This window comes from Aythya ferina (assembly GCF_964211825.1).
Source record: "Aythya ferina genome assembly, chromosome: 6".
Lineage (NCBI taxonomy): Eukaryota > Metazoa > Chordata > Aves > Anseriformes > Anatidae > Aythya > Aythya ferina.
In genome coordinates this window covers 19,429,106-19,551,001 of record NC_140303.1, presented here as the reverse complement: position 1 = coordinate 19,551,001, position 121,896 = coordinate 19,429,106, and the positions used below count along the sequence as shown (strand labels likewise).

Here is a 121,896-nt window from a genome sequence, read left to right as displayed (position 1 = left end):
TCAAAAGCAATTTAAGGATCTACTTTGGTTTGGATGATAATGTAAAATTTTTAGATGAGGAAATCCTCAAAAAAAAAAAAAAAAAAAAAAAAAAAAAAAAAATCCAAAACAGAGAGAGGTTTTACAAACAAACCTGAGATTTTCTTGTTTTTGTCTCTTTTATCAACCTCCCTTTTCTATGAGATATAAAAACCTCAGAGACAGTTTTCAGTTTATACTTGGAAGACAGCAGAAACTGAGATTCCTCCTCTGAGAAGAGTATTTTATGTGAGGCTATCGCACTGTGAAAATGCATCCATTATGGACAGATGTGAGCCCCTGTACCTTCCTGCCCCACATTACAGCAACTCAACAGTAACAAAGAAAACTGTGGTAGTGCCACTACAGAAAAGCCACTATGCTGACAGAAAGAGATGTCCCACTGTAGATTACACAGATTAGCTGCTTGAAGCCCACTGGGTATTCAGAGGGAATCTACTCTGAATTATTTTGCAGATTAATTGACTTTTCTTGACAAAAGATTTTTTAAATATTTTTTTTTGTATTTTTTTTTTAATTTTATTTTTATTTATTTATTTATTTATTTATTTATGGGAAATGTTACTAGTAGGAATGGGAAAAAATAAAAGTCCAGCACACTGTGCACAGATAATCTAATTAGGAATGGGAAATGTAGAGCAGTTTATTCTTTGCAACTGAGGTGAATTCTGCATAGGCCCGGCCATTTTGGTGGGTGGTGCCAAGCACCAGTCTGTGCAGCTGTGTCACAAAATGGCAGACAGGAAGGTGCAGCCATACCAGCAATCCTACAGGCAGTGACTACAGCATTAAAAGCAGGGAAACTGCTCTCCCAGAAACCAAATAGGACACACTGAATTATTTTAAACGGTTCCATGCTATTTCACAAACATATATTTACAAACCTAGTTGGGGGGTGACGGTTACAATTCACTTTTAAAATGAAGGAATAGAGGAAAATGTCCTCCTGAGCATTACAGTCTCTCATGACAAAATGTACTAAAGTCTTTGGTGGATCCATGGGTGGGGTATGTTTGTGTCCACACAGGAGTGATGGCTGAAATGTGGTGCCCCCTGAATGGTCAAGAGTTTTGCCACTGCTTTCAGCTTTTCATCTTCCCTGAAGAATAGTGAACATGTAAAATAGATTACCTGTGTGTTTCAATTTGTGAAAATGGGCAGAGAAAGAAAACACTGTCAGGTCTTTACTAGAAGCTGCTGAACACAGGGGATGTTATCTACAATAATACTTTATACAGCTGGAGGAAAGTTCCTTTTATGTAAAAGTTCTTTATAAGTTTAGCTTCTCTTGCAGCTGATGAGATAGGGCTTTCACCAAATCACAATGAAGTTGTCATGTTTTCAGTCATATTTTTCCCCACAGAAGAAAAAATGGCTTTCTCTATCAGCACAGCGACTTTAACTCCAGGTTAGAGATAAAGCATAGGAACAGAAATAAAGCCTCTAAGAGAGCATAGTATCTCTCTCTGGCCTGTAACAGGCTGCAGCTGACTGACCTGCAGGCAGCCAGCTCCTAAAATAGTACATGTGGGTTATACCGTAAACTAAATTGGAAGTTATGTAACCACGCACCCTGCTGCTTTCACCTCTGTCACATGTGAGAGCGTATTACTGCCTTTCAAGGCAAAAGATTTTGAATTTCTTTGATATGATTGAAAATACCAGATTGACATAGCATACTTTGCTGAAGCATTTATCTGTTTCATTCATTCGTCCTCATCAATATTTTGGTATTACTGTTGTAAATTTAATAACAGCCTTATTAAAAGGTATTAAAATCCTATCGCTGATGTCTGGTATCAGATTGGGGAAAACAGTTCACCCATTTCTTACATGAAGCTTATAGCAAAATCAGATGGCCAGAAGAGGCCTGTATTTTGCAAGTTCACATGGATGTGAGCTCAGCCAGTTTTGATTAATGAATCCATGTCATGAACTGCCATCCCCTTTATATTCCCACTGCCACTGTAATTATTACAATTCATATGCTTCTCCCATGTTTGTGAATATATGTATGCTGTGTTTGCTCATCTAGCTAGGCACAGCATGTCATATGCTAGCTATTTCTCTTGGGAGGAAAATTGTCAACTGCAGAAAAAGTTCACACTGTAATTAAGAACTGAATTATTTTTTTTTCATCTCATAATGTATATATATATTTTATATCATGCCTCCTTCTTATCTGAAAGATATTGCTGTACTGATGGAGGTAGATAGAAATTCTGATCATGTTTCAATTAGTGAGTGCAAATATCACATATTGATTTATTTTTATTTGCAGAAAGGTTGTATGTCACCCCCCATCCCTCCAATATCTACGTTGATATATGGATTAATGGGGAAAAGAAACAAAGGAAATAGTAAAGAGACATGGCTAATACACCGCTACTGCACCAGTTGTTAGAAGGGTGGAGAACTGCATCCTGGAAAGTGGGGGCTACAAAGATTTGGAAGATATGACTGCAGACCAGCAGAAAGGATCCAGAAAGGATCTCTCAGATCTCCAAAAACAGACCTAATGTAATTCTTCAGGGTGTAGATGGAAATACAGAGAAAAATGTGGAAGTTCACTATAATAGTGAACATATACATGGCATGAAGTCTGTTTCTGAGATAGGGCATTCCGCATGGGATATACCTGTGCTTTGGAAATGCGTTGACATATCAAAAAACCGCTGAGGAAAAAAAAAAAAAAAAAAAAAAAAAGAAGTGGGAAACTCATTTCCATAGCAATTTGGAATAAGTTCAATCTATTTATTTTAACTGCAGTTAGATAAGAGATAGTTTGGTCATGATCCATAGTTACCTACAGTTGGAGAGATTTGCTACTTATAAAACAGTTAAGCTGGTGAAATATCCATAGCAAGATATAATGATTGGAAAAAAGACAGGGAGACACATTTAGAGCAAGAACAAAGTGCAAAGGGTACTTATCTACTACAGCTATTTCCACATGGTAGATGCATCTTTATCTGAAGATTTTATATCATGCCTAATATTTGTCTAAAGAAACAAAATAGCTTTCCAAAAACTTAGAAACTTGATGCATAGATTGTGAGGTGAATTTCTACTATCCGTTTCATCCAATACAGGTAATACCAGATCAATGGAAGGTTGCTGTAGGATTAATAGAAGCTTGTGATCATTGTTAAGGGTGAGCTCCTAGAGAATGAGCTAGGGACTATCTATCCATATCACGATTAACAAAAGATTTTGAGGATGTTTATTTTTTGTTCTTAATGAAGCATCGGGTCAGTTATAGCCAGTAAAACTTCTTTTTAAATCAGAAAACAAGGTACACACTGACAAATTCTTCGCATCAACATGAAAGTCTATTGGCAGGAGACAATGTCCATAAAGTGCACCATTTTGCCTAGTCCATTTAAAAACAATGACAACAGCCCGAAACTAATTGCTTACATACCTTAAAAATGTCACCTCCTAGCTGGTTGTTATTTGGACAGTTTTCATCTGTGAAAGCTGCTTTGATACGCTGACCTCCTAATAAATGGAGAATAAATGAGCAACATTCATTATGGAAGCAAAATATGTGGTATCAATGCATTTTTATTTTGATTAGAGCTCAGGGCTTTGTTCCTTGAAAAGTCATTGGAGATCAGGGTTGTCAGTGAAACTTAGGTTGAGAAAAGTTTCTTTATATACATACACACATACAGATATATGAAAACAGCCATGTATAACAATATTTTAGAATTATGTGATTAATTTAACTGGTTTTATGTTGACCCTTTGACAGCTTGGTCAATCTGCAACTGGTCCGTCAGAATAAAAGTAGGATCCTCTTGGATCACACCAAAGTTTCACCACAAATTCTACTGCTCTGGCTGTTTACAGGAGATATTTGTGATCTGTCACACGGCAGGCCCATCTAGATGTATGACCTGGCAAATGCATCTAGGTCATCATATTTCCTAGACTCCAGTGGATTTCTCTTTTGCAAATTGTCTAACCCCTTTTTGAGTCTGTTTAATCTTTTGGACTGTGCAACATGCCATGGTAAGGAATTCACAATTCAACTTGTTTTTATTGCCTATTTCAAATGGGCCATCTCCCTGTTTCAATATAGGCTGCCTAGTCTTCCTGTTATGAGCAATATGAACAAACCATACTTCCTTTGTAATATATTTTTAGAATATATATGAATATATTTATAAAAATATATGAATACTTGTAGACTTTCTTCAGCCATCTTTTAAGGTACCTTTAAAAAAAAACACAAAACACTTTTATAAAGAATTAAAAAGTGTAGAAGTCCCCATCTAGTCAGTTATTTGCATGAAACTGCCCTGTGTCTGATCATCCCACTGTACTTCCATTACCTTGTAATTCTGGTGTAATTTTCTGTTGTACCAGAACAATAAGCTGCATTCAAATTATGGGCACATCTAATCAGTTTGCTGTTTTGTTTGAAATTTCTTTTGGAATTATTCTTGACAGCATTTACTTTATGGAAGCTGAGAAATACCAAGTTCACGTTTTAATAAAGCTACCCAGTGAGTTCTCTTTCTTGAGTGGCAGTAGCTTGCTTAGAGCTGATTTCTCCATAAACTTTTTTACCGTGTTATTTTGCACCTAGCAATGCGAATTTCAGCTACAATTTTATTGCCCAGACAGTTATTATGAAAGTCATAGGCAATTTCTACTTATGGCTTTAGTTTTGACTACCCTGCAAAATTTTATATCATCTTCAAAATTTGTCATTTGACAATATACATCCTTTTCCAACTCCACATTTTGTTGAAAAGAGATGGAGAGAGAAAAAAAGAGAAATCCTTTTTTTTGTCTTTTTTTTTTTTTTTCCTTAATGATACAATAGAAATGTATCCATTTTAAAATCATTTAATCTGCTACTTTTCTTCTTGTAATTTCTCACAGATTTTTGCTGTTGTGTGTTGTAAAAAGTTCAGTCTGTGGGGAAAATTAGTGATATTAAAAATACTACTTTAATCAAATTCTGAGCGCTGGTAATAGTATTTTCTAAGGTATATGCTATCTAACAAATCTTACATTTTATTGGCTGTCTCATTTTGTTCTCTTTCATATTTCACATTTATGATATGCTCAGACATACCCCTGTTTTGTTGAGCAGGACTCTGTGTGGTCTTTGATGTAAGACATAATTTATTTGACAAGGAAATATGAGATGGTGCCCTGAATCTGCATTTAATTGATGGATTGAGAATTTTTAGCATTGCAACAAGACAGATTCTCATCCAATGTGTCATGGAAAGAGCATTCTTTTAATCTGTCCTCCTGTGAATTAAAATACATGTATATATATTTTGAGGAGTAATTTAAAAAATTCTTTATTGAAGGTAGTTAGCAGGGTTTTCATACATGTCTGACATCCAAATACTAAAAGTGATTGATGCTATTATCTGTTCTTAAGGATATTTTTATATCTATGAGAAGTGAGTGCTCGATTCTGACAAGTCTTCAGTGAATATCACTAGCATTACAAATGAATACTAGCTCTTGGTAATGCATTAAGGCAGCATATAAACACAACCCTTTTTCATCAGTGCAAACTTGCTGTGAGTTTGTGCTTGTAATTAAATCTTATGCCATTTAAACATCAGGCAATCATCTCCATTTAAAAAACTTAAGTGATAATTACATTATTCTTCCACATCATTTTGCATAGGACAATGCAGCACACCAAAAGCTTTCAGAGGCTTCAGTCCAGTGCATAGTGCCTCAACATGCCATCTCAGACCATCTGTTGCTTGTTAGTATTTTTGTTTATCATCTTCATGCACCTTCCATCTACCACTCAAAGTTACAGGATGCCCTCAATCTGAGACAATTGTCTTAAATTAATAAATTAAAATAAATCACTTACTGTTGAAGTCCAATGTAATGCCTTTCTGCTGGTGGTTCTTGTGACATTTTCATATGGAAAACAAGGACATTTTTGATCATCTGCAGGATTTCTGCTTCTACAGTTACATATTAAAAAGTTATTGTAGAGCTATGTGAATGCTGGCAAGTGACCAGGTCACTGAATATACCTCTCTGCTTTTTCTCTTAGCAAAAGGAAGCTTTAGGTATGGCTATTAAATGAATGCTAACATCACACTCCTACTGGAGTCATGGAAGCTTTGGGGAGAGGTAGAAACAACATCTAGGTAGCCTTTTTTTTTCCTTCTTCTTTTTTTTTTTTTTGTTTTTTTTTTTTTTTTTTTTTTTTCTTTTTCTGATGAGAAACATGGATTCATTTTCTGATTTCCAGCTTTACTGGCACTATCTCCTCCAACACACAACAGGAGTTAGTGCCTCCAGCTACAATCAGAAGATACATGAGTACTCACACTGGGGATTAGTCACTCTGCCCATGTTGAGGGGTGTGCAGGAAGCTGTGGTGGAACAGTCCACATCTTCAATAGTCAACATCAAAAGATGTTTACTGACTAGCTAGGTCCTGAAGTCAAAGGAAGAGGGAGATGACATTTATTTGTTAGTGAGACAAGTGCTAGCAAACTCTTCCAGTAACCCCTAACAAAGGTAATCTTTGTTACAAACAGTATCAATACTATGCTTTTAAAATTTTCTGAAAAGCAAATTTATTCTGTTTTTGTGACGTCTTACAGAGCCTTCAGAGACCAGACTAGTGACCTGGAAAGCCTGCCAGTTTTTGCCTTAACAAAGGCTGCAAAATCAGGTTCATATTAGAAAATTAAAATAAAAATAAAGGAGACATAATATACAGCAATGGCCTCCTTCAGTTGTAACAACCTCTCTCATTTTTACCTTGCCTGCAAATTTGTGTGATAAAATAATCGTCATTTTTCATCATTATGTCTTTATATCTTTCATAAGAGAACCACTCTCCTTGTTATCTTTATTCACTGCTGTAAAGAAAAAAAAAAAAAAATAATGTCCCTTACTTCATAAAACAATGCTGTTTTAAAGCTTTCATTTTAGAGCTAGCGTTAGGCCATGATGAATTGCTGAATGGTTGATTTCCTGACACTCTTTCTTACTAACCTTTCCTGACAGCTTCTGGATTGCTCTACCTGGTAATTTGCACTATAATAATGGCTACAGTGAGATGTCTCTTAACTATTTCCTTTATTTTTAACAAGATTCTTAACACCCTCTGTAGGTGACAAAATGCAATTACAGACGTGGAGTGTCCCCCCGAGGCCGGTTGCTCGCAGATGCCACCAGTACTTTAGTAGCACAACTGTTAAATGAAACGAAAACAAAGAATCAGATTCTCTAAACATCCAGTTCAAATAAAAATTTAATTAAAAGTTATGAAGGCGTTTTATTGATTAACAATCTTAGTAATTAAATAGTGTAGTTGACATTTTTTTTTTTTGGGGGGGGGGGTTGGATTTGTTCTTCCTTGGAGATCTCTAATTGTTGTATGGCTTTACATTTATTGATAACTCTGTTTGATGAATACAGATGCCACCTTTTATGGTAGTCGTTGACAGAGTAATCATATTGTGAGAAACACCAGGCTTATGTAGTAACAGCTGTTGCAGTTATACATGCTGATATCCATTGGGAAAATGTGTTTGCTGCTATCATGGGTACACAATAAATGGAAGGTGCAATAAAGTACAAGCTAACATTTTGAAAATCCTTACAACTCTAGGAACTTTATTGCAGATTACAAGCACTTTGATCTCTGTCCAGTACTTAAGTCTTAATTATCAGACTAATTGCACAGACTATGTTCATTTTCAGTGGTAATCCTTTCGTGATTAGCTTCTGTGTTCAATAACTGACTTATCCTTTAATTAAAAGGACTATTAACCTTAAGGCTGCTGCTGTGGCTTGGGATTAAACCTATACAGAGTTAATATTTAATATCATTGTAAAAGCCTTTGGTGAAAGGTATAGAATGAAAATATAGTGATTCCCTCCTTTACTGTAACTTGCTTTAGGAGAAAGCTTCATTATATATCAGCATAACATATTTTCCTTTGACATACTACTAGCTTAAATCCATTAAGTAAATGTAAGAATATGTATGCACTTTGAGCCCTTTTCTCATTTACAGGCAGGGCATACTCGCACTGGATATTTCCCAAGTCATTCTAAACAGTCATGATCAGTGGCTGATCTGCAACATGCACACAGAGACAGGACAGAAGCAAGCTATAAAAAGGTCCTCCTTTTTACAACATTGAATTATTTTTTTGTATTAACGGACTAGGCAGTGTTATTTTTTGCATATGTGGCAGTGAGGAGTTTATTTAGGAAAAGGAAAATGCTATGTGAAACATGCTATGGAGGAAAGGGTTCTACGGTTTTGCCAAGGGCCACCGCTGTCCAACAGTTTGGAAGACTAAGAAGCAAATCCGTAGTCATTGATGCCCAAGTGCATAGGCTGCCAAAAAGCCAGATGCTGCTTTGGGAATCACTGCGTATCTTCTAGTTTGGCATCTGGGTCCTGATATGAGCAGCCATGCCTAATGCCCGCCTGTGACTTAAGGTTCTACTGCTACATTGATGTCTTTCCTTTTGTTTTTATTAATTTATTTTAATAACACCTCCCCTCTTTAATCTAGTCAAGTACTTCAGGCAGATTGGTTGACAAGCAAGCTAGGTGCAATGTCAAATACCTGCTCTCCTCAATAGCCTCAATGCGTGGAATCTGTTGCTAACTCTACCTGGTCAAACTAGACTTGTTAAAGACTGTCTTCATCACTGAACTTGTTTGCTTACTTTGCATATGGTTTATTTGGGGTTAAGACTTAATTATTAACTAGTTGCCATTAATGAAAGCTAGTATCTATTAACCAGCTGCTCAATCCCCTTACAAATTGAGTAGGAAAATTTATCATCTCCCACCCACATTTAAGGTAGTGCCAATATGTCTATCATTTCAATGGAACTATTATTTCATTTTCAAAGGGAAAAACATTCTTATTTTTATGCACACTGCTCAAAGAATATAAAGCAATGTTCCCTATGTACAAGAGTTTTCTCCAACATGTTACTTTCCCTGTATAACTCAAATGATATACATAGTGAGGGTGACCCAACCACACTCTTTCCTGAATGGAGTGAAGATAAAAGCACTGTATTTGAAATCAATAGAGGTGACTTCTGGCCCATGATGGGAGTGCCTGGCTTCAGAGTTATTATATGGTGTTAAGTGCTGACAGTGCAATAGGATTTTCACAAGACATAAATACAATGAGGGATCTCCAAGCCTAGTGCTAGCCTGAGAAACGAGCCTGTTCAGGCTGTCTAGATAGAGCATGTTGGAGAAACACAGCCACAAACAAATATCTCTTGTTAGATATAGAATGAAAGGCTGAAGTACTTAGCATTAAAATATTTCCACACATGCTATTTTAAGTACTTTAACTGAGAGCAACTCTGACTGATTTCAGGAAGACAGGTATGGAGACTGGACTCATATTCTGGAAGTTATTAGCTTTCAGAAATTTGGGGATTACACCTTGCATTTAGCTATAGTACTCTGATGATTCATAGCAATTCCCTGTTTGGTCTTACCAGTCTTGTTAGCAATAAGACTAACAAGATGTTTACCATCTTCTGTATTAAAAAAAATAATTCATTGTCTCTTGCATAGTCACAGTTAGCAAATTTTTATCTGAAGGGTAAGAAAAAAATAATGGACAACTCAGGGAGAATTGAGACTCCTGAAATATTCACTTAACAGCTTGAGAAATAGGAACTAAACATGGAAGATAACTCTCCATTTTCACTGACTAGGGAAAAGATGAATCTGTCTACATTAAAGCTGGTCTCTCCAAAAACCCCTTGCTTTCTTCCTTCTTGCATATGTCATTGACATATAATACATTCATTTGAGCAGCTGTACAAAGGCATCTCTCAAGGAGATACCAACCCAGGCAGGGTGACTGTAGATACTGATAGATACTTCTGGTATCTTCAGAATCCCAGAAGCAGTAGGAGAAACATGGCATGGCACACTGGTATGAAGGCCATCACTAAGTCCGTATATTTCTGAGTGACGTTTAAGGTTACTATGTTCCATCCACTCCATTAGGATCAAAAAAGTGGATAGAAATGGGCATGTCAACTTGACAGAAAGGTAGTCACAGATACCATCACAGGTATATATTTTGTAGAAATAGTTATATGAGTAGCAACTTTATCTTTTTCATTCTCACCACAGAGCATGATTACACAGTTACTCATTTCTGTGAGCTTTCATATCTCTAACCTGACATCCATTTAACTATTTTAGTCACTGTACAGCTCTCTGCTAGTAAAGCAGGATAGTTATGAATCCAAACCCCCAATTCAGTATGGTACTAAGAATATGCTTAACTTTAAAAAGGAGTGTGTGTATATACTAAAACTCTGCTACAGGCCTAATAAAATTACTATAGCAAGTCAACATTAAAGTCTCAGGAATACCAATGTATTTCAATTAAAAGTGAAAAACTACTATAATCTTATTAGAATTTTAAAACCATTATGAAATACAGTTAGAGCATGTCAGAACCTACTATAAATATAAAAATTAAATAAAGGAATTAAAATGAGTGGAAAGGTTCCACACAGAAGTCAGGACTGAAGTTCAATCTAGAAAACATGAATAAACTTCACATTTAAAACAGGAGGTATTTGTCACAAACAGGCTGTTTATCTACTGAATTTGGTAAATATTGGCTATTTAATAGCTTTAACTCCATGTTTTAATGATGATAATCAGACATTTTCACCTAGATGCTTCCACAGCGAAGGTGGCTGGCTCTTGGGCAAACAGCCTTTTGTCACTGAATTCTGATCGCCAATTTTCAATGGCTGGGACGCAGTCTCCTCGTGTGTACTAGAGCAGACAGTTGCCTATCATGTTGTTCCAGTTGCTGCCAGCTCTTTGCTAATTTGTACAATAATAAGTGCCTATTTCCATCACTACTGGTAATCTTGTCATTTTTGTGATGTCATCAGCGCAAGTCAGAACAGAAAAGGTCAGTGGCACAATGATGTACTGTATATAAAATGAGCCATTAAGAGAAAAAAAAATGGTTAGACATTTAAATGACCAAGCCTGCCAAGGCACAGGAAAATATATACTGAGATGGTCAGGATAGCTATATTTTGCAATTCCCATAATAAGTGAATAACTTCACCCCCACTGTGTTGGCCTAGAGCAGTACGGTGTGTACTGCACGAGACAGCCTCGAGCTATGCCTAGACAGACCAGAGGGAGTCTGGATAAATATATATTTAATGACTGACATTAAGCATATTTACTAAATTTTGTGAGTGTCCTGTATTCTGTCCCTTAATTTATCTAGTGTCTACACTATAGAAATATATACAATTTGAATATAGTGTGTAGATGTTTACCATCTTCTGTATTAAAAAAAAAAAAAAAAAAAAAAGTGACCAAAACTAGCGTAACAAAACCTTTTCATACCACAAATGAAGCAGGAGATAAAGTCAAAATTCAGACAAAGCATGACACTACCAAAACATCTGAAATGAAGTTCCTATGCCTATACAAAACACAGAGGGAGAAAGGGAGAGAAGAGGGAAAAAAGGGACCCTGAGCTTCAATGAGGGGCTCCTGCTGATCATCCTGCTGATCCTGCTTCAATGAGGGGCTCCTGCTGATCGACCAGGTAGTCCCACATAGAACAAGAGAACCACCTCTTTGTCAGGTCTTACACATTGCTTAGGAACAGAGCAATCAAGTAATTCCTAACATTACCAGCTACTTTTCCTTATTTTTTCCCTCCACCCTCCCTCTTCAAAATTGTGACTCAAGTCCTTCCAACCATCTTCAGAGTGCATCACCTTGCTCCACTCAGCCTACAGCTCTCTCCAAACAGAATCAGCAGCGTTTGGTATGCTTAACATATACAGGCATATCACCAGCAAGCATTTTAAGTTTGTGATGGTTACAGTTCTTTCTGGATTTCCATCAGAACTGCTTACAAAAGTAGCAATAAGATAAGGAGAATGCTGGATTTGAGTGGCCTCTGATAAATATTTCTCTCTGATTCATTGCTGCATTTTTACAATATGCTTTTGCTGAAGTTAGGAAGTGGAAAAATGAAAAAGCACAGTTGTTCTACATCAAAACTGAAAAACAACAAGGAGTGTGCTGTGTGTAGGAGCAAGCGGATGTTTGTTCTCACAGCTAATGGTGGCACAGCAAGGCAGCATATAGTACTGCCTGAAGACTATTGTGTCACCTACCATACTTCCCAGTATGTTGAGCACAGGCAAACACTGAGGCGATAAAATGACTAAATTATGCAGCTTATTAAAGACCAGAGAAGGCTGTGAGGTTGACAGGAACCTAACTGAATAGGAGATACACAACAGCAGATTAAAATCAGTGCTCACCAGTGGGAAGCAACAGATGCAGAACAGTTCTTTGAGCATTGTGCTATTTAACACCAGTCACTTAGTGAACAACAAGCTGAGTCTGTGTGATAAAAGCTAGGGGACTTCCTCCACATGTGCCTCTTAACCACACACTCTGAAACTCTAGGCTTTGGCATCTCCTGTAAGTGGGGTACCAGAAAACTGGTTCCTTTCAACAATCCAATCTCTCCCCCACCGTTCTTCAAGTTAAACATAACTGCTTTCATATCACCATTTGCATTTTCTATTTAAGATGCGGGGAAGTCATATGATTTTTATGAAGACTACAACACCAGTCTATTCGTATTGTATTTTTAGAGACATTGTATTGATTGAAAGAGAATTGGCTAACCTGAGATGTAAACAATGACTGGCATTGGCCTTAACCCATGTGGTTAATATCACTGATTTGTCATGCTGAGTGATGTGAGAAGAGAAACGATTGGTTGTTGATTATTGAACAGCTCAACACAGGGCACATTTGGCATGTCAGACGAGAGGCTATTCTAATGAGCTAGAGCTGCTGCCAATTACTTAAGAACCAGCGCCTCGTCTACAAGCTATTTTGTACATCTTCAAAATGTTTAACTAAATTCCAGCTCAGTAACAGATTGCAAATAAGATGGTTAGACTCAAGAACCTGTGCATACATATTCCTTTAGCAGGCAGGTGCACATGAGATGATGCTAATGGAGCCTTTCATTCTCTGGTGATAAGTAATTAACATATAGCACAGCAGTCAGTTTAAGAAATGTTCAGTTCTTTGTGGAATCTGACAGACCTCTGTAATTGAAACATTCCCTCGTACTTTTTATTTATTGGATTCAGGAAAAAAATTATCAGTATTGAAAACTATTAGAAGAACAAACTCTAGGAAGACAAACTCTAGTAAGAGACCTCTGATTTTGCATGGCCTGCTGTAATGACACTCCTAAATACCTAAAGCTTTGGCCAGAAAGAAAGAAAAATATGACAACCAGTCATAGAAGGCATAAACATTTCAGATACATCAGGACAGAGCCCACTAATCATAAATATCAGCTAAAACTTCTATTTTTATTTTTTTCCCCTCCATGGATGTGTGATCAAATTCCTCTTTTTTTTTTTTTTTTTTTTTTTTTTCCCCAGTAACATAGACATTATCTTTGTTCAGATTTTCATAGTCCTATCATAAAAAACAAACAATACTCTGGCCATGCCCATTCAACTACTGAACTGCCTCTGCTTAGAGCATACACAAGGACACCTGATTTAGAGTAAAGCATTGACTACTTAAGTGTTCTTCATTTTAGTGCTTTTACATTACAGAATTAAAATACTTGTCCCAGAAACTCTAGAAGCTCCTTTCTACATAGTTTTAGTATGCTATCCAGAAAGCCAGACATAACAGAAAATAAAGATGTCTTCCTTCAATTTGAGATACTTTTTAGTTTAAATTCTTCCTACAACAACTACATTGTTTTCCACTTAAAAGTGTATATAGAATCTAACTGTAAATTGAATGTTGAAAAAGTGAGAGCTTTTATGAGCCAGATGGATCTCAATAGGCTCTGTGACCATGAAATTAAAGGTACGTCAGTATTGTTTCTGGTTTAGGCACATGTGCAAAACAGCATGCATGCTATGTGCTAACATGTACAAGAAAATGCATATTGAATACCTCTCTCCTTTGATGAGATCAAATGTGTTTTACAACTGGAAGCCTATTTTAGTTAACTCCCACTGCAAGCAAGTATTTTAGGTAGCAATTTTAGGTACTCTAACACCATAATTATTGTTATTAAAATTAATCATCCCCCCACAGATACTTGGCATATGAAAAACTCTTAAAAACCATGTTTGTAATAATTTGTTTTGGATTCTGTAGTTGAAGCACCTTTATATTTTTCCTCATGAAATATTTGCTGCCTCCAATCACCTGGGGAACATTACCTTGATGAAGCCACTGAAATATGCTCCATCAGTCTCAAAGGGTTTTCCTAGCCTACTTTTCACCCCTTCTTGCCAATTAAGCTGCCACATTATGTATGATAGTGAGGGTCACTTGTTTTTTCAAGTGATATTCTAAATTGGTGAAGATGACAGAAGCATACTGGCCTAGTGAATAATTAGAGTGGATCTTAGAGCCACAAACCCCCATCTTGCACTGCCACATGCTAACTATTTTTAACCTCAGCTCATCTCCTCTAGCAGGATACATGTGTTTTTGCCAGGAAAAACTATTGCTGTATTCTGTACTGGGTGTCTGTATTTTATATTAAGCAGTTAACAGATAAAATAACTAAAGAAATGTTGAAAAAATAAAAAAATTGAAGAAAAAAATATATATGCGCAATACAAGGCTTACTTCCATGAATGAGACACAACATTGTTCTCGGACCACATAACATTCATGACACTGTATTTTGCAAATATCTAAGCAATTCTTCATTAATTCACTTTGAATTCACGTATACATCAGTTTATAGACAAGGTTAAAAAAAAAATAAAAATTCTTTATGTTATAAGACCAAGAAGTGCTACTCCATAGTTCTAAAGCAATAGTCTCCATTGTAGTCAATGAACATTTTATACCTGATGATATATTTCAATCAGAATTTACAGTTTTGCTACTGCACAATCTCCAAATAACCACAGGAGGCACAGAACATAACACAATTTAGTAGTTTAATGCAGAGACAAATATTTGTGATTCTAAGTCAGCCTTTCCAAAAGGAAGACACTTATCTTAAATGTTCAGGATTAATCCACTGCCTAAGACATTTAACAAACAGGCTTAAAGGGAAAGTTACTGACATTGGATGAAGGTTTTAGTGAAAGAGCAGAGATGCCTTGGCTTGGCTAGCTTCTCTCATATAGCTGTTAACAAATTTTACTGCAGTAGTGATCACCAGAAACAAAGGAGCTAACAGGACAGTAACGAAGGGCTGAGTAGTGACCTTTCTGCCTCCTTCCTCTCATTGTTCAGGTTGGAACAATGATGCATATTGTGACCAAATTCCTCAGCTGAGCTCTAATTGTGGACAGGGTGCAAGAACTAGAAGATTTGCTATTTGGAACTTGTAAAAACAAAATTAAAAAAAAGATTCATTCTTCAGGGAGTACTCAAGAGGTCATCTCCTTTTAAAATGTAACCATACAATTGTATAAGTTCTCCAACCTCGCACTTTCTGTTGCTCTGTCTTCCTTAACCTCAAAAAAACTCTTCCAGCTACAAGAAAATGCTGCCTTCTCACCTCCACTGGAAACAGTGCTATTCACTACTTGCACAAATGGCTGAGAAGTAGATGCCCCAGATCGCAAACAGAGATTCTGGGCAGTTTACAGCAGAATTATGATTTACACCATAGTCTGTGCCTGTTCCAAGCTATTGAGAGCTACACCAACTCACCCAGCTCCAAATACGCAGACAACAAGATCCTCTCAGCCTTAACAGCATAGTACACCTTATATTTCAGTGAGTTTTTCCTTTCCCCTGCAGCATGAAAGTTTTTTGGCTCAACATCCTTCTAATCAGGACATTTCAGAAGCGTTTTCTATGCAGCACTTCACCTTCTCTACCTAGGATTGCAGTCAGCAATTTTGTTTCCCTCTGTCTTACTTCATACAATTTGCTGAAAAAAGAGTAGCAGCAATACAAAAATCGAGTGCAGACCAAAAATAAAGGAAAAAACACAAGAAACCCACATCAGTGTACATATGCTGGTCCTTTAAGATATTCTGAAACAGCATAGGAAGGGCAGTAGCAAGCAGGTAACTTGGATATAATGTTTATTTTAGAGTTAGTGATAAATCACTGTGAGATAATAATGGGAGCATATGTCTCCAACAGCTTTTCAGAAAAGGTGTTCTATTCTAAATGTAAACTAGTGGACCAAAGAGATAGTGAAGATTTATTTCCTCTTTCCTGGCAGAAATAGATTTCTTTCCTTAGCATATTAATGATGATGCATTAAAAATGTTTACAAAATACCATCACTTGAAATTATGAAATGAATGTAATTAAATCACCTACAAGCCCTTAGGGCTGTGAACACCAGCTTAAGCATTAGTGAGACAGATTGCAAGCTAGGATTCTGGTTGTTTCTCTCATGCTGGGGAGAAATGGAAATAGAATTGCGACTGATAGCCCTACCACTGCACAGAATGTAACACTGGAGCACAGCAGAGAGGAAAATTCCCAGTGATAGCTAGCACCAACTGGAAGTCCTGCCAACAAGAACAGCACTGCCAATTTGTATCTCTGACCAAGGTTATCCAGGAGAACATTTGCCATCATCTATTTTTCAAGCAGCTTACTTTGGAGTTGCTATGGTTGGGCTGAAAATGGCCTTGGGTGAAAAAGAAACAAAACCAAACCAGAGTGGCAGACCTAAAAGGGATCTTTGCCTGAAAAATAAATTTTCCTAAGGAATGGTATCACCTTAGCGTACAGTTATCTTGAGGATGGGACCAAGCTCTTCCAGTAAGCCTGTGAGACCAGACTGATGGGTACCTGCATTTGCAGTCACCCCTCTCTAAGGCTCCTGTGAGTTATATTGGTAGCTGGACATTTATTAACAACTAGGCTCCATCACCTAAAAACAAACAAACAAACAAACAAAAAACAAAACACACACAAAACAAACAAACAAAAAACAAAGCAAACAAACAAAAAAAACAAACAACAACCAAAAAAAAAAAAAAAACCACCACACCACCACCAAAAAAAAAAAAAAAACCCTACAATTCAGCCACCCCCTTTATTCTACAGCTTTGAGGTGCGTTGTCCTCATCCATTTTAAAAGCTTGAAGTTAACCCTGGCAGAGCAGCTCACCTGGTAAAAGATAGGGCACAGACATCCATAGTCCCTTTATTTTAAGCTTCCACTGTCTCCAGATCTGCTGCAGCCCATGCAGCATATTCTACAAAACACAAGTAGCTTTTGCTGAGTGGGAAGGGGTAAAGCATCTAATTGTCATTCTAGACTTTCAACTGTTCCATTCCTCCTTGGATCTAGAAGCCTGACCAAGAGCGCATGCCTCATGTTCAGTCTGGTCAATATTTTAGCTCAGAAGCTAAAAAAAACACATGGAAATCGGGAAAGAGATTTGTACATGATAAATCTATTTCTCTACTATGTGCAGAAATAGTCTCACTTATAGCACCTTTTTTTTTTTTTTTTTTTTTTTTTTAAATCTTATAGTATATGTTTTGATCAGAGAAACATCTGGCTCAAGCAGTCCCTTTGCTGCTTAATTTAAGAGAGAAAAAAAATGTGAAATATTGTTTGAGTCCATCTTTTTTTTTTTAAAAAAAATTAAGTTATATATACATGAATTCTTACAGGCATGACCTAGGACATCACAGTCTACAACTTCCTTGTAAAGGGGTGTCGAGAGGCAGGAGACCTTTTCTCCATTAACACCAGTGACATGACCCGCGGGAACAGGGTTAAGCTAAGGCAGGGGAAATTTAGGCTTGACATCAGGCTTGACATCAGGAGGGGGTTCTTCACAGAGAGGGTGGTTGCACACTGGAACAGGCTCCCCAGGGAAGTGGTCACTGCATCGAGCCTGTCTGAATTTAAGAAGAGGTTGGACTGTGCACTTAGTCACATGGTCTGAACTTTTGGGTAGACCTGTGCGGTGTCAAGAGTTGGACTTGATGATCCTTAAGGGTCCCTTCCAACTCAGGATATTCTATGATTCTATGATCTCTGCTGAACTGTGCAGTAGACAACATTTAGAGAATATCTGATTCCCTACAAAACCTGGATTAAGTTTTCTACAAAATTATTGAAGAGCATGGTCTCACAGTTAATACAGTTGCATGTGACATACTCCATTCTCAGTTTGATGGTAATCTCAGCAACAATGCAAATGACTCATTGAAAAAAAATTTCCATAAGTAAACAGAAATTTTTGTTCATCACTTTTCAATTTTTCCAGGTCAGAAACCATGCAGATTCCAAAGGTGTTAGATATATGTACAGTTTGAGCCAAAAGATTTGCAAGAAGAGCAGGAAGTGCCAGGAATAGGAAGTCTTGAGGTTAAATTGGAGCTTTTGCTATGTGCTTATTGTATTCTCCTCAATAAGTCTCTTTGTTTTTTCATTGTACTCTCACGCATAAACTGAGAAAAATAATCCTCATGAACACATACTTCAGAAGTATCTTGCAGCTTAAATAATTGATGCTCCAGCAGTACTTTAAAGAGTTTAAGTCTTTCCAAACGTTTGCTTAGACAGAAGTACTCCACATTTTCTGAGAATGACATTTCTGAAGTGTTCAAAAATTAATTCAGATTTGATCTCCCTTTTATTAGCCTATCCACATATATAGTGTAAAGGCAATTTTGAAGCTGAACACATTAACAACAGCCATCAGTAACTCTATAAAACTCCTAAGGCAATCTTTCCTTTATAAGCACTTGCCCCAGTTCTTTAGGAAACATCCACCCAGTAGGATTGGGGTTCTGCTTAGAAGTTGTGTGAAATAACGTAGTGAAAGATTCTATTATATAGGACACATCCAAAAAGGATCAGATTTACAGTATGAATATATTAGCAGTAATAAGTTGTAATGCTCTAAAATCCTGATGACAATGATTCCTTATTCAGTTCAGGTGAACATCATGCAGACTGACAATTGCTCACACAACAAATGGCAAGGATAAAAGTGACACCGAACCTTCATCATAGTTCCTTGGAACCATCCATCCAGTGATATTAGGGAGTCACACAAGGTGTATGTAAGAAAGCATCATGAAATGTTACAATATAAGGTTCTACTACATGGCACAGGCTGAGAAAGAGTGAAGTTTACCATATGTACATCACCAGCTTCCAGCTGTATACACTAACTTCAGGAGTATGTGAACAGCTAAGTGCTATAGGCAAACACTAAATACATAGAGTATAGATATCTACATAGGAGTTTCATCGTGTGTAATACACCTTTCCATAGCCAGTGTTCATCAAACTGGTAACATCTTCCTATTCTTGAAGAAGAGGTTTCAAGTACCCTTTCCACCTTCCCACAAGCCTTAGGGGCTGTGTCCATGCACTGACAAACCTTGGACTGATATTACCCATGGTTACCAATAAAATGGGCATTTCAGTGTTTTACACCATACTTTTTCCAAACTTAGTTTTTAAGCTACAACTCCCTGTACACTTTACTGCTTTCCAACATGGACTGTCAGGGTCTTCACCAGGCACTACATGATGCCAGTGTGCACATACCAAACTGCAGAGGCAACCAAAGAAACACAACCAAAGGGTACATATGTGACAAACTGAAAGCCATATCCTCTTATTTGAGGAAAGAATGGGCATATTCTAATTAGGAACCACACCTTCTAGGCTCAGAGCTTTCTATCCTTGTAATCAGTGCCAGGTTTTATTAAGTTTGTGAAAACTGCTGAGACACAGGAGATGCATCACAGATTCTACAGTTGCTGGTACAACGTAGTTCCCATCTGAAGTTATTACTGTAAGGCAGAACATCCAAGAAGTATTGAACTTCATAGAAGCAACTGTATCCTAAGCCAGTATTACAACTTGTGCATTAGATATGCTACTATGAAGACAAAAGATGAACACTTCAAAAGACCCAGCATCTTACCTTACACTGCTCTTCTTGAATGCACAAGAAGGCCTTTCAACGTGTATGGGCATATCTAGCTCAGTGATGAAGCCCAGGATGTAGTTGCTTTTGGCCACTTATCACCACCTTCCTGAAATGTTTTTACACTTAATTAAAGGCAATGTCAAACCCTGGAGCTCTCCTTTTTACCGGGGGCAACCAGTTGGTGTTGTACTGAGAGCGAGTCCCAAAGGGCACTTTTCAATTAATAGGGGCACTTGCCACAGCACTGCTAAAGGGATAGCTTTTGCTTAATAATGAATGCATCAGCCTACAGCTAGTGAAAAGAGAGTGAGATTAACACTAGTATTTAAGAGGTTTCTCACATAAGCAGCCAAATTAAAGAGGAAAAAAATCACTTGGTTGCTTTATCAGTTCAGTGCTCTCCTTTAATCATTGTTTGAAGTCCATTTTTTTTAATCTTTTTTTTTTTTTTTTTTTTTTTTTTTAACCTTTGTGGGTTGCAGGAGTACTACATGATGTTAATAATAGCCCTATGTTGATTTCCTGTGTTACAGCAGTAGCATCTTTTCCTTTAGTATTCCTTTAAAATATAATGTTAGGGTAAGTTTCTCTTAATTATACAGCTAGCTTCAGCGAAAAGAATATAGGATAACTTGTGGAATTAAACAACAAAAAACACCCTTACCAATCTTAGTCCTCAATAAATAAAATGCTTTCAGACTCTTCCAGGCATGTTAGAAACATTTAAAAGCACTTCCCAAAACTCCTGAAAAGTACACATCTTCTGTCAACTCAACACTGCACATACCAAGCAGGAAAAACTCCCTGTTACTCCTTCACTTATCTCAAGGTGTAAATGGAAAAGTGCTGTGTCTGAAGTCAGGTGGCAGCACTTACCCTCTAAGACAGCTCCTCCCAAGACCAGGTTTTACCTCCATCTCCGTGGAACCAGTACAAAACTTCAGTGCATCAGGTTCCAGGGAGTGACCTCAAATACTCATGTCTGTCACCTATTCAAAGGCACGTGACAAAATTAAGAGCTAAGTTCTCTTTATAATCAAACTGAAAATGGAAGTAGTTGCTCAAGGCCTAGTCTTTCTGTCCTGTAGTAGTAAGGTGATCCAGCTGATTACACCAGAAGAAAGCCACAACTATATGGTCTCTGAGCCAAGTCTTGAACAGACTATGGAAAAAATTAGCTTAGCTGCTCCAAAATGGAAAGAGATCCCCTTGCAGCAAGGCAAATGGAGTTGATTTCAGATCAAACAGCTCAACATTTACGGGTCAGACCCCTCTGAAGGAAGTTAGGACACCCACTCAGGGTGCAAGCACTGAACTGTGCACTTCCCTGAGGTGGCTAGTTTCCTGCAATCTGTGTTTCCCAGTCTGTAGTGATACAGCTTTGGCAGCTCTAGAATTGCAGGACTCAGCCCTAAAACCTATGGTAGCTCAGTCCAACATAGGCTAGCTGTTGCTGGAAATCATTCCCTTTCCATCTCTGTATGGCAGGAAACATTTGGACATCTCATCCCCTCCACGTAAAGCCAGTGGGCAGGTCTGGTCCAGGAGGCCTGGTGGGCCAAGTACCTCTGTGCAGCTTTCCTGCTCTGAGCATTTTTTGTTCTGCTTTGAAGGTCATGTGCATTTGTTCCTTGGAGTGTGTTCCAGAAATTAGACATTACTTCTACAAAAGCAATGTCGAACCACCAAACAATAGTTATCTCCATTAGAGAATATAAATAGTCCATTTGGAATAGAATAGCAGCAGCAGAAAACAGTTCATCTCAGAACAACCTTACAGTGATGGTTAGGTGCTTTCCTGGAAAACATTCTTGAGTGCCAATAAGGGAATGTAACAATCTCGTGAGAATTTTAGCTACTGGTCTATAGGATTTAAAAATAAATAAATAAATAAATAAAAGTGTTCCTCCTCCATTTTGTGACTTCAAAATGAAAAACATGGCCAGTCAGAAGTATAAGAATATTTAAAAACAATCCACAAAGTGTTTCAGGTCAACTGGAAAAGCTATTTTAAAAATAAAATAATTTACAAGGCCATAAAAATGTACCCTATCCTGTGTGAGTGACATGAAATAAATCTATGGCTTGTATATATCAAGCTTTGGAGATGTTATACAGGGGGTGTTTTTAAGTAGGTATGTGTATCTTCTGAACATTTGGATATATATTTTTGATCACAGTTGTACCTTTTTCGTTTTGTGTTCCAACACTCCTTTGAGGCTACTCATGTACCATACTGGCTTGAAGTGGTACATCTGTTCCTTCATTATGCTCTGCTCAGGTCTTTAAATACCTGGAGCAAACCCCAGACTCCAGATTTACCTGCTATTTTAATATAGCTGAACTATCTCTTCTCTACTTGGCAGTCAGTGTTATTGCACAGACTGTATAGTTGAAGATCATAAATTTTTCTTTGTGCCCAATAAATGCACTCTTTCAATAGGTTAATGCTTCTATCCTGCAATTATTTCAAACAGGTGGGCACTCTGACACTTGCCATTAGCCAGTCCGCAACACACAAATGTATTGATCAAGTCAAAGATGCACTTCTGACTTGTGATAATCAATGTATCAGTTCTCCAAGGGTTTTTACAGTGTAATGAGCAGGAAATATAAACAGTACTGCTAAGTTTCTCTCTCTTCAGGGAGCAACTGAGTGCACATATAGAAGAGCTGATGTACTGATTCACAGCAAAATAAAATGACATCTCCAGATAAAATTTTAATCTTAAGTATGTAGGTAAAGTTTTGAGGAAGATTGATAGGTAAAGTTGCATAGTTTGCAGAATTAGAGCACTTAATAAATAGCTATGGAGCTATTGTGCAATTGTACCTTTTGTTGTGAGTTTTCCAGAGTTAACTAGAGCTTGACCTGCCTTTAGGTGCCCCAAGGAAGCCACATGATGTGACAGGGAGTGTTTTTGATGAGGAATTAGTAGTTTCTGTCCCACTAAGCTAGGGCCAAACACATTCCTTAGGGTGTTCTTGGAATTTTTGCTTTTGGAGATATTCTGAAATTTTTGCTTTTTGGATATTCTGAAAGTCCCTATCAGTGGATGGTCTTTAATTTACTATGTTTCAACCTTCAGTCTTGGAGTTGCAGCTCTATGTTGACAGTGCCAAGCAACAGCCATGCATTTTCTGTTAGTCCAACACTGTTTACAAAAATGAACAAATGCATTCTGTGCACACAGTCACTGAGGTAAAGCTTGCTGAATGCTGGCATCATAAACATATTGCATTCAAATTTAGTTAAGGTTGAGGATCTCTTTTTCACATGAAATTTGTTGAACCTTTCTCTACTGGATCTTTCATTAAATAATCAGAGAATAATACATCTTCTCTGCAGTCAGTGATATCATTTGCCACCCTCAGTAAAGTTTTGTGTTGTCTCTGATAAGGCAACAGATAAGGTGTCAGATAAAGGGCATTAACAAGCTGCAGTTAGGATTCTGGGTCAGTACAAATCAGCGTTAACCCCAAGGTCACGAACAGTATCTGAGGTTACCTGAGGTTTAGGTAGCACAACAAAAATGATGCAGAGAAAAAAAGTCTAAAATCTTTTGCTTGCAGTAAACTAGTTTACTTGAAATAGATGAGGAAAGAAATAGTATACTCTGATCAATCCTTCCAGTTTTTACTGTATTCCCATAGCTACCTTCAGCCCCTAATGACAGGATGGGAGTCTATAACTCTTTTTCTTCTGGATCTCAAAGTACATACACCAAATCCAAATACTAGGCTCTTTTATGTCTTTAAACCAAAGATACCTGAATCAGTCATTTATATAATGTCTCTTGAAACAAGAACTCTTACTGAAGCTTCATGCAAATATATAGCTAAATGCTATCACCAGCTGACCCATTTCCCATTGTCTACTATATATCAGGGACAAAACTCCTTCTGAGAGGCACAAATGCAACCTAGGAATTCTTAATCCCAAAATTCAATGTGTAATCCACTGGCACAGCGTGTGTCATATATTTTAATGGCCAGTGTACATGGATACAAGTGTACAACTGCAAGCAGTTAATGGGTTTACTCTTTTAATGGAGGAAGTCTTGGCTGCTAATCTGAAGACCCTGGGTTCAAGCCCTACTGATGACCCAACTTAAATTATTGTTTTATGAAGTAAAGACTTAAATATGACTGATATAATTTAAGCTATTTAATCTTCTATTATAGAATGATTAAGATTCATCCATCTGTTCTATAATCAAAGATTAATAAAGTTATGAAGCTAATAGTATAACAAGTGTTTTTGCTAATCCCAAATTGTTGGGATAGTTCTCATCTGGGAGCAGTAAGGGACACAGCAGGAGGAACAGTCCATCTCTATTAGGAGTGATTAGTATAACTTTAAGCTATAATTACTTGGATACATTCACATAGGAGACTGCTACCCAGCCATTAAGTATCCTTAAGAGGATGATCTTCTCTACCAAAAGGTCCGGCAGTTTTTCTGATAGTTGAGAAGTTTATCTCCACTAAGTGTCTGAAGGGTGACTCAGTGATTCATATAAATGACAGGTGGTTTTTGTTTGTTTGTTTTTTAAAGTGGCTGACAATATAAAAATAAAAAATAAAAAAATAAAAGTTTCTATGTCATCCTTCTATGCTCATTCTTCTAAGGGGATATCCATTAGTTAAATGGCAGGAGGGTTTTACCAAGCTGAAGGCACCTTGGGTAGCCTAGTATCTCCATACTAGTCCTGCAGAATCAATACTTTCTTTGGCTATTTGGTGTTGTCACTTCTTCAAACATCTAGAAATAAACCAGTGAAAAAAATATGAAATCCCATGGGAATGTTTTCTACCCTAGAGCCATGGTATACAGTAAGAGACATTCTCAGGTGCCTGCCAAGAACAGCTCTGGGCAGTACAGGTCTGGCAGCTCATGAGTATCTATGAATAAAAACAGCGACACAGATAGTTTGCCTAAGCATTCTCAAAAAGTACACTGAAATCTAGAAGTCAAGAAAGCCCTATTCTCCCTGCCTTAAAGGTAGGCAAGTAGAGGATCCCTAAGGTAGAACTAGTAACTCAAGAATTGCATTTATGAGACAAGGCAGACTGAGAGTCTTCAGAAAATTAATACCAGTCAGTGCACAGATGGAAGATTTTTTGCAATCCTTTTTGGATACTTTTTAGTGGTCAGTTTTTATTTCTGATAGGAGCTGAAGACAGCACCTATGCAAAAGATTCTTCTGCTATTTAACCAAACTGCTAAATTAAGAGAAATTTCACTGAGAGTGCTTTGAAGCCAGTTCTATAATATCAGAAATAATCATGTCATTGTAACTGATCCATCTGAAAATTGTGCATGTTTCCCATACTCTTTCTTCCTCCCTTTGCAGAATGTTGTTTAAAAACTCAGATTTCTAGTGAATTGCATGGACCTTCTAACTTCCTATTTGAATTTAACTAGGCCCAAAGTAATCTCTTTCTATTAGCATCTCTTTTTCCTCTTTCTATTTCTTTTCTGTATGCAAAGCCACTATCATATATCCTCATCAGCTTTATTATTACTAGGCTAGCCAAGCCTTGTACACCTGGAGCATGCCTATATTCTGAAATACAATAAGGTGCAGAAATCTAGAGAGGGCATGAAACGTTTACATTCTTACCAGATCTAGTGCACTAGTGGCTGGGGCTGTATACACTAGCTGATTACAGGATGACTTTCACATGATCTTTTGTTATCCCAAATAGTACCCAGAATACTTTTTAATGTTACATTAACTTTAATTTAAAGCTTGCTCCCCCAACCCACACCAATTCTGCCTATATAATATTCCAGTCTTGTTCCAAAACAACAATACCTTCCAAATTTGTATCAGCAGCTGCATTAAGCCATCTGTTTTGTGGCAAGGTCATCATGAAAACATTCTTTCAGTTCTAGATTTTGTCAGTCTTTGAACTAGTACCGTTCTTCCAATAACTTTCCCATTCAGCTCAGCTAATTATCTCCTATTTAGCCAGTTTCTTGCTCATCTGATCATTCTTTTGCCAATGCAATATTAATTAACGTTTACTTAAGACACCTTACCAAAACCTTAACTGAGCTGCCAGTTCCATACATGTTGTTCACAGTCCCACACTTGATTTTTCCGGCTTTTTACCTTCCGCTTTCTCACCTTCCCTTAAGGCTATGATGTACTTCTTGAGTATCACTTACTGGAACTTCTGCTTGCAGTTCCTTAGTATTGTCTCTAGTTTTATTTTTTTCTTACAAGCCTTCGCAAAAAGCAGCCAGCAAAACTCTAACGAGCTCCACTTCATTTTCAGTACTGACACCAGCTTGTGTTTGCATAGCAGGAGCTATTGCATTGCCCACGAGCTAAGCTCTGTGCTTTCACAAGGAGAAAGCTCGCAGTTGTCTCTGCAGACACAAAAGAACCCACAATCTCTAATCCTTAAAGGCGATTCATAGAAGAACAAGTTGTAAAATCTTTATCTCATAATCATAAGAGAAATAGAACCTCCACCCAAATTGTGTAACAGCATTTCCAGCTCAGAAAATGTCCTTGTCTATCTGTGTAATCTAGTGGGTATTTTTCTAATGCTTTAGGTGCAGATTGCACAAAAATCTTGGTTTAAATTTCAATTTCAATAGAAGTACATTTTTAATTAATATGGCAGAGAACAGTGAGAGGACAACAAATGCAGACATATATGACAACAAAAAAAAAAAAAAAAAAGTGAAAGGAAGGACATTTTTATTGTTTCTTCAAAATTCTGAAATTAGGCTTTTAGAGCCTAACTCAAATACAAATGCTCAAGGTAGAACTGTGGGAATAGGGATAAGAATTAAGATAAAAAGTGAGGAAACATAAAATATAAATATTAAATATAGGGTCACCTAGAAACTTCTTGAGTGTTTTTCCAAGCTTGCTGCCCTCTGATAGCTTAAACAAACTGCTCACGTCCTCATAGTCTTTTCTCAGTTTCAACTTTTTATTAAATTTTCTTCAAAAAGAACTGAACAGAAACCAACACAGAACTACGGTGAGTTTTGACATCTTATTTACTCAGTAGGGAGATAACTTTCAAAGATAAAATATCACTTTCCTTCTGAATAGTAAGCTTTGTTGTTTTTTTTTTTTTCCCTACTTACCTCCTTTCCTGGTTGCAAGTTGCATCTGTTACTGCTACTATGAATGTTTATCTCATGAGCAAAGAATCAATGTTATGTCTATTCCTACAAGGGGAAATAAAGAGGAAATACTTTCTATCCTTTTACATCAACTGTGGAGTCAGCAAATGGACCATCATTTTAACACAAATTCAAAATACATTTAGAATTCTTTATTTCTATTACTTTGTTTTTAAACTGACTTACTCTGGTAACAGTTTGTTTTTGTTTTTGTTTTTGTTTTGTTTGTTTGTTTTTCATATCTGAACAGTATCTCTAAATCACAAAGTTCCTGATATAACTGTTAAAATGAAGCCTCTCTATTTGTAAGCAACTAAAACCAGATCATTGTAATTTCAGCAAAATGTCAGCCATTTTCTCCTGCCCCACAATAAACAGCCAGTGTCTGTCCAGCAGTATCATGCAACTGCATGTACAGTCTGGATCACAGCCTTAATCCAGAAGAAGAGAAGCAGTCCCATCGCAACTCTGTTTAAACAGAGTAAGATTGAGGACTTTTGTTACAGCCATCCCATAAATAAATAAATAGAGTGATTTATTCTGCAAAAGTTCAGAATCCCCAGAGCTTTCTGCATGGTCCCCAGGGATGAGTGCCACACACTTCCCTGCCCTGAGCACCCTAAAGTCATTGTGTCCTTCAGCCAGTAAGACCTGGGCTGAGCTGGAGCAGTGAAGGCTCATGGTACAGTTCAGTGGTTGTGAGTCAGCCAAGGTGACAATTTAATACACCCTATAAAAAAAACAATTGGTCAGCTATAATGCCTATACATTGCCAAACCATTGAGTACTGTGGCTTCTGAAAGAATAAATCATGCTTCTAACAGTGATCAGGATCATTTGGTTAACTGTAAACTTTAGTTTCATGAATAGGTAGTGGTAGATACTGGAGTTTTAAATCTATTTTAATTTCTGCATTTCCTCTTTCAGCAGAAAGACTTCCCAATATAGGATATAAAAATAGTTTCTTTATCATCATAACTGCATAAATATATAGTCAGAGACACTCTGAGCAGAAAAATTGTTAATCAGCTCACATTATAAAAACTAAATATTGGATTGAAACACCAAATACTTTGCAGAGTTTTCACTTTATTTCACAAAAGAGATTAACTGGATTCAAGGTGGGCTCACAGACAGTCTATTCTAAATTGGACCAGAAATCATCAGCCACCTACAGTCTGAATTTGACCCCATTATATTAAACAAAGAGCCCTGAGAAATAATTGAGCTGGGAGCTACACAACAGCCTAAACCCCTGCTGGCTGACAGTGTCCAACAGAGAACAAATGAACCCACTACTAATGGTAGTCAACAGCTTCTTCAGAGGATTGAACTTATCAACCTCAAAAGAAAAAAACAATATTCTGCCTGGTCCTTAAACAACTAACCTCATGTAGAAAACAGGACAAATTCTCAGCTACTGCAGCTCTCCTAAAATCAGAAGATCAATGAGAATTTAGATCAAGATCTCGCCAGCTTCTCCTTGCAAAACCAAGCACGTGAAAAGCATACCAAACATTGCTCAGCGCGTAGGATCCTGCTAACTTGTGTAGGCCTCAGAGTTTGCATGCTCTCTCAGTGGCCTGGGAGCAAAGAGTCCCCAGGAGCAGTGATGCACGATCCTTGCACCTCACCATGCACACGGACTGGCTGAGAGGTGTGCTGGAGGTGTGCTAATGTGCTGGAGATGTGCTGCTCCCCTGCAAGCTCAGGAAGCTTCTTGTGCCAGCAGCTCAGCAGAACGCACAGCCACAGGCTCTGAATTTGTCCTTCCCCAGTGACAGTCGCTGCCGGAACTGCGGAGGTAGGGTCAGTTTTTTCCACTTTGCCTTTTTAACACAGCGAAGCATTAAGTGAATCCCGCTCCAGAATAAATTGTGTGGATCCACTGCTATGTGGGCTGCAGGCATAATAAGGAGTGCTGTGAATCTGCAAACACAGAAGTGTTGATGACTTCCTGGCAGTGGCCACTGCTATCAGCTACGGCTGGTGACATTCATACTGCAAGTTAATGGAATAAAAACCAGCTTCCTACCTAAATTAGTTAGGATAGTGAGCCCAGCTGCTACACAGTGAAGAGAGAATTAAATAAACGCTGCCCCACTTAGACTCTCCAGCACATGGCGATTTCTCTCAGAAAATGGCGTCTTTCAAAAACCCTTTCCTTCTTTCACAGTAGCCATGCATGCAGGTGCTTAAGCCAGGACCCCTAGGTGCTGCTCCACCAGGGCTGATCCTGCTGTACCCACAGTGCTCAGGCAGCTTTGCCTGGGGCAGGGAGCCCCGTGGCACTGCTCTGTGCTGAGCTGCAGGCTCAGGAAGGAGCAAACCTCTCCTATGGCCAAATGCCACGAAGGGCAGAAGGCCCTCCTTCCTGACCTGGAGCAGTTTCCAACTTTGCACACTCCTCCACCTGGCCCTGAGCTACAGGGCTTGTCCTTGAGAGGTGTTGGGGAAGTGGGTGGCCCGCACAGAGACCTCAGCTAATCTGAAGAAAAACAAAATAAACCAAACAAAAACAGCTTGTACACACTGGAAAAGCTTTGCATCTTAAGAGAAACTCTTTTCATATTTAAAGTGTAATTTTTTTTTTTTTTTTTCCTTGACAAATTGATCAGTTAAGCCCTCCTTGTGTTCCTTCAGATGCCCTTCTGAGCACAGGAACTTGCAGTTCAGCCCCAGGCTCCTGCACAGCCTGGCACAGAGACAGTCTGTCATCAACAGCGCGCATGTACGGTACACCAATAATTCTGGTACCACATAGCAGGTCACTCTGATTAGGGCTCTTTTGCCATACACTGTGTTTTGTCTTTTTTCTGCAGCTGATCAGGGGATCTCAGAATTAATTAAATCTCTTGATGTACTTAGACAGCTTGTGGAGTAAGTGGTAAGGTGTTAGAGACACTGAACTTGTTCATTTGATTTCATCTCTGTAACCTGAGCTCCAATTTAATGTCGTATCTCCTACCCTCTTGAAGATTAATTACTGCACCAGTTAGCAAGTCATCTCACCTGCTTTCATTTGTGAAGAGTGTAAGTCAGGAGAAATGTAACTTCGGTACTACTCAGGCTTTGTATATGACTGGTGAAAAATCAGTTGAACAGTTAACAGTTACGTATATTTAGCACTACAACACTTTTTTCTCACAACCACCTCTAGGTAGTAAAACCTGGTCAGATTACAGGTGAAGCAGTATGACTGACATTGAAATTCTGCTTTCAGTTGTCCCACTGACACCCTCAACCCCATTCTCAGTACCAGAGGACTTTCCTGGATTTACATGTGTGCTTGGGAACAGGTGTCAATTCCTTGGATTATTATTACTTTTAAACATGTTATGGCATGACAGAAACAACAGCCTGAGTATTTGACAGAGGCATGTCAGAATGGGTTTTGTCTTTATAGCACACACCCCATGGGCTCTGCAGCACCCTGATGACACAGACAAGGGTGCGTGAGCAGCCCCGAGACCCTGCACAAGGACACCAAGGTATCCTGTTGGCAAACGGTATCCTGTTGGCAAACACCTCTGCTCCAGACCCTGTAGGTGTTTAAATAGGACAAGTACCGAGAGAATTTAAAGGGACTCTATGTTATGGTGGCTGTGCAATGAGGAATAACACATAACAAGGTGGAGACTTCAGGGAGGAAAGCAGTTATAGACACACTCTTCCACTGGAAAGATACGTCCAAGAAGCTTTAGTTTGTTCACTGGAGAGTAACTTTGACAGGTTAGTGACTGGAGGAATACCAATTTTAATTTATCAGACACTGAGCCAAGCATATTTACCTGTGGGAATCTTAATCTATTAATTCCCATCCCTTTTCTGAAGTCCACAACAGGTACAAGTCTACCTTTAAATACACCTCAGGTTTAAGACAATCTTCGTTCATGTCCAGCAAATCCAAGCACTAGCCACAAACAGGGAGGTTCGGGTGATGCTATCTGCTAGCCCAGGCAAACCTAGATCTGCATCACAGCTTCCGCAGCAGTTATCTCCTTGCTCCCAAGGGCACAGCCAGCTTTGTAGACAAACACTTGCAATCTCAGCACTTGATACATATACAACACAACCGTGCATCCTTATATGCTGAAACCTGCCAAGCCCTGGCGGGCACTTGTTTTGCACATGAAATGTGGCAGGAAGCACGGCTGAAGTCATGACATACACCAATATGGTCAGATCATGCTCTACATTTATTACCCAAATAACCTGACTTTTATAGCAAATTTATCAGGGGCGGATAGTGTCTCACACAAGATTATTGGTCGAAAGCACTCAGACAAACAACTGCAAGAAAACAACCCCACCTGCAAGAAAACAACCCCCTTGTGATTAGCAGTCACATAGATCTTGTCCTTGAATCCAGCTGCTGGCAACAATATTTTTAATTCCTCAATCGGGCAATATGGGAACATCGTCATGGGAACTCCTCAGAGTCATCCTGGTAGCTTGGTTTGCTCAGCTGAAGCAAGTCATGGCCTCCTTGCTGTTTCAAAAATCCCTCAACAATGAAGAATTTATCTACGATTACCATACTTAGCATTCCTGTTAATTTTGTCATTGTTTCTTGCAGTGCCCTCTGACCATATTCTCCTGCACAGTGGCATCAACATTCCTACCTTTGCTACCTGAAGTATAGTCCTTACACAGTCTTTTCACTGCAAAGACACCACTGATTCATTCCTAGACTCCGTCATCCCAGGAAGGCCATAAGTGGCTTCTTAGGGTTAATGGGATTTTCCAATAACTGTTCCAGGATTCGCTCTCTACATTGTTTCAACCTATAGCTTCAGCACCTGCTTACAGCACCATCAAGAACCCACAGCAGTTGTTCCCAGGAACATTGTGAAGATTAGTATTTGTTTTCTGAAGTTTCTTTTAAGGTCTTTCAGTTATACATCCTAGAAACGCATCCAAGCACAAGCATTACTGTCTGCTTTAGCAGGGCACCACTGCTACAGACCACATGCAACAAGTCTTGCATTAATTCAGACATCCATCCCTTATCTTGACATCTGAAAATGGCACCTTCTGGCAGCTTCCCCTTCAGTATTGTCTTTCTTTTAAGGATGATGTATAGAGGCAATTTTGCTTTATCTGCTAAGACCACCAGCAAAGTGGCAATCCTGTTTTTTCATTGGCAGTGTTTTTGATAAGTGATTTGGGCCTTTTTTATTGCACGGTAATATTATGTCTGAAAAACCCAATGCATGTCTGAAGAAAAACACAGATCTTTGATTTGTGTTGCCTGTGTGCATTAGTAAACATTTGTGGATTTCATGTATTGATTCATATTGTTGAAATTCTACTATTTTTTCATATAGTTAAAACAGACTTTACCCTAGTGCTGTTCTACCTTAAGTTTATAAGCATGAGTATTACCTCATTTATATGTGCCAACAGACATTGGTTTTGACTTCCAGAAGAAATTTTTAATTGTGATGGGAACCCTGGAAGGAACCCCTTCTAAAACTAAAAAATTATTTTTGTTAGGAATTTCCTAATCTAAATAACCCTTTCTGAATTCCACTATTAATAGATTATTTTCTTCCTTTCTATAAAAGCTATGCAAAGATGTATCATGTATCTACTAAGAAGCTTTCATACGTCTCATACCATGATGCATAAGGTTTCCAAAGCATCTTCAAAAGGCAGGAATCTACTACTTTCAGTATTCATTAGCAATGGTAATTGAGATGTTTTAGAAAATAAGGAGGAAATTATACATATATATAACATGATAAAAATTATATTATTTATAAATCAAGGGTAAGCAGTAGAAAGAGTTCATTCAGTCCCTGTCTTTGAAGGAACCAGTGCTCAGAGCAGCTGCTTTGCCTGCTTTTAGCTGATGTCTTGAAGGGGAGGAGCAGGAGAGCGGCAGCTCTCAGAGCTTCCCCTCCCTGGGGTGAGTGGTGGAGTCTAATTAGGCAGTGTCTCTAGTGCAAGGCTATATAGAGTAGTTAAGGAAGATACTTGTCATTGCTTACTATCTTAATAATGCATCTTCATATTGCATCTTTTCTAATATCTCTCCATTACTGTAAATCTGTGTTTTAAAATGAAAAAACAAAGCAAAACAAAAAAAAACAACCAACAAATTCCATAACATAAAACCTCTTCTAATGATAAAATTAATATATATATATTTTTTTTTCTCCAGTGAAGACATACTTACAACTGGGGTACGAGGCTTCTCCCTTAATATCCATCATCCTGGCATATTCTTTCTTAGCGCTAAGAGAGACAGAGACAAATAGGTCTTTCCCCTTATCCAGCCCAGCTTAGGAGCTGGAAACACAGAGATCTGTGTGGAAGATGTGTCTTCTGGTGAACAGCACAGCTTGTGAAAGCTTTCTGGTGTGACCAAATTAGTGGGGAAAAATGCAGGAGTCTGTAGCTTGTTTGGATTACAAGAGTTTTTAGCTCTTAATTTTGCACCACATGAGGGTCAGTCAACTGCCTTGTTTTCAAGAAAATCATACTTTGTGCATTTACCCAAAAAGTACCACTAAACATACAGTAGAAGAAAGGAGTCATACTAAGCTCTGTGAAGCTTTGTGGACATAGCAATCCTTCTCACAATAAACAGCTTGTGGGTACACCTGAAGAGGGTTAGGAGAAGAGGGTGCATGGTGGCAGACAAGGTAACTGAAAATAGCTGTGTGCCTATGAGTTTCCTGGGGGGATGCACACCAGTATCTGGTAATACATGGTGTGAGAGATACTCCTCTATGCAGACCCACAGATGTGTCCTTGCAGTGCTAAAGCACCTCCCAGCTGCATTGGGGTCAGGACACCACAGACTTTCTCTGGTGACAGCCCACCAAGTTCTCCTGCCTTCTTCACTGTACTCTTTCTCCATTGTAAATGCAAGGTAGCTCCAAGTAACTTGCCCATTAGTCAAAGAAGATCAGTAAATGACCTTCCTTAATTGGGTAGTGCCAATGAAAACATAGGCAGCTGACTGCCTTACCAATCCCATGCCACTTTGTTTCTAATGCAAACAAAACAAAAGCAACTGTAACACAGAATATGCTGAAAAAGTCACCATGAATTTGTTATAAAAGGGTTTTTTTCTTGTAGGTAGCTCAAAGAGGCCCTTCGGATATTAAATCCCTAAAGGATGGAAAATTATCTTTCTGAATGTATATGTAATGGTAAATGCTGATCTATGGATGCTGAGATGTTTAAGTTTTTGATGAAATAAACTTTTAGCTCCCATCATTGCATATTGTTATGGCAAATCATCTCCTTCTGGTCTGCAGTGCCCCTCTTGAGATGAGACAGAGAAGGTGATTTTAATTCTTGCTTTTCCTAAGGGATGAAACACAGGCACCCACAACCATCCCCTGCACTCCTCACTTTTCCGCAGCTTACCTTCTCCTTTGCTTCTTGGTTTGGTGCAAGGTTAGCTAATAATATTTTCCTCCTCAGCCTTGGGAAGAAATAGGTTGATAGTTTCAACCAAGGGTCTTGTCTGGTCTTTGTTATATTGACACAAAGAGCATTAACAGAGGGAAAAGGTAGTTACAGGGACAAAAGTAGAAATCCATGCGTAGCCACCACATTAAGTGGTGATACCTCTTTGTTCATGGCCTCTTCCTTCAGGGCTGTTACACCCATCTCAGAGATTGTTCTACCAGATCTCTTACAATGTCTTCCACTTGAATTTGTGACCCAAAAGGGACTACTTAGTTCTGAATTGTTTCTTCAGACCATCCTAGAAGCATGCTTTAGGCAGTCAACTCAGCTTCCGGACACAGGTTCTGCCTGTGGCTCCAGGAAGCCCTACAGCTGATCCTTACCTCTCTCATAAGCTTTGGGACACCAGGTAGAAGAGGTTTGGGCAGAGGAGCTGCCATCTAGATAAACTGACTCATGCTTCACATTTGTATTTTTTCCACTGTGTAACTATGAAAGAAGACCAGCACAAATTTTATGTGTGTGTCATTTTCACCCCCACACAAATCTTTGATAGATGACTGTGAAAATATGTCATTTTGAATGGACTGTTTTAGTGCATGTCCCTCAAACTTTTTAAACTTATCAAAGTAATTATTCATCATATATTACATCATAGGAAAAATATTTGAAAAATATATGTCAGTGTAATAAGCAGCTGAAAGGAAATAAGTAGGAGCAACTCTGCCAGAAAAATAGTTTATATATATATATATATATATTATTTTTTTTTTCTTTCCCCTGTCTTTCTGTCTTTTCATTTCAGTAAAGAGGAAATGTCTGACTTCCACAAAATGGAAATTCTGGCTCCCCGCTGACACTTCAATTGAGCACTGAGCCTCACCCTCCTATTAGGAAAGTGGCTCCTGATTTTTCTGTTTAAAGGTATAATTTCATGTCACTTACAAGCTGATAATAAATAGGAGGTATCTGCATTAGGCATGAGCACACCTGCCTTTTTAGGAAATCAGTTTTGATATGGATCCAAACTTTGCCTGTGGTTAGCAGATGTGAGCAGGCTTTGGCAAATAAAGCTGTATTGTGATGAGGAGCATTGAATTAGATTATCCTGGAAATTGTAGCAGTGATGACTTCAGCTCATTAGGAGAAGGGAGGCACTCAGGTACAGACACCAGCCAAGGCTGATGTCAGTCATCCTTCCCTACCAGGTCCGATCCAAGGCAGCATGCCTGCTGAGGGCTCAGCCCTGGACCTGAGCTCATTGGGAAGGCAGGTTTTACCAATGGCATTATGTGTGGCCAAGCCATCTAATATGATGAAAGCAGAGGCTAGTGGAGAAACACAGAGGGGATGCTGCACAAGCTGAGACCAGCAGATGACGTGTGCTGGGTGGGGAATCCCGCCCCAGCCCCAGCAGATGCATAGCCCTTCCCTGAAAATCCGGCACCGTGCTCCAGGTTACACCCTGCAAATCGCTGCTCTGTCCAGACCTCCAGGCAGGAAGCCCATTTCTCCAAGCCCATTTCCTCAAATATTCAAAGCCTAAATCCATCCACATGTGGGAAGCTGTCACCAGCTGCAGTGGAAGCCGTGCTGTCAGGATGGCGTTGAGGTCTGCGCTGCACCTCGCAGCAGCAACATGAATACCACACGTGCACCCAACGTGTCTAGGGCGTGATGGCTGAAAGAGTGACTACACATTGGCACGATGGGAGTGTTGCCTGCTGTTGGAGTGACTAAAGGCCCTCAGAGTGTATCACACACCTTGCCCTGCTGACAAAGCTTAGAGGAATTAGGCCGCTCACCCTGGTTAACAGGTACGTTCAGGAAAACTCCTGGGTGCCTTTTTTTCCCTGCAAACAAGTATGACCCCCTTCTACTTAGGCAATGCAGCGCATGGTTGTTTTTATTATGGCTTTGTCACTTCACACAGTCCAGTTTTATTTCAATAATAAAAATATAGAAATATAATTAGCATCTTTGTTTTAAGGCACCGAGTTTTTATATTACCATGTGTGACAACTGCTATGGCAGTGAAATCGTTAAAATCATGTAAATGCTTAAACCATGTAGGCCTGGGAGATTATAGTTTCATTAGAGAAAAGGCTATAAAGTTAGACCTAGGTAATTACCTTTCCCATTAATGCTAGAAAATTCTTTGCTCCACTGAGAAGTGATTGTGGTGCATCATGCCTTCTGTGCTTTTACATTCAAACTGCAGGAGCCTTTATTTCATCAGCACAAACTGCAAGGAAACAGCGGCAGCCTTCCAGGTGTACTTTGCAAATTGGGGTTTAAATGTGGAACACATCAAATTAAAATTCAATATTAATTATTTTGTCTTGCTAGGAGCCTGAGTAGTTTAAAGCAGCAAGGGTAATTGTCTAACTCATTGTATGTGTCTACAGCGAACTTAATCATTGTGTCAGCTTCCTAATAAAAGGTTATTATAGAAACAAAGATCCCAATTTTACATATGGTAGGCAAGGGAGAATTCGAAGAGCTAGTCTCCAAGGTAGACTTGAGGTTCTTGACAAATGATGCCCATGCTGTGATCAGATACTTAACAAGAAATCTCGTTATTAACTAGGCCTGTACAGATAATTAGCACTTGAGCTTCAAATTTTAAATCTGGCTTGAGATGTATAATTTATCAAAAGCCCTAGCTCGCTGTCAAAGTCCTATAATAAGGCAGTGTTATTGATGAATTGAGATTAAGAGCAGATTGAAGAGAAAATTAGGCCACTGGTTACTCTGAAAGGTCTGATTTCAATATTTGCAGTACTAATTTGGTATTATTTTGGTAAATGGATGTGGTCCCCAAGTGCTACACAGTATAAAAGAATAAACTGTACGTCATTATTCTAACAAAAAAAGTATTGTTTACTGTATGTCGAATTTTGCAGCACTAGCAGTCTGGTTAATAAGCTGCTTTATGGGATAAGTGTACCTGGTTTTATTGCATTAATTTATTATAACACACGGAGAATGCTGGGCTTTTAGGCCGAGTTACAAAATGTAGCTTCTTTACATTAAAAATTATGTTACATTAGACTAATTATGACAGAGTATGCCAAGCCCTAATTTAGCTGTTTCATTTATATCTTTGAATTGTCTTTCAAGCATTCTTTACACTGGAATGCAGATAAGTACCATTTTATATATTCAAGCTACATAAAAAGAGCAATCTTTTTTTAATGATCGCCGGTAGCACTTCATTGCAAGTGGTTCCAAGAAAAAATGAAAGAGTTACTGTATGCAATCTATCTACAGTAAACTGCAGCTGCAAAGGTGTTAGATACACATTCATGACCCTTAGCAAGCTAAATCTTTTTGATACACATAATAAAATGTCATTTAGGGCAATATCTGATTTCCAGAATTATATTAGGCAAAATGAAAGGTTGGGACAAATTCTATTTTTTTTTCTTTTTTTCAGGTTTTAATTCTTAGCCCAAGCACACAAACCATATCACAACTACTCTGTGCTTTACCATATATCATGTCAAATATATAACAAATGCAACCACATATCATTGTATATATCTGATATATCACATCAATATCCTCCAGCAAAATAATAATGTCACTCGCTGCCTGTTTCCAGGAAACTTTGCGCTGAAAATCCCTTGTAACACGTTATTGGCAGCAGCTCCTTTCCTCTCAGTTTCCAGCTGTCCAATGGGGTATGCCAAGTCACAGCAGGACCTGAGGAGTGTTTGTATTCAACTGTGGCACTGCGCTTTATGGAGATTTTCCTTGTACATTGTGCACTTGCAGACAAGCGGGATTTCCAGGACCCAGCAGGGGCTCCCCGGTGTTTATGCTGAGGTGGTTAGCTAGTTGGCAAATTGCTTTGGGCCAGAAATGTGTGACAGAGGAAAATGTATTGCATTAGCTTTTCTATCAATAATATCTTAACGCTGCCTTATAAAGCAATTGCTTTCATGCTGATCCTGTCTCCTAATTTTAATGTTAGGATTGATTGGATTTTGCAATCAGGCATCTTTGGCAATGTTGGGAAGAAAAGCCCTTTCCTCCTTTCTTTTAAATAAGGTGCTATTAAAAATATAAGCAACAAAATATAAACCACTCCAGCTGCTCTAGTAAGCCATTGACTGATATATATTTGTACTGATTTGGAAAACATACAATCTTTTTGATATATATGTTGTAATCATTTTAAGATGACTTAAAAAAAATTATTATCTTAGATTTTACTCTGCCATGCACAGTGGAGCAGCATTTTGCTGGACCATTTGAGTCCTGCAGGATATTTAGTAGATTTGTAAGAGATCCAGAAAGGAGGGCACTGCAATGCCCAGCAGACGGAAAAGCTAATTTATACTTCTGTGGTGGTTATCATTCAGCAACTTCCAAGTGTTATTCACATATTGTGGACTTACGCTGACCTTGTTTACACTGACTGTACTTCTACTGTGCAGGAGACAGCTCTGCTTGCATTAAGACTTACATCAGCGTAAGAGGTAAAGCTGGGGAGCTTTAGGGTCATTTAAGATAAAAGTAATCAATAAGCTAGAGTTGAACTTTATTTAGAAAATAATTTAGGGAGTATTAAAAAAAAAAAAAAAAACTTTAAATGATATTGTCAAGGGTACTCAGATCTAAAAAAAAAAGGTTTAGATATTTCCAAATTCTGACGAAAAATGAATACATATATGCTAAGCAGGAGCATTGTGCACATAACAAGGCTCTGTCAATTTAGGACGCGCTGGAGCTCATCAGATAACACTGCTTTCTGATAAGCTTAGCGTCCAAATCGCCTGACTTGGAAGTCCTTTCACATGAAACATTCCCCCAGCTTGTAAGGGGAGCTGCATGTACAAAAGATCATCAGCAGAACGTGTGCTTCTATATTTGTTTATATTTGTATAGCAAATAGAGTAATGATAAAATACTTTTCATGACCTGAGGTGAGAAATAATACCAGCAATCACCATGCAAAAGAAAAGAGTGGGAATGCATATTATATAACACTGGGCATCTCACACTGTGTTATTAAAAACAAATGGTTTTGGTACTCAGCTGGATCATGCAGTCAGCTCTACATTCCTTGTTTTGAGCAATTTGGTAGTGTGGGCATTAAGTGACCACACGTGGGCTGCGTGAATTATACCACAGGAGAGAAGCAGCGTGAGGATTCCCATCGATATAATTACAAACAGCAACTACTTAGTGCAGCTCAGGGTGACAAACTGGGATTTTACCAAAACAAATTTCTTCAGCCAGACCAGAGGCATTTCAATGCTATAGATATTATCGTCTGTGCGCGTCCAACAAGCCGAGCACGGAGGTCTTCCTGTGGTCAAGCATCCCCAGAAGAACCACAAAGTTGTTCCTGCGCTCGGCACCTTCCCTTGCCGGCTGCAAAAACACCAAGTTTGCGCTGGGGGACGGCTCGGAGGCCCGCTTGCGGCGAGGCGCCGACAGGGGTCTCCAGCGCACCGCGGAACCACCGCGCACCAGGGCCGGGGCCGGGACCGAAGCGTTGGGTCCCAGCCCCGTGCGGCTGCTCGGGGGGTCCCACGGAGGACAGAGCGGGCAGTACCGGTTTTTGTCCTATTTATTTATTTATTTATTATGGGTAGGCACCTGGGAGGGAGGGCCGTCTTTGGTCTGAGCCTCGGTACCCGAAGTTCAGCAAAATAAAAGATGCCTGGTACAGTGAGGCAAAACGATGCATGGCTTTCTGCTAGCGTGTCAAAGCCTTCCAGTTTCAGCTCAGATCAGCCAGGTATTTCCAGGAGACGTGGTACTCACCTAGTATTCAAGCGACAGAAGGCAGAAAAACTCATTTTGCTAGAGGTGATAGTAAATAATAGCGCCGTTCTGTTACCTGTGTGAAACATTTGCAGTTAGTTAATTTTTAAAGTGCATGTGGAGTTTAGGTGCTCTCTCTCTCTCTGTTTTTTAATTAAATGATTCAGGAAGACAACTGTCCAGAAAGCTTAAGGCATTTACAAGTGGAATACAGCTCTATAGTCTGTGACAATGTACAGTGGTTGATGAGTTAGTTCTAGAGGCTTCTGAATTTTAATGATGTTGGAGATGATATTGTGTGTCCTTCAGCTTGTTAGAGTGACACTAGCACTCCATAAATCATAATACCTGTGTATTGTAAAATCAATACAAAAGTGCTATCTCAGCGCTAAACCTTAATAAGTTTTTCAGTGCTCTAACAGCTTAAACTTTGCTGTAATGCCATTGGACCTGCAGGTTAGGATCAGAGCATGCTTAATTTGTTTTGTAATAGAGACTTTTCTTTAATGAAGGACCGATTAGTAAAGCTTTGGTTGCCACTCTGGTGATCAGTTGGCAGAACAGCCTCTGCAATTAAACTCGTGTATCTCTGTCCTGAAGCAAAAAAAGCAGGCTTAAACAGTCAATAAATGTTAATCCAGTCAGAACCTGTCTGTGCCTTTGAAGGCTGTCCATGAGGGGCTTTTCAAATCACATTTTTTTCATCTTGTTTTAAATATGGAGGTCCCCATAGAGCTGGTACGTAGTGTACAAGGCCTCCTACTGCTCTGTAATAAGATCTGGCATACTAACAATGTTCTGTACAGATCTGTCATCTTTAGGTTTGTTTGTCCCTCCCCATCCCTGCATACCTATCTGTATGGTTACTGGTTTCAAGAAAAGTAATGTTTTAAATTTCATATATATGAAAATAAAAAGGTTGCTTTTAAAATCTTTATACAAAACATGTTACTACAGATGCATAAGATTTTTATCATTTACAAATATCTCCCCCAAAGTTTTCCCCATTATTGTTTCTTTGTGGGGTGATTCTCAAGGGAGGAAGTTTACATTTACATATAAACTGCAAAGCACACATGGGAAACATGGAACTGCCAAGCAACTGTCCTTAAAACAAGCAAAAAAGAAAAGTTGAACCTTATTGAGATTGTTGTTGCTCTCTCTAGGATATGCTTCTCATGAAACATTGCCAGATATTTATCTAATTCTGTTTTTCATTCTTGTCTGCTTGCTTTCTTTTCCTATGAATGGGATAAAAAAAAGCAAGTTGATAACTAAAAGCAGAGGAAGGGTTAGCAGAAAGTTGGCTGATAGAGTTGGGAGGGAGACATGGGTGAAAGAAAGAGGCAATTCCCAGTCTTTAAATGCTTTCCATTTGGTGAAACACAGCTTTTGCTATGAACTTCATTTCCTTCCATTTTCCCGACTATTTTCAATCTGTCCCTTTACCTGCATGCATAGCTGTACATAAAGCATTAAAATACATGGGAGAGTGCATTAAATTTAGCCTAATCATAACTGGCATCCTCTTTCTGTTGCTTTGTATAATTTAGCTTTTGCTCATCATCAGGAGACTGAGAGCTTCAGATAAAAAAAGATGAAGAGAGTTGTATGAGTTGCTGCATTTGAGATGGAAATTTCTTGTTAGAGAGAAAGCGAGGGAAAGGAAGGATGCCTACCTCTTTTTACAGGGGGCCAAACCCACAGCTAGCACAGTGCTCCAACTTCCCCGGAGTCCCTGTTTTCCACCAGGGTGACCTGGAAGCGTTCACAGGCGACAAGCTGACGCAGGGAGTGGGCAGTGGCAGCTGGGCGATGGGGCTGGTGCAGCACAAGCATGCAAAATTTCAGCACAGGCAGGCAAGGGCACTAATACCACTACGTGGTATTTTCTGCTGCTTCCTGCTGGCTGTCAGAAGAGTACAAATCACTAAGTTGTCTTTAGTTTAAAATATGCCGAGGAAGTAATGGGCATTATTATTAACTACATTCACATTGCTTGTAGATATGGATATACGCATACGTCTGCATAGTTGGTAGCTTGAATGATTCAGTTCTGATGAAGAATATTATGAGATTTTTAAATACTAATATATACATTTTAAAAACTCCCCGCTCTCCTTTCCAGCTTTCTCAAGCCCCGCTGTTGTGAGGCCAGTCACAGGCAGTGCTGAGGCTGTGGTGTCCCTTTCCAGCCTGTGTCAGGCTGGGTCATGTTCAGCATGAGGCACACATTTAATAACAATTTGAAGCTGAAGAATATCTAAGGAATATATTTTGTCCTATTCTTTGCTATGTTTCCCTTTTCAGACTCCATCTTCAGTTCTGATCACTGAATTCAGACCAGTTACATTCAGACACAGGTACATGCCCTGACTTACCTCTTGTGCCACTTCTGATTCCAGCCTGATGCTTGCACTTTCGCGAGCAGCCAGCACTGTGCAGCCAGGATGTAGTTTGATTTTTGTCTTCCATTACTCCTGTGATCTCAGCAAAGCCACTGACAGCAGACTTTGGGTTCCTGTTCAGTCAGGTTGTGTGCAACCTTGCAGAAATCATAGAGGAGACTCTTGCTGAAGTACTGAAATCAGAACTGCTGTCTGCAGATTTGATTCATTAAAACATGAGCTGGGCAAGGGAAGGGAAAAAGAAAGTCAGACAGCATCTTTCAGATAAAATAGATCAAATGGATTCCAAACAGACAAAGGATATCTTGAAATACTTGGAAGTGCTTATTCAGTGCACAAAGCTATGGAGGCCACATAGTCCTGGGAAGTGACAGCATAATAGCAAGGATACTGATGTCCTGAAAGCCCTACTAATCCACAAAAGACTTTCATAAATTATAATTTATAATAATAAATTATAATCCTGAATTATAATAACATTTGCTACATTTTAATTTTTTTTTTTTTTTGAGCAGGATGTGGTGATAAAGCTTTCACATTCCTTTCCTTTCATTTTCTGACTTTCTGCCACAAAGAGTTGGGCCCCATGTCCCTGCCTGCATGTAGTTAGTCCTGTAGTTTAGTCAGCACATCCCAAAATTTAAGAAAGCAGGGCCAGAGCCCACAGGCTGTTGAGTATTGCTGAAAGTACTGTGGGAGCAAAGCACAATGGGATCAAATACCTCTCCAAGCAAAATGGTACGTGAGATATTTGCTATCACAGAAGGCCTGCTAAAGCATAAAGAAATGCATGCAGCATTCAAAGCAGGAAAAAACACCTGTCTTCTTGCTCACCGGTCTCTAATAAGAAAGGGGGAAACAAGCATGAGGACGGACAGAGGCTAATCATGGCCAGGGCTGTCAACCAATCCATAATGCCTCCAGGTCTTTTCTCATGCATCTACCTGCCTGGTCCTGCCTCACAGTTAGGCGTGAACTAAACTTGCAAGGAGCTGAAGCTGGGACGAGCAGTGCCAATGTTGTGTCTTAAACGTGGATTGAAGAAGTCAGCTTTGGACCGTGTGGTCCCAAAGTTGCCTGTATAGGGTCAGCAGGAAAGCAGTGGGTTAGGGAGCAGTGCATACCCTCTCTATTCAGTGCATTCAGTTTGTTTATTTTAGAAGGTGTCTGGTCATGGGGCCAATGTTTACTCCTGAAGGACTGGAGCTGTTTGCATAAGAGCGAGCTGTCTGTGTGTGCTGGGACTGGGCTGGGGAGACATGTTTGGAAGGGGAGAAAAGGGGGACACAGAGCACTAGATTTTGTTTGCTTTCCAATCAGTGCCAGCACTTGATGAGCAACTGCATGATCACAGCCAGAGTGTGATAATTACTGCATGTGGAGAAAACCCCGAAAATTTAAACAGGTCCTCAAGGTCATAAATGTAATTCAGTTTGTGCCTAAATCAGCATGTTGTGTCTCCTGTGCCCCTTCACTTTTTTTTTCTTGCTGGCACACTGTTAGGATGCCCATGACCGTAGGTTGAAGTCACAGCAGCTATTCAGAGCACGGGCTCCCTCAGAGCCGGAACGGGTAAAAAGAAATTTGGGTATAATCCTCATGTCAGCTACAGTGGTCTGGGCAGCCTCAATAATTGCGAGACACTTAGAGGCTCTCACAGAAACCTGGGAGCCTTTGACTGTTGTTTCAGTAGACTTCCATGGTCAACCTTGGGTGGCTGCAGGAGGTGAAATTTTAAGTAGACTCTAGCCTTATAAAACATCAGCAGACACATACTTGAAAGCCTAATGATCAGTTTACCTTGGCTTAATTAGGTTTATGTGTTCAAGGATATCCTGGCAGGGAAAGAGGCTTGCTACTCTTGGAGAAAATTAAAGCTGGAACAAAATTCTGCTGACCTGATGGAGAGCCTGAGCATGAGAGATCTCTGTGTGAGAGCCAGTTTTGCGGCTGGCTTTTTGCACTCAGAGAGGTGAGCTGAGCCCAGATATCCCACTTGTTCACCAGCCATCAGCTCTCTTTTTGGGGTGGTGGCAAAGCTCTGTGCTCGTGAAGCTGGTGAGCTGGGTCAGGGCTGCTTAATCGCTCTCTTTCCCTCCCTTTCAAATCTCATCCACCCCTTGCAAAAATGAGTCTATGATTAATAGATTTTTGAATTGGCTTATAATTGGTTATTCTACTCTATAATATTAATTTTCATCTTCAACTGTTCATTGATTGAGGAATACTGGATGTGGATTGTTAGTTTTCTTCATGATACTACATTGAAGAATGATTTGAAGAATATGTTAGTGCATATTGATGACATTTTCCACCTCCTATGTGTTTTTACAGTATTTTTCTTATTTGCTGTCCTGGAAGAAGTGAAGCTGGCTGCTATGTATAGTATTTTTTGCATTTATTTTTTTTTTTAATAAGCAACTGTTATAAAAACACTAAAAAAATCAAAACATGCAAACAAATTTAAACCACGTGAAAATGAGGAAGATACACCTGAAAAAAAAAATAAGCCAGCTATGGCCATCTTACCAGCCTTTCTGATCTCCTTTCCACTTCCACTTCTCTCTCCATGCCACAGTATTTCCAGCTGCATGGTAGCAGGTATCCTGACTCTGGGGCATTTCTACAGACCACAGTAAGGCTGAAATAGATGAATTTTTGATGAGATTATTGATGCTACCCAATTCACTTCAAAGTTTGTGGGCATGGTTGGGGTATGCCACACTTTTAACCAATGGACTGTGTTGGTCCATAACACAGATATTTAATGAATGTTGGCTGATGACCCGCAACTATAAGAGATCCCTCAGGTCCTCCTGTGGCATAAGCCTCGGAGAGGCTGACTTTGTCACCACCACGTGCACTGTGGAGGAAACTGTCAATGGCTTCCCCACCTGAACACTTCATGGCTTTGACACCCCTGCAGCTCGGGGGTACGCTAGTCCTCCCTGTGGCACAGTTGTTCCAGGGACGCCCTGAATACCTGCACCCTCATTTGAGCTGCTCTTGTTGGGTCCTTTCCATCAAAGCTGCTGGATGGTGTCTCTCTTGAAGTCAGGATCACGCCCTGTGAAATAAGATCAATGTGCAAGTGCAGAAACCTGCTTTCAAACTTTCCTTGAGATGGTTTAATTTAAAACAAAAAAGTGTCACAAAGCTGTTTGCTTCTCACCTCAAACATTTATACTTTTAACAATTAACTCGCCACGAGAGACTGCCAAAGAATGTAACTGCACTCATTTAAACATTGGTTCCTTTTATTACTGTCTTCCAAGAAGTAGCAAAACTAATTTCAATGAAAATTTGCATTTAGGAAACAATCAACAAACCACACACATAACCACATGTACGGCTCGGCGTGCTGCTGGGGTGAACCAAGGCATGCCAAGCTGCAGCCTGAAGCTAATTTTTTACAGCCAAGTTATAAAGCCCTGAAAAGGGGGTTTTATTGTGGAAATGCTGACAGAACCATACTGGTGCTACTGGCTGCCTTTCTAATTAGTCCAAAGAATGGAAAGTTATATTTTGCAATATGTGGTAAGCGCTATTGTCCTGATGTTGGTGGTTTATGCCAGTACTACGGGCTTAATTTGGTGTTACATACTCTATTACAAGTTTGAAAAGGCGACTTGGACTCTTTTACTGTCTTGAAATGTGAGTGCTTTCAGGCAGCAATCTTGATTTGTACTTTCAATTATATAAATATTAAAAGGTGCAGTTTGGATTTGTTTTTGGTGACAGTAGTAGATTCCTGCTGTGTTCAGTCTACTTTGAAGAAGATGTGGAGTCCACATGGCAGTTCTTGCATGTTTTCCAGAGACTACTTTTAAATTCCTTCCATAAAAGTTACTTTTATTCCTGTTTAAGTGTTTTGTGGTAATGTTTACAGAGAAACATCCTGCCAGCAGACTAAAGTAAATAAAAGACAGGACACCAGTAACATAAAACACATCATTTTACTACTGTTCCCCACCACCTGCACTCCCCCTCTTTGCCAGAGCTCCCTGCTTGTAATTGTGCCTACCTGGCTTGGCTGCCACTGGTTTCACTGAAGGTGGCAGAGGCTGTTTATCCTGCTACCCCATCACTTTTCACTGCAAGGTTGCCACAGTATCACTGTGATAAGGCAACTTATGCACTTTGCCATCCCTTCAGCATCAATTAACTTGTTTTAATCTAAGACTGTTACTATGCATCCTATTGTAGTGCTTACAAGCTCTTGTCTTGCACCTACCTATGCTGGCCACCCTACAACAGGTAACAAAAGAATAGAATCCTTTCCCTGAAGGTAGGACAAATCCAAGGGAAATGGATAGAAACAATTATCAGATTACATACACGTGACATACCAACCATACCTTAAAAACATGCACAATTATAGGAAAATGAGTCAACCCACTGATTTAAATGAGACAACTACCTGATTAAGTGCTGTGCTCTGCTTTCATTTTGCTAATTTGTTTGTTTTTCTACTAGTACAGTACCTATGATATCTTGAAAAATGTTACTCACTATTGCTATATAAATGCCGTTGCTGCTAGTGTTAGTGAACTGGGGCTGGGCACAGTCTTGTGCATCAGGGGAGGGTGATATTAAGGTTCTAAATGCCTCTGTATATTTGTTTTAAATATACTATTGTTCTTTAAAGTGCCTACAAATCACTATTAGTTATTATACAGTCACAATAAATTCTTGTATTTACATGTGAAATCAAGCCATGGCGAATTCCTCTCTCGTTTCAGGATAAAACTGATTTAACAACAGTGCCTCCCTCCTGTTGTAACAACATCCTGCTACTTAGCATTACTGGACTTAATTGAGCGACAAGAAGAAATTAATGCATCCTCTTCCTTCCAATCCCCACTTTTTACCCCTATCATTTTTTTTTGCCAGGATTGCCTTTGTGTGGTACTTGATAGTAATGCAAAAGCTTCAATAGTGAATATAGTATGTCTGCTGAGATTACACTAAAAGCAACTGTGGATTATTTTCTAAATGGTAATCCTTAACAAGAAGTTTTGTGCTTGTTCAGCAAAGCAAGGGCTCCATTTCCGTCCTTCTTTGTATTTCATTTGCTGCAGGGAGGCAGCCTCTCAGGAACAACCTGATGGGATGAAACATCAAGGTTTGACTCAACCAGATCTGACCCAACAAGCAGTGCTTAGAATTAGATCACAGTCTCTGCATGCATTAAGACCTACAGCCTACAGTAACTCTGTTAGACTGCAGAGCAGCTAGGCTGGCTCTGACTGAAATTACCATTTTGATGCTCTGACCTTCAGATCTCTTAACAAAGCAGAAAACGACCTGTCCGCTTGTCCTTCTGGCTCTGGTGAGGCAGAGTGGCATGAGCTCCAAGCCAATGCAATATTTAACTTAATCCATGCTCCCAAATACAACATCAAGACAACAACAAACTTCAAAGAACACAATTCTTACTTACAAAAGGGACTGCTGCCACTGCCACAGGTGGGTCTTCTGCAGGTCGATGAGGGTCCTGCCAACATGTGGCCAAGCAGGCAGTAACTCACCTCCCAGGTCAGTTCCAAATCCTGGATGCATTTTAAAATCCACCAAGAATCACACACTGCAATGTTTGCTGCAGGTGCTTTGCCCTGATATAAGCACATATGGATGTCTGGCCACTGATGAATTATGAGTTCCTCCTTGGAGCTTGGAGGAATTGGGAATGCAGTTTGAAAGAATTCTGTCAAAGGATGAGAGAATTCTAGCAAAGGGGAATATATATATATTATCTTTTTGGTGTTAATTTGAACTTCACATATGAAGTAGCTAGAATCAACAATACCTGCTTCTAGAGCTGTTACACCCTGTGTCATCTCCTATGGAAGAAAAAACCCTAATCTTTGACAAATAAATCATTCCTTAAGCACTGTGTTGCCATTTGATGTTAAGTAGCAGGTGAAAGCTACTAGTCTAGTATGAAAGCATCCAGCAAAATAAACTAGATTCTTTTACATCTTTTTATATCACGTTGAAATTTGGCTTTGTTTTTCCAGAGTAAATACAGGAAAATACCCACTGTAACAGCTTTTCAGGACAGTAGATCACAAGGTTTTCTTTCAACCAAGAAATAATAATAAATAAATAATGTCATACTACATGCAAATAGACTGAACTGTACAACACCCATTTCCTTGCCAGACATCCTCAAAAAAATAAATAGCCTTTCCACATATCCTGAAATCCAAAGTAAGAAAAGTAAAACAATTTTCCAAGGTCTACTGTCAAAACAACAACAAAAACTGGAGAACTATTAACGGTGAATTGAGAAGGCTGGTAAAAATAAAGATAGAACATAGAGACATGAGAAAACATTTTGTGTTGTGCTATCCATGAAGCTGATAACTGGATCTTATTTATTAAACATTTGCATTATTACAACTCAAAGATATTGTTGGTTTTCATGAGAATTGGCAAATGCTTTTATTGCTTTGTAAAATAGTATTGAATTGTACTCTATAAATCTAATCTGTATATAGACTTGTAAGGTGTTCACTCACATATTTATAAGCATGTATAATTAATTTTGAGCTGTACCAAAGTTCTTCTAGTGAAGAAAAAATCTTGGAAAATTCAGCCATCCTAGTTTTGCTAATATAAAAATCTGTAAGTTGCAATTTAATGTGTCTAAATATCTTTGGTCTGTAAGTCCCAAAAGAGCCAAAGAATCTCTCTCACGTGAGATTTCCAGTAATTCCTGGTTTCAGCCATGTGGAAATATGCTATAAGCAGCTTTCCCATGCTATTCACTCTTCCAAACCAAACTAGTAAGAATGATAATAATTAGCATTTTTACTATGATATATTGTCGAAGTGGATGAAAAATGTGGATAAATAAACACTGAAGAACTGTCTGAAATATCTTAATATAATAACAAACAGATGATCAAACTCTTTTGAACATTAAAATAGGCTCTGGTCTTGCTTGATTCACTTTCAGCCAAGGTTCACTTTGGCTTGTGGCTAATCTCAGATGAATGTGGGTTGGCCCATGATGAAGACCACTGGGTTAGATGCATGTTTAGGCTTTTCATACTCACAAAAACATTAGACAGCACCATTTCCCAGGTAAAATTTCCATTTGTACATACCTTGTAGCCATCATTCTTGCTGCCAACAACTACCTGGGCAGGAACAGGAGCCATGACAGCGCTGGTGGCTTCCTGCTTGCTTTGCACAAGCAGGAACACTAGCAGCACTGTAAGGAGAGACGAGCTTCTCTCTCGTGTCTTTGCCAGGTCCTGACCAAGGGACTCTCCATTGTGCCCATGACCTGCAAGGGACCAGCAGTCTGAGGCCAGCAGGGAAATAAACTGCTTTTTAAAATACCCTCATGCTTTGTTCTTGGAAATGTATTTTCTGCTTTCATTGATATCATTCACACATAGAAAGATACCATTCTGGGCCCAAAATTAAAGCAAAGCATGTCTGTTGTATGCTTTTTTTTTTTTTTTTTTTTTTTTCCTCCTTGAAAATTTGTTTTATATCTGAGACTTCTCAGGAAGAGAGTGAGCCATAAAAATTTTATGTGTATATTAGAATGTTAAAAGCGCTGTAGTAACAAGCCCTGAGTTTTAAATAAAATATAAGTACTGAATCCTGTATTAGGAACTGTGTAGCGGAGTCTCAGAGGCTCACTCTAAAAATTAAGGATCACTGGCTCTAAACCCAAATAAAACACAGGGAGCTGGGAACACCAGAGGGACTACCAGCGGTAGCTTTGCATACACAATGAGTTCAGGTGATCATGAATGATAGACTCACCCAACACAAACTGGATTTGGAAGTTGCAAGTAACCATCCATGGGGCCAGCAGTGTAGTGTGGACACCAAGAGCCCAGAGAAATGAGAACAGGCCTGAATCAAGAGATGCTGCATAGAGGTACCTCAGAATGACCTGTCTATCCTGGTAATGGAGCCTGCAGCAGAGCTTCCCCAGCAGACCATAGCCAGAACATCCAAATGATAGACTGCAAGCCTGTCTGAGAGTCTAAGCTTAGGACTTAAAGTAGCACTAAAATATTTATACAATGTTGTGCGAACATGGGTAGAAAGGAGACAGATTAGGCGTCCCTGCCCTACATGCTTCAAACTGGAGCTCTAGGTGCAGTGTGGGGTCAAGTGGTTTAAGTGGTTTGGTCCCCTAGCACTCAAAGTTTATCAATGTTCAGAGCAAAAGCTGCTCATCAGTCACTTAGGCAACTCTCACCACCAATGTTTATTAGACCTGTAGCTGCACAGCACCTGGGAATTTAGCTCACTTTTATAACCAGACTGTAAGCTGTCTGATGTAGGCAGTGGTCTCTACAATGTGATTCTCCCAGCTCACCCTTCCTTATCACTTACCTCTCTGCAAAGGCACTGCTGAGAGGATCTAGGTGCACTGTTCTGATCTGATGGACTTTTACCTCCATTTTACTTTTGCTCTCCATCTCTGTAACAAACACAAAGCAGAAAGATTTTAGAGAGTCAGGAATACCTGTAATATTTATTGAGTACTACAAGACACTGCTTTTACTGACTGATATGATAACTGTTCGAGCCCTCTGCTAGTCAACAGACAAAGAACGACATAATATGCTACAATAAGCAGAAAATTCATTATCCAAAAATGAGCAGAAAGAAGCAAATATTCACTACTGTGATTTCCTTCTGTTCCTTCTCTTAAAATTTTAATGACACATTCCAAATGTTTAAAACATTTACAAAAAACATGGGAGGCTATCATCTGCATACTTTTCTTTTAGGGCTCTTTAACACATCTTCTAAGAAGTCCCAGAGATGTTAGCTAAGCCATTATACGTAATGAATCTTGGCATAAAAGAACAGCACAGCAGCAGCTACACATGAAGCGGCGTATACAATAAATTACCTCAAATGCAAACCAAATTCCCCTTGTTTATCATGTATATAAAGCACCAGCGCTCGAGATTCCCTCCAGAAGTGCCGGACTGTGTGTAATATTACTCATAGCATAACAAGGTCTAGTTCTGTCATTGCAATTGCATCTTTCCTCAGATGATGAAGTGCAGACACCTAGAGATAGGAAGGCTGTCCAAAGAAATAAAAATATCAACAGGTTTAACAGAAAGTCTGGGGCAATGGAGTGAAGAGGTAAGTGCTCTTGAAATATTTAAGTCACCAAGCCTGGCTGAATCTCTTTGCTGGTGCAGCACAGCATAGCTCTACTGACATTAGTACTGAGAATATGTGCTGATTATGAATAACTCGACGTGAGAATATAGCAGAGAGCATGCAAAACCCACCATTCTGCTTGGAAATCTATGTACATCACAGGAAGTGCTGCTTTGTACCAGTATTCATCTGCCTGTACTACCTTTGAGAGGGGCTCCATATCTGCATGTCTGGAACCCTGCTACACCTGACTGAAAACAGTTCCTTGCAGCACAGCCCCATCTGCTTCAGCTAGGCAGAACTCGTCCCACTGCAAGTCTGAGGGAGGATCAAAATCTCTAGGATGGATGTCATAGGCATGCAGAAGCAGAGAGGCTGCTGGACTTCTGCCTTCAGTCCCACAGGTATGCATTTTTAGGCAGGCAATGCTGCCAGGTTTCTCCACCAGAAGTTTAGCTATGGTTTGTAAATATACTCATGTACAAATACAACAGAAACCTCATCCTCAATGCATTGCATTTGCACATCAAGTATTATCAATTCATGAATAGCTTTTTTGTAGTTTTGATTTCATTTCAGCAATCCAGATCTTTTTTTTTTTTTTTTTTTTTTTTTTAAACAGTATGACTGAAAATCATAGGTTAGGTGATCTTCCCTGTACTTAAGTAAAAGGTTATGCAGGCACAGTCAAAATCCTGTCTTCTTCCCAATGTAATGTTGAGATAGAACTTGTCCAACTCAAGGAAGAGAGCTCCAGGAATGAGGTGAAACCAATGTAATTTGAGAAATGTATGGCTCTGCAACCATAAATTTTGATGTTCTTAGGTGCTTGGGGTTTTACATTTTGGGCGCACATTACACTTGTGATAACTGAAGAGTCATCCAGAGACACTGGATGTGGAACCTGCCACAACAGCAGGTGTCTTCTCTGGAAGTCAGATGGATAGCACAAGGGAAGTCAAAGCATTTCTCTATCAGCTTGCTTAAGAGACAAAATGGTAATTAATTGAAAGGTTTTGGAAGTTTGAAATGTTGGAAGCAATTCCTAGAGAGTAAGACATTAGTACATAGAAAAAAGTTGCTGAAAAGTACAGGGTATCTATTGCAGCTTTCTGAAACATATCACATCCACAAACAGAGCCATAAGCAGTACATTTGCTTATAGGAAAAACAGTGAGTCATTAATGACCGTATGTCCAGCTTCTAGTATCTGACATCTGTTTACACACACATGTAGATGACAACCGTTTATAATTTAATTAATCAAATTTGAGCATCTATGACATCCTTTCAGTTACTATATTTATATTTTTTTGAAAATAATTCTTTAGTACAGTCATTGCCAAGCATTAAAGCTAATCCCGTAGAATAAAAATGTGTGAACCAAAAGCAGCAAAAACACAGAAATCTTAAACAAAAAATTTGAAATGTTTCCATGAGACCCACGTCACTTGGGTATTGTTCCCCTTACTACTGAAAAATCCTGTGAGAATTTGTGTATCAGCCGTGTTAGTTTTCTGCAGTAAGACTTGTACATAACAGCAAGTTTCTGGATCTTGTTAGCTCAGGGCAAAAAGTCATGCTTTGGAGCAGTTGCCCCAGCAGGAGGATAAAAGATGATGGTTGGTAATTACATCAGTTTTGCACTGTTGAGCAGATGTTCTTGCAGATAGATTTTGGCTGGCATTTACAGAACATCACTAGTGAATCTCATGATAGCATTGGAGGAATACTTCTACAAGTGGATGGAGCTGCATGCTTTTAATATATAGTTTATAAATGGAAGAAATAAACAAAAAGAAGAAACGAGGAAAGTGCACCAGGAGCTAGAATATTTCAAAAGCTTTTTTTGTTGTTGTTGTTTTGTTTTGAATTATAAAAAAAAAAAGAAGAAGAAGAAGAAGAAGAAGAAGAAGAAGAAGAAGAAGAAGAAGAAGAAGAAAAAGAAGAAGAAGAAGAAGAAGAAGAAGAAGAAGAAGAAGAAGAAAAAGAAAAAGAAAAAGAAAAAGGAAAAGGAAAAGGAAAAGGAAAAGGAAAAGGAAAAGGAAAAGGAAAAGGAAAAGGAAAAGGAAAAGGAAAAGGAAAAGGAAAAGGAAAAGGAAAAGGAAAAGGAAAAGGAAAAGGAAAAGGAAAAGGAAAAGGAAAAGGAAAAGGAAAAGGAAAAGGAAAAGGAAAAGGAAAAGGAAAAGGAAAAGGAAAAGGAAAAGGAAAAGAAAAAAGAAAAAGATTTAATCTTGATTAACCTGAACATGGGCCCAGGAGATTTATTTAAACCTTAGCTTAATAAAGAGATTAAGCAATATGTGGTACCCATTTTCAATATCCGGAGAGGACACAGTAGCTTGTATAGGGCCATAATTAGAAAAATGGAAGGAGATTCAGGGCTGGAAAGGCAGTAAAGTAATACAAACTAAGAAAGTTCCTTACCTGCATATGACTGGCAGCAGTTTGAAATACATAGAGCAGTAATCAGAATACAAGTTAAAATTTGCTAGTAACATAACCCAGATCAAAAAAGCATAATTGTGGCTCAAGGTCTCAGTCTCAATCCTTTGCTCAACCTCCAGATCGGTTTCTGGATAGGATCTTTTTTAGGTGTTAAGCTCAACATAAAAGGCAGAAAATATGCCGTAGTCTGGGAAATTCTGTGTATTTCTACCAAAAAGAGCTATTCAAGACTGAACGTGTTTTTAAATCAGCCATTTCAATCTATTACTTTCTACAAATTTTTGTATGTTGAAAGATGAAAATATATCACAACTGCAGCCAGACTCCTGATCTGACCATACTTTGGGCTGTCAGCATGTCTGTTAATGGAAGGATTTATTGACAAGAAGTGTTTTAAAAACAGAGCATTTACAATTAGATTAGAATCCATTCCCCTTCATTTTACCTATCTGTAGGAATGCTGACTTTCAAAATCCTCTCGTTCTTCTGCTGGCTGGCTGATGCTAAAAAAAGCTACAAACCTGTCCCTGTTGGCAGGTGCCAGTTTGCAGAGTCAGACCCATGCTCCCTGCTCACCCCTTCCCCAAACAAGGAATCATGCTCTGCACAAAGCGTCAGGCAAAGATGCTTGCAAAGTGCCAAGGATGTCTGAAATAATAAAATAGACTAGGTTACTACCATATGCTTTGCTTTTAGATCACGGTTCCAAGAGGGAAATTCAGTCAAATAGCCAAATTATAATAAATTGTACAGATTTCTTAAGACATTTAGGGCTAGCATATGCTTTGATTCCACCTAAGGGTGGTGTTATATTCACACCAGGACTCAATATTTCAAAATGAAGCTGCTGGTGTTATTATCATGACAAAGAGCTAGATAAGATGAAGTGTGGAGCAAGGTTGTACTGATGGACAGTATCATGAATGGGCATGGACAAATCTGCACTCGTTTTCATATAAGAACGCCCCAGGGCCCACAAAGAGACCATGCTGTTGCAGAGGGCTCCAGAGGAAGAAAGCAAGCAGCCCATTAGCAGCCCTGAGCTGATACCACCAAATCAGACGGCCATTGCCACCAACTATGCATGGCACTCCCTTCCCTCTGACTCTCTGAGGGATGCAGGTATCTCCTGTGGCACTCAGCTGTCTACAGTTTTAGTGTTCATCTCATGGCAGCAGGAAGGGCAGGGTGTGCAGTCTTGCACTTCTCATGGATTTCTGAACACAGCCTTGGAGAAAAGCAATTTTTAGTATCACTGCCCACAATGAATACTTGACCAAGCAGCTGGAAGAACCCAGAAAACATTTGCTCTCAAGTTTATACTCTCGTAGTAAACATTTTTTTCTATCATGTTGGACTCCTCCACCTAGGACATAGTTTCATCATTAACAGCAGAGTACAGTTATCCTTAGCACATGTGAGACACAAAGGAATGTAGCACTGTGATTTTTTTCATGGTCTCTCCTATTCCCAGGCAATATAAATTCATTTTATCTCGCTCCTTTTCAACACTCTGCAATCACTTCGAGAGAAAAGCTAGAATTGATATTGGTTTGGTTTTCCTATAAACCTACAGCCCAGAAAGGGGACAACAGTTTGGGGGTGATACTTTGGATACTGTACTGAAAGGTACCCCCAAAGCAAACTAGAGGGTAGAGAACCAAAAAGAGGAGGACAAAGAGAAGGCTGAAGGTAGCTTGCTTTGATAAAATGATATCACCTTGGTTACAATGTGATCCACAGAAATATCATGTGTGTTCATGACCTTTTTTGAAGAAGCAGTTCTTGATATACCATACCGTTGCCTATATTTGTAATAAATCAAATGACAGAAAAACAAATGTCACTTATTAGAACATTGAGGTTTACTGTTCAAGTGATTAACTGAGAATCATTTGTATGATTAAATGCTGGAAAATAATTTGCTTTCACTGTGAACCTATAGCATAGATCTCATTACACAGAAGTGCTGCATATTAGTTGAAGCAAATTAACATTCAAAGACTTTCTGGAGTGGCTGCTAATCACAGGCTGTTAATTACTGTCATTACATTCAGCTGCTGAGGAGACTAACCACGGAATCATTCTCATGATCTTGGTATTTGAAAGTGATCTTCACCAATAAAAACACGTCAGACATACCGAAATTGCAAATTGCTGAATTTGCTGACGCAGTTGAAAATTCCGCTGACTATAAGTACCCGTCTAGTGATAGATGCATTCTTGACACAATTTCAGTGTTTGGACTTAGGAAATAATGAGTATCAATGTCCTAGCAAGGGAATATGCAAAGATGAAGGAGCCCTTTGTATCCTTAATTAAGGAAAGTAGTAGCAGAGCTCGTTCACAGATAAGTGACTGTACATAATAATAATGTATTTATGTGAGGGACTGTTATGCTATATTACTATAGTGGCAATTAGATTTTCACAAAGCAGTTTTAATAAAAGGCATACTTACATAATAAATAAACAACTAATTTTCATGGCAGATTAATTATACACTTATAGCTTAAAATAGTCACCACTCTAAGTGAAAACTAGAGGCAGATTTTTACAAATGCAAATGTACAACTGCATATGTACAAGGGAACACATTCTTTACTGGTAAATCAGGGACAGACGTGCATGAATTTCAGGAAAGATGCCTCTGTAAAAAGCAGGCTTATTTATGAGTTGCATGAAAGAAAGATCCAGCCTTGCTTTGCTTGAGGGACCTTGCAGACCGACCTAGAAACAGTTTCACCAAGAGAGAGAAGAGGGCTCCGTTGAAAGTGTCAGGCCCCTGCTCAGAGACCTGTAACCTGAAGATGTGAGACCTTTCCCATGGGGTCTTCTGTAGCATCTTTTCTTAGCTTGGTCTTCATAGACCAAGCTAAGAGCCTTACAATATAGAGAAGGGAGGGGTTAGTCCTATTTCTATTGTTTTGTGTGTGATGTTAACTTGTTTTCCATGATACATAAGTTGCCTACAGAATTTAGAACCAATATATTGTTTATATATATTTTTTTCACATAATCAAATTTTGCTCAAAACATTGCTATTCCATAGCAAAGCCATAACACTTAATATTTCTTAACAAAACTATGGTTTAACTCTTTTTCAGTTTATGAGTTATCTGTAAACAAACAACCATCTTCTCGAGTGAGCTGCAACATAGAGAAACAGCTCTTGATTAGCTGTGTGTTCACAAAATAATTTGTTGCAGCTGCTCTGTATTCCACTCAATGGCATGCTGTAAAAGCCAACAGGCTTTTCTGGACAGAAGAAAGGCTACTGCTATTTTGAACATGATCTCCTAGAGAACTCACTGAGAGAGTTTTGTGTGCTACAAATGTTTGGGATTTCAAAAACTTAATTTCATTTCAGAGAAATGCAGTCTGGTTTTGGATGTTATCAACAACCTTCACAGGATGGGGTGCATTAGGAACAAAGGGTTATGAAAAGGCATGCCAAGCAGCATATCAGTAAGTCCTTCAAAGTAAATGAATGTTCTGTATTGTCCATGACCTGCTGATGGACAAATACAGGTTACGATCCAAATTCTGCCCTTGGATGTTCACATTCAGCTCCTGTTGTGCCCTAATTAAATAAACACAATTTATTTTAATTAAAGCAAATGATATAATGTTGGGTAACACGTTCAATTTGGTCTGTAGAGATGACACTATTTATATTGTCAGAATAAAGCCATTAAAATAAAAAAAAAAAAAAAGAGGAGAGAATAAAAGATAGATATAGACACTTTTTTTTTCTCCCCCAAATGCCTTATAAACTGAGGATTATCTGACTCCTTAGTTCATACTGAGGTCAATGAATAGACAGTATATATTAAGTTCATGTTGAGAACATGGATTTATTATTTTTAATGAAATGACACTATATTAAGTGAAGAGCTAAATTCAGATTTTCTAATGAAGCCTGAGATACTTGTCCTTAGAAAATATGTGAAAATGACAACATCCATCCATTGTAGTTATTATAAACTTAAACATCTTTGAATTGTCAAACATTTTTGGGCGTACACCATAGACACAGCATTGTCTTTACTAAATAGTTAAGGAAAATGCTCTGAAAAGTAACGTGCTTCTTCCCCCCCCACACACCCCCCTTAGGCCCAGTAAGTCACTAGTAAGAGATTAAAAATATTGATTGCATCCAGAAACAAAAAATCAGTAGTTTTAACCAACATTTTTCCAGTTCTCAAGCAGCTCTGTCAATCAAGACAATGTCTATTTTTCCTAATGTATAAACTTGTTTTGTACAAATAAAATACAAGATATTTTTCTATCTAACCCATATAAGGTAGTATTATTAATATTAAAAATAATAGTAATATAAAATGGCATTTGTCAATAATACTAAATAAATTAGTATTATTTATTCTGTACTTGTGCTTCTGATTTCTTCGTCATAAGAATAACTATATCATTTATCAAGACAGACAGTACTCAAGAAATTTAATTGTATTTTCTCTGTTCTTAGTGTTTCCCTTCATTTCTTATTTTTGACACATATAAGATCAAAACACGTTAATTAATGTTTTTTGTGGGCTCACGTGATTTGAACTACTGAGATTTTTCTGCTACTGCAGAATCTGGCATTCAGGCACATGAGCTGTCCTGGCTGTATTTTTCAGTGCTAGGTGTCTGCAGCTATTCCCCTGTCTCACTCCTTGAGATGTGTGTTAGCTTCAGTCCCACTCACTGATGTATCTGTTATTTGCTCCTTAGCATCCAACTCGTGTTTTAGGCCAGGCTCTGCACCTGGAGACATAAGCGAGACATCCTCTTCCTAACTGCCTTTGGCCAAACAATCATCTGTGACCAAAGGAGTGGCACTGGGCATCTGCATGTAATTGCCATGAGCCAGTCTCATCAAAATGCCCCACTGCTCCTCAGCATACTCAGACGAAGTGTAAATTGAATCCTAGCCATTTCACACAACTAAAACAGGCTGTAAATTTTGACAGCCTCCAGTGGAGGGCACATGCTCCAGACATGGCCAAGAAGAAGGATTTCCTGGCTTAGCAGTCACAGCAATGAAAATGCAGCTTTCTCTGGAGGGATTTACACCCTTGAAGGAGGTTGAGACCTGTGACTTTCATTCACCACAGTAGACGAAGCAGAAACATTTTGAACAAAGAAAGGGCTTCAATGTCTCACAAGAAGCACTGGTAGCTACATGAGAAATCTTTGAAGATTAACAAGAATTTTACCAAGGAGTGAAAATTTCCAACTCTGTGTAAAAACAGTGAAACACACTCCCACCACCACCTGAAATGTTCGTTAGGACAAGAGACCCAATTGTCCAGCATCCTGAACAACTCAGTCCCTGTGCTTCTAGCTTCCTAAAATTCAGCTGGTACCCAGCTTCTTGTCCTGTGCCATGCAAGGCCTCATCTTTACTGAAGTTCAGCAGGGGCAATAACCCCTGTTTTAAACCTGCTGTGGTGGAGGCATGCTCCATCAGGCCAGCATGTGATAAAACTCAACCTGGTCACCCTGACATGTGACATTTAGAAGAAAATTTTGCTGTCCTTTTCACCCACCCTCTATTTGAATGGAAATTTTGCCCAGATACCTTACTTTTAAATATTATTGTGTATTCTATTATTTTAACATACAAACTCAGGAACTTTCATTTGAAACACCAAATAGTGTATTATTCAAATGCCCAGCAGCTTAACTGTAAATTAAAATGAAAGTTTTCAAGCTTTTGGAAAGCAGAGAACATGAAATATATTTGCATGCGTTAAAGGGTTTCTTGATCTTGTCTCCACTGGAGTAGTCTCCTCACAGAGTTCAAGGAATTAAACACTATTTCTCTCTCCATAACAGTAAGTTATATGTCCTTTTGGTTAAATATGATTTTTGTGTGATGTAGTTATCCAGATTGTTCTCAGTAATAAATCTGCTCCTGCATAATTGATTAAATAACCCTTTGCTAGTTCATGTTGGTAAAATACATTCGTTCTTTTTGTAAGTGTAGATGACCTTTGAGGATGCAAGCCAGGAGGAGGGTAACAACGTGACAGCTGAACATGCATACAGAAGGGATCTGCCTGGTGTAATCCTTGCACTGCGAGCAAAAACCTGCCTGGAAACTATGGAGATCTTGCCCAAGAAAGGTTTTCAGCAAGGACCCTGAATAGAGTGGTTCAGGGACTACAGAGCAGGTAGTCAGCCACAAACACACACAAAATGCTTCGGTCAGCTCAGGGCACTTTCTGAACATACAAATCAATGACAATTAAAGTGGATTATGAAAAAGCAATAACAGATAGTTAAGTTTTTATGTGATTTAAACAAGCTAAAGATGCAGGGCCAGATTCTTCTTGTATGCTCAAGGGGTAGAGACGTAGCTTTAATGAAGCATATTCTCTCTCTTCTTTTTTTTTTTTTTTTGTTTCCTGGAGATCTTTGAATCTGTTCATGATGGAAGATTACTGTAATGACTGGGAGGGGTTTAGGCTGTTGAGGCTCCTTTGTTACTGCAGATGCAACTCTCCATGCTGAGACAAGACATATTGTCGTAGCAACTCTTCTGATATTTTAGGATACTTTGGGTTAGATTTAATGTGCCCTTACTTAGCCTTTTCTGAAAATCACCTTAGAAGAATCTGAGAGCTACAAGCATTGCCTGAATGTACAAAGTAGGTTAGGACAGATATCCACTTAAGTCAGTACTTTCCAACAGCTCTCATTCATTAGGAAAAGAGTATAAGATACATGCAGAATTATTTTCTTCAGATATATTAACCTGATTTATAGTAACCAGCTGGTTATGGACTTGCTGTATGGAATATTTTTCTGGATCATTGCATTTAATACCAAATTGCTCAAATATCTATGAATTTGTCTAATCATTTTTAAAACTAATCTATAATTTTGGCCTCCAGGATATCCTGTGATGATGAATCCTTCAGGACCTTTGCTATTTGTACTTGACAGTGCTCAGCCAGTCCAAAGAATCTGACCTCCTGACTTGAAGTGAACTTGCTGGAAATCAAACCACAAGAACAGAGAACAGTAACAGCCTTAGTGAACCTATTATACAATAACAATGTATTTTAAGGAGGTAATTTTGCATAAAGATCTAAAAATAACCAGGCAGTTTGCAAATGGTTTCCAGTGGAAGAATTATATGTACACTTTAAGGAAGTAAGAGAAGTGAGTTTTCACATTTATGAATGGATACGACTGTGCAAAGCCACATATAAAAGCAAATAAAGTTAAAGGTTCCCTGCTGCAACACAGCAAAATTAGTGAAGTGCTTTCAGCACAGAAATAATGAACATGCTGAGGGCTCTTGGCCGTAGGGAGAATTCTGGTTCTGGAGGTCTGCACATGCTGCAAATGCCTGAAGAATATCACAGGGAAAATGAATTGCAATTAGCCAGCTAGCGATTATTTTAAAGCAAAAAAAGGGTCTGAGCAATTCCATAAAGATACTGAAAGTAAGCTTGACAGTGACAGGGTAGGCAACAAGCTGAAGAGATTACTACAAGATGTTAAAAAGAGCTTTACAATAAATCAAATCTTCAACTGGATATTTGCACTCAATGTTTTTCTAAACAAACTCTGGAAATTGAAATGGTAGAAATAACCTACAAATCAAATAGATGTAGGGGGGAGGGGTGTTAGTGCTTCCTATTCCAGTCAATAACTACTCCCTCTTATCAGTGATCAGATTATTTAGCAATGCAAATGGTGACATTAAGGAACCAACACAGCTGGAGGGATGCGGAGATGGCTAACAGCGATGTTGTTTTCCACCGGTACATACAATTCCAAACCTGAGAACTCATCAGGCCACAAAAGGAAAACTGGATCCGAGGTTTTCCTGTGTGTAGTTCAAGAATTTAATCACTGAGGCAAAAACTTACAAAAGAATCAACATTATATCAAAATGCATTAAGCAATGCATTAAGGATTAGGAACCAGATTTACATACACTGTAGCTCAGTATTTTTGCCGAAAATCGATGCCAAGAGAATTCAGAAATGAAATGAGAGTACACAGGCTCAAGCACACTGTTTTATTATAGTGCACTTGATTACTCCAAATGAGTATTTTCTATAAACAAGACTATATAGAAGCTGGCAATCTACTACAGTACCACAACAAAAAAATACACCATTTATGAAAATGAGAGGAAGACCTTCGTTACTAAGAAAGGAGCACAGGCTCCTAAATCAGCCAAGTTTCCAGGTTAAGTAATACTGGGACTGAACTGCAGCAGCAATGGTAAGATATAAAAAGGTCAAAGCAGGAGACAAAGGCAAATGTAAGTTTAGAGGACGCAGCAACAGTTTGTCAACATCTCTGTCAACTTCTCAAGATGCAATTCTTCATCTTCATAATGAGAAGCAACCTCAACACATGGCATTTTCTTTGTGGTGGGCTCACTCTTTCTCCCCAAATACTTGAATGACCCTTAGTTTGTCACTGGAAAGCTACCAATCTGTCAGTCACAACCTCTGATGTCTCACCAGTAATTCTTCCTCTCGCTTTCCAAAAGCAATTGCTGCATTCACACCACTTGCAGCAAATCAATCTCTGCTCTGTGAGACTCACCAACTGCTTTAAGCACCCCTCAGCTCAACAACTCCTCCCATGCCACCCCCCTCTGCTCCCTGGTGACAACATTCAGGGGTCCCTGCCAGTGCTGCTTTGCCCTTGGGCTCTGGGATGGAGCTTAGCAAAGCTTTCCAGTTGCTACAATTCTCTCTCCTGTCCACTGTGATCCAAATGATACAAAGGAACACCTGAACTACTTCAAAATCCAGGTGAAGAATGACATTTCAAAGTCTATTGGCAGGTATTTGCATGACAGATATCTCACAGTCACTAAGAAATCTTCTTCATCACTGTGCAGTATAATAATAGCATCTTTATGTAATTATTGGAAGCAATTCCATATGGTTTTGCTGCCTGCCCGTGCTGTCTGAACACAAGCTGGCCTCCTCCTTGATCCGTTCCATGGACTGTGGTCACTTCAAACAGGGAGGGGAAACTGACTCACCAAATTTTGTCTTCTGTTATCCTGTCTTTTTCACTCATCTTTGCAAACCAATGTGCTAGGCAAAGCAGCACTCCCTACCCACATACACAGGAGCTTAACCCAACAGACAGATACCAGTGTGTGGTGCAAGATGTGCAGATGTTGGTGTGTGGCTGCCTAATGGGAAGGGGAACCCAGATCACATGCTGGAGGAAGCCTGCCCACAGCCACACAGGTGGCAGTGGCACAGCAAAGCCACAGCTTCAGACAGCCCACAGGTCTTCCCCAGGATGTTAAGCACAGCTTGTTTCCATTCAGGTCTCCAACACAAGGACGTGAATGAGGCGACAGCAACAGGAACGTACAAGGGAGCTCTCTAGCTCCTTGCTAATCCTGATGCACATTTAGAGCAAACAACTTGCTCACCGTGTGTATGCAAACTCTACAAAACATAGAACTAGTAAGTTCAGTTCAACATAAACAATACAAATACTTTCTTAAAAGAGGTCACAGTGCATTCAGTAAGATTATTTCTGTCTTTGTTTTTTGCATACCTTTTTGCCTCACTCTCCTTTTACCCCACTAATTCTGATGAAGGTGTGTGTGTAGTGCATTTCAGGCATCATCTTACTAAAGAAGAAAATGTTACAAAGGTGTGCTCCCTCCAAAATCAAAGATGTGAGAAAGCCCTGTTCTGCTTTGAGCTATGGGCCCGCAGCGCTGAGTGGGTAAATGTTTTCTGGTCAGGGCAGTATTTTTCCTGTGGCTGTGTGCTGCCAGAGTGTTTATCTTTGCTCGAGTTGCCTGGCTATTGCAAAGCTACTTGAAATGATTCATGGGTCTGACAGATGTCTGGTACAGCTGGATATGTCCTTGATTATCCCAAAAGTCTGGACAATGCTGTCATTCACCATTGCCCAAATTATCTCTGTATTGACTGCAGAAGCCTCTGTGACAGTACTGTAATGGCTAATTACCCAGGATACCTTTGATACTTTACAATGGTTTAGAAGAGTTTAAAAAAAAAAAATAAAAGAGTGAAAGTATTGGAGTAAAATCGTGTCAGTGAAAAGTTATACCTTACATGTTCCAAAACAACATATGCTTTAACCTACATTAGAATATGCTGTATAGGCAAAAGAAACACAAGCTTTCCTTTTAAAAAGGACAGATTTCCAGCAAAATGGGTAAAGAGGAAAACGTAAAGAATCCTGACAATGATAAATCATGGACAATAGAAGGAGCTATTAGCCAGGAGAGAATTGTATGTACAACATTCTTGGAGGGAAAAAAAAAAAAAAAAAAAAAAGAAACAAAAAGATGATGAGCAGCCATTTGCCTGCTTTACACATTGCAGGAAAAAGAACATGTCCTGCTTAGCAGATAACAAAGAGCAGCATGGGCAGTGATGTTTAATATGTATGTGGCTATATCATATAACCAGCTATAAGTAGGTTTGAAAGCAGAAATCTTCTTTTTCTCACATTATCAATTAGTGTTTTTTTAAAAATACATTTTCTGCAAGGTAGAAATACATTAAGAAAAGTTGTGAAGGAAGATAGGATACAAAAATCTCATTTCAGTGAAGATGAGGTGTTCCCAAGAGAGCAGATGAGCATAATTAAGCCTGTTACAAGGAGCACATTAGTTTGCCACATCCTGCCCAAGACCACCGGAGTGCCACTCTTATCCTAATTGCGAGACTTGCAAAGCTATTCTGTACTATCCAGGGCTCTCCCTGCATGCCAGAAAGCAGCCTTCCCATTTTACCTAACATGTGAGGCCATATTACTGACTGACTGCTATTCAGCTCAGGTATTTTTCAGGTGTTAAATGAAATGTCAGAAGTTTACAAGAGAAGTGCCGTGTCACCCAGTTCACATGGAGGGGCTGCAGAAAGAGGGACGTGTTGTGCTGGCTGCCCAGCTAGGGGTAAGCTGGGCTTGATCAGCAGGCAGACAAGCTCTTAGCGACAAAACCGCTGGAAAATTACAGCAAATCTCTGATTTCTAGGGCTGTTTCTCTTTCCCTCTCTCCATGACTCAGCCTAGATCCAGCCTGGAAAAGCAGGTCACCCATTTCTCCCTGAGTTTCAAATAATTCAGAAATTATCCAAGAACCACAATGGCTGCTGCTCCCACGAAGTCAGTGATGAAAGTCTCACTGAATTTAGCAGAAGAAGGATCTATGAAAACCTTCCAGTTCAGCCCTATGTGCCAGGCACACTGAACAGGAATGTGCCACCCCAGTGCTTTCTGCAGTGTGGAACAGTTAATTCAGTCCAGATACCAAACTAGGATTTGGTGACCTTCACACATCTGCTTGATATAGACTCAGTGATATCAGTACAGAAAAAAAGGATCCCCAGTACATTTAATACTCAGCACATGTTGTCTTCTCCTTGTTTAGCCAATTCTTCAAAGAGCTTCCAATTATTGCAGGTATTTTTTATGTGAAGTCATTCACTAAAACTTATCAATACATGAAAAAATGACATGCAGAATGTTTGCTGTTGAAAATACAAGGCTTATTCATTCATCTTATTTGGGTAAAAGGCCACATGCTGTTTTTTACAGTTCACATTATGATGGAATAATTTTTACAATTAGATTTCTGCTACTACTATTACTTAAATTTCAAAAATATATATTTTTAGACTCAATTAAAATTTACTTACCTCTCCTTCATGCAGAAGTATGTCTATTTGTCAATCTGCTAAAACAACTATAAAATCAAGAAAAAACTAATTTAATATGAGTCTTTGCGGGACTAACCACATACAATCATGGGAAATATTGTGCATGATTCTGACACTGCAAAAGGAAAGACATCATATTAAATATATAGCAAAGCTGAAATACCTCTTCTGATCCCACTGTTTCTGGAGGCTCAGATGCAATGGGGAGGAAAATTGAATTTCCAGTTCTTGCAGCATGAACTAAAGCCTGACTAAGTCCTGTAAAGGACTACACAGTACATCCATGGACATGTACCATATTGGTAAATCAAGAGCTGCCTTCAGCAGTTTCACAAGTGGCCTCAGCCTCTGCCTGCCTAGGGGCAGCTGTGCTTGTAGGTGAGTGGGCTAGAGGCAACCAGCTGTGGAGACACCTTCATCCTCAAGTAACTTAAGACCAAATTTAGCACTGGCAGCCTGGAGATGCACATGTTGTCTATAGCATACTCATTTCTTTCAGCTATTGGGTTGGGTCTAACAGTTTCTGTACAGAACCAGTCTATGCGCAAAAAGGCTTTGAAATATCTCATAACTAAGGCAGAGGCCCATGGTGAAGATGATGCAAGAGATTTTTGTCCCCTTTCTACTACTTTAATTTTAAATTTGCCTCATATCTATATATTGAAGATACTCAGAGGGGATGAGTATATAAATGAAAACTACCAGGGAAATAAATAAAAATTCAAGTTCTCTCTGCTAGAAATACAGACTCTTTCTCAAGCACTTTTTTCAAGTTGAGCAGTCAGAAATGTATTAAATTCTGATATTTGCTCTGATATCACCTAACTGAACAGAACTGGGTGATACAGAGAACAGAGAAAATATAAAATGTATACCACCAATGATATTTATTTACTGTTTTGTGGATTTCAACTCCAAGCTTCCCATTGCCTTTTGAAGAATCAGAATGCCTAGTACAATGACTGGTTACTTAATCTGGAGTCACACGTACCTCATATAGGAGCCTGTGAGATGAATCCCAGTCTTGCAAGCTGTCCTTGAACTCAACAGGTAGGAGTGAGACATTGGCTGACGGTGTCCTGATGTGGAAATGCAGAGTCTGCATCTGAAAATGTGATTTTATTTTTTTTTCTAAAAATCTTCTGATAATATTTAAATCCCCCAAACCAAACCAAAACAACAACAAAAAAGCACTTGTATCTTATTCAACTCATTGACAGGTTCAAGCACTTAAATGAGGAATACCCATGGTCTAAAATATTGATTTCCTCACATAACTGAGCTGCAGAATGTATCCACTCTTGGTCACACATGTGACAATGGAGAGGTGGAGCTGAGATACTTCCATAGCAGGTACTGCCCCTCACATTTCAGTGCCTCTGTCTTTTTATTTAAATTATTGCTTATTTTTTAAGATGGATTTGACTGTTAAATCCCACACCTCCAGGACTGGAGAAGAAGTGCTTGATAGACTCACCAGCCAGGTATCCAAGGAGCATGTGGTCTCTGCTCTGATAGTATTTTCCTGATGAATCCTTGAGCCAAGATTTTCAAGAGACAACACGTTTTCCTTTCTTCTACCTGAAGCACTTCAAATGGATTTTGGAGAGAAGATCCACAGAACTTTCTAAAAAGACTGTACCTGAAGACTGTACCATAAACACCTCTCATTAATCCTTCTTTCTAGTCACTTCTGAAAACCTAGACCTGAAGAGAAGGAACAGTGTGATCCAGATTTCAAACACAACAGACCATTATTGTTGCGCTATTTCACAGTGACATTGAGACATTTTTTTCAGTAGTCTCAATCTTGAACTGTCTTTCTCTAAAAAACACTCACCCAACGAGCTGCTCATATCAACTTACTCCCCTCCTACCTTGTGTCTGCTTGCAGATAATGGATCTAATTGTTGTACTGTGGTCACTGAAGATTGAGTTGAAATGGGGACTGGGATGCACGACAGGTTGTACGTGTAACCAAAGTACTTAACGTCTCCAGCAACTTTTGTTTTCAGGAACACAGAAAATAGAGAAAATGTTTTCAAAATGAGAGGGAGCCTGAGCTCTGCAGAAGTGCCGTGCCCTGGTCACATCCCATGGCAGTGGCTGTAGCCGAGTTGTGTGAAATTTCTTCTATGCTTCCTGTGGAAAAGATGCAGGATGTGAACCACAGAGTACAAATTTGTTCCGAAATAATAGAAGAGCTCAGAATTGTTAATTTTAATCAAAACTCCCTTTAGTATGCAGGAAACATGCTGATTTCCTCAGTCTTTAAATTTTGCTTTAATACCTTAAATTAAGTAGCTGGCTGAAGATGACAGAAAGAAGACCATTTTTCCCAAGTATGTAATGTTTGCTATAACATAAATATTGACAAAAACAGCTTTTGAAATCATCAATTTTGAAGACTTTTTTTTTCCTTATATATGAAAGATCATTTTCAATGAACATTGTACTGGTTATGTTCAGAACATTAATTTTTTCCCTGTTTGCTTTTTAAAGATCTTCTGTGAGGGGCAAAAATAATAATAATAAAACAGTTTGGAAAAATTTCACAGATCCTTATATATATATATCGGTTCTACAGCCACTAACAAGATCACTGCAACTTTCTTAAGAGCTGTCAGACACATTTACAATTCAGATGATTAAAAGTTGCAGATATAAACTTCACCACATGATATTTTCCAATAATACAAACAGCCTTTGCAGCAAGGGTAGCATGAAATTCAAAGGAGACTTTGATTACATCTAATCTGGTAAAGAAATGAAATCATAAGCATGCTTATCTCAACCAACAAGGAAAGAAAGCAAAATAATACATCAAATCCCTGAGTGAGCAGTCACAAAAGACCTTTAAATAACTCAACTTTCTACAATATTTTATTATCCTTTCCTAGTTTTATAGCATTATCTGCTACAGAAATGCAGGGAGATTTGTAAAACACTATAGCATTTAAGTCATTACATTTTATAGCTAATTTCTAATGTGGATTTGATTTTTTACGAGCACAAAAAGAATCTAATTTGCATTAGTGACAGTAACTAGAGAAATTTAACACCTGGCACTGGTTGTACTAGAAATTGAATATTAGCTACTTGGGTGCTAAAAAGCACATTCATATCTTCAAGGGGGATTTTTCATTTATTTATGCTGTACTCTCATGTTTATCATTACAAAAGTGTTCTTACATCATGATGGAGGAAAACTCTCAGGAATGTAAAAATACTGTGCACTTGAAAAGGTAGTTTGCAGCAGCAGCAGCAAAATGAATCATTTATACACTAAAGAATGTACAAACCCAGAAATAAATCTCCAATGAGATATAAAATTAGAACAGCAATGTACAGACAATTCATTTCCACAACTGTCTTATTTATTTATTTTTCTGTAGATGCTACCGCTTTCTTAGAGCAAAGCATTAAACCCAAATTAAACCTCCATTAAGAAGAAAAAAAAAAGCAAAAAACAAACAACAACAAAAAATATAGCTGACATGAAAAGCTGACCACATTTCTATATGAGCGATCCATGTATTTATAAAGTGTGGAAAATTAGGAGTTGCAAAACAGGCAAAGCTGCTGTAAAATGATATGGGAAGTGACATTTTACATAGCCGGCTACAATTAACACATTGATGGCATTTTGCTGGGCTCCTTGCAGTGATAATGCTGTTGTCAAATGTGTTTAGTGCACCAAATCTCCTGGAGCCTTCAGCTAGGCAGCAAGCTTTTGACAGATTGAAGGTTCGGAGATAGGCTATCATGACAGATGGAAACTGGCACCGATGTTCAGCTTTCGCCGATCACAGGGGACCTGCCCCCCTTATTCTTCAGGGCTCAGCTCTGCAACCTTCCCCCTTCTGATGAAAGCAGGGGATGGCATTGTTAAATAGTGCATCTGTGTGAGTTAGACTACTCTGATGAAAGCATAAGGCAGACGCTCTGTGAAGCAAAAGACAGCCTCTGCTCTAACTGCATTTTAGATAGACTTGGGGAAGGCTCCAGGGAGCTGGGATAAAACTTTGGTAAATTTCAGACAAAAAGAAAAAGCCCACACTAGCCATTAAACATTACTTCTTAGAGATCTGCATTCCTAGGCTGGGGGAAATGCACACCTACAAGCTACCACCAGCTATTGTGTGAGACTCTCCATAGCACCCTCTGTTATTATTTTGATCATTTAATCAAAGTGGATCCTAAAAAACACACATTATAGACCCCCATCCAAACAGGAGGTATGTACAGAGAGGGAAGCAATGTGAGAGCCAGTCTGTTTGCTGTGTACCTCCAGCTTGCTCAGAGGCTAATTCAATTATTAGGAGAGGCTGTTCTTGCAACTGGTCTGGATTCTTGAATGCAATATTAAAGCCAGGGTGGGAGCTTGTGTTATTGAGCTTTACACAGCTGGGCATAAACAGGCAGATAATACAGTTAATTAACCTTTCACCCCCCCAACACCTTTTGAAGAAAGGCATTTGTTATTTTTTTTAATCAGCCTCAGGATATTTCAAAGGCTCTTGTCCCAACTATATTTGCTTCTTTCTATCCCTGACAAATTCCTGTTTGATTTCTTTAAACTGGGCTGTAGAGCCTTCTTTTTGCTGTCTTAATCTTCAATTCCACTCTCGCTGATATAGTATTTGGAGCAGCATACTGCAGCCCATTTGAGGTATGATAATCAGCTGATTAGCTAGTGAAGTCGTTTTCCCTGAGGCTCTTTTGTGTGCAAAATCCTCACACTCAATTGACATGTGGACATCATAAAGCTGATGAAATGCAATTGTAATGAACAAGAGGGAGAGGCATCTGCAGCAGTCTAAATGAAAGACCCTTCCCTCTCGACATGCTAATTCAGAAAATCTGCTCTTAACTTGTACTCCCTCTGGATCCCAGTGGATGTGAATCTCCATGAATGCATATTCAAAACAGTGCATTAGCCTCAGTAGCAAGTGAAATTTGAGCCTGGATGGACCAATTCTAATTTCAAGACAGATTATGCTGCATCAAACGTAGTAATGATTTGACAGTTCATTTGTGACGAGAGTCCTGCAGTCAAGGTTTAATGTGCGGACAGGCGCAGGTGTGCTGTGAGCACCAACAAAATCCAAAGGCTGCCAGTTTACAAAGTCCCACACATGAGGAAAGGTGGGACATGGTTAAGAAATTGATACTGTCTTCTTTAAAGCTTCTCCAGGCTCACCTTCCTTACCACGCTATCCCACTCTGGTGAGGAGGGACCAGGGAGGGCAGCCCAGTGTACCCCAGTTGGCACAAATTAGCTCCAGGATGGAAAAATTAGGGAATGAGGCAAGAAGGTAGTTTGGTTTCCTAACCACACCTTAGATAAATAACTGGGTTTGTCTTCTGGAAGTTGAGGCAAGCTCTAGCCATGTCCTTGTCAAGGTGTATGAGTGCAGCCACTGGGATGTAGTGGTGTGAGCAGGGCGGTGCTGGGCACTGCCTGCCTGGGGGAGCCTACAGGCACCCCACGGGCTTTCAGTTCTTCTCCTGCAGCTTCCAGGGTCAGTTCTGAGCTCCTCTGCTTCAAAATAATCTGAATCACTCATTGCTTTTACCAGCCTGATACCCTACAATTCCTGAGTTTTTGTCATTCGTGTTTCTTTTTTAGAGAAATTTAAACACACATATTCCTGCTGTGTGTATATATTTAAGTAAAACATACCTTTAGAACCTGGAAATTTTAGAAATAATATCAAATGCACTTTCAAGGGTTAAAAATGCATGCAATAATTTAAGCATAAAATAAAATAGTCATACATGTATAGCCTTTGCTACACAGAGGTTTAAGTGCTAATTAGCTGACATGTTCCGGTAGCCTGGAAACTCCACCCGAGCTCAGGAAAAGTCATTGCCTGACAGGATCTTCAAGTTATCCAGCACATCTTGTGCCGTAGGGCAGAGAAATTAAATAAAGGAAGCTACTCCTCAGCTCCCCCACCCTCTCTCATGCTGACTGGGCATGTAATATGCAGGTACAAAGAGGGGCAGGAGCCCCAGGTTTTCCTTCAGAGATATCTGGTCTAAAACCAATGCACATCAGGCATGACAGGCTATCGGTGCCCATACTACAAGAAAAGTGAGCTGCAACAGAGGTGAGAAGCACCCTGTCCCTTTGCTGGTTTTGCCTTTTCTGGTTTTATCGTGACCAGATGGCTGGTATCAAAGCTCCAGGGCACATATTTTTAAGCACTGGGCCAAGTGATGGGCTCTCTTTGCATTATGAGGTGGCAAAGTCACCATGAGCAGTGGATCTGGGAGAAGTCCAAGTCCAGATCTGGGGAGTTCCTAGAGATAAACCTGCTACAGGATATGACCTGTCCCCAGGTAAAGGGCATGTGCCATTCTCCTCTCATGGGAGAAAAGTTGTGTCAGAATTTTTTCTATTTTTCTTTAAAAACACCACACACACGTACACACAAAAAAATAATGTACTGGCACTAGTCTGTGATGGGGTAGCTGCCCTGCATGGAAGAGAAACATTACCAGGAAAGGCTGTTACAGACCTTTTCTGCTTGCAGGATAGTTGTGTAAGACATAAATTAAATAAAAAAAATATTTTGTGTAGCCCTAGCTTCTTATTTAGCCTGAGTTTTTCATCACTTAGGTGGAATTTTTATAAAGTCTTTAAAGTACTGAAGTATCAAAGACTAATAGTTATTGCAGAAACACTGTCTGAGGCCATAAAAATCATAGACATTGGTCAGACACACACTCAGATCATAAGTGTGTGTGTGTATATATATATATATCAGCATCTTTAAATATTTTCCCTCCCTCGCCAAAGCAATATGTACTTTTTAAGAACAGTCATGGCTTGGATATCATCCAATCCCTCTCCACAATGTATTTTTAGGGCTGGGAGAGATAAGGGAAGTCAGAAGTCTGCGGAGTAACAGTAAATTTCCCACTTAGCTCTTACTTACATATTCCCGAATTTGTCAGCAGTAGCAATTTAAGATCAAATAATTCTTTTTTTCCTGGTTTCTGCTGTGTGTGCTTACTAAGGCTCAGAAAGAAGACTTTCCAATGGTCTGCAAGAGTAAGTATGGAATCATTGCTTACAAAAACCACTATCATTCTAAACATTAAATATTGTTAAGATAATATCATTCATACCATATGTCATGAGTTTGGTTCATAGTTAGTACCCTCTTCAAACCTGCTCAAGGGTAACATAAACCAGAGTCACTTCTAATAAATTACTGCAAGAAAATGTGGCTTTGTTGCCTGTGGCTTCAAAAAGCACCATAATGACTATGATGCTTAACTTTTATCTTTTCTTTCTTCTTCTTTCTTTCCACTGAATGCTTCAAACCAGTTTGGCAATCCTTAAAAGGTTAATGAGTACTATCTGCTACAGAATGCCAAACTGATTTAATTCAGAAAATGAGAAAACATCCCTAAAATGTAATCAGCTGTCACTTAAAAAATGACATATAACAAGATAGGAATGTTTTACATTTTGCTTCCCCTTCTGAGAGGTCTGGAGAAAATGTCAGGTGACCCTACCAAGATGCATCTCTCTCCAAAATTTTTTTTTTACCTGGAAGAACAAACAGCACTCGCTCAATTTCCAATTTTATGTCCCTCCAGATAGCTACAGCCATGGCCCCTGTTTGCTCAGGACACCCTAGCCTCCTCTCACCTCACACATTTCTCATTGAGTGGTATCTTTGGTGTGCCCCTGCACTTCTCCAGCATCTCAGGGTGATCTGAATGCCACTTGGTGCTCTGAGCATGCCTGCAGAACCTCTGTGGCACAAGGAGCTGGAACAGAGCAGAAGGACCTGGCAGCTTAGAGACTGGCACCTGGGGACGGACACATGGGGTTGGAGTGAGCCTCTCTATTCTGCCCACAAAAAGAAGAACAAAAAAATGAGACTGGGGAACAGGGTCAGAGTGGTAAGGAGCAGAGAGCACCTCCTTGCCCTGTAGAATTCACATACCAAGGAGCAACCACCCACCTTTTCAACATGATGGACCCAATGAAAAGGTCTCCATCACAGGTCTCCCCTCTCTGAGGGGTACGTATGCACTTCTGGAAAATTATCAATACCCAGATACACTGCAGAACTTCAGGAGGTGTTGTTCTGCTCTTTCCTTGGCAGCACCTACCTCAGGTTGGTTTGACAGGGCCACATTTTAGAGTTCTGGCCAGGCTTGGGAGTCATAGAAATTACATCAGCTTTTTTTTGAGTTGACAGGCTAAGTAATTTTACATTAATAGAATTCACAGCCTCCTAGAACATTTTTGAAGCAAACAAACAAAAACAACAAACATCTGTAGGTGCAGGTTACTTGCAGACCATGTTGGAATATGATACTACATGCCTACAGAGCAGCTTGTAATTGCTTCATCCAGGCCTTTCTGCAATTGTAAGCCCTGCAAGACCCCACTCTGCACTGTGCAGCAGTTGAATAGATTTCATCCATATTATCACCATAATTTTTTAAAGTTTTTCTTCCTGATTGAATTTAGTGAGCGTCACTGCTGCTGTCAGCAGAAGGAGCCCTTCTGGCATGATCTCTGAGTGCACAGAAGCAGTAGGATGTATTTCTTCTTGCTGGGTAGCATAAACAACCTTCCGTATATTCTACATGTATCAAGAATGCTGTAAACTTTAAATTGGGCAATCTGTAATTAACTATGTTTTTAAGAGTTTGTAGGCAATTTCAGAGCAGGGCTCTACCATATTACCAGTTTCACAAGGAGGATGCAGAACTTAAACAGAGGAAACAAACACAAACATGTTCTTTATTTGATGGCAATGAAAATCATTTGAAAAAAGTAGGATTGCAGTAAACTCGATTTTTTTTTTTTTTTGAATGAAAGCTTCCTGTGGACATCTAATTAACTAATAAATTAATTAAATTAACCAAAACCCAAATAAACTATTCATACGTGTATTTCTTACGAAGTTATCACTAAAACCAATTACTCTACTGTTATCATATTTGTACTTTGTGTAAGTCTGTTTTTGTAGTTTACCCAGAGCAATGGTGTTTTCTGTAGTAGTCTTTTATGTAAAAATATAGAGAAAGCAGCAATATTATGTAGACCTTGGTCAGACTTCTGGATTTGAATATAGGCACAGGAGAGCAATTATTTGCCACCAGCTGAGAGGCTTTTCTACCTGCCAGCACAATGCAGGAAAAAAGAAAACAAACAAACAAACCAACCAACCTACGACTATAAACAAGTACTTTTTGTTCTGGGTCATCCACAAGGAATTTCCGTTGTTAGTAATATTTCCAATGGCTCCAGCAGATGGAGGAACAACCACTGCTAGATTTTTGTATTGCACTGTGAGAATGTGAAATTTGACAGAATACCAGCAAGCCTCATCATTAACAATGTGTTCTCTATACCCTTTAAATAATATAAAGGCCAAAAAGGAATTACAAAAACATATTTCCCAACCCATTTATGTCCAGGCATCTTGTGTGTTGTTGTTTTTTTTTTTTTCATGATTTTGCAAACAAATCTCAGACAGGAGGGAACCCCGAAAACTACCTGTGCTTTAGATCTCATTAGCTTTTCCTCAAGAAATACCCTACACTTTGTGAAACCGAGAGACCTCCAAAGGCTCTGTGCACCAACAGGGTGCTGGGGCAGGCTGAGATGACCACAGAAGGCTTAGAAGAGACCTAGCAGTTTCACTCTGCCTGAGAAGCGCAAAGGACAAGTGAGGCCAGTGCACATCTGGTATCACCTCCCTGGGGTATTTCAGGCTTGTGGTGAGAAGTGGTCTGTATGCTTCCTGGGGCAAGCAGGAGGGCCTGGTTTAAAGCAGCAGTTAGTTGTAGTTGTAATATTGAATATCTTACCCTGTAGTAGGATGCTGGCTGTGAATAATTGTTTTCTAGTTAACTGGCTAATACTTTGTTCAGGATTGACAATATTTCTGCATCCCAGCACACAGGGGGTGTGGGCACAATGGTGAAACACAGCAGCACCTATTGATACCTCAGCAGTCTTGGGTCAGGGGACAGACAGAAGGGCTCCTGTCTGTCTTGTTTTCCATCACCTCCTTAATGTCTTTATTGATACAGAACTTAAAATTTGTCATTAGTTTGTACATATTTCTAAATCCTTTCTCATCTGCAGCTTAAAATGTCATGCCAACACTGGGAAACAAAACCTTTCCAATTAGGCAGAAATGCTTAACAATTATTTCACAGTATGGCTTAATACAAATCTGTTGATTGTTTAGGGATAGTACTTTGGATCATGCAGGAAACTGCACTTTATCTACAGCAAAGACAGTAAGCCAAAGGGTATCCCAAGCAGTCTTGAGTGCACATCACTAGCTGACACGTACATTGAGGGATACTGCCTCAGACCAGTGGCTGAGTGCTGGGCTTCACCCTCACATATGACAATTATGTGATATAAATACAGTAATTACAGCTCTCCCCTTTCTTCGTTCAAGTAATTTCTTCCCGCTTTTACCTGGCATTGGCAAAACTTCTTGATTTTGCCAAGATTTTAAAAGTCATTCAAAGTGTTTAGCTCCCTGTACCACTGAAGTCGCCCAATAGCCTAGGAAACAGATATGCTTTCCTTCCTCCTTTGACGATTTAAGGAATTAAGGTCAAGAGTATTGCCCAGTGCTACACAAGTAACTACTGCGGTATGAGGAGAGAGGGAGTAGTAGCCTTAGAGTGTCAATTCTAGCACTACAACTACCTGGGTTCTCATAGAAACATATAGAATCATAGAATGGTTTGTGATTAAAAGGAATTTTAAAGATCATCTAACTCCAACACCTCTGCCATATGCAGGGATGCTACCCACCAGATCAGGTTGGCCAAGGCCCCATTCAGCCTGGCCCTGACTGGGCCTTGATCATTTCTTCTTCACCTTCCTAAACTTTACCCTACCTCAATCATGTTTTCTGTAATTGTGCTGAAAACAATTTTGCCCTCTTTTTCACATTTGTTTTATCTTCTTTCAAAGGTGGAGAAGGGAACTGGGTCAGTTCCCAGATGAGGGAGTCATCCAGACTTGGACCTGGTTCTGTGGTGCAACCTGTATATGATGGCAGCGAACCCTTTGAACTCCAATAATTAGATGAATATACTTAACAAGGCTAAAAAACGATTCTGCTTTTTGGTTTCCAATACACATCACAAAATCAAGGAGGCACCCCCATGTCCCCCAAACAAACATGTAACATGCTTATAAACCTCCAGCTTATTTCTGGCCTTTAAAGGTAATTTAAGAAAGAACAATCCTGTCCAAACTCTCAGTAAATTAATCACAGCCCCAGAATTTGCTGACTGTCTAGTTATCTGAACATCTCTGCAATTTACCAGACCAAAGACTGCTCTCTGCTGTCTTGGCTGCTCACCTTATGCAAACCTCAAAATCACATCCCTCTGAACTGCACCTCTAATAAAGAAGCTGTGCTCTCTACTGATGATCCTGCTGCTTGTAAACAGCTCTACAAAGACAACCAACAATAATGGAAAATGTTTTGTTTTGTTTTGTCAAAACAAATCACTAACTTGATGTATTTTTGTTCCCTGGCCCCAAATATCATTCTGCAGTCCAGAATCATTACACACTCTGCAGTGATTGTTTTCATGAACAGTAATATAGTCTCAAAACACTCTGACTAATATGGTTTCCTTATTCCCCAGGACCGCCCAGCATAAATTCCCTGGTGCTGAAATGGCCAAGCCCTTTCCTAGGTGAGGCACCCTACCATAGTCGATGGCTTAAGGGAATTATTGTAGAAAAATCATTAAACCATTGACCTAGTGCACAGAAACAGGGAGGGAGGCAAGCAAGATATGAAATGGTATTAGCAAGGAGACAGAGCAGTAAACAAGCATCGATACATTTCTGTGTGAGAAGACCCTTAATAGCTATAACCTGTCTGGACCCTACATAGACCTCTTTGCCGGGCTGGGCACTGCAATGTAGAAAGCACAGCAGTGCCTTGCAAAGGATGTACCATAGGGCAACAAAGATAATATCAGGTCTCCAAAATCTAAGTTGTAAGAAAAGGTTAAGGGAGTTGAGTTATTCTCCGTAGAAAATAACAGCCAAAGATATGACCTAAAAGAAGTTTTCAAAATTATGGGAAGGTTCTGATAAAATTCTTAGTGATACTTTGGTCACAGTGGTGAGACATTCAGAAAAAGAGAAATACAAATGTTATACAACTGGGATCAAAGAAGGATTCAGAGAACGGAGCTATTTCATGCATAGATACTAAAAAATAACTGTACTCTTCACTTCCAGGTCAACAACAAAAAACTTGATTACCCTGGAGGAAATAGAGCTATTCTAGAGTAAATCCCAAGACACACAAAAACATATTGCACAGGTGTTAAAACAATGTTTTGCTCAGCTATTAATTTCTGAAAAAAAGAGCAGCAATGCAAGAGAAGCACCGAGAAGAAAAAGGTGAAAGTACAATAGAAAGGCTGGGTGGCATTTCTTCTTTCTGCCTGGGAGAACACATGTTGAAGGAAATTCCTAGATCTAGAGTTTTTCTGGGAAGGCCCAGGGCTGAACCTGTCTCAGATGAGGAGGAGGCAGCCATTAACCTGGATTTTACTGTTCTGCATCCCCTATCTGTGCATTCATAGATGAGGAGGAGGAATTGCTAGAAGTTGCCACTTGGACAAGGAACCAATGCCATGGGTGCAGGAATCTGTGGCCTGCAAATCCAGCAACTGACCTAGCTTCAGTGGGAAGGTGCCTGCCATTGAAATAAAGCACCTGCATTTCTCCTGCCCATGAGCTGATGTGGGGAGAGGAGGAGGAGCCTTTGTGATCCCTAAGCAGGGAGAAGTACCAGGAACCATCAATCCTGTCCGAAATGGGGGAGAAGAGAATGCATTCAGCAGGCTCTGCAGGGAGGGAAACACTTCCCTGAGCTCTGGCAGAAATGCTGGACAAGCAGCTAAATTCCTTCCCAGAAACTGCTCTGGTGACAACGCAATGCCTCCTGACTCCCTCCAGCCCACCTCTCACAATAAATGTCAGCCTGCAGCCGTATTGGGCATAATTAGCCTATGATAATAAATTACCCACATTTTCAGGAAAATATTAGAGACCATCATTATTTGGAATAGAACTGCATTCAGCTGCACAACCCTACCTAATATGATGGATGGAGCAGTCATAGCACTGAATACATTTATCTAGAATGAAGTGATTATTTCAAAGATGAACACAGTCAGAAATAAGTGCATATGAATCATATACTACTACACACTGGAGAGTATCAGAGTAGCAGAGGTTGTAGGTCAGCTGACCAGCCCATAGCTTTTAGTTGATAGATTATTTCACACATATACCCTAGGATTTTAAAACTCAGTCTCAAAATCCCTCTGAATTTAAAAGTGATTCCATATTTTCTCTTAGAAAAAAAATACAGGTGTTGTTTTTTTTTTCCCTCTACCTTAAAGAAGATCTTTGCTCTTATTCAGCTCCACTGTCCACACACAGATGATACCCAAAATATCATAGGCAAGCACTTTAAAAAAATAATTTTGATAACAGCTAATTATTGTATGAAAAAGAATGTAAGCAAAGATGGACTTGCTGTAAGGACTCACTAGTGTCCAACTGAAGGAAGAGAGACAGGAGGCACTACAGCAAAAAAAATCCATCAGCTCTACAACAAAACTGTGCATTCCTTTTTTCACATCTTAGTTCCCTGTATTTCTTTGGCCTTTTACAATCATTTTAGTAAAGTGATGAAAACCATTCATAATCATGGGCAAGGTTCACAACTCTGTTCTGTAACAGAATGCAAGCACTGGTAGCATCTTGCCCTCTTTTCCATGTTCCATTAGACATCACGTTCCATTAGACATCAAGAATGCATACCTGTGAATGAAGATAAGGTTCCTGCATGGCTGCTGGCATCTCCAGAGTGCTCTGAACAAAATTAGTTGCTTCAGACAAGGTGTGTGAATATGCTGCTTTGTGTAGCTTCACCTTTCTAAAATGCAGTAGCATAATTATATCTTCTGTAGATTCCTCTGAAGCCTGAACTTGCTTTTGGATGCATGTGGAACAGTGTAGAGGCTCTTCGCTCAATCTTGCAACTCAAAAGGAAAAAAAAGTGCAGTCAATTTTCAGTCATATTCCATGTTCCTATTATCACCACCCCTGGAAGACACAGCATTTTCCTCCCTTGAATCTGACACAATCACAAAAAAAAGTTTTGCCCCCAGAAACAATGTCTAGGTTTCTGCTGATAGGGGGAGTGTAGTCAGCTTGTGCAAAAAAAAAAAAAAAATTTACCAACATTAATGCGACATCTCCAGCTCCGAAAAACTAAAAAGTGCATCTCTTTTACTGTCAGAGTAGGAAAATCCTACTTATCCTTTTTGGATAAGAAAAACAGAAGTAATTTTTAAAGGTGAAGTTTTGAGTTATTAGACATATTTAACATGAATTGCCACTAGATATGTTTTTTTTTTTTTTTTTTTTTTTCTATTGTAGTTGTTAAGAGTATTTATTACTTCAAGAATCCTTCTTAAAATTCAGATGTCTTGTTCACCATAAATCAGAATTTTAAGCTAGTTTCTGGCTGTGATACTGGTTATGGGTACATAACCAAAAGTCAACCTCATCAGTGTAAGCATTATAATCACATAAAACTGAATGTGTGATGATATTTCTTTGGTTCAGTTAAATAAGTATTTGAAAGAAATAGTATCTACATGAAGGCCAATATTTTTATTTTTTTTTTGAGATTTGCCTAAAACATTAATATATTCCGAATTAAGGAGCTATTTAAAGGTAGAAATCAATGCTACCCCTATGAGAGTGTCCATCATAGCAATAGAACATTTAAAATGTAAATATATATTAAACATTTGAAACATAAAATAAAAATTCAGAGAAGTTCAAATCTTTTCAGATAATTTTTGTTTTCACGTGTTCAATTTATTTAGGAAGCACTGGAGCAGGTGAAACTCTTTAGTAATGCCTGCTGAAAGAAAGAGGTATGCTAATAAATCGTAAAGCAGCCTGGATGCGTTACCCATGTGGTGAATAAAAGATGGAGTGAGAAGGGAGGAGCCTTTTATAGCTCAGTCTATCCTTCAAGAGCTACAATGCCTGATAGAAACAATTACTTTGCATCTAATTTATCAGACTTCCAAGGATAGTCTGGTTGCTTTGTCTTTGGACAACAAATTTGCATGAAGAGCTGAGTAAGCCTTTCACGCCCTCCTGCACTGGGTTATCTACCCAAAGGAATTGCTTCATGGTGAGGGCTCAGCTCAAAAGGGGAACTGCAACAGCACAGTCTCCACCATTAACAGGAAGGAAAATCCCCTCTCCTCTGCTTCTCTCTTTTAGCAGCTGGTGACCGAGAACTTGTCAGGCAAGGTGAATGCCAGCGTGAACTGGCAATATTAGGAAAACAAGGTGACTGTTTTGTTAGTGCACTAGGTTGTCACCTGCAAGTGGTGGCAAATGAAGGGATTCCTGGAGGCATCCTATCTTTATCCACGCTGGGAAGATGTTTCACACTTACAGCTTGTCTTTTTGCCCAGGGAGACTGAGAAAGGGAGCATCATGCCTTTCCATAGTCAAACTTGCTTCTTGATGATTTCTGGTCAGTTGAGGAGAAAATAAATTCAGTACTGAGGGGATAAAAAAGGCAGAACAGGATAGAGAATAAGAACAAGATAGGAAAGAGAAAATAGGGATTTTTTTTTTCATCTGTTCTTTTAAAGTTGATCATTTTATTTATTTATTTATTTTCTATGAAATTGATATTTTCAGGTATCTGCTTTTGTCCCAGCCTGGGTGAAAATTGATATTGAAACTTATTAGTCTGGAAAATGTGAAGCACAGCAATGCCAGAAATCTCTACTGAAATACTCTTCCATAAGATATCATGAAGCTTTGGGGATCCATAACTAAGGTACTTCTCACCCCGCACTCACAGGATGGGAGGCTGTTTGGGAGTATGAATTCCTCTCTCAAAAGACTGACTCTTCCACTCATTTATGGGCTGCTTTGTATCACTGCAAGAGCATGCAAAGCTACACCACTTGGCAGTACATAGATTGAACACCTGAAGCAGGGAACATTCCTTCCTCATTTGAATTACTTTAACTACAAGAAGTTTAAATGCTGCCCTATTGGGCCAAGTACAATGGAGGCAGCAGGTCTTCATGCTCCTTCTGCCATTAGTGGAAGTGCATACAACCAGAAGGCACTATATGTTCCCCATATGCAACTTACCTAGTGCACATATACACATTTCCAAACACTCACACATATGCATGTTATGATACTGAAATCATCTCCTAACTAGGGCTTGATGATTAGGAGAAAGGTTGCTCTATTAGTTACACCAGTCAATGCTCCCTCTGTCACAGCAGAATTAAGTCAACATTGTTTTAAAAGTGCTCAAAATCTTCCTTCATAAACTTCACAAAATGAACTGAAATATGCAATAGAGATGTAATGATCAGCTGCTCTGCTTTTCTGATAGGAGTTTGACTCAAATCCCAAACCTCTGAAGGTATAGACAAATGGGAGACTTACTCAAATTAATTTGCTAAAAGAACAGGTAATCATGAAAATTATCCCAACATCTGATGACAGGGAAGCCCATGGTCATGCACACCCAGTCACCCACACATCCTGTCACTGAAAACAAAGGATGCATATCAGAACTGAATTGCTAGGAAACCATTGCAAAAGAGCTATTCATACATACACAGGTAAATTAATTAGTAAATAAGCAGCAGCTTATGTGGTGCAATCTTTTTTACAATCTTTCTCCTAAGCTGTTAGTACATCATGAGATTTGTCCTCCAATATACTTGTCTAATCTTTGGCTATTGGCTAGTTAATTACTAACCAAAATTTTAAAGTGACTACTTGGTGGGGGCTTTCCATATCTATTAAAGATTAAAAATTACATTTTAATGTTTTATACCCAGTCTTTCTTTGTACAGTGAAGGGAAGTTGTTTTTTTTTTTTTTTTATCTGATTTGGAAAACACGATATGCTTTCAAATATATGTTACTTACTGTATTTTACTTTAGATTGGTTTGAGTTATGGGCAAGCCAAGAAAACTGAACAGCAAAGTAGCCTTCACCCAAAGGTGAAAAGCAAAACCTTGTGTCCTTCATGTTCCCAGAGCATCCTTGCCCATATACAGCAAGCCACAGAGAAAATCTCCACCTGAACTGTATGGGAGAGGCGGAAAGCTGCCGCCACAAGGTAGGAGAGCAAAAAGTGTCTTCTGGGACCTCCTTATGACTCTAAACAATTTTCAGCTGGCAATAAGAGATCAGTGTACATGTTCAATCCTGAAAGTCAGAGGGAAAACATCGTGTCACATCTGAGTGCATATCCACATTAATCCTCCCTTTACCATCAATTTGTCAGATACCTATCTTGTAAGTGAGGTTGCAGACACCCAGGTTTGAGGTGTATTTCTCTCGATTTTGCCCAAGGGCCTTTAGAAGTAGAACAGTTCAGGTCACGAGACCTACAAAAATCATTGTGTCCAATTGTCTGACCACTTCAGGGCTAACCAAAAGTTAAAGGATATTACACTCAACAACTATTAACTGCTATAATGGCCACAATACATGACAACAACTATTTTACAAGTCTTTCCAAAATTATTTATTAGTGTCATACAAATATTACATGTACTAATACATAAAGTTTTCCCATGAAATTCTTAAAAATAATAATAAAAAATTTCCATCCCCAAATGATATTTTTTTAAACAAGATCCTTATAACAAGGTATAGCTTCTCCAAGAAAGTTGCATTTACTTTAAAATAACAATGCCATCAACAGAAAACATAACTAGGACCTTATTTTCAGAAAGTACCCTGTGAATGTCTTGACTTCTGCAAAGAATTAAACTGGACTACCAATTCATAGTCAACTGTCTACACAGAGCAAGAGAAGACCATAGGTAAAAGGCAGTCCTTCTCAAGGAGAATGGGAAAGCTGCTACAACATCAGTCTGCTGTGCAGTAACCCCTGCTCCTCAGATTCATGTTGGTCACATTTAAGGCAAAGTATTCAGGAAGTAAATGAATATAGTTAAAGAAGCATTCATCAGTGACCTCAATCACAGCTTGATCCAGCTCCCAACAGCAGAGTTCCTTTTGACTCAAGATCAAACATTAAAAAGGAATGCTTTTTTTTTTTTTTTTTTCTTAAAAATGCTATATTTATTTGGTTGATAGGAATTATCAAGTTATAACTGAAGTCTTTTAAAACCACAAGAGTCCATGTGATACTTATCTTCAGCTCCTTATAGACTCCAGAATTTAAGTTTTTTTTTAATAGAAGCAGAGCAAAAAGTAATTCACAGTCTGCTGAAACTACCAAGATTATAATTGCTTCTACTCAAATTAGTAAAGTTATCCTAGATTCACTGAAAGTTTAGTTCAGACTGAAATGCAGTTAGAGCTTTCAGGGATGGTCAAACTTTTGGGTAGACCACTACATTTTTCAGACTTCTGTTAAAGCTTACAGGCATGCTTCATTTTCAGGTCTGGGATCAGAAAGAATGGAAAAGGGATAAGCTATAAAGTACTTTCTCCCACAGAGTGATTTTAAAATTACATCAGTGGAGAATTTAGTATCAGAAAAATGTACTGAAGTCACCGACACAAATGTGCCAATACACACCTAACAACTTCTACAACACTTTCGGTCCCTTACATATACTTCTCCAACCCATTTTGTTTTTCATTCTTCACAACACCCCAGAACTGTGAATTCCAGCCAAAGGGTCCCTAGACATATGTCTAGTTTCCTAGTACTCAGGCATCTTCAGATGATCACTGGATCAGATGCAGTTAAAAATATTAGTGTAAAAATATGATGTTGCAGTGATTATTGTGACAGTAAAAGCAGTGTGGCATACGGTCTCTGAAGTACAAGATTAGGTACTTAATGTATACTATTTTATTAACTTTATATCTTCCATATAAAAATGCATGCATAGGGTTTTAAAAGAAGGTTTTTTTTAAATAGACAATGTATTCCACAATTTTAATCCTTTCTTGTGTATTTTGTGCTAATCTGAGTTTGCAGTATGCTCACAGTATCAGCATCTTTTTGATTGCTTATGTAACAGTGCTTCTTTTACAGGACAGGTCTAATCCCTAATCTGATTCTATATTTAATCACAGGAACATCATGTTTTCAATTTCTGTGACCATTCATACAAAAGACACTCATTCCATATTCTTTCCACAAAGGAGGTGCACGAGAGAGAACCGTGATGAAGGGGAACTAATGGTTAAACATAGCTAGAGCCACCAGACGTTATTACACATTCACCCACTACATAAAATGCATATACTAATATCATTGACCTTAGAGACAAAGCAGAACATACATTTACAACTGTTTCTTCACATGGAAAAATTCAAGCAAGTTTTCTTTAACATTTTAAAACACTTTGTAAATCACATTAATACATCGTCAAACATTGTTGGTCCTAACGCTGCATTTGTTCCCATTTGCTATAAAGAATCATAAGAAAGAAGTAGTAAGTGCTTCAAAAATGCATACATCTCTGCCTAAAGAATGTGTATTAGTGGCACATTTGTCATGGGCTCAGGGAGAAGGATGCAGCCCAAACCTCTACAGTCTGCAAGTGTACTGAATTCCAGACAAAATTTCTTTGAAGCCCACTGAGACTTAGTGCAGCTGTGGAGCCTCCTCTCTTGCCCTCGCCCCAGCCTTAGCTTACACCCTACATGCAGCCTGGCATTGCCTCTCCTACAATAGTGATTCTGGTCCTGCATCTGGATCAGGATCAGATCCTTACCAGACACCCGAAGCCTCTAACCCCAGTGCAATAATTTGTAAATGACTTACTAACAAGGGATTTTGAAAAACTGATGGGAAAAATTTAAGGTAGTGGCAAATGAACATATATCAACATCGGTAAAATCAAAGAATAAATATACCAAGACACAAACAGCAATCCCCCAGAAAGCAGGTCCTATTCTCCAAGTCTGCATTTCTGTGACAAATGCACAAATAAAGCATCACTTTATGTTGCTAACCATCTTGTTTGAAAAAAGTGTCTCGTGTTTCTTCTTTACAGCATTTCAGCCTTTTTGTCTTTGTAGATGTTCTAATATGTAAATGACCTTCCTTAGCCTCTTCAGAATAAAAAGGAGATCTTTGGAATTGAAATTCTATTTATATTTATCATAACTTGATAAGAGGAGTGTGTGTTTATTTAAATACTCTACCATTATTTCTTCTTAACAACAGGCAGCTCTGAAGTGCAGTTATAAGTCTGTTTACACCACACAGATATCAAATTGACTTGCTAATGGTAACTTTTATTCGGTATCCATGGGTTACTGTGTCATGTGATTTGACATCAAGTACAGACAGTGCTGATTAGTAGCATCCAGTTCTGTCCATCTCTGTGCATCACTGAACCATCTGGTCATTTATTCACTAATAAGCCCCTAATGGCCCAAATATTCACCGGCCTGTCATTGTGACATGGCATAAAATGCCTACATCTTTCAACTTGCTTTGACATGTTGCTTGTTTCACATCAAAATCCGTCATTTACAGGAAAAGAGCTCAGAGGGGTAAAAACTTGACCTAATCTGCAGTGTTAACACAAAGACAGAGGCTTTGTTATCTGGTAGCCTGACTGAAAGCATGTAAATGGGCATGAATTCATTTTGTACATTTTTCCATGCTCATTTTACAACATTCTTTAAGTTTGGTATCATTCCTAATATAGGTTTTTATGTGGGTTTTGCTGCGAAATCTCTTTTCTTTATCTGTTAATATTCTTAGGAGTGTTTTACAGGGAACTGGATGCCCAGAGACATTTGTCAGTTTTCTATAAGGAAAATGTGCATCAATGAAAATGTTATGGAGAGCCATGGAACTTCTTTAAACCCTTATTTAAAAATTAGTATGATTAACAATTTTTCTTTGTGTTTCTCTTATTTTTGACTAAACATCAAGAGGCAGCATAATACTTCCCACCCTGAAAGAGGGGAGATTCATTAACCATCTCATGTGCAGCATGTTGTATTTTGCAGAAGCTTTCTAGATGAGAAAATCTCACAGGATATCATTGCACGGCAAAGTCAAACACATTATTACTTAAGGCTTGTGAATGCTTAGTAACTGAAAAATCTCTCTCTTCAGTCCCATCACACAAAACTGCTGGAGAAGAAAGAGGTCACAATCAATGCTTTATTTTTTTATTTTTTTTTTTATTTTTTTAAATCTTACTGGATATAACCACAGTTAAAATAGTTTAAAAAAAGCAAACACCCATTAAACTAATTGCTGTTGAAATCTTGGTTAATACATCATTAAAATGTGATTAAAGCATGATGTAATTGATTGTAACTAGAACACTTAGGGTGGTTTTATAGCTCTGCAGTCATTGGTGTGATGGGACACATAATTCACCCAGTATGTTAGCTTCACTTGATGTGTGCCTCTGTTGGCACACGAGCTTCTTGAAGCAAGCATACTCTGCTCAACAAAAACTTCCATTGTGTTGCCTTCTGGCTATTATACTGGTTTAAAGGTGATGACAACAACAACAAAAAAATATTTTAACCTGACAACCTGACAGAGCTTTTGTTTTGTTTTCAAATAACTTTTTTTTTTTTTTTTTTTTTGGTTTGGTTTGGTTTTGGTTGTTTGTGTGTTTTTTTTTTTTTGGCTCTAATTATATGTATGTTGCCAGTGGTAGTTCCTGTTAAAGACATGAAATCATTCAGAATAAATCCTCTGCCTGTGCAAGCTAGTAAATTTTATCAGAGAATTCAGGTCAGCTAATGAATCAATCTGAATTTTGGCATCTTCATGCTGAGATTCAATCAAGTTTAAATTCATTTTGAAATAGTTAGTTTACAATGCTTACAATCAAACCCATAGCCCAGTCTGAGGATATGTACCCAGAATTTAGTACAAGCATTCAAATATTTCTACTTTTTGATTATTCACTTTACCAATTCTTGCTGCACAATGTTATTCTCAAGGGCATCAATAAACACATTCACTCCTGTCTTACAAGCTTGAGAATACCTCTTGCACTTGAACCCTGAGTGGGCTGAAAAACAATCGTGTTTTGTTACAACTGTTGAGGTTTTGAAACTGATTTTTATTCAACATTACAGCAAAAAACAAAACAGAGTCAAGTCAAGCAAGATATAAAATGGTATCTTTCTAACTCTTCAGTGGGCGTCTTATTCATAATGTTGTTAATTCCTTTTGCTCTAAAGAAAAATCCTATTCCATACAAAATCCTTTCAACAACATTTAATTCAAGTGGAAAATTGCCATAAAAAAAGAATCTCTTTTGATGACCTGACATTTTCTGATGGAAAAAGCAGTTTTGTCAACAAGATAAACTGTGAATGAACCAGGATATATTTCCATTTGTGGAAATAGGACTTAAAGGTACTAAATATGAAATGTAGGTTCTCAGTCCCATAGAGGATTTGTGCGCTGGTTCTAAATTTTTAAAACTGACTGAGCATGCTCAAATCAGCTTATACAATAATGTTACATATCTGTACTGGGAGTTGCAGCTCTTAGGAGAGCAGTTCTTTTGCATGTTATGTTTTTCATATTTCTAAAATTAAATAACTAAATTTATGTGAGCTGAAGAAATGCATTCTAGCAATTTTGGTCACATTGATACTTCTGAAAACTTATGATTTTGAAATATTTTTTCAAGAACGAATCCTTTGAATTTTCTTTTTCTTTTTTTTTTTTTATTATTTGAAATGTGTGAAATTATTTAAAATTTAGTTGACATAAAAGTGATTACTTGAAATAAGTAATCAGGTCAGGCAATCAATTTTTTCATTACATAAATTATGAAAGTGAAACATTACAGGTATTGGGGAAAAAAAAAGAAAAAGAAAGAAATATTGGGTAAGAAAATGAATGGTAACTACTTCCACAACCCTGGCCATTCCCAGGAAATATGTTTTGTTTGTCTAAGGGGCAGTCTCTGAGACAAATCCTAGATCTGCACAGGACCTCATAAGCCTGAGCTCACAACCAGCTCTAACGGAGTAATAGTAATGGCAATGGAGTGGGAAATAGGAGCTTATTTCTGAGATTTATGGGGAAACTTCCTCAGAAGAATCACACTCTGGAAAACTTTTTATTTTTATTTTTATTTTTTTCAGGAGGAGGGGGCTCAGGACATCTTAAATTTATCTTGAATAACATGTTCTGTCTACTACTGTGTATTATAGGACTTGAACACATCTTGAAACACAAGGATGTTGTCAAATGGAATATTTTTAAACCCAAGTGACAATTCATTTCAACAAGCATAAATATGCCATGCAGAGATGGAGTAGTAGCTATTGGGTGATAGTATGTGTTATCATCAGCTGGCCATATTTTAAACACAGAACACTGTTGTCAAATCTCCATTCAGTTTTTAACTGTAGAAAGGCCAGATCACAGGTCTAACATGCCCAGATATTAGCAGAAAAACAATAATGCTCGTATGATTAATGCTTAGGTATTTGAAATGCCTAGCCAACACTTCAGACAGATCCCTTCAGATCAGAATTAATAGAATATAGCACCACCTATTTTTGGAAAAAAACAAAAACAAACAAACAAAAAACCTACAATGCACACAACAATCGATTGCCCACTCCTTAAACTAGAAAGCTAATTGTTTTTCAGGAAATACTTTCCTGATGGCTGATCTTTTGCACTTACCAGAGAGAAATGCTTGCCTCAGAATAGCCATTTAAGAAGCCGACTAATAAGTATTAAAAGGAAATCTTATTATTACTTTCTTACATACAAGATAACAAGATTTCATTTGTATAGCATTGTTTGACTGAAGATCATAAAAATTGCACACCTGACAAGTAGTGTAGCGTGGGGCTCCTCACCACAACTCTGCTCTTGACAGTGCAACTTTGGTTATCTTTTCCAGACTTCCTTAGCAGAGCACTTAATTTCATGCTCTTCAGAATAAACACCAATTACTAACTGGCCCACTGCAGTAAAAAGTGCCTTTTTTTTTTAAATATATTTTTAATTCAATGAGGTACCATGAAAACTGTTCCTGGCTATTGAGGAAAAAAATCTGCCACTAATCTCATACACTTTGAAGTAGTAACATATTGCTACTGTTCACTTAGGTGAGATTTAATGTGATAACAGCAAATTTTCATACTGAAAGCCAAAGCTGCAAAAATCTATTCAACGAGCCTCTGAGGATTTTTCCAGAAAATATCCACATTTTCAGATAGAAATAATTATTTGTGAAAGTGGCACTTGTACAACCAGCTTTACAGACAGAAAACATTAATACTGCATCCTTTCAGAGTAGATAACCTTACATTTTTTTGACATTCCAATTAATTACATCCCAATTCTGCAAAGACATTTATGCATTCACTTAACTTTTCATATATGAGTATTTCTATTGATATAACATGTATACAAGCCTTTGAAATATTAAGGCCTGAACACAACGCTAATTACATGCAAAGACCATTTGTAACTCTTGGTGACATCAACTGTCCCATATGTGAAGCTAAATGTGCCTACTACCATGCCTAATTGTTGACTTTCTATCAAGTATTTTGCTTGGAAATGCAGTGGTAGAAATTGAATTTTAAACTTGCATATATGGGTATTCAGACCCAAACTGATATGTATTATAAAGAAACAAACACTGTTTATTAATGCAACAGAAATACTGCTAGTACATTAACCACACCATAATTAGGAATGTCAAAAATAACGTATGCCTCAGCATTACTAGATGCAACACAAATGCACACTGTATGCACCCAGACATGAGAAAAAGTTTGAAGAATTCAGGTCCATTATTGTTCATAAACAGTTAAAAGAAGCTCTCTAATTCAATAAATCTCAAGGAGGGTCAAATATATGTGTGGCAAGCTAATGAACAGACTCTCATGATATCCATATGGTGACTTAAGGTGCAGACCTAGATTTTTAACGAGTCCGATTCCGTCTTCTGAAATAACAGCTGTGATGACTTGCCACACAACTCTGCAAGCAAAATGACTCTTGTGCATGACTGACTATGCATGCCCAACACTAGGCAAAGCAGCCATCACTTTGGCCTTGAAGTCACGCTTTTTGCTACAAGAATGTCAGGCAGTTTAATAGGTGATGGAGAGGAGCTGAAGATCAAATCTTCCCCTTCCATGTGTGCGTTTGTGCACATGTAGATAGTGCCCAGTCTCCTAGCACATCCAGACCCACTAATCACTCACAAATGATCTGATCCCACGTTTGCTCCCTGAAGTAATTAACTAACAAAGGTTAATTTGGGCCACCAGCAGGCTACCAAGAAAAGTTTGTTACCACAAACAAGACAGACTGGAGTGAGAACATCACAGTAGTCTGATCCACTACAAAGTTATGAGCCATGTTTCTGTGATAAGAAAATATCCTAGTGTAGTTACACACCATCATATGGGTGTACTGTTAAGATTTGTCACCAATAACAGACAGTTTGTTCTGCAACATTTTCTCAATCTGCTGTATCTGATGTACATGCTTGTGTTCATTATTGTCATCTGCACAAGTATCTGACAACAACTTTATCTGCACACAGGTTTTCTTTGGAGCTTCCACTGAAAAAAAATGCCAACCTTGTCCTCTCAACAGTTGTCAGACACCCTTGGTCAGTGCTTTCAGAAAAATCTCTCTTCTTCTGGTAGATTCCTTTCCAGTAATCTACCCTGAGACTCTGGAGAGATCCTCAGATTCTTAGCATGCATAAAATAATCCAAAAATCAATTGCATTTAAGGGTGTACAATAATTCTAAAAATAGAGACAAAGCACAAACTTCAAAGTGCTTAGAATCTCTGCCTTTTCAGAAGAAAAAAAGAGACTCACTCCACGTCAAACTAAATCTACAGCACAAGCGGTAGTCTCACTTTACCACTGCGTATAAGAGAGCATTCATCAGCGAGAAGTATCATTTCCCAAGGAGCCCAGTCATAAAGACCTCACCCTGATAAATCTATCTCTAGCTTGGATCTACCTTGAATTCTTTTCTTATATAACACCCAAAATTCAGTTCTTAGAAGCAACCATCAGAGCACCTGTCACCAAATCCCTCCCTCATGGTGCTGCAGTGCTGGCTTTAAGAGAAATAGAAGCTTTCCTGCAGCTGGCTTAACTCCAGAATTAATTATCTGAGATTAGTGACCTGCACAAACCTTGCTGATTTCAAGGAAATTCACCAAACAGACTCCAAAACAAATGCAAAAACATGATTTTTTTTTTAATTATTTTTTTTTTCACACTGGCAACAGCAGCCCTGTGTAAGATATTTCTCCCTCCTGTGAAATCACAGAAGAAAACTCACACCAAGCAGAAAAGGGGTTTAATCTACTTCAGAAACAAATCTTTTATTTTTAACTCTCTCTCTTTTTTTTTTTCTTTTTTTCTTTTACTTTTTTTTTTTCCTATTAATTTTCTTCTTTTTCTTTGCAGAGGGATCTGCAATTTTTAACAATGTTTAGGCCATGGCTGCTACAAATATTTGTAGGACATCTATGACATTTCACAGGGGAACACTGGTACTTAAAAATAGGAGCAAGGATCATTCTTAAATTCATGTGCTCTGTGAGGACCTTTGTCATACCTGAGCTCCCCAAGTGCAGTGAAATTACTTTCTCCTACAAGTCAGGATCCATCCAAATGGAAATGCAAGTTTTCCTCAAGTTAGAGACTTCCTCCAGTTTTCTAGTGAAAGGAGAGGAAACAGTTTGTTAGTACCTTCCAGTTAATTTCTGACAAATAAGAGAGGCACTTACTTTAGACTACTCACACAAACAAGGCTGCTAGGTGAGAAAAGTTTGGATTTGAAAGGATTGAATCACTAGAAATAGAATAATCAGTTCTATTCAGTTTTGGCACCTTTATATTGTTTTAATTCCTACCTACAGTAAGAACAAACAGTGCTGGGCAGCATTCCAGAAAACCCTGCTGAAACAAATAATGTATTATAGAGAGGGCTCCACCTCTTATAAAAATGAACCAAGATGTTGATGTAAATAATTTGTATTTATTTATATACAGGAAGCATAACTTTTATATTAATAATTCCAAGACTCAGACTTCTGACTGAGTTTATACTGGCAATATTCTGTTCTATAGTCAAAACTGTATCAATCTCTAATATTGGCTGTTAAAGCCATAAGGATTATCCTCATTTATTTTTAAATCCAGTGTATACATAAGTAGCATTTACTGATGTAAACTGCAGTGCATTCTTTACTGAACTGGCTTTCTGCAGGAACAAAAAGTAGGCTGAATGAATTAAAATGCTTGAAGAGCACGTCCAGTATATAAAACTAGTAATGTAATGCAGTTGCAGAACTCCATGAAGCATATAGAGGGGAGACAGAAGGGAGGGTGCATTTGTTTCATAATTACCAAAACTTGCATATTTTTTAAAATGCTATCAGGAGTGAGTAAAAGGGTGACTATATATGTATACTTTAATTTCATTTCATTGAATAATTATTTTTTTTAAAACGTTGAATGGAAACACTAAGCACGTTATGTGTCTTGTTTTGTCTGAAACCTTGTCAAAAAAGTAGTTGTAAAACTGTTCAAGCATTTATACATGTATATTATGCAAACTCACCACTTTATAATTTTCTATTATGCTGAACCATTCTAGAAAGGGTACTCTCCAATGCTGGTAGGCAAGAAGTGTCCTGTTGTCACATACCAGATGTCAGAGAATATGTCACTTCCAGGGACTAACAGCATCATCACAATTCATACAGACAGATATATTCTATTTCTTCCACAAATAAATATTTTCTCTGATGATCAGCGCAGAATTTTAACAGCTGAATGAGGACGTGTAAGATTCCTGCCACAAAGTCATAATTTCAGTTTAAAATACAGAGTGTCATAGGAAAAAAAGACAGATAAAAACTGAGTGGACCAAGATCCATCATTCTCAGTCCCACCGCAAGTGAATACTTACCACCTGGAATGGTCTCATTGAAGTCCATCACCTCTTTATAAATCTGCTTTCTTCAGAAAAGAAAAATACAGAGTCATGGGGTTCTGAGGAAAGTTAAGATCACCCATCGATCCCAGGAAAACGTTATTTTTTCTCCTCTGTTTGGTAAGGGAGTGAATCCTTTCAGAGATGAAACAGTTGCCTAAGTAATGGCTGCATACCTCTGTTCCCACACATTTCCTGAACTCCATTAAAGCTAACACTTGCAGGCCTTTAGCAAGAGATAAGAAAATTTATCCTCTGATAAAAGAAAAATCCTCTGTGTATTTAACTTACACTTTATTTGTTTTTAAAATATATTCAGGTATTCCTGGGCAATTTGTTGCTAATGCTTAATGAGCCAAATCCTTTTAGCTATTTGTCTACAGCTGTAAAATTCTCTACTGGCCTTTTCATAAAACCAGAGGTTTTAGCCCCAACTTATTAGAGGCAAGAGAAAAACAGAAACTCCAGAGGCCTTCCCAGTGCCTGGTGCAGTCCACGGTCCTGTACTTTTTGCTTGTAACTGATGAAGAGTCTTAATGTGTATATCCTCAGGTGCATGAGGCAGCCCAAGAACTGGCATCCAGCTTTAATATCCCAGAGCAGTTCCATGTAGAGAACACTGCAGTAATTCCATGAGGGACTGAAGAGGACCCAGTGAGATTCACCCTCCTCCCCCTAAAGCGCTCTTTTGCCAAGTGTGCACTCAGCAATCTCTTCCAAGACTGCTCAGCCCCTGCCAAGATCTAGATACACAGTGTGTGGCAGCAGTGCTCAGCTCTAAGAGCCTGCAAACTTGAGAGCCTTTAGGGGATGGGGCTGCCTGTGTGGTCAGCACCATCAGGAGCGAATCTCCTCGTGCAGGGAAAGCTGGGTCCCCTTTCCTCACAGCTACAAAAGGGCACTGCATACTGTAACCAGCTCTCTGGGGCGCAGCTGGTAACCTGCTCCCCAGAATTACAGTAGTAGCATTAGAGTTAACTCTACTCTAAATTGGTTAAGATGGAGAAATCTTAGACAAATACAGCACTGCTGGGAAATAAAAAATAAGAAGAAATTCAACCGTAACCAATGCTGACTTCCTTTAGACAAGGCAACTAAAGAAAGAAAGAAAGAAAAAAAAAAAACACATTATGAGGGCTCTCTGTAGGCTATTTGGACACCTTATTTAAATTCTGTAAGAGAAACTGAAACCATAATGATGGTCCTACGGAAATATCAAATAGCTCAGTTATGCAGGAACAACATACCCACAGGAACCTTTTTTTTTTCTTTTTTTTTTTTTTTGCATAGGGCGTCAACAAACACCTATGGATTTGAAGACTAGATGGTAATACACAACAAAAACTGTAATTCTCTTTAACAGGAAAATCAGAAAGAGCCCATGCAAAAAGCTGTAGCCAGAGATATTCCTAACATAGTCATGAATTTAAATTCTGCCAGAAGCTCTTTCGCTAAACATTTAGCACATGTTTGTGTCTTAATTTTCAAAAAAAAATCAATATAGAGCCTATCTTTAATAAATAAAATTTTCAGTGTTGAGCAGACCCATCTTGGGCCCTGGAGTTCTAAAATTGCTGTATTTTTAAATTTCTTTAAAAATTCAGTGCAGTTGTCAGATACATGCTCATTTTAGTTATGCATAGGTGGGTTTGCAGTGACATCAAATGTGCAATTAGCCCATTCCCAGGTGAACATTCTCTGCAGATATGTCACTGGAGAGTCCCTTTCACATCCCTGCCTATTCAGAGGTAGCAATAAACCAGTTGTCGCAGCCTTCACACTTCAAACTGATTTCTGAAGCTGTGCTGCAGCAATACCTTCCCCGTGCTACAACGCTGACAGTGCTGAACGCACCCTGCCAAGAGCTACTGAGGAAGGACCCTGTGTATGGACACACCGGCATGGGACTTCTCCTGGGAAAGAGGTGTAGCACTGATAGCAACATGGCAAAGTGGCTGATGAATTACAGTACTTTAAAGGACCTGTCTGTGGAAAACAGAAAAAAATCAGACAGGTAATGGGAGAGGTTTGGAGAACTAATCTGGTTACCAACAAGGATAAAACTTCTCTAGAACATGTTTACCTCACTTGCTGCCTACTGAAGGAAACATGGGGAGCTCAGTATCTAACAGACCAGGATAGCAGTGCAGTTGAAATGCCTCCACCACTCTGACAGAGTCAAAAAACTTACAGGTCCAATCCTCCACCAATGCATGTCTAAACAAATCAACTTCAGGGCTAATTCTGCAGTTCTCAACTCACGGTCATGGAGCTCCAGTTGGGTAGTGCCAATTTAACCCAGCGGAGCATCTCCCTTCAGTTTAACACACAAAAAGTATCACCTATAAAACAGAGTCACACAAAAAAATTGATCCCCCCCATGCATGTTTCTTCTAGCACCCTCACACAGATTATGGTTATATGCAGTATATAACCCCGATCCCCTCCTGAAGGCCCCGGCATGCCACGCTGCGGGTGCTCCCACGCTAGCCGCCTGTGCTCCTGGCGTTCATCATCATGGGACGGACTGCAAGGCGCTCCCAAGGCTTTACAACCAGTGAAAATCGGCACCAGCTTCGTAATTCTGGCACAACATGTCTTCTCTTTGAAGTCTGGTTGCTGGTTTTTACAGTTCTATTTTTAAAATGTATTAAAGATGTTTAAAAGTGGCAGGGACTTCCAATAAAAGCCATGCTGTCCAGAATCAGGATGCTGGTCCCAATTTAAACTGGCTGTTAAACAATAGTATATCCAAATAAAAGTGTTCTGATTTACAAAATACCTCAGACTGATTGCATGTTTATTATCCAATTTTTTCTCTTTTCAGGTCTTCAGAGGTTATTTGCTTTATCTTTTTCTGTTTTGTTTTGTTTTTCTGCAAGACTTTCCACAACTACTGTATGGAATTCACTTACCATGTTTAAAATCCAACTGTTAATGGGAAATACTAAAGCGTAATAAAGGAAAGATGCTAACAAAGATTTAACATTTTTTCTTGGCTGCATGCATGATTTAAACAACAGCTTACAATATTATCTGAGCTCAGTCTTTTGAAACACACACCCAGGATATAATGCAATCAGCTTCTGTTTTTTATCATCAGGCATTTCTATTTTCCCAGTATAAACTCAACTCATATTTAAAACTTTATATCCACAGCACATTGGATTTTCTATTCTGGATAAATGAAGGGACATAGATGGGACATTAGCTGGAGGGATGCATTGCTCCAAGGAGGAGCCCAGAAGAGCCAAGGCAGCTGATCCCCTGGGTCCACCTGGAGTTTGTAGACCTTCATCTCTGACCAGCCTCCTGTTTCTGCTGTGATCATGGGTGAATCATTTCACATCTCCATCTGTCTCATCTGTTTAGGCTGAACTCCTCAGGGCAGGGTTTTTCTTTTGCTTTGTGTATATATGTAGTGCAAAACTAACTCAAAAAATTAAGGTGATAATAGAAACCAACTACAATACACGAGTAAAAAAAGATACAGCAAAATTTAATGTACAAGAGGACTGAGTTTGATGACCAGGGGTAGCCAACCTTCATACAAAACTTTTGCCAAGATTTTCATCACTAAGGTTGCTATTTCTGCAGCCTGTACTCATATCTTGTAGTTATGTCTCTGCAACAGGCAACTAAAACAGGTTTCCTACCCTATCAAATCCTACCACTTCACATAATTCTGCCATAAAATAAAGCTAAAAATTAGTATCCAAAAATCTACAGCATTTTCTAGTATATTTGGCAAGCAGACATAACAAAAACCTAATGAAAATTTTAGATATTAGTAGCTTACTTGAACTTTCTCTCCCGTCAATACCTTCCCTATAAATGGTAAAATATTTGTTTCCCATTCTACAGACTGGAAAAAAGGAGCAAAGGACAAGTAAAGCATCCTGCCCAAGGTGACAGCTGACTTGCATGTCCTCTGCAGTGGACCACATGGCTTGTCAGTGAAATAGCACAGTAACTGTGAAGTCATTAGACCTCCAAGATTCATGGTTACCAAGCATTCCTAAAATTTTGATTAAACATTTTGTTTCCTAGTAGTTTTAAATTGGATGTGTCATTTTGTAAATGACAGATGGCTACTATACAGTAAGCAAGTAGGTTTTTTAGTTTAGGACAGCAAATACTTGAATACATTGGCACAGAGTTTCAGATTATTTTTTCTACTGAACTCTTGCCAAAAATGATATATTGGTGTCCTGTTTCTGGAAATATAAAATCTGCAAGTGGGTTTGGTTGCCTTTTGTAAAACATAGTGTACTGAAAAAGAGCATTAAATTACCATCCAAACACAATATTAAACAGATCAAAGAAATATATTTTCCCAGAAGCACATATGATTTTCTGTCAAAACATGAAACTAAAAAAAAAAAAAAAAAAAAAAAAAAAAAAAAAAAAAAAGAATTTTGGCAAGGAAATAAAAGTAAAACCTTGCCTTGCAAAAAGCAAAATCCATTATAAAACATACACAAAACAAAGAAAAACCATTGGACAATAAAACACAAAAATATACATGTTTTAGTAGAGTTGAATAAACATGCAGAGGGATGCTGCATAATTTTCCTTTATTTTCTGTTTACTGGTAGGGATGTTTTTGTAAGAGTGAGTTTAAACTTTGCACAACATATGTTAACTCAGACTCAGTTCTACTCATTGCTTTTATCAGCTCAACCAACTGAAACCTATTGCATTTCCTAGATGTTCAAGAAATCCAGAAAACATGTAAGAATTAAAACAACAGATTAATTGAACAGCTAAGAATAGAACTTGTTTCTGTTGTTGTTGTTTGCTTTTTCTTAGGAAATTTTGTTGGTAGCATAAAGGACTTCAGCAAAGAAATTGCAATGACCACAGAAGTCCAAAGCCCATCCAATCCAGGATCCACATACCTTATTAAGTCAATCCACGTAACACATCTGTTAGCACAGCTCACAGCACACCAGGACCGTCCAAGCTCACATTCACTCCATCTTGGCTCCTTGGCTGAAAGCTTTGCCCACTCCTACCATTGGTACTGGCACTGTCTTTTCCACACACCTGAAATTATTTCTCTGTCTTCAGACTAAATCATTTGCAACAGTGGTAGAGGCTTTGCTGCTGCACCCTAAGTAAGACATGGTCTCTTAATTTAGTCAAAATTTGGCCAAGGACCTGATGCAATGTGTTTTGAAATCACTGTGTGTCGGAAATGGCAAAAAGGGAAAGAGTTGGAGAGTTATCTCTATTTCTGATCAAGTTTTTGTGCATGCCTTCTCCATCTGTTGATGAGGAAGGACAATATAACACCCTACGGTGAGCATAAACAAACCCCAAATCCCTTTTACTGAGAAAAATAGGCAGTAAGTCATCATTAGTATAAAGTCCCCGAAAAAACAGTAGCTGTAAAGCAAGTTCCTAGAATTCACTCTAGCCTCCACTATTGTCACACTTTCCTAGTCCTCTGGCAGGAAATCTTGCAGCACAGCATGGCATGGCATATCATCTGGTAGTTTTTTGAGAAGCCCAGGCTGGGTGAGGATGTGGCTGGATGCAAACACATATGTAGTGTTTGCATCACTGTATTTAAAATCTGGTTAAGCTAAGCCATAACCAGAAGTTATTTTTAGTGATCTCCAGTGCCAAAATTTTGTCACTTTGAGTGCTCTGTGCCTATCTGATGTCTTTTTTTTTATTGCCGTTCTCCAAGTTTTCAATTTATGACTACTGCTTTTATGCAGAAATACAAATCTAACCAACTATAAGCACACAATATTAGTTATTTGATAGTATGCACATCAGGAGGAGTTAAACTGCTGTTAAACAACTTAGAACGTGGTATTCCTTCAAGACAATTATTTAAAAAAAAAAAAAGATCACAGCAGGAACAGCTGGATGTTATTCCAGCCTTGGCTATTTTTTCCACTGGTAAACAAACCAGATACAGGGTTTAAAAGTTTTTTGGTTTTGTTTTCTGTCACCTCTTTTGCTTCTCCAGGCAGTAATCATGATTCAGCCATATTTGTTTCTTACTGATTAGAGTCTGAATTGCTTCTAAACCTCAACTTGGTTTGTAAACTTTCATTTCTCAGAAAATATCATCTGATGTAAAACTGAGTCTCATCCCCTTCAGACTAGATTCAACTAATACATTAGAGCTACAAAAATAATCTAATGGAAAAAAGAGGCAATGTCCTGAAAATATCCAGAAATAAACTGCAGGATCATTTTGATATTGGGAAAACAATTGGTCAGATTTTTAATGATAATTTCTGAGATGCAGTAAATGGTGCAGGTTGGGTTAGCTGTTGAATGGTGCAACTTCTGCTGCTCAGAAAGCCAGCCTAAACTGTAGGCTGTAGGGACTAGAAGAGAGATCTGATGAATGTTGCTGGGCAAAGGAGGGATTGAGCTGCTGCTGCTGCCTATGGAATTGAGCTTTTTAATCACATACAAAAAAAAACAAAAAAAAAACAAAAAAAAAACAAGCACAACAAAAACCCTTCCATCATTTGATTAAATGCTATATTCTAATAATAATAATAATAAATCTTTGTTGAATAAGGAAGAGGTTTCCTTTTTAATTCTGTTCAAGCAGGTACAGGTACTGCTATTATGAACGATCTCCTGTCTGCAATTTCTTCTGGAACTTCTCAATTTCTGTACCGGCCAGCTACTCAGCTGCTACACCATGCAAAATGTTTATATATGTATTTATAAAATCAGCCCCATTTTGTGCACCATGACATCACATTGCAATATCAGACCCAGATTACTCAACTACTTCTGAAATTAAACTAAAATCCAGATATTTCCTTTATTACTGTATATTTTCTTCTCAACACTAAGCAAATTAGTTTGCACATCTTGTTTTAACCTACAAGTCACAGATCAGGGATAATGCTGCTTCACCATCTGCATCTTCTACGGGTGCCTGCAATAATTGCTCCTACTGCTAATTTTTTTTTTCCTTAACACTGGAGCAAAAACGGCAAAGGCACAAGTAGATCATTACACTGGAAAAAAATGCCTTCAAGATTCTGACAAAGAGTGGTCTTAGAGCTGTGGCATGTTTGCTTTTGAGAATCTGCTGCTGTAAACTGGCTTCTGGAGCTCAATATCCACATGCAATCTTCCTGGCCTGTATGGGCAATCATAGCACTTCATTGTCCAGTGCTATCATTACAATATTGTTATCATCTGAGCTTGAGTCTGACACTTTCTCTAAGACCTTTCAAATAACCCCTTTACTAGGCTTCAGTACCAAACCATTCAGGGCAAATCTCTGCTTTGTGCTTGTCAGCCTTAATAGACTGGATGTCACTTTTGCCTGTAAGAAGTGCCCGCTCTTCAGCTGTCAGTCAGTCCTTGCGGTGTCAGCCGAGAGCGTGGCTGGAGCCGCTGGATTAGAGGGTAGTTACCACAGCTGTCAGATTACTGACAACCTGACACCCACATCCCCAACTTCCTCCTGCTGTATTTGGTTTCCATCTAGCTCCTTGGACCTTTCTTAAGGTGGATCCATCTGGTGAAGTTAAATAATAAATGTTGTAACGAGCTAGGAAAGTTTTGCTCTTGCCTCCAATTCCTCTTTGAGGCTGGTCTGCCTTTCTCAGACACTCACCATCAGCTGCTTTTTCTGAACTTTTTGCTGATTTATGAGGGGAGAAAATCAATTTTCTCAGGTCTCTACGTTAATGACATTATTTCTACAAATCATGCCTCTGTGTTTGGAGATCTTTTAGTTGTTGATATTCGTCAAGGACACTGGGGAGTTTTTATTTGTTTCTCAATGCATTTTAAATTTACTTATCACCCCAGTCCTTCAATTCTTCTCCACTTCTACTCTTAAAGGGTTGCGTAGTGAGCAATTTCGTGAATATTTTAGTTTTTGGAAGTAACATGCATTATAGCAGTGCTCTATAGAACTTGCCCTGTTTCACATTCCACAGTTGATGCATATGTTTTTCTTATTGCTAGTACATAAACCAAGACTAAGAAGAAAAAATTGCTTAAATATATTATTTAGGATGAGAAACAGTCACACACACACACTTCGTCTGTCTTCACTTTGAGGAATATCCCTGGAACTGAACTGCTCATTCAGAGTTAGTCACCTTGCTCTTGTACCCCCCTGCAGTTCGAATGTAACCATAGTTAATTGAAATAAATCATCTATATTCTGTCTGTAGCTGGTCTCAGCCAGTAAGACAGAGACAAAAACTGTTTTTGCCCTCTCTGTTTGGGTTACATAAATAAATGCCTATTTTAAATAACGCTTTCATAAGCTTTCAGGGAAATAAGGTGAAGAACACTACTAAGAACTGTCCTTGTGGTGGAAGACAGCATACGTGTAAGGTTGGCAGAAACTTGTACCCATGTCTCCCTTGCAAATATTTTAAATTTAAACATCTCTTTAGGAAAAGAAATGCAAATCTTCACAACATTTTAAGATACAGTTATTTGCTTCAAGATGATTGAAACCTGTAATGTAACCCTGGACCATTTCAATTATGTAAAATTATTGTGGAAACGCTGCCATGCAGGGGAAGTGCTGGTCCCTCATTTGCACTAAATATTGCAAGTAATCTACAAATCAGAAGAGAAGAGACAGGTTCTGGACCATCACAAACACTGTTCTTCCCATTTAGTAGTAAGTGGGGGTGTTGTGTTAAAATCCAGCATAAGGCAGGTAATTTTCAATATGGTGGGCATTCAATGCAATTTTTAAGGGTGTAGCACACCCCTTACTTACTGAAAATTGGGAGACTGGCTTGCGAGGTTGGAGGGAAGGATTTCATTCCCCCCTGCCCCACCACCAGCTCTACATCCCTCCGCTCAGTGCCATAGGAACAGCAGTCATGTTCTTGCCAGCTAGCTCTGCCTATCTGCGTTTCTATCTACATGTTGAGATAGCAACATGTAATAAGGGCTTCTCTGCTCCTTACTGCTGGCAGACCCATTCTTTGGGTTTTCAGATTTTCATGCACTCTGGTGCATTGTCCAATAAAATTTGTAAGATATATTATATTTTCATTAGGTGCTGAATAAGTGCTTACCAAACAGCTTTTTCAAGAAAGATTAAAGCACTGAAGCAAGGCAAGAATTCTTTAGTTCAGATGAAACCTGCCCAAGACTTCACCTCAATTTTCAATACTTTTATAAGTTTGCAAACACAGCTTTTTTTTTTTTTAAATGCAGATTTAAATAAAATTGCTTATACCTAATGAGCTTTAGAGATATCATCAGCTCCTCTATAAATAAGACTGACTCAAATTCAGAACAAAATTTGACTTTTTTTCTTTAGATAGAAACCACATTATGATGCATTTGCTACCTTTTCACATTTCTTTCAGTGTTTTCCTTATTACACTTCATGCTTGTGTAGCTATTGCCTTGCCAGACAGACAGATGTGATTATGGATACTCCACACCTCATCTAACCTTGCTATTCAGAAAGCCAGGCAGAAATGGTTCCCTGCCTGAAACCAGAAGCTGAGTCTCTGCCTTCAGACCAGAAGAGGAACTAACAGAAGGTGACGTGTCAGAACTTCAGTATCTTACTAAGCTATTTTCATTAAGCAGCAGATTAGTTATCACTATGTTATACCAAAAAGAGCTAAGCAGGTAAACATTGGGTTTACCATGCATGTTCTTCTGACTTGTATGAACTGTCACGTCAAACCATGTCATATAAAACTTCAATTACCAAAGCTTGACATTGTTTCAAGTACCTTTATGCTTCTTTCCAAGTTCCAGATACTTTCTTTGGTTCCCCAATAGGGAGTTTACCATATTGGAAACTGAACAAATACTTAGAGAGAACTTCAGAATTTGGCCTCTTGATCTTATGATAAAAGATACAGCGATGACATTTCCCAGCCACATTTCTGGAACAGAGCATTCCCTCATCAGTCAGGGGAAAAGATAACAAGCACCTCCAAATTTGCAACAAGGTTTCAAGAACATGCATGGGGATTGTTTTCTTTTGATGATGTCTAACACAATGAGCCAACTTTATTTAAATATATTTTAAATATTTATTTCAATTCTAGAGGTTCTCAAAACATTGCACTGTAATATATTTTTAAGTGAGATGAGGGTTATAAAAATGCATTATTAACCCAATTCAGCTGAACAACTGTCAGAAATGTCATACCTAAAACCATTTGCAAAAATTAATGCATAATATTACCCAGTAGATAGTAAGGCACAATTCACAGTAGTGGGTAAATCCCTGTTTGAACAGATGGGCTGAAATGTTGGGATATCAAACTGACTCATTTGGGTACCTCCCAAGTAACCTCCATAACCATGGGTGTGCTGTTATTTTTCCCTCTCACTGCCAGGTACAGTTACAGAGCAAAATCCAGCAGTGCTCCTCCAACCGCCATGCATGGCACGTGGGCATCATTCACAGAATTCACTAACCCAAGGGAAGAGCTCTGCAAATGACAGCCACACCTTCCCCTTCAAGATGCAAGGAGGAAGCATCATGTATCTAACATGTCACAAAGTCATCTTCAAACCCAGCTGGGGACACTTCACTCCTCTGCTCAGGAACTTTCAGGGAATTTTTGGCTGCTTTCCAGCCTAAATGCTTGCATGTACTCACACCACTGTTGGTGAGAAATGCCACACACTGGCAAAATGAAGCCAGAATTCACCTGGAGATTGACTGTGTAAGCTTCTTCCTGGTGAGCCCTTCGTCAGCAAGGCTGCCTCCATAGATAACCACCTAATGCAAATCAGGGAAAGGAGTTAACCTCTATCTTCTCTGCAAAGGTGGCAGAGCCAGGCTTGCTGACAACCAGAAAGGGAACGATTCGAGTATCATTTCCAGAAGTCCTCTTAAACAGTACCACCTCCTGATCAGTGCTTTGCCAAAGGGGCTTGGAAAGCTTTGAGGAGAGATCCCCAGCACCCCAAACCATTTGGGTCTATTGCTGATCCATGTGAGTGTAAAATTACCCCTCAGTTTCCCAGTGAGCCCAAGGAGAAACCTAACATGAAATGGCCCTTTTTAGCCCCTGTAGGAGTCAGGATTTCAGAAAAAGTAGGTGTTTGGTGACAGCAAACTCTGGACTTACATTCTAGAGCTAAAAAAAATGTTTTTTGTTAAGTAGCATCTTGCTGAACTCAGGAGTAAGTAATTTTAAGCTGTGGTATCCTGATTTATAACTCTCTGTTGCAATACCCAGTATATATTTCTTTTACAGAAAACTACTGGCAATATAACATATTAACAGATTGCTTTCTAAATATATATATATTTTTTTTAATAAAAGTTTGTGAGTTACAGAAGTGCAAAATGTGCTTTAAACCTCTTAATTTGTTTTGTTTACTTCTATGGCTTAAAAAAACAGCCAATTGTTTTTAATTGGTTTAAAAAAAAATTGCTCGAGGCAGAACCTAGAAAACCAATCTTCTGTCTGGAGTAAATTTTTACAGCTGCCTTTTAAACCTCTGAAAATAGGGTTTATAATGGAAGTGCTGACACAACCTTATCTACAATATATCAGTGTGAACTGTACTGCTATAATAAGCAGTTATTATGTATGTGTAAAAATAATGAGAGCCAGTGTCTGAGGAGAGTTAATGTAAAATGCTAAGCAATTGTGGTTGGTTACACAGTATAGGTTAATATTCTTTCATATAGCTACACTTTTTCCCCTTTTGTCCTCCAGAACTCCTAATGAAAATTTTGATACCTGACGGTAATGATAAGCAGCCATTCACACGTCCTTTGTGTCAAGGCTAGAGCATTAATGCTTTCCTTCATATAACATTTTGCATAGCCTAAAGCATCTATTAAAATCCTTTGTAAAATTCATGAAACAAAAGTGGTGGGTTGAGTCTAGTGGGAGAGCAAGTAAGCTGCTTATTAGCAAAAAGTCAAAAACACAGGGCCAATTACAGATCTGAACAAGAAGGGCTACAGAACAGCACGGGGAGTAATTCTTTCTTCAGCCCAATGGGCTCAAGTGAGAGGCAACCTAGATAAAAATATAGCAAATATTCTAAGCAGTAATTAAACTAAAATGTTTGGAGTTAGAAACAGCTCTATAACAACTGAAGGATATGCTCAAGTAAAACAATTGTCTGGTCTCACATAGATGTTAAATTGGAAGGATTTAAGACTGCTCCCTAAAGGAACGACTAAGGGGTAGTCAAGAGGAGCTGTGAGCTCAGGAGATATGTAAAAAATCTGTTTGGTATTTCAAATGCTATAAATTAGATAAAAAATGAGCTTTTCTACTGAACAAGCAACATAAAACTGAATAAACCACAATAAGATTGCCCTTTTTCTGTTATAAACTTGACATTAAGCCTGTCATGTTCAATGACAGCCTAACAGACCTCATTCTTTACCCTTTGGAATTTGAAAGATTGGCAGATGTCATGATTTCCTTAACATAAAAGACCTTGCTGATAATGTTCACCACACATACTTTTAGTTTCATAACTTCACTCCCTTACTTTCAGATTCATTGGGAAAAATTTCCAAATAAGACTTGAGATTTTTCTCTGCTCAATAATTGTTTCTGACCCTGAGGAAAATCTTTTATTGACAAAGGAAAAAACGTGACATGGGCAGCAATTTTTATGATTTGCTTTACTAGTCGAAACATGCTCTTACATTCATAATAATGAGCTGCTTTGCACAAAACAGCTCATTATTATGAACAGAGGGGTATAATATTGTTAAGTTCTTTGGAAAGCTGAGTCAAAGCAGAACTAGTTGAGGTTAGCTCTCAACTGGAAGCAGTTTTCCCTTTAAAACATCCCTCCTCCCCTTTAAAATCTTTTGAAAAAACACATGCTTATTTTTAAAAAATTGGAATGTGGCAAGAATCACAACTCACATTTTCTAACACTTGCTTGGTAAACTTTATGTGTTGTTATTCATTTACTTTTCAATGTAAGAATTGTTCCAAGATGTTCTATAAGTCAAGGTCGTTATGCAACTTCTTAGGGGGCCACTCTTTATTCCTGTGAATCTGAGAGAGAATTTAACACCTATTTAAACAAGGAAATCCTGCTCTGCACTTTCGCAGCCAAGCACTATCAAAATGCAATGAAGCTGCTGAGCTGTATGGTGGGAGGGAAGCAGGAAGGGTAGATGCTGCTGCAACCCATCCTGTGCAGTCAAGCTCTCTGCTTGCATTCCCAGAGAAACATCTCAGGAAGACCAAGCAAAGATCATCAGCTCACCTGCTTCTTGGTCAGAGAGCACTATCCCATGTAGATTTGCCACAGAGAATCCTTTCAGAAAGCGAAGTGTTGAGTGGAGATTCAGTAAGCGCCCTTGCCTTGCAGGATGTGTGAGGATTTCATTCCTCCTGCTGTCATCCAGGCTACACCTTCATGCTTGGATTTTGCCTGATTTCACTCAAAATCAACCTGCAATCTCACAACAGCTCTCTGCAAGTCAAATGCATCTGTTAGCATTGAGGAACTTCTCCTGCCAGACTAGAGAGTGTACAAAAACCATGCCAAATGTTTGCAACCTCTTCTCTTGTGACAGGTTTACCCCTTAGGAAGTTGTATCAGCCTCACCACCAGCTGCTCGCATTGAAGCAGACACCTGAGCTCATGTCTGAAAACAGACAGAGCCACCCAATTTACATACAAAGGTAGATAAATAAACAAACTCTATATTGCGCCTCCAGCGTGCACACATCTGTCTACAAAATCAGAATCCCAGAAAGTGTGAGGTTGGCAGCAGGTCACCCAGTCCAACCCCCTGCTCAAGCAGGGAAACCCAGAGCAGGGTGCCCAGGACCATGTCTGGGTGCCTTCTGAGGATCTCCAAGGAAGGAGACTCCAGAGTCTCTCCGGGCAGCCTGTGCCAGTGCTCGATAACCCACATAGTAAACAAGTGCTTCCCATATAATACTGTCACCTTACTAAGATCTTCTGCATTAGATATATAAATACTTCCATTCCAGGACTGATATGTTTTAGGGAAATCTTTTAGGAAGGCCATCCACTCAAATGCCAGCAATGGTTAGCAATTTTTTTTTTTTTCATTTTTAAATTCAAATTTACAGGAGCATATTGGCTAAACATCCACATTCTGTTTAAATCTAGATTTATTTTTTTTTAATCCTGCCATAAGAATACATGTATCATATACTTCTCAAACAGAATGCATTAATGCAGCATAATTAAAGAAATTGTAATGTCTTTCTCAGTCAGTAGTTATAATAAAATAAAATAATATATTTATTGTTATTCCTAGTTCTGATACACTTCACTAAATAGATTTGATCTGCTCAAATTTTCACAATATGAATTTATTTTTTTTTTAAAGAAGTTTCCCAATTGGTCATGTTTTATTATAACATTTTAACTACTACCTCTTCAAACATAGAACAGTCTAATCAAAAAAAAGAGGTTGTTGAAGAAGCATATAGCATGGATGACATAATTGCATTAGAATAAGGAAACCAATGGGGCCGACCAGCATTTCACTCCAGTTAGCCATTTACATACATTAAAGTCACGATGTTGATAGGAGTAGCACAAATATGACTTAAATGTACTAGATATTATATTCAAAGGAAAAAAAATCAAAACACAAAAACAAATCTCTTTGAAATTATTCCAAATATAGCATCAAGAATGTCTTGTGGTTTGCATTTGCCAAATAAGATTTCTTAAAATGCAATTTAAAAAAAATACGTAGCACTGAACAGATTAAAAAAAAAAATCCAAGGCTGTATCTCCCTATAGTTTCACTAACATGTTAACCTACTTACAGCAATTAGTGCTTCATTAGTAAGGCTAACTAACTGTTGCTATGCCCTGTAATGATTTGCCAGGTTTTCTATATACAAGTGCATAATCAATGTTTTCCAATTACTGCTATAGTGCAACCACTATTTCAAATAAAATAGATAATAATACAAACCCATTACTGAATCTGGAGTAGCAGAGGCATTTAATTGCAAGGCAGTTCTTTTCAGCTTTTAAAATTTTTCACACTAATGAAGTGTCATACAAAAAAGTTGTATTGATTTTTCCACCACATGGCTTCAACCACAAATATGTAATTATCCCTTTTATATCTAGCAAGGGGATTAAAATAATCTATAGTATATAGCCTTTACTTATCCCTGATGGGTCTAGTAGTACTTTTACCCTTTTCAAAATATGCAGCTTTTTGATGAATGAACTTTCAGTAAAATGTTGCTTTATCTGCTTCATATCTCTACTTTTTTTTTTTTTTTTTTTTTTTTAAGTCAGCCAGCATGCAAGGGTGGGAATTTTAACTCCTCAATTCTGCCGCTAGCAGAAGGATAAGAAGCTTGCCTCAGCGTTGCTGAAACCAGAACAAGTCTGCTGCAGAACCAGGACCACAACAGCTAGTTCTGGTGGTCTCCAGCTGGATTGTCCTGATCTGTTCACTTCAGAGACCAGGAAAGACAGATTTGGCTCGTAAAAACCACTTTTGGTATTTTCATATTCTCTACAGAGAATAGCAGTTCATGTATGCTACTAACATAACGTACTTAGCTAAGTACCCCTCAATTTGCTTGGGAAAATGCAAACTGATGCCTGAGTTCAGCAGGGCCTCGCAGGTCCTCTGCAAACAGATCATCCCCTCTGCATGAAGGGCTCAGCCCCCAGGGCCTTGCTGGGCGCTTACCTTGGGAACAACTACACCTACAGAATTTGGGTGCTGCAGCACTGATTGGATACTTGCATTTTAAATGTCATTTTAGGAAAAGGATGCCAGGTGCAAATATGTCAAAGAAATTACTGTTCTACTAGATGAGATTAGGACACATGATCAAAACTGGGTTGTTTTCATGGATATTCTACACATCCTTCTTGAAATGCTTGGGAGTAAATTTATTAATAAATTAAAAAAACAACAACAACAAAAACATAGAATGAAGATAAAAAAGAAACCAAGACTGAAACACAGCTTTAACACAAAAAAATGTTCTTCACATGTTCTTCATATAAGTAGGTCCAAAACTGCATCTCCTAGTAGTTTCACTAGCATGATAATCTACTTGCAGCTGTTAGTTCATCCAGATGTTGGAGTTCACTGAAATTTGTTGGTTTTCTACATGCTGTGGAATACGTATTTTACACAGAAATTTGTGCAAATTAGAAAGCATTTTGAGATCATATACACCATAAAACTAGGTGGATATTTAAAATAAATCCAATTATATGTTAAAACTCAGCAAAAATAGAACAGCCATTGAATGACAAATGTTTTTGTAGAAGCAGGTGTCATCTTTCCTAGATTTTTATTTACTTGAGGACTAAGCACCGAGTATTACGTAACTGATGTGAAGAAAAAAAGTATTTGTGGATATAATTAAATGATATTTAATTAAAGATAAGTATATTTTATAGATCACTTAGGAAAAAAAAAAAAGAACAGTTGGAATTTGTAAAAAACAATTTAAATAATAGGAAATATTTAATGTGTAATTACCAAATAGAGTTAAAAAAAAAAAAAAAAAAAAAAAAAAAAAAGAAAGCTTGAAACATTGTAATGCTCATTTCTTTCCAAAATAAATGTATGCTATTCCTGGCAGTAACTATATGGGTTACAAAATTTCTTTGATTTCTTTAGTAGGACAATGGACTGGAAAATCCAATGAAAAATTCAATATTTTAACCACAATAATAAAAAATCAGCTAAACTCAAAACTATGTCCCGTCCAACTAAAGCTGAATAACACTTTTATGATTTTTAATACTGCATACCTCTCAGTACTGTATTTTTTACTTTTTCAAATAGGTCAGTTCCAAGTTTCCCTTTTATTTTTTATTTTTATAAAGTATAAGACATAATACTTCTCATCACAAAGTTTACAATAAAACATTTCAGCATTATATCTTACTCAATTTTTCATTCTTCAGCATATAGTAAAAAAAAAAAAAAAAAGTAAAAATAATTACATCATTTCTTCTGTTTAAAATACATTATATCACTTGCACAGGATAATGAGTAAAATAGTGCATATAAGTTGAAAAAAAAGTTCTCAGAAGTATTTAAGAAAAAAATATACATGCACCTTGTGAAAGTGTTTCCAGGATGATAAAAGGCCATTACCTTGACCGCTGACATGAAGCCATCAGAGTCATATTTATTGATGAAACTTTCAGCTCCCAATCTGCTGCACTGAATGAGCATCATACGGCTGTCAGCAAAGGCAGAGCACAGAAACAGTGATAACTTGTGACATTTTTCTTTCATAATTTATGAGAACAAAATACCTTAGAGTTTGTAGAACACAAGAATAAAAAATTTGGAAAAATTCCCTTAGAGAAAAACAGTCCATAAATACTTAACAGTACATCTTCATTACCAGAACAATTTGCAGATAAAACTGAAGACATACATGAAAAATTAATTGATAATCCTTAAGTATAACTCTCTATGTAAAAAGAAATACATCATACCTCTTGGGCTGCCAAGCCCCAAATAAGCCTGAAGTAAGGAAGACCTAAAAATGAGTGTCTGCAAAGTAACCACACCACGAGAATGCTCTGAGTTTCTTTTCAAGACCCTTTTTTAATTAATACCATTAATTAATTATTATAAGTTGCATAATGTTGTAGGAATTGAGACAATTACATGAGAATTTAGGTATTACAATATCTCAAAATGAGAATTTTTCAATATTTAAAAAAAAAAACAACAGCACCATTTTCATGTTAGAAATGATTAAATGGAGAAATTCATCATGCTACGTTACACATCTTCCACCTCTTCCTTTTCTGCTGTTTGGACAAGCTACAAAACTGAATCTGCTTGGAGTTTCTCGGGTGTCAGTGCTCTTGCTTACAGACAGACAAAACACTGTGATACCGACCTTCACCACATAGCATTGCATCCAGGGGGACACTGCCAGCACCACATTAGCTGGGGAATCATACAGCAACCCCACCTGCACCAATTTTGGGGGCCCTCTCAGATTTGTCCACCAGCAGCTGACACACTAGCATTACTGCATCCAAGAATGACCCAGCTTGAGATAGTGGATATTTTATACCACAGAATCTCAGGGGTTGGAAGGGACCTCAAGAGATCATCGAGTCCAACCCCCCTGGCTGAAGCAGGTTCCTTAGAGCAGGTTGCCCAGGTAAGCATCCAGAATATCTCCAGAGAAGGAAATGCCACAATCTCCCTGGGAAACCTGTTCCAGTGCTCCGTCACCTTCACTGTGAAGAAATTCTTTTGCATGCTGGTGCGGAACCTCTTGTGCTTCATCTTGTGGCCATTACTCCTTGTCCTGTCCCCACAAACCACTGAAAAGAGGTTGGCCAAATCCTTGACTGAAGATTGTAGTAGTGTCATGTTTCTGGGTAGCCTGCTGCAGGTGGCCCTTCTTGAGCACGGACAGGGAGCAGGTGACCTTGAGAAGTCCCTTCCAGCCTCAACCTCTCCCCAAGATCAACAACAGAGCACACCAAAAGTCATCCTGTACATAGTTCTTTTCGGAACGACAGATGTTTGGCACTAACCTGGTTAATCACACGTAAAGTTGCCTTCTGAAGCAACTGTACCAGATCTTGTACCAGATCAATAGCTCTAGTAAGCAGCTGCGGTGCCCATAGACAAAACGCCCCAGAGGAAGACAGGGGCAGAGAAGGATGAACACCTGGCCTCCTGCAGCACCAGGACCTGCAGGGGCAATGCCTGTGCAAAGGCAAAGCCACAGTGCCTGAAGTAACAACAGGCAATACTAGCAGGATGGGCACAGTGAAGGGTAGAACATTTTATCGCCCATAAATTTGGCCTCTGGCCTTAAGATCAGCTGTAGGTAGTTCAGCATCACACCACTGCTTGAAGGGAAGAGTACCAAAGCCATTAAGAGGATGATTACTGTTCCAGCAGATCAAAAATAATGAATCAATCTGTGTTTATAAAGCTCCATGGCTAGAATGTAGAAAAGCTTTCTAAACCAATACACTGTGGACTCCTAAATATAAATATACTCTGTTTATAATCTTCTCTGGATTTGTTCCTTTTTGCTGAATAGAGACTTAAAAACGAGACCATTTCTTCACAGTATTTTGTAATAATCTCTGAAGTGGCTAAGGTTTAAAGAAAAATGCTCAAACAGATGATCTTTTCAAGAAAGGCTGCACAGGAAACTGAAGTACTGTAAATTAAATATTTTAAAAACTACTTCTGTTACGAATTAAGCCATTTTTAAGAACATTATATTTTTCTAAGGACTTACAAAAGTCACTACGACACAGTTGTGCACTGCATACAATCCAAACAACAAAGGAAAATTTTTTAGAAATAATTTGATAGAGAAATAATTATATATCCCAATGTTCCTTAAAAGTATCAGTATTAAAAGCATGCTATCGTCATTTAAGCAACTGCAAAAATTATGTTTTTTTGTGGTTGTTTTTTGATTTTTTTTGATTGTTTTTCAAATAGTATTTAAGAGAACGTTTCATCAAATATTGTATGTATGCCTGTATAACATAGTTTAAGTGTTTACCTACCTCTATAAGAGTCCAGACCAAATGATGTGGCCAGTTTGGAGATCAGCAACTAGTGACTCTGCAGATGTCCTTCACTTCATAGACAGCTTAATGTGTCTTTGAGCCCAGAGTCAAAACTTCATCTACAAGTCCTGTGTTAATTTCAACTACTGAAATTCTCCTTTCCTTTAGCTTTGTTGGTAAAACCCTTGATTAAGTTGAACCCTGAGAAGCATCAAACCTCTGGTCCTCGTAGTACTTTGTCCAGCACTGCTCTGGATGCAGCCCACTGGGAGATTTACCAAAACAGAGCTCAGGACGGCAGAAACACCTAGGAATACAGTGGCATTTCCAACTAACCCTGTAATCCGTACCTGTTGCATTTGTGGGTATGCATGGCTTGGATAAATAATAATTTATGCCAGACTTTTTCCTCTTGTGACTTTAGTTTTGATATCACATCATGATTCAAAGCCTGGTGCACCATAAATTTTCTCCAAATGTGTAGTAATTCCTTGGCGCAGTCTAAAGTTATGATTCATTTATACTGGAGTGACAGCATAATACCTAGGTGTCAAAATCCATTAAAACTGTTCAATGTCTTCTGTTTATTTTTAGAACCAATTGAGACTTAACTGATGGTGAAAAATATACAGTCAAGTGTGTTTACTTCACCTTTACAAAGAATCCGTTATAGTCCCAATTAATTTGCTATTCCTGTCACAACAGGTACTGGATACTTCAAAACTGTCATTACCGTTTCTCTCTTTCTTTAGCTCTTTTTTTTTCTTCTATATGACGGCTTCTGTTTATTTTTAACCCATTAGTAGGTAATGTTTTATTGTTTTGTAAAATAAGGTATTTCACACTATTTTCCATTTTAATTAAAATAAACGTGATGAATAAACACATTTCTAAACCAACTGAAATTTACTGTGCTCAGATTTCTCTCTTCCTGTCACAATCAGGTGGTTTAGTGCTGAATTTAATAACCATTCATGGGATGATACATCTTGTACACTGGTATGATTAGCCAGATGGAAATTAAAAATATAATGCATGAGACAGTTACAAGCACCAAAATAGTTCTTAATACAAATCCAAAGCAGCTTTTTCCATGTTAATTGTTAACAGTGTATTTTTGCTTGTAGAAAATTCAGAACAGGGCTTTGTAAAAAAACAAAATGGGCTCTAAATCTGAGATCCAAGCATCAACGAAAAAGCAATCAGCAACACGTAAGAGTAGCTCTCTCTACATAGCTGTAAACAATTCTACAGAAGAGTGTTTGTGGTTTTTGCATTTGAGAAAAGGCAAGATAAATACTCATGTGAGCATTTTTGCAGTCTTTACCCATTCTGAAATCAAATCAGTAATAAAGTGTTGGGGAAGAGTAATCACAGAATAAAACTGGGGTTGAATGAAAATCCAACTATATAAACATGCATATCTTTATAACTATACATGCCTATGGTTGTGAGGAAAGGGAAGGGAGCTGTACTAATTTATCACTCACCCAGCAGCAAAGGTCAAACAGATGCAGACATCACCAGCTGCTTGGGAAGGATGGGCCCACAGCCCTTTCTGCCCTGTGCTCGCCTGGCAGCAAAGCATTTAGGCACATCACAGGCACTTTGCACATACCTCCCAGCCAGTCACCTAGTTACTGGGTTTATTTAGCTTCTGGACAAACAAAATACAGAAGTATAATTCCATACAGTACTTAATATTACTTACAGGCATCATTGGTGACCCCACTGCTGCCCCAGCAGCATGGATTGTCACTCATTTTTGAGGTAGGTTAGCTCATTTGAGCAAAATGAGGCATCACTTTTTTATTTTTATCTGTTATAAGGATTTTATTACAATTTGGATGATTATACTCTGTAGTCATAACTATTTAAAATTAAGCATAAATAGCTTAACTGACTCACAGGAATTAGAAATGAAATAAGCCTATTAAAGTAACTCTATCCTCCTGTCATTATATTATGCTATCTACAGTATATTTTCCAGGGTCTTGAATTGTTCAGTTTTAAAAGTCTTAAGAAATATGCTTTCACAATTTCCTTTCTACAATTGATCCCTAACCTAATAGACCTTACACTTAGGTAAATTTTTGTGATACTCAGCTTCATTCCAATTGGGTTTCCTTGATTCACCCTAAAGACCATACCAATATGATCCCTAATTGTTGTACCTTTCCAATTTTTATGGGTTGCAGACATGCTCTCTACCCTCTGCTGCTTTCGCTCTTGGGCAGGAAGAATGTCTTCCCTTAGGGCAACTGTGGCACAGAGCTCCTACTTCACTGCATCTTTTGCATTGTTTTGGTGGCTCAGGAGTCCTACCTCAGGGAGAGCAGCACCTCCTGCCTCAGCTCAACTTCAGAAGCAGATTTTTTTTTCTTTTTACTTTTTTGTTTTGTTTTTGTTTTCAAGCAAAGTTTTTTGCTTTTGCCATTTGGTTGGGGCCTGTGAATGTGCTTTAGAGCTCTTTAGTAACAATATAATGCCTAAAAACTGCAGCCATTACTGTTGGGCACTGCTGTAATGGTACGGAAAGAAGGAATGTGCCCCGTGATTGTGTCTGCTATTTACTAAAAACTGCTGGCAGTTATTATCCAAAAATTTCTCCCTAGTTAAAATTTTCTGACTGAAAAACTCTCCAAGTTCTTAACAGTCTCTTGAAGTATTCGCAGATATGCACATTGGCATTGTGCTCTTGCCTCCTGCCTTAGTTAAAAATCAAGAAAAGCATATTTCAGCATGAAAAGAAATGGTGCAAGATCATCCACACTTAGGAGGATGCCAGTGATTTATTTATTTATTTATTTATTTTTAACATTTTTGTAAGAGGTCATTTTCAAGCATTTTAGAGCAACTATGCTAAGTGAATAGAGGTGCTGCAGTAGGAGGAACAAGCAGTAAGAGACTACAAGGTGCTGCAGAAGCACCTTGGTCAAAATTTATTTTTTTCCTGATTCCCATACCTGTTAAATCACATCCATTTGTCCTCCCAGTTTACAGGTGGAGCTAATGCCTCTGACCTTGGCTCAAGTGACCAGTAGGTTACCCCAAGAGTCTGCATTGCCTTTGTAGACAAAAATGGAACAGTTAAAAAATAACAGTAATAAAACCCAACACAGCATCTAAATTCTGTTAATCAAAATTCAGTTGTTTGAAAAAAAAAAATGTATTTTGTTGATTGTGTTTTTTTATTTGTTTTCAAAACCTGTACACAAACCCAACATGTAGCACAAGGAAACAAAAATACCAAACACCAGCACAGTCACTGTCAGTGAGCCATACTCTGGAGACGTGTGCGGGAAACTCACAAGTCTAAGCACAGTCATGACCAGGAATGATGTGGCCTACATTCAGCTGAAGCTAATTGGTCTTAACAGTCTAGTTTCAATTCTTATCAGCCAACTCTGCCTTCCAACCCCTTCCCTTTCATAAAGCTACTTTTGCATAAATGTAGATGTTCCCATAATGATGTGTAAAGGTCTATTGAAAATCTCATCACCATGCATTAGGAATGAGAAGAACAGAGAATTTTGATACATTTTCATGAAAAGTATATTAAATATTACAAAGCCATCGATGTGGCGCTAGCAGAAAACTAGGAAGATCACACAAATACTATTTTAATAATCAGATAACTCAATCTATTTTTAGAAAAGAGATATTGGTCTTGCTTTGAATATCAAATTATTGGACTGAAATAGGAAACTTGCAGGTGTCTGCAGCAAAACTCTAGCCGCCTACACAACAGTTTTCGAGCATATGAAATACCACAATCAAAAAGGTATCAAGATTCAAATGGACACTTCACCATATAGCTGAATTTTCAGCTGTAAAACATTAAATTGCATGATCATAATTTCTAAGGTAATTAAAATTTTTCTCCACAGCTATGTTTGTTTGCAAACATAACTAAGAGGAAAATTTAAAAACAATGTTGGAGACAGTTCACCAGCTTTCATGTCCTTCTCACTACAGACATTAACAACAGCTACTCACACACAGCTGCTTGATACATCTGAAAATACAAGTAAATACAGAGGTGCTCCCATGCAGAAGCCCAGGGGTGTTTTGCATCTGCAAGAAGTGCTTGCATGGCTGTGAATATCCTGGTCCACAAACACCACCACTACTCTTCCTTGAATCTGCTGCAAAACAGAGCAATAGAGCTGAGGTCTGAATGGCCTGTGGTTTTAGCATTTAACTGGTGACAGATTTCATTGTTTTTGGGTGTGTTTTTTGTTTCCATTGTTGGGTGTTTTTGTTTTTTGAGGGTGTGGCAGTGATATTGCAATCTATATCTGTAGGAGACAGAGGAGATAAGATATGGGAAACCTGTACAATAAAAGCACTGGATAACACTTAAACATGATAAAAATCATGTGTCCACCTAGATGTACCCAGAAGTGATTATTTGGTTACATTAGCATTTTCTTTCTAAGGTCCAAATCTAGTAGAAAGCTGTCTCCAGTAAGAGGTGAGCTTTTCACAATCCATTTAATTCACAAAGATTTCTCCCCTTTCTAAAGGGGAAAAATTTAATTTTTGCCAAACATACCAAAGTACCAGGGCTCAGCCCATATCACTGATTTCAGGCAAAATATGGTATTTGGCAGTGGAACATATAAATTTGAGTAAATTCCTGTAGAGATCGTATTTTCTGATTTTAATATAATAGCCTTCAGGATCATTTCTTGTTTTCTTCAATTTGCAATGTAGCTACTCTTATTTAAGTTCAAGGAAAAGACACAACACAAGAATAATGGCAGGGAAATACATGCACAGTGACATATTTACAGCAAATGTTCCAATTTTGTAACGAATGGGAAGGTTTTTCTAACTTTTAATGAGACCTCACTTTCTTCATTAAATTTTTTTTCTTCGTTTCCCTAAAGACTTGCTCCAAATTACTGCATGGCACCCTCCAGCTCTCACTGTGCAAGTCCATGAACAAGCTATGTGCTTTTTTGTGCCCACAGTTATGGTCCATCATTATTAACGCCTCTCATTGGATGGACAAGGTGCTTCATCATGAGCAGCCATCCATCAGCACTTGCCAAGCCAGCTCTCTCCTGACCTCTGCGGCAATCATGCTGCATCACGGAGGCCAACCGCCTGGTTTAGCAGCAGAGCAGGGAGCAGGAGCTCAAGATTAAGTGTGCTGCTTCAGGTTTCCATTCCCAGGAGCTGAGCGGGCTGATGTTGTATTGATTACAAAAGTTTACCAGTAAGTATCACAAACAACAATAGCCAGGTCAACGATCAGTGATGCCTGAATATGAATCCCCAAGGGGTGTTGGGCACTGGCTCAGGCTCTGCACTCGCGATGGTTGAGCGTGGGTCGGATAAGGCTCACAGTGAAAGGAAGAGTGAGAGCCTGAAGCTTGCAGTGACATTTAAGCAAGTTACATGTGGGAACGGAACAAGAGACAACAATGCAATTATATATTCCCTGGTTTCCCACTGCAGCAAACACTGTCATCTCTCAGTGTTTATGTGTGCAGCCAGCCCCACGTTCACTGCACTAAATAGCTTCAGGTACTAAAGGATGGAAAAAGAATACAAAATGTAGGTACTAGTAAGCATAAACCAGAGATATGACACAGCAAAAAATGTTTCCAAGCTTCTCTTTTCCTACCAACCATATGGGTTTGACATTGGGATCCGAAGTAGGAACTATTAATAAATTTGTGAGCTTGTTCTGGAAAAAAAAAAAAAAAAAAAAAAAAAAAAGAGAGAGAGAGAGACACAGACTTTCCAAAACCTGCCTAAATCTGTGGAATAAAACATTTATTTTGATGTTGTGAAATTCAGTAGTTGGGATTCAATAAAAAGCCTGTATTTAAACTATATTGTGGCTTATTTTTATCAGAATTAAAGCCCAGACTCATTGGCCGTCCTCTGGTGTGAGAACATATCCCACAGACATACTGAAAATCTATTTTTAAAGTTTTTATGCGCATTACTTTTAATGCGTTCCTAATTACTCATATTTAAAACTGGAAGCGATACTGAGGCTTTATTTGATATGATCATTGTTGTATTAATGAGACATTTTGGAATGGTTATTAGAATAATTTTTAAAAGTTCTCAAAAACTTACAGTCAATTTGTTTTCCAGGCACTCCAGTTTAACAAGAAATATATTAAAAATATTTATATATTTTATAAATATATAAAATATGAAATATGGAACATTATAATCCATTTAGAGCCGAACACTTCAACCTATCCGAAATATTTCTCACAATACTATTCCTAAGCATTTCATAATTTAAATAGTAGCAAAACATAGCTATCTTCACTAATTATAAAATTCCAGAGAAAGACATGAAAAACATGTAAAAAACTATCTTCATGACAATTTCTTTCTTAAACACTACGGCATCTGTAGACATTCTCTTCTACATTAATATTACTGTATATTAGTCTCAGAAGCCTTATCAGAAGCCTTATTTTGGCTCAGGAGCCATAAGATAGGACAATCAAACATGCCTGCCATGGAAACGAAGACTTGCAACAGTTGTATTTTGCAAATAGAAAACCTACGCAAAGATTTCTTACACCTGCTCACATTTTATTATGCTCACAAAATCCTGATGAGCAAATTGATCTAACGTGGGTTGTAAATGACTAGCAATTAGCACTACATAGATCTTACCTGCTGATGTGGTGAATGCACTCCTATTCATCTGAACACCATTACACATTTGTTCATCCCTCTTCAAATGGCAGACTCTAACGTGAGTTCAAATGGGTAGCCAAAAAGCATTTTCCCCATGCCTTCCATGAAAGGCATACTTTTTCCTCTGAAACACAGATAATTACGTGACTGTTTCATCACCGCAGTAACATTCTAGGAATCTACAGAAATTCCAGAATTTATCTAGAATTCTAATAGCTCTAACCCTGGGTTTTAATTGTCCCACTTAGAGATTAATTTGCTCTTAAAGTCTTTGGCCTAAATGTGTTTTAAACATTAAAAATAAATGGCAATACGGCCTAATCGTCGCATTTAATATATTTTAACTACAATTTCCAATTCATGAAAATTCTATGTCTGTGTGTTACGGAGATTAAACTATGGGATATTTTATCCTTTGCCTGAAAATGAAGATAAAATAATTGTCCACTGTGCAACTACACAAATAAATGAATGAAACCTGTGCAAACTGACAAGCTTGTTATACAAACAGAAATAGGAACATGTTCAAAAAGATTTTAGTACCATGGAAACCATTGACACTTACTAGATTACAGCTCATATTATTGCACATTACCCTTGATGATACTTCCACTGCTCATCAGAGAAATATTAGTGTCATTGCAAGTCTGATTATGAAAACGTATTTCATATTTTATATATACATATACTTATGTAACTGTAGACCTCAAACATCACTTTTAAGGTTGTTGTTTTTTTGTTTGTTTGTTTTTATCAGAGACTGCATGTTTTCACTATATTAGTTCAATGCTGTATAAAAATAATTGAATGAGAGAAAAAAATATATGGTATTATGTTTTCTTCTATGAGTATTCTGGAAATTGTTATAAAAGGTACAAGTTAGGTGAGTGAAATACAACAGAAAATGCATAATGTATTGCTGATTTTTTTTTAATTGATGTTAAAAGATAAAGGTATGTACTTTAATATAAGATGTAGGGTACAAACATTAATAGTACATAGTACTTGAAACATATTTTCTGAGATAATATAAAGATTTGGTTACAAGCTTGCTAGTTAGTTATATCATTTGACATTTGGGACTAGATCAAGTCTTACCGTTCTGATTAAATACTATTTTTATCTGCCCTACGGAAGTACTTGTACTGAAGTATTTGCAGTGCTTTCAGATGAAAAGTGGTTGTTGCGTAAATATGGTAACAAGAAAACAAAGCAAAATGTGAAAATAACTGTTAGGCTTTAGACAACAAAAATGCGGATGCCACAACATGCAATCTATCTCATCTATATCCTTGCAATTAACATGAAACAGTTATGAGATAAGTATCACTTCATAATTAGCAGAACACTTTTTCAAGTCTGTTGGTAAAAGCGTTTAATAAGCACATTATAACCCATGGGTTTCCATTAAGATAGTTCACAGCACTTGTAGTTATTCATAATGCAAATCTGCAGCTATGGGGGTTAACAGCCTGGGAAAATCTCAGAGAAACATTACTTTATTTATTTATTTATTTTAAGTTCCACTGTCTGTGGATTTTTCTTCACAAATAACTCAGTC

At 38.4% G+C, this 121,896-nt stretch overlaps 1 protein-coding gene and 2 long non-coding RNA genes across 4 annotated transcripts; all 3 read right to left on the bottom strand.

Annotated features, from left to right (window-relative positions):
* Nucleotides 1-6,934: 6,934 nt before the first annotated feature.
* Nucleotides 6,935-20,796, bottom strand: LOC311439186. Its single transcript, XR_014694577.1, has 3 exons — nt 20,678-20,796; nt 20,008-20,119; nt 6,935-7,246 (listed from the first exon to the last, which is right to left on the bottom strand). It is a non-coding gene; the product is annotated as an uncharacterized lncRNA (long non-coding RNA).
* Nucleotides 20,797-39,224: 18,428 nt separating this feature from the next.
* LOC311438989 (uncharacterized protein) lies at nt 39,225-81,665 on the bottom strand. Of its 2 annotated transcripts, none has more exons than XM_084524123.1 (13): nt 81,563-81,665; nt 79,977-80,197; nt 67,978-68,242; nt 67,092-67,205; nt 66,080-66,117; nt 51,686-51,864; nt 51,160-51,247; nt 49,905-50,086; nt 48,233-48,341; nt 45,319-45,430; nt 42,763-43,009; nt 41,519-41,622; nt 39,225-40,457 (listed from the first exon to the last, which is right to left on the bottom strand). In XM_084524123.1, the coding sequence occupies exons 8-11, from the start codon at nt 49,956-49,958 to the stop codon at nt 42,937-42,939; spliced, it is 348 nt and encodes a 115-aa protein (XP_084380249.1). In that variant the 5' UTR covers nt 49,959-50,086; nt 51,160-51,247; nt 51,686-51,864; nt 66,080-66,117; nt 67,092-67,205; nt 67,978-68,242; nt 79,977-80,197; nt 81,563-81,665; the 3' UTR covers nt 39,225-40,457; nt 41,519-41,622; nt 42,763-42,936. The 2 variants fall into 2 exon arrangements, with proteins under 2 accessions (XP_084380249.1, XP_084380248.1); XM_084524122.1 differs by having other exon boundaries at nt 66,080-66,114.
* Nucleotides 81,666-107,452: 25,787 nt separating this feature from the next.
* Nucleotides 107,453-120,453, bottom strand: LOC311439243. Its single transcript, XR_014694619.1, has 3 exons — nt 120,312-120,453; nt 111,235-111,322; nt 107,453-107,573 (listed from the first exon to the last, which is right to left on the bottom strand). It is a non-coding gene; the product is annotated as an uncharacterized lncRNA (long non-coding RNA).
* Nucleotides 120,454-121,896: the final 1,443 nt, after the last annotated feature.

What these genes read in the sequence shown, in the direction of transcription:
- LOC311438989 (XM_084524123.1), bottom strand. Translation starts at nt 49,958, where the DNA reads ATGGCTCCTGTTCCTGCCCAGGTAGTTGTTGGCAGCAAGAATGATGGC. An exon ending in GCAAGAATGATGGCTACAAG is followed by an intron (nt 48,342 to 49,904) that starts GTATGTACAAAT and finishes AAATGCATCCAG; the next exon opens with GATTTGGAACTGACCTGGGA. An exon ending in CAGTGGCAGCAGTCCCTTTT is followed by an intron (nt 45,431 to 48,232) that starts GTAAGTAAGAAT and finishes CATCTATTTCAG; the next exon opens with CCTTACTGTGGTCTGTAGAA.